The sequence below is a fragment of the Tiliqua scincoides genome, chromosome 4 (genome assembly GCF_035046505.1).
Source record: "Tiliqua scincoides isolate rTilSci1 chromosome 4, rTilSci1.hap2, whole genome shotgun sequence".
NCBI lineage: Eukaryota > Metazoa > Chordata > Lepidosauria > Squamata > Scincidae > Tiliqua > Tiliqua scincoides.
In genome coordinates, this window is record NC_089824.1 from 38,299,840 (window position 1) to 38,444,018 (window position 144,179).

A 144,179-nucleotide genomic window follows, 5' to 3' on the forward strand; every position below is an offset into this window, starting at 1 on the left:
AGTCGGTTCAATTCAAATAAATAGACTTAGGAGAGATGAATATTAAACTAAAAAGAAAAAAGGATGCAGAGCATCTTGGTGGTCCTTTTTTGCTGAAATTCTATTGCCAGTTCCAAGGTGTTTAAACATTTCTTTAATGTTTATTAAATGAGTATAAATAATGAGTACAGGTTCAGATCCTTGTGCAGTGACATGAAGATCCCAGGCATATATGGCACACTAAGACAACATATCAAGCCAGGACAATAGCTGGCTCATCTTTATTGGTTAGATCAAATGCTCTCAAACTGGGGCGTCACAATGCCCCAGCCTGAGAAGCTCTGTTTCTGTCCCCTTAATAGGTAGGGAAAGGGAAAGACAGTAGCATGATCCCCATGATTGTGCCACTGCTGGGGCTGATGGGGGGGTTCACTTATCTGAGCCAGCTCCTGCCTACCAGGGTGTGTGGGGAGCCCTGCAGAAGCCACTAAAAAAGCTTTCCCCCACACCTCTAAAAAAAAGGGGGGGGGAATCAATCTGAATCCATTTCCTGATCAAAACAGGAAGTGGGTTCCAACATCTTTTTAAAATTACTTTTTTAGAAGTTTCAGGAGCCCAGCAGAAACCTCTGCAGGGCTCCCCACACCCCCAGTAGGCAGGAGCTGGCTCAGGGAAGTGACAATGCCTGGGAGCGACCTTGATGCATGCAGAGCCTCCAGCTGTTTGTGCTGTTGGCCTCAAAGTGAACAATGGTATAGCTTTAGCATCAGCATCCTGGTCTTTATGGTGGCAGATTGCAAGATCCACCACCATAAGGCCCCCTTAGAATTGGGCCAATAGTCAATGAGGTGTAAGGGACTGACAGCCCAATCCTATTCGCACTTTCCTGGAAGTAAGCCCCATTGACATTAATTGAGTAGACATGCATAAGATTGGGCTGTGAATTGCAAGAGCAACGGGTTGATTTTAAAAGCAATCTGGTATGAGTGAAGCAGAAGGACTGTAGCTCAAATAGTCCATAGCTTGAATGGGCCATCACTCCATTGTAGAGGACATGCTTTTTGAAAGAGAAGGTTCCCAATTCAAACCCCAGCACCAGTAGTTGAGACGGGGAAACAGTCAGTCTGTAACAGGCAATGTTTATAACAGTAGCTGAGGTGCACCTGACTCAGTGTAAGGCAACTCTCTCTCTCTCTATATATATATATATAGTATATAGGGTCCCTGCCCTGGAGGGGCCTGGAGCAGGCTTGTTCCACCCCCAGGGAGGCCTCAGATTGGCTGGAGGAGGTTCCAGCACCCTTGTCCTCCTCCCTAGCAGATCTGCCAAACCTGGCCTAGGAGCTGTTCACCTCACAGCTCCCTGCTTCACACTGACTGCCTCTCATCCCTGGCCTCCCTGTTTTATGGAGCAAGCCTGCCCCCTTTGGCCCCTCCCCTTCCTCCAGGTGGGGCAGAAAGGCTTTTCCTGTTGCTGCCTTGTTTCCTGCAGTGTTCCATGTTTGCCCTGCCAGCCCCCTCTGGCTGGTTGGGGTGAGCCAACCTAGTTTGCCCCCTTCAAGGGCAGGGAAGCCTCCCCACCCTGGGCATGGGGTGCCTGCTCCAGGGTAAGTCGGGGGTCAGGGTGAGTGGGAGGGGCCCCGACAATATATATATTGTCATTACATGTATGTATACATATATGTACACACACACACACATATGCATATATATACATACATATACAATACATACACACACATATATACATTACATATATACATACATACATACATACATATGTAAACCAGTTTCATGACAGTAAACAAAAAGTAGTAAAGTTTCGTGATATACAAACCAGTTTAAACCAGTAAACGAAAAGATAGTAAAGTTTCGTGATATATAAACCAGTTTTGTGATAGTGCAAAGCTCCAGCCTTCTTCAGCACTAACACTCCTAGGGCTCTCAGATTTCCAGCAGAAGGAATTTAATCTCAGAGCAAGGCTGGAATAATTTAATTATTAATTTCTGAGCTAGGCTGAAAGCCAGGGAACCAGTTATTGGCACCAGGGTCCATTCCCAGCTCTCTCCAAGAATATCTTCTAAATAAGGGTGGGCAAGCTTTGGGCTTGTGGGTCTACTGAATCCCAAGGTACGCAAACTGGATCAATTGGAAAATACTGCTGCTGATCATATACTGTACTTTGAATGAAGGACCAAGGTGCCTCTGAGCACATGTTCAGGCCAGAAATGTGTGTTCAGTGCCAGCACTGAATTCACAGCTCTTTCACACAAATATCCACACCTAGTTTTGCAACATTCTCTCTTTGCCCTCACAGCCTAATTTAGATAAGGAAGAAACCTTTATTGCTTCTATTGTTAAACAAAAAAAAAATCAGAAACTCTTAGTGATCTACTGCAAATCACTGAACTGCCAGTAGATCCTAATCTCCTCAAGTCCTGTTCTAAATAGTACTCTCTAAGCATTTTTGCTATGACATGGCATTCTGACCCTCACCAGGTTTCCTGGCTTGGCACTCTGACTCAACAGAGCAGCCAGATCATGTGATAAGGCAACACAAGACATCACCAGCGGAGCCATCATGTACTACCAGCTCTGACCTAATCCTCCTAAGAATCAGGACCTACCCCACCCCTGTCTCAGAAGTGCAGTCTGATTCTCAGGAGAGCTATCAGATCTCATCTTCATAATGAGGGAAGATGTTCTTATATTGATCCATTTTTAATGTATGTGTTGCAGGGAACAGATTATGTGCGCGCACACACACACACACGCGCACACACACACACCCCTTCTTCATACATCCCCTCCTTGTAAACCGCTTATTGAGACCTCTCATCCCCATCAAGAGACAGAGGCAAGATTTCAATGTTTGCCCTCATGTTCCCTGAATGCTAGGAGTGGGGAGCAGGAACCACCCTGTTGGCTCCACCCTCAATGGTCTGGTCCCAAATTCTGCACAAATTTGGGTGTGGAAGGGGATAGTATGCCTTTTCACAATTTAAGTTGTGTAAGTGCAGGTCAGAGGGTGGTACCAATGGGCTTCCCTCCATGTGCTCTGTCACCATATGAAAAGAGCTTCCATATAATTGCACATAAGAATATTAAGTGTCCACACCTCTCAAGTGATGCCCACCTCAGGGAATCTTTCTCCTTGATCTAATCTATCCTAAATAAATGTTTATCCCACCTTTCATTATTTAATACATTTTATAAAAATATAGCATTACTTTTACTATACTACTTTTAGTTACATGCTACTTTTACTACAATAGCATTACTATTGATTATGCCCTTTATTGAAAGTCTCCAAACTGGGGCAGTACATTTCATTAAGATGCTATTACTATTATAATGAGAGTCAGGATGGTGTAATAGTTCTGGTGTTGGACTTAGACCTGGAAGATCCAAGGTTCAGAATTCCCACTCAGTTATGAAGATTCTTGGGTAAGCGCGGGCCAGTCACTATCTCTCTGCCTCACTTACCTCACGGTGTTGTTCTGAGGACAAAAGAAGGAACCATGTACACTGCACTGAGTTCTTTGGAGGAAGGGCAATGTGCAAAATATGAATAAAATTACTTCTCATTATAAAATAATGATATAGGAAGAGCATACTGTCAAAATCTACAAAACAAAGATCCTGTAAAACTCATTTATTTCAAGGTAAGTGCAGCAGGGCAGGGGAAAAAATATGAAAAGCAAAAAACTGGAATGGCAAGAAACTAATTTGTTTGGGGCTTGGAAAAAATATTTCAGTAAGTTTTCAGTCTTTATGTAATGATGTATATAATCAGACAGACTGATATGACAAAGGAAATAAATTATGTAAAATAAATTATATATATATATATATATATAAATGAATAAATCATTTCAATGTGCAGGAATGTATTAAGATGTGCAAGTCATGAGTCCAACCCCCCCCCCCCCCCATTCAACTGAATGACAAACCTCCCTTCTTCATAGGGGCTAAGATTTCACTCAATGTGACACAAGCAGATTATTTCCAAATAGAATGTCTTTTTGCGTTTTCTCAAAGGTATCAGGGCTTCTTTAAAACATAAGTGTCTGCCAAGAGCCATTGAGCTCTGAACACATGTTTGGTTTTCTTGAAAATTATTGGCACACTTCAGCTGCTGTATTTCAGACAGGCCTGTCTCTGATTGGGGAGGGGGGGAGGAAACCAAAAAAACAAAACAAAAAAGCCTCTAATATAAATAAATTTAAAAGTAATCTACTGTTTTGTGGCAGCAGAAAATAAAAGGCTTTATATTCTTACTTGCATGTAGCCTGATATATATCTCATTTAGCCTGTCGTCTTTCTCTGGTGCAACTAATTTTAAAGGAAACAGATATCTCACCCCTGCTTAACCCTGCCTCCATTTCCATCTCCTTCCTACATTGCTTCCCTTGTGTAGGTTCCTTGGGGCAGGGCCCTGACCCATTAGTCCTTGTAAAACACCATATATATTGAAGGCAGCATATAAATTATTACTTCAGATGAACTAATCTTTCCTGTTCAGATGTTTGCTTTATATCCCACTGTTTCTCCAGGGAGATCAGGGTTAGGCTGACACCCATGTCACTCATGGGTCACCCATGAGTTTCAGGACTGAGTGGGGCTTTGAACACAGTCTCCCTAGTTCTATCGTGACACTCTAACCATTGTACTGTATAATATCAGGTCCTCCAGCTGCTGAGATGTGAGAAGGGAAGTAATTCCTTAAAAAGTGATGCTCTGATTTCAATGCTGCTTGAAAGATGAAAGGAAGAAGCAAGCAGACAACACAAACGAGAATTTGTATTGGCTGTGATGGGAAAAGTTTCTAAGATTTTTTTCTTTTCAGTTCTGCTGTCACATAGTGGCTAAGAGACTCAGGCTGCAAGCCTAACCACACTTTCCTGAGTGTAAGCCCCATTGAACAAAATAGGACTTACTTCTGAGTAGACCTGGTTAGGCTTGTGCCCTGAGTTGAAAATCAGGATTTTCATTTCACCAGTGACATTAAGCAACCTACTCCCTCTCAGCCTCAAGCTGCAACATGGTGATCCAAATACTTACCTTACCCAATTGTTGTAAGGATTTCATCAAGATAATACATGAGACTCACTTTACACATTCCCAGAGTGCTATACAAACGCTGAGATTAAAGTGGAAAAAGACATCAGAAAAATAACTTGTGTGACTCTTCAGATGTTCATGTCTCATATTATGAAGTGGCTATTAAACTCTGGGTTTTGAGCCAGGTTTATTTTTTTTAAAGCTGCTTTCTTAGAAGCTCTGCACTCCACAGAAAGTGCCAGGTTCTTAGTAGCAAGATCAGGTTCTCTTTCTCCATTGTGGCCAACCAGTAATAGGAATGATCTTCATTTCTGTTTGTTGGAGGTCACCTTTCTGTGCAAACTCTATTCAAATACAAATTGTCTAGCATTATAGTAGAAGAAGGAAAGGAGGAAAACTTCAGTCTAAGCTGGAATCCAATCCCAGTATGATCAGAGCCAGAAAACAAAGTCCAAACCACCTTCTGTATTCAGAAGGGTTATAAATGAGAACTGAAATCCATGGATGAATGCAATTTGCTGCTTTTTGTATTCAACCCATAAGAAAGCACACAACGTTGAATACTCTGGTACTTCCAAGACCCTCTGTCTTCAAGGAGGTTTCATGATCTTTAGTAAAGATGTAGTTTTGGCAAGTCATGGTAGGGAAAGGTGAAATGTGTCCAGCAAAAGCCATGGTAATCCATTCCAGACATATGTGTAATGTGGGGGGAAACAGGTGCAAACAATTGAGCCAGCTGTCAGTAAGCTCCAGTGATTGCTTTTGATAGCTTAATCGTTAGTTGATCCATGTGCAGCGTTGGCAACATCACTGTCATAGCTGACTGCCTCCTGCACATCTGTAAACCTTTTCTAAGTGCTTCTTGAGATGAGTGGGAGTCCACAAAGTCCTGACATCATGGGAAGCTAAATTAGGCATGATTGCTGCCATTTCTGTTTTCCTGCTACAAAACACAGAAAGCTGACAAATGTCAATCTGATAACTCACTAGCCACTACTGTTTGCCACATGCCACACAAGGCGTGAGGAAGATCTGCACATTTCACTGAATATCAGTTCACAACCAGGTAGCTTGAGAATCTTGTGTGTAAAGAAACCCTTATCCTGTCTTTCCATTCATTGCTGATGAAATCTGTGTGAATACAGTTTACCATTCCGCATCTCTGAATCTGAACCATGGTATCAACTCCAACATCAACAGCTTGTTTTCAGAAAGCCTCTATCAAGGATGGCCAATTTGTATATAATGGGAGGCACTCTGTTCTAGACCAGTTGTTCTCAAACCTTTTAGCCAGGGACCCACTTTTTAGAATGACAATCTGTCGGGACCCACTGGAAGGGATGTTATTAACCTGGGAATGATGTCATAACTGGAAGTGACATCATCAAGCAGGAAAATTTTTAGCAATCTTAGACTGCAATCCTATCCACACTTACCCAGGAGTAAGCTCCATTGACTATCATTTTTAAAAACATATACATTGTAGCCTGTTAAAAGTGCAGAACTCCCCAAATGCAGTCATATACTATGTTGGCATCAAATCTAATATACAAAATATTGAAATGAATGGGGACCTACCTGAAATTGCTTTGCGACCCACCTAGTGGGTCACAACCCAGTTTGAGACTATTCCAGGCCTCCCATCAAGCAAGGATACAACACACAGATTTAAAAAAATGTGCTTCTCACAGTTTTCAGTCTATCATGGCCCCCTTCAGATGTGCCAGGGCCCCTGTCGAGAATGACTGCTCTAGATGATGAACCAGAGGGTCAAACTTTATCTTGCAGCACAAGTCCACCTTCCCTTACAGGAGATCCAAGTAGCTTTTGGTATTATTGGTCATTATTATAAGCAAAACCAAAAGAAAAAAATGCAACACTGAAATGTGGAGTGTATACTTTGTAACCTAATTTGACAGGGTAGAAAAAAAAATTAATTGTGGATCTGATCCACCTCAAGGACTGTTTCCTACCTCCATGCATCCAACAAGAGAGCTCTAAATTTTTATAGTCAGATGTTCAATTCTCACACTCTGCTCTGAGAAAAATGCTCACACATCTTCTGATGTTCAGAAATGCCTTCATTAAATAATGAATACTGTCGTTTACCTCTGCATCCTAGAGGTAAACAATACATTGGCATTTCACAGTCACAAAAAGTAAAAGACATTTAAGAACTTAGTCCTATCTAGCCTCCTCTTTTCCCAAACGAAAACAAAACAAAGATGGATGGGGAAGGGGAGAGCCTGGCAACCTTCTTCCAGACAGCAGCAACCAGTGGCAATCCTCTCGCCCTTCATTTCCAAAATTTCAACATTCAGGTCCATTTGACTCCATCAGCTCTATCCCCACGTGTACCCTACACACAATATTTTAAAACGCAAGCACTCAAACAGTTCATCCATTCTAGAATTCCAAGACCAAGCTCTAAAGAACGGAATGTAATATGATCAGTGGTAGAGCAAGTCCCTTGAATTCAGATCTCAGGTTCAATCCATGGTGTAGCCAAGCGGGGCTGGGAAAGACTCCCTTCTGAAACCCTGGAGAGCTGCTGCCTAAGCTAAATGGCTGATGGTCGGGTAGCTCAGTCCTAAAGGTGATGCTGCCACTGGGTGCAGGAGTGCCAAAGTTGCTATCCCTGCATACTGCAGCACTGCGGCAGCTACCAGAAGTCTCCTTGGGGAAAGAGGACTTTCATTCCCTTTCCCTGGGGAAAGCCCCAAGCCCCACAATTGGGCTTCTCAAGTCTGCACTGGCTATTTGGCCCAACATGGAGTTCAGGATCCAGCACAGCAGAGCTCCACCAGTCCTGCTCCCTCCCACTCTGGTTCCTCCCTCCTATTAGAGGGTACTAAGGAGGTGCCAGCATTGATCCTGCCTGGCCGCGCCAGCCTCAGACATGCCACAGCCTGGCTGGCATGTTGTCACCAAAGAGCAGCAGGCAAGCAAGCCAGCAGTGCTTGCAGCAGCTGGATCCAATGCGCACCTGCATGGACACCTCTACCCAGCACACCACAGCTAGCTTCTCCTCCCTCCAGCAACGAATGCTCAGCAACCTGGAAGTGCCATATGACTGCCAAATATTCGGGTTGCTGAGCTCCACACTGGGTGATGTCAGCCCCAATGATCCTGCTGTTTTCTGGAATGCTGCAGCTCGATTGATCATTGGGCATGCATTTCTGTGTTTTACTCATTTGTGGGGGTGCATGCATACTGAAGTCCAGCAGTCTCTCGCAAACACCCTTCCTTGCTTGGAAAAAGAGCAAATTGTTCTACAGGAAGCTGTCCTCATCAGATCATCTTGCTCAGAACTGTTGATACGACTGACAGTGACTCTCCGATATTTCAGACAGGAATCTTTTTCTGCCCTTCTTGAAGAAGTTGAGACTGAATTAAAGCTGTCTGGGACCTTTTGCATACAAAGCAGAAGCTCTGCTAGAAAGCTCTGGTCCCTGCTATGGCCCCTAATTACTGATAATCCAGTAACAGTCTTGCTAGGACCAACTCAGTCCTTTCCAGAACTGTTTCCACCAATGACCATTCCATTGAGTCATTACAGAACTTTAATGTACATGAATTCACTTACTTCATCTTCAGTGCCCCATCCCTTTTGTGACATGTCTATGCACCATTTTGGCAGGGATCTGAGTATTCCATCCTTTAAAAAAAAAAAATAGTGACTTTTAAATAGTTTGTAAGAAGAGCTATTGGGGGAGTATAGCTCAGTGATAAAACGCATGCTCTTCTAGAGAGAAGGTCCAAGGCTCAGTCCCTGGCATCTCCAGATAGGGCATGAAAGACCTTGTTCCCTAGAGAATTGCAGCCAATCAGCATAGACAAAGACAATGCCAACCAGATGGGCCAATGGTCTGACTTGGTACAAGGCAGTTTCGAAAGTGAATAATATATTCTAATATTGTTCATGTGTTTTTCCACCCTGAATATTTAGCATTCTGCTTGGTAATCTGTTTACCTCTCTAGAGAGCCCAATCTTATATCGGCTGGGCAACAGCATAATACGTGTTGCACTAGCAGAGACTGCTTTACGGCACTCACAAAGCAGCCTCCACCAGCACAAGCTGCGAGGTTGCTGGTGGGGGGACCAGAGCAACCTCCTGCATGCAGGCAGATGGCCAAAGACCCACTGGAGTGGGTTAGGCTGTGCAGAGGGTAGAATGGGACAGGGTGTTGGAACAGGGAGGACGTGGATGGAACAAAGCAGTGACAGGGTGGAGAGGAAGGTGTATCAGGCGTAGGAGGGGGCAGGTTTGATGGTGGTGGTGCATGCCAAATTGTGACCCCCTTCCTGGGCCTGATCCACCTTCCCTGGTCAATTTCAACTTGCACTAGCTATAGAGCTGGTGCAGGTTCAAGTTAACCCACAGGCTCACAGGAATCTACCCTGAAGAGCTGTGCCAGCACTGCTATATCGCCACATGGGGAGTTTTGGTGGATTGGCCTGTAGGTTCAGAATCATTTAAACTGTGGCAGTGAAATTCTCCTTGAGCATCCAGAGGCCTTTAGGCATGTGCTATAAACTCTAATAAGTTCTAAATATAGCCAAGAGCTGCAGGAATCACAATCATGAAAAGCAGGAACAAATGGAAGCTCACCAACTGAAAGAGATCAATTTTATACCCTCCACCCTCCCCCAGCCTTGTGCTTAATCCTCAAGCATATCCTTCCTTTAGGGTCTCCGATGGTCCATCTTCCACCCAAACAAAGTACACCCTCCTGCAGTCACCCAGCAGTTCAGCTTATAAACTTCCCAAACCTGAGAAGGGACAGGTCTTTGATACATCACGTCTATTTGCCACAGTTATCTGTCTTGTGAAAAAGTAAACACCAAATGACAGCAAGAAGCCCTACTTTTTCTGGTTAGAATTATTCACAGTTCATACTAGGTTTTCCATCATGACATTACAACAACAACAAAAATTCCTGAGCGGTGAAGTTGGCCCAAATGGAAAAGTTTCTGATTCAGTTCAGTGTTAAATTTGGTAAATTAGTTCAATGTCAGCTTCACTTTAACATTTATGATCTGAAATGGTTATGGTCCATGGTGGGTGAGGGGGGAGGCACTGTGGTTTCGAGAGACCAGAAAGGTTAATCTAAATTATCCTGGAGATTAGCTTTGAGACAGTGCACGGTTCCACAAACATCACTGCTGGTGTCCTGAACAGTGATATGATATGCTTTGCTTTTGTTAGCATTTGCAGAGAGACTAATCCTGAAAAACTGGGGTGAGGAGAAGACATAATTTTATAGGTGAAATTGTCAGTCTCCCCTGGTGAGTTATGGCGCTTGACCAACAGTGGAACAGTAGCATGTAAGTTACAGGTCAAGCTGCTCTAAAGGAGATCTTGCCAAACAAAGCCATCTGAAATTAGAAGGCAGGAAATCGCAGAGATAAAGAGCTAAAGGAGTTTGCTTTGGAAAATGAACAATTCCTTGATTATCAGAATCATCATTCCATTAGCCTGAAACAAAGCTGGCAGATATGAAATATTCAGAGTAAGGAATAAACAAAATATTTGGTATAAAGCAAATTTCATTTTCCCCCTTCAGTACACACAGCATTCCAGCACACTTTTTAACAAACTTAGGGCACAATCCTCACCAGGTCTTCTCAAAAGTAAGTCCTATGTTGTTCAATGGGGCTTACTCTCAGGAAACTGTGGTTGGGATTGCAGCCAAAAGGCAGAAATCTGCATGACTATATCTCGATGTGCATTCAAAGAAAATAAATTCCTAAACCCCACAGACCCTGTGTGTCTGCTGAACAATAAACATTCCTGATTTAAAGCTTGATGTACATCACAGCAGGGTGGCAATGGCCAGTCTGAAGGGCCAGATTCTTACACAAGAGCAAGGACCAAGCAAAGACTCAGACTTGAAGCTGTCCTTTGCCCATCTGCTTTAGCCAGCCACTCTCCTCTCCTCTACATTTCCTCTTCCTCACCCCTTTTCTTTTTCTAATCCAGGAAGTGTGAGGAGGGAGCAGTGGCAGCCTGCTGTGGGGGAGCATCTGGGACACTGCACCAGGCACCAAGATGTCTTGGATCAGCCCAGCCCTCCATTTATAACACAGATGCACAAAATCTTTGTAGACTTTTTTTTAGATTGTGAGTCCTTTTGGGACAGGGAGCCATTTAGTTATTTGATTTTTCTCTGTAAACCGCTTTGTGAACTTCTAGTTGAAAAGCGGTATATAAATACTGTTAATAATTAATAATAATAATTAAGAAAATTGTTCATGCTGCACTTCAGACTTTATGAAGCATTTTTAAAACAACAACAACATGGAGATTTCCTTTGTACAGGAGAATGTGCAATGTGTGAAGCAGGCCTTACTTGAATACTGTACTATATAAGGATTTTTCCTGTACTGATTAATACATTGCTTGTTGTCAGAGCTGATGTGTGCCACTCCATGTGTCTGCTGAAAATACTCCTCTTGGAAAGAAAAGTAGGAGTGATAGGGGCAAGATGGCCAAATACGACATTTTAGTACACTGCAGAAATCAAGCAGAGACTTCTTCTGTGCGGAGAAAGGCTGAAGTCTACCTTTCCCTTCCTTCCTCTCCTATCATTGGATCTGTTTACAGGTCAGTACCCCAGGATGAAGAGGTTGCTCACAACACTTTTGACAACTCTCCCCAAGGTAAGAGCATTTAAATTCTAAAGCACAGTGTGTTAGATTTGTGTACTGGTAACTGCATAAAGACCAGTGGTGCACACCAAAGTTGAAACATAGCTAGGTCTGTTAAGGACAGAGCCATCCAGTAACTTGGGAATATGGTATATGAAAATTAGAGCACAAGGTAATATTTGAATTCTGATCCATGCCTCTGTAGTGCTGTTGGATGATTTAGAATGCAATATTCTTTTCTAAAAAACTGCCCCCTTGGTCACATTGAAAGCCTAAATGCATATGGACAATTTATCCCAAGGACTTTGAAAATGGAACCTGGGGCAAGGGCTGAGGCTTCCAGTTATCCAGGCCTTTCACTTTGCAAACTTTTTGTGCATCCCCAAGGACATCATCCGCTGTACCTTCCTGTGACCCAAGAATCTCATGCATTGCATCCCTTCTACTACTACACTATCCTTACTCTAAACCCCTCAGCACACAGTTGTGCTATTTGCAAATTGCATGTGTGTGTTTTTTATCATTTCCCAATTTGTAATTCCTCCCCCCCCCCCCCCCCAAGCAGAACGTGTTTTGTTTAATGCAAAAGTTTGGATCTCATGGCATGGTTTTAGATCTCACAACATTCACTGGGAAAAGTTTAGTCTTTTCTCAGCAGGAAGAAATTAGAGCTTACTAACATGTACAAGCTAAGGTACCTCTGCCTCCTGCTGTGGGATGATTGTAGATGTTCCAACAGCAAGATCATAAAGATTATTTCATTGTGGGATTGGGGATTATGTTTTTTTCTTGCCATTGTGTCTTGCCACTTCACAGCAGTCTGCATTTGGTTAGAGCACCCCAGCCTGTTGCAATGTTGATTAACCTTCTTGGAAGAAATGGTTATTTATAACCAGCTAAGTGGAACACTGGTCTGATCCAGTCTATTAATTTCCTATGTCCTTAACTGTTCTCTAAATACTGGAAAACCAACCCCATTATTGTCCAAAACATGGTTCATTTCTCTCTCTCGCTCTCTCTCTCTCTCTCTCCCTCTCCCCCCCCCCCAATCTCAATTCAGGTATTGAATGATCAAAAGGGATCTGATCTGCCTTCGCTTGTCCCATCAAGCTAGGATTGGACTGGTGCTCTCCAAACCGTGTTCCTTATAATCGTAAATACACTGTTAAAGGCACAACACAAAGCATGCAGCACACTGCCTGCATTTTTGGCTAATTGAATGTGTGCATGGGCCCAGATGAAGCTTCAGCCCAAATACAGACCATGGTAAATGGAACCTGTCTTGTCAAGGTCATTGTAAAATGCATTAAACAATAACCTGTCTCTAAAAGCTGACGTGGTTTGTTTCAGCTTGGTATATTATAAAGAAAGCTAGGAATGCTCACCGCGATGTCTGACCTTTAGGATGGCACAGTGCATGTATATAAAACGCTGAGTTAGAAAACTGTCAGATAAAATATAGAGATGAGATAATAGCCGGAGAGATAATATTAAATGGGTTCCCAGTATGCTAAAACTATCAGGTTTCTTTGAAATGGCATGTGACCTCACTGGGATATCAGTTTCTTTTGTGCGCCCTGGTGTTTGTTTTGAGGAGTGAGATGCACGCAGGCTTAGTGCCATCTGCTGGCCGTCCCCAAAAGAGCTGGAACCAACTCACTGTGGGACTTTTGAAGGTGATTTGCTTTCCACAAGTATTTGTTTATCTGTGAATGTCAGCCCTTTTTCATTAGTACCTTAGTTATCGCATCTCATTCCTTCTTTAGACGAAACGTGGAATTCCACCATTAAATGCTGTTGGTGAAACTCTTTAACGCAAGAAAACAAAAGGGCCAGTTCTAATTGCAGCATTTGTGCTTCAATGTTTACATGGTTTTTTTTAAAAAAGTAACTTCTGAAGTTATGTTTCTTAGAAATTAAACAATAAAAAATATATTTAGAACAAATCAATATAAAATCAGAAATGAACACACAAACCACCATATGTAGGTATTTGCCATCTCTGCAAAATCATTATAATTCATAATGCAAGGCAATCATTCTGTCCAGATTTCAGTTTAAATGCCAATATTTCTGATTTTTCCCCCCAAGAAGTACTTATTATTCCAAGAGCAACTTGGAAAACTTTACTTTTAAAGATTTTACTCTGTTATTCTCCATTCTTGGATGGTGTCATTTTGAGTACAGTAATTGAGAGGCTATGATAGAAACCTTTAAAATAACAACAAACAATTTTTGAAGCAAAATGGCCCGAAAGTTAGTAAAAACATATTGTATACCAACCTGTATGTGAAAGGAGTTATATGACAGCCTGCCTATATGCTACATGCAAATGGTATTGTTATTGGCAACCTTCAGTCTCGAAAGACTATGGTATAGCAAATTCCTTGTTAAAGGCTACTAGTTAAAGAAAAAGTTGCTTGGGGAGGGAATGGTTTAGAGCAGAAAAGCAGCAAAGCAGGGGAGCATCTTATGCTTTCCCGACCTGCCATTTTTCCACTCCAAATTTTCCCTAATCAATTTCCTCTTCTGCAGAATTCCAAGTATATGATAGTATTCTATTATGATAAATAGTAATAACTCTACTTTTTTAAACAAAAGATTGATCAAACCTCAGTAAAAAGTCTAACTGCTAGCAGAGTAAAAAGTGTATTTGCAAACCAAAGGTTAGCTTGAGTGTTCTCTGTAATAATTTTGTTGTATCTCTAAGTAATAGATATAAACAGGATTGTGCCTTTGGGAAAAAGGGGATCAGGTACATCTATTTATTATATAAACAGTACCCATGCTGCAACAAGTATTCAGCAGCATTTGTGCTTTACTATAATTTGATGGGTTTGCTGTCTCCACTGAAAATAAATTCCAGATTTTTCTTGTTCCACTGGGTTTTAAGAGACAATAACAAACATTTATGCTGAAACCCATTTTGCAGCCAACAATAATCTCTTTCTTGGAAAAAATGTTCATCTAGCTTTATGTCAGTTGTGTATGCCTATTAACCTCTAGGGGAATATCATATTGAGGGATCTGTATGAGTGTTCACTCAGCATCTTTCTAGTGCCCTCCTAATCCCCTACTGCAGGGATGTTAAACATAAGGCCTGCAGGCCAGCTAAGTCCTGTGGAGCTCTTTATCCAGCCCACGTGATAGTTGGGCTCTCCCAGTACCACAGTCAGCTGCTCTCAGCTTCTGAGCTGTGCTGAGGTGTCACTGTAGAAAGGGTGGTCCAGGTAATAATTGGGTTCTCCCATATCTTGAAAATATTATCAAGATTTACATATTATTTTTTCTATCATTTGCAGCTAATGAGTTCCTAAGTGAGAAAATGTGCTTATCTCTGGTCATCACCTGTTTAATTATGTCACTTCCTGCTTAATGACATCACTTCTGGCCTTCGGTAGGCATCATGAACACTATATTCACCCCACTGTATGAAATAAGCTTGACACCTCTGCTCTGCTGCATTATCACAACTCCACGCAACCCTAAAAAGTGTTCTCACCACTTTGTTTTTACATATTCAATGTTTTCTGGAGGTCCCAGCTTGGGATCCATGAATATGAAATGGAACAGCCTGTGCAGAGTGCTGACTGGCTAAGTGCCTGTGACATCACAAAACGTACACACACACCTCTCTACAGAGCCATTGGCTTAAAAAAATCATGTTGTTTATATATACAGGTGTGTGCCACTTAACAATGGGGATACATTCTCTTATCCCTGTTGTTATGTGATTAGGTTGTTAAATGAACATTCAGCCCAACCCAGTGCCTTTGTTGTGTAAACAGGCACTCCCTGCCAGATACTCACTGGCTGCACAGGAAACCAATTGCCTCTTCTTTGCGTTAAAAGCCTCTTTGTTGTGTAAACAGACACTCTGCTACAAGCTATAGGAAACCTGATTGCCTCATTAAGAACCTCTTTGTTGTGTTTTGACCACCTTCATATATATGGTCTGTCATTAAGCATAAGGTTGTAAAGCAGCGCACGCCTGTATAATCACATGAACAATGCTTAAATAATGGTGCAAACTTTAAACAAAAAGAAAGTAAACAGTGCACTGGAACAGCATCATGGAGGTGGAGTGTATCATATCATATCAAAGATAATATATATGTAATACAATCATCTAAATGCCCTATCATAGATTTCTAAAACTTCATTTTCAACCAAGCATAAAAAGATTTCCATTGCTCAATTTGTGTCCGTTTTCGTTATTAATCTAAAATTTCTGACCGCCTGTCCATTGCCTCATTATTTTCTCTGTTAATTCATCTTTCATTAATATTTTTAAATCCTTCCAATATCTAACATAAAATCCTCACTACAATTAAAATCATAATAACTAAATACACATCATTTTCTTTATCTATAACATCTAAAATAATATTAAGCTAAAATAATTCAGGTTTCAGCGATATCATAAATTCAACAATCTCTTGTATTACGTTTGTTACCATTCTCCAATAGATTTGATTTTTTTTACATATCCACCACATGTTCCTTCCACACATTTACACTTTCAGCAACTACTTGATATGTTCCGTTTCATTTTTACCAGTTTTTTTGGTGTCATATACCATCTATAAAACATTTTATATATTTTTTCTTTAAAATTTGTTGCTCTAATAAGTTTTATATCATGCTTCTAGATCTGTCCCCATTGATCTATTGTGATATTATGGTCTATATTTTATGCCCATTTTATCATACTTTATTTTTTCTTACGTCTCAAAATCCAATAAAAACATATACATTTTTTAATATATTTTTCTTTTGTTTCTAGCAATAGTCTCTCAAATGGCGTCTATTCCATATAGAAACCTTCTTATTTGTCTCTCCCAAATCTTGAATCTAATTATAGGCGTGTCCACCAGCCGGTCTCCACAAGCTTGCCTTGACAATTCTTCTTTTTCCTCTTCTTCGTCACTCTCCATGGAACATGTCTCAGAATTCTAGCTGTATTGTCATCCACTGTCCATTTCTTTTCCTGTAAAGCCTTCAGTAGTTTATCTCTGTAAAAGGTTCTGATGAACTTCACATGAATTTCTCTTGGTAATTTGTGTTTTCTCAAATAAAAAGTGCTCACTTTTCTCACTGAATCCAATTCTTTAGGTATCTCCTTCTTCAGTGTATCAATCTATTCTGATATTAATCTAACAATCCATTGTGATGTATCTTCTTCTTTCTTTTCTGGTATATTTTGTATCCTCACCACTCGAGCTGCACTATCCATCTGAGTTTCCATTACCGTTGTCTCTGCGTCGTGCTGATTTTCTTCTATCTCTGATATTTTAGCTTGGTCTTTTCTTATCTTTTGTCCCGATCTCTCAACCTCTTGTTTATTTTCTTCTGGTGTAATTTTCACATCCATCAGGTGTCCACTAAGTTCATCTAACTGTTTAGTTAAAACGTCCACACTGGCTTGAATCTGTGCAGATTGATTTATTTGTTGCTGTACCATTGCCAACAGTTTTTCCATGTTGTCTTGCATAGTCTGTTTCCAGTCTTTCCCTTTCGCTTCCTCTTGTACTAATTTTTCAAATCCCGTCTCCAATGCTGGCAAACTTCAAACTTTCTTACCCGCCATCTTCATTCTTCCTTCCTGTGGAACTCAAATATCTTTTGTCTGCAATGCTTTTTAAGACTACTAGATGTCCTCGGTGTATTATCTTCCTTGTTCCACTTATAAACACAAATCCAATTCTTGTAATATCTTTTTAAATCCACTAGATGTCACTGGTACACTGTTCTTGTTTCGTTTCTGTTTTCTTATCTCTTATTTATACTTGTAGCCTTGGCAACCGACATTCCTCAGTCCGCAAGAATGTCAAAACATCCAGCTGTTTTCAGGCAATCCTGAACGAAAGTATCAAATCAAGGCAATAAATGCTCCAATACACAAACTGAATCCAAGGACAATTAATTTGTATTCCACCAAAATTCAAAGTTATAAAGTTGTAATTATATTTTCAGATAATCCTAACAAGCTGGGTAAATCTCTTCTACGATTTCTCCTCACACCGATAAACAGCTGAGGAGGGGAACCTCCCCCCCCATTTCTTCTCACGGCAAAAAAAACCAAATCAGGTAGTCAATTACTCAATCCATGCCAGGCATACACAAACGGAATAACACTTACTTAAGTCTTTCAAAGTCTTTCCCTGCTGGGGCCTTCAGCTTGATTCAACATGAATTCTTCATTACTGCCAAAATGGCGGAATCTCCTGGGAAAGCACCCTGGCTGGGCCTTATCTCCTCAGGAATCGTGCCATTACATGGAGGAGTTTGTCTCTCCTGACAAACAATCCCCGGGTCTCCTCAGATCCGCAGTTTTTGGGAAGAAACAGGGTGCCCTTCAAGAGCTCGAGAAAGGCACATCTGTTCACTGCTGGCTGGCCCTTCCCTCTCCACTTTCCCCATTTCCCAGTGGGTGGCTGAGCAATCATAAGGCAACTGCTTTGCTTTAGAAGATTCCAAATTGAATCCCAGGCATCTCCAAGGAGGAAGAGCTGGGAAAACATTTCCAGTTGAAATCCCAAAGAACCACTACATTTTACACTTGGAAAGCACCACACAGATATTATTTTAATTATTACCATATATGATGTATGCATTGTAGGAAATCCCTTACTTAGGGCCTAGTCCTATCCAGCCTTCCAGCACCTAATGCAGTCCCAGAGGCCTCCTCAAGGTATGGGAATATTTGTTGCCTTACCTGTACAGCCTTGAGGTAAGGGAACAAATATTCCCATACCTTGAGGAGGCCTCTGTGACTGCCCCACCACAACAGGATGCAGCACATGCCCCATTGACACTGCTGCACCGGCACCAGAAAACTGGGTAGGGTTGGACCCTTAATCTCCCTTTTTCAGTACTGTACTTTAAGTTAAAGAGACAACTGTACTATATGTGGCCTGATCCTAACTAGGGCTACATAGGCCTTTATGACAGTTTAGCCTACAACACAGCACATCTTACACAGCACGCCACTGGCAGCAATTTTTGGGCCACCATTGCAAATTGTAGCGGTGTGGGAGGCCCACTGCTGCAGCCAGTTACCTCTAGCAGCAAAGGTAAGGGGCAGGGGTGGGCAGGGAGGGGGAGGAATATGAGCATTTCTGAGCAGGGAAAGGGTGGGCCAGAGGGAGGATTCTCATGGCACTGACATATACCATTATCCTAACCTTGTTCCCTCTACCCTTCCCTCTCCCTTACTCTCCTCAGATATGTGCCTGCAAAATAGCTGGCACAGATCCAAGGAGACCCACTGGGGCCTCCTCCCTGGGGGAACAAATGTTCCCTTACTTTCAAAATGTCTCTGGACTGCCCCCCCCCCCGCGGATATAGCGTATGTTCTGTTGACATACAGACATTCTGTTGCATTGATGGGGGGATTTAGTTAGGATTAGACTGTGTTAGTGTGTTTCCAATCTTTAGAATAGGACTATGGGAGCACCAGTCCTGGTCATGATTTACATAACATTTTGCTGTCCTCATCACATACGGGCAGTTGGCAGTGAAATAAAAATGCTAACCACAGAACATTTGATTCTTGCCAAAGTTAGATTGTAGCTCTCTGGGAAATGAATTGGCTGCTGAACTTTTTTCATTCTTTTCTTTTTTCAAGCAGCCATAACTCAGTCTTTCCTTATATCACTGCAACGTTTTAGGCACAGTTTTTCATCAACCCAGATTCAGGGTCCTACTTACAGCCATCTTCCTATCATGTTGGTGTGGCCAACCAAACACAATGATGAGTGTATGCCCTCATGGGCACTTCCAGCAAATTACTTGTTATTTCGCTAGGCCAGGGATGGGCAAACCCCAGCCCAGAGGCCATTTGCAGCCCTTGGGGACCCCCAATCCGGCCCCCAGCAAGCCCTTAGTCTCCAATGAGCCTCTGGCCTGTCCGAGACTGTTGGAGCCCATGCTGGCCCACAACTGCCAGTCATGATAGCCAAACGTGAGCTGCAGGAAGAGTTAGAGCAAGGCCTTTTATAGTCTCCATGTGTTTTCTGCTTTTCTCTGGGCATTACTTTTAACCCCCGCATTGCCTCTGAACCACTTACCAGTATGTCTCCATGTGTTTCTGGCTTGGTCTGTATGTTTTCACTGTGCAAGAGGTGTTGGCAAACAGTCCATAGTTCTCATGTGGTTCTACATGCCTGTATTATAGTTCTCATGCATGTTATAAATAAGCTACTGTATTTTTCGCTCCATAAGATGCACTTTTTCCCCCCCAAAAAGTGGGGGGAGAAGTGTGTGCGTCTTATGGAGCGAATACTGCAAAGCTGCAGGCGTTCTCAGGGCAGCAGAGCCTCCTTGGCAGGTGCTTCTGCCCCTGACCAGGGTCCTGCCTGCCTGCTCAATGGTAATGCAAATGCAAATGCAATGGTAATGCAAATGCAAATTGTAATGCAAATGCAGGCGCTCAAAGGTAATGCAAATGTAATGCTTAGTGACAATGCACTTGCAGAAAAATACTACAGTACCTCATTCTACCAGTGCAAGGATGATAAAGCAGAAAAGGCTAGCATATAAAATTCCTTTTAAACTAGAGGTAGTAAAATATGCTAAGGAGCATGGAAACAGAACAGCGGAGAGACATATTTTATTACACTATTTGGTTCAGAATATTTTTTTTCCTGTTTTCCTCCTCTAAAAACTAGGTGTGTCTTATGGTCAGGTGCGTCTTATAGAGCGAAAAATACGGTAAGTAAAATTCATTCATTCATATAAGTTCTGTCTCTAATATATTCATTCATGTAAATTTATTCAAATTTAAAATGTGAATTCTTTTCTCCTGGCCCCTGGCACAGTGTCAGAGAGATAATGTGTCCCTCCTGCCAAAATGTTTGCCCATCCCTGCTCTAGGCAAAACTTTGGATGGATGGACAGACAGACACAGAGAGAGAGAGAGAGAGAGAGAGATGAGATTCTTAAAACCTGGAACAGGCCTATTACACAGACCTGCAAAACTGAGGGTCAGAAAAACTTTTTCCCCAAATTTATGGTGGTTTTATATGAGTTTTTGGTGCTGATTCCAAAAAACAGCATCAGTTTTGCTGTATCTCATCTAGTTTTGGAGCTGCAGCATAGCCTCATTATTGAATGGTTCAAGCAGCTTGCTTGTGAAGATGTCCATGGTTTCCTCATAAGGAAGCTGCCTGAACCATTCATTAAAGAGGCTATGCCGTATCTCCAAAACTAGATGTGACAGGGCAAAAATGATGCCATTTTGGGAATTGGCAGCACCCCAAATATATCCAGGAATAGATCTAACTTTTAAGATAGCAAAATGTGTGTTGGCTTATGTTATCCCTGTTGGCTTGTTACAAATCAGAATGTAACAAGCAACAGAAGGTTGCAAAGCTTGTGGGAAGTGCCCTCTGACTTATGGGTAGTTTCATGGGCAATCTTTCCACGGTCATATGACAGCCAGTCCACATGATCACTCACTCCTCACATAACTATCTCTTCCCTTCAGATAGGGAGGGAGTCATAGCCTAGTGGCAGAAACCAGAAGTGACATTTTTATGCCTTTTAAGACCTTCTGAGGCCTGGGGACTTCAGAAAGCACTTCAGAAAGCCCTCTGGAGGGCATAAAGGGCCAACATTCCGTGATTTTCAGTATCTGCATTGGGGGGGCGAGAACAGATCCCCTGTGGATACCAAGGTCCCACCTGTATAGCATTCTGAAGATCCCCAGCAGCTAGAGTTAAAGAGAACTTGTGTAGCAGATCAAGGAAAGGTCCCTGCCTGAAGAGCTGCAACCAGTTAAAGGGGACAGCATGAGGCTAGGTGACCCAATGGCCTGACTCCATTTATGGCAGCTTTCTGTCTTCATGTCCACAAGAGGAGGAGATGATGATGATGATGATGATGATGATGATAAACTTTATTTGTATCCCGCCCTTCTCCCTGAAAGGGACCCAGGGCGGCTTACAACATATAAAAAACAATTTTAAAAAGCATGAATTAACACAGATAAAAACATATTAAAAACACATTAACAGAGGTCATAAAAATAGTAGTCAGAATAAAATCAGAATAAAAAGAGCATAAAACAGCAAATCAGAGAGGAATCCAGCCTGTCAAAAGAAACTAAAAGATGTATAAAAGTGTTAAAAAGGCCATGGAATCAGAAGGCTTGTTTAAAGAGCAGGGTCTTCAGGCCTCGCCGAAAAAACTCAAGAGAGGGAGCCATTCTCAAGTAAAGGGGAAGGGAGTTCCACAACATTGGTGCCACTACTGAGAAGGCCCTATTTCTTGCTGTCGCCCCACAAACCTCCTTGGGTGGTGGCACTTGTAAAAAGGCCTTCTCTGATGACCTGAGAGGACGAGCCGGATTGTACGGGAGTAGGCAATCTCTAAGATAGCCTGGCCCAGAGCAGTATAGGGCTTTAAAGGTCAAAACCAGCACCTTGAATTGGGCCCGGAAACAAATGGGCAGCCAATGTAGTCCCCGGAGAAGCGGACTGACCTTCTAAGATTCTAAGCTGCTAGCATACTTTAGGAGCTATTTAAATCATTATAATTTGTTTGCTGAGGTTGAAACTATATCTGCAAACAAAAGTGAAGAACAGCTCATGAATTTGCCCCTCATTTCCATGTGCCCCGAGTGGCTTCTATTGCCTGCCACAGCATCAATCCATCAAAAGTAAAAAAAAGCCTTGCTGTACAGTTTGCTTCTCTCCTAAGATGGGCCTCTTCTTTCAGTTCCTTGGCTGCATTCCTGTTCCTTGCTTTGCTTGTGGCCTTTCTTCTCCGCCACCTATCCACCTCCATCTTCTGACCACCTGCTCTGTATTAATCCAACTGCTTTCTGGGCAAAGAGGCACTCATTCCTCTTATACTTAGGAGGGAAAGGACAACTGTTTCTCTTCTCCCAGCAGAGCATCTTTTCCACAGGCTGTTTGCTGGTGTTTGTTTTGCATTTTTTCAAGACTGTGAATCCTTTTTGGACAGGGAACCACTTGTGAGTCTGTTTTGCTATGTAAACCGCTGTGCAAACGCTTTAGTTGAAAAGCAATATATGAATATTCTTATGAAGAATGGTTGTTGGCAACCTTCAGTCTCGAGAGACTATGGTATCGCGCTCTGAAAGGTGGTTTTGGAACAGCATCTAGTGTGGCTGAAAAGGCCAATTCGGGAGTGACAATCCCTTCCACAACGGGAGCAAGTGCAGTCTGTCCCTGGTCTGTCTCCCTGGCTATGGGCCTTCCTTCTTTGCCTCTTAGCTTCAGACTGTTGGCCAAGTGTCTCTTCAAACTGGGAAAGGCCATGCTGCACAGCCTGCCTCCAAGCGGGCCACTCAGAGGCCAGGGTTTCCCACTTGTTGAGGTCTAGGGCCTTCAGATCCCTCTTGCAGATGTCCTTGTATCGCAGCTGTGGTCTACCTGTAGGGCACTTTCCTTGCACGAGTTCTCCATAGAGGAGATCCTTTGGGATCCGGCCATCATCCATTCTCACGACATGACCGAGCCAACGCAGGCGTCTCTGTTTCAGCAGTGCATACATGCTAGGGATTCCAGCACATTCCAGGACTGTATTGTTAGGAACTTTGTCCTGCCAGGTGATGCTGAGAATGCGTCGGAGGCAGCGCATGTGGAAAGCGTTCAGTTTCCTCTCCTGTTGTGAGCGACGAGTCCATGACTCGCTGCAGTAAAGAAGTGTACTCAGGACGCAAGCTCTGTAGACCTGGATCTTGGTATGTTCCGTCAGCTTCTTGTTGGACCAGACTCTCTTTGTGAGTCTGGAAAATGTAGTAGCTGCTTTACCGATGCGTTTGTTTAGTTCGGTATCGAGAGAAAGAGTGTCAGAGATCGTTGAGCCAAGGTACACAAAGTCATGGACAACCTCCAGTTCATGCGCAGAGATTGTAATGCAGGGAGGAGAGTCCACATCCTGAACCATGACCTGTGTTTTCTTCAGGCTGATCGTCAGTCCAAAATCTTGGCAGGCCTTGCTAAAACGATCCATGAGCTGCTGGAGATCTTTATACTAAATTTTATATAATAGAATAGAATATATAATAGAATAATATATAATATAATATAATATAATATAATAATAATAGAATAATAATAGAATAGAATAATAGAATAATATTTATGAAGAATAAAACTGATAATAATAAGTGCACCCCAAATGGATACTTTCATCTTTGGAGCTGATTTTGGCTCTAGCTTTGATCTGCACATTCAGAAGCTGGTCTGACTAATGTGCAGGACGTGCCCTCTGCACACACTTACAACTCTTATCAGGCAAAGCCTGTTCATGAAGTGAACTCTGCATCTAGTCAGATTAATGGCCAGCCCACCAACAGTCTCTGATAGGCTTATTCATCATGTTCCCTTCTTTGGTGCACAGGGTGGGGGGCATGAGAACTCCTTGCTGCAGCAAAAGCCAACACTTTTTGCCTGCATGTGCCTGGAAAAAATAGAAAGGCTGGTTGAATGCCACATGCAAGACCTCTGTTTCTGTTGGTCTAGTCCAGGGGTCAGCAACCTGCAGCTCTAGAGCCACATGTGGCTCTTTCAGCTGTCTGCTGCGGCTCCTCCAGGTGAAAGTGGCAAAGGGGTTAACAGGAGGCACCTGTGTTGGGAGGGCAGGCTGCTTCCCTCCGCCCCCTGAGCTCACTGCCCTCCTCTCCCTTCACCCCCACCTGCCCCGCATTGGATTGGTTTCCCTTTTCAATTTTGCCCGCTCTGCAGGCTTAAGGTCCCTGTTTTTCCCTTCCCCAACTCTCCAGCAGGCTCCTGGCTTTTTCTGTTGGAATGACTCAGGGCCCTTCACTGGCTAACCACCAGCTAATCCTGAGCTGCCCTCCTCCTCAGCCCTTGCAGCCCGCCTTTCCTTGAGCAGGTCCCCACTCAGTGCAAGGAGAGGCTTTTCCTCCACAGCAGAGGAGACATCCTGTGTGTCTACTCAGTAGTAAGCCCCATTACAGCAGATGAAGGAAAGGGTGCCTGGGGTGGAGCGTGCTTAAGGCCAAGTGCAAGGACGGGTGAGTGGGAGCCTGCGAAGGTCTGTTCGAGAGCAAGCCCAGATGTAATCCCTGGGCTACTCCCAGGAAGGTGTGGAGGGCTGTAGCCTCAGCCTCCTCCTGTGCAGGTCTACTCACAAGTAAGCCCCACTGTAGTCAGTGAGGCTTCCTCCCAGGAAGGTGTGGAGGGCTGCAGCCTCAGCCCCCTCCTATGCAGGTCTACTCACAAGTAGTCAGTGAGGCTTCCTCCCAGGAAAGTGTGGAGAGGACTGCAACCTGAGAGCTCCAAACAACTTGTCTGCTCAGAAGTCCCATTGTAGCCAATGGGGCTTACTCCCAGGATAGTGTGGAGAGGGTTGCAACCTGAGTGAGGGAGGGCAGGCAGGGCAGAAGCTGGCCTGTGGCTGCCCCCCTCCCCCGCTTCTTCTCTTCCCCACCTCTGGAGTCTGTTTTCCTTCCAGCAGGGTGCCTCTGGAAGGTGGGGGGAGTTCTTTAGTATCCATGTAAGATAAGCAGATGTCATAACAGACATATGTATTGGAATCCTGGAAGATCTGGTGAGGAGGTAGCATGTGGTGTCAGCAGTGGCCCCTTTAAGGGTAAGGCCTGGGCATCCAGCAGAGTGTGCTGCACAGCTGCAGCCACTTGAAGGCAATAGGGCCCTCAGGGATATAAGGAACACCTGAGGAAGGGGGTGTGGGTTGTAGAAGGAGTGCAGGTTGGAGGTAGGAGAGGAGACTGACTGGGCTTAGTGACTTTGACTTGGATACTCTGACTGATTTGACTGACTTACTTTGGAATCTGATCTTGGACTGTGACTTGGCTTATTGACTTTGGACTCTGCCGTGGATACTCTGACTGACTTTGTGACTAACTGCTGGAGACACTGGCTGCTGTGCCCAAGACCTGCTGAGAACCCAGGGTCTGCTGTAGTGGTGGGAGGCTGCTGGCAGGAGAGAGGACCTCTGCAGGTTGAACAGGCGAGCTACCCTGGAGGTTGGATCCAGCAGGACTACAGGGTAGAACCAGGGTCATTTGTTGGTGGAAAGAAGGGGAGCTAATTTGCTTAAAGTGGGCATAATTCTCCAGGCAGAGAATGGCCTTGGAATCAGGCAAAACACCATAGAGGACCAGGCATCTGAAAACACAGGACAAGAATGTATGACAAAACTAACTAAAAGCTACAAGAGGGGGCTACATTATAAAAATGGGACCTATAAGAACATAAAGGTAAAAAAAAAACTATATATGCAGTATTATCTTCATTTTAGATGTCAAAAGGGTTTTGTGGCTCCTGAGGTTTTTTTCCCTCCAGAAAATGGGTCCAAATGGCTCTTTGAGTGTTTAAGGTTGCCGACCCCTGGTCTAGTCACTACCTCTCAGCCTAACCAATGTTGCAAGGTTATTACGTGGACAAAGCTGATGATTGCACTGGGAGAATCCAGATTTACTCCCATCCTTGTGATGTCCCACAGTGTGCTCATTTCCTTTCTTCCTCATGCATAAATGGCTGCAGTTCATTGCTCTGGGGAAAAATAATGTGCTGCTATTTAGATAAATGTTACAAAGCCCCAAGTTTGCCAGAGGCTTCAGGGTCCCTTTGTTCTTTTTTCATCAGTTTGCTGACTTGCTTGTAACATGTCCCTTGGCTTGCTGGTCTCAACTGAGGAGGCATGCCCGTGGCTCAGTGGTAGAGCTAAAGGTCTCCCTAGCATCTCCAGGTAAGTCTGGGAAAGCTGCCTCATCTGAAACCCTGCTTTCAGTTAGAGGAGACTTTACTGGGCTAGATTGACCAATGGTCTGACTACAAGGCTGCTTCCTATGTTAACCTATGAACTGGTGCAATCTGCCTTGCAACTGTCTGACTTGCAGAAGGTTTGATCTTTGTCAATCCTGCTTGTTGCTTGTGGCCCAATATGTATGAATATGTATGATTATGACATGGAATCCATGTCCTTGGCCTATGGAATTCGACTTGTGCTCAAACTATGGTGGAACAGATAGAAGACTTAATGAAATTCACATGCCCCGCCCCACCCCGTCTTTCCTCCCAATTTAGCCATATCATGCCCCCATAGCTTTCAAAAAACATTATTGAAAGGAAGTGAACCAAAGGTAAAAGGGATGCCCCTACAGCCCCCTGTACTTCAGCAGTGATTGGACATTGCCTGTCTGGTCCCTTCCACCTTTTGAATTCCCAGGGGGGAAAAACTGCAGATAATTGTAAGTGGAACCAAACTTAGCAATTGATTTCTGTGTCTTCAGTGGTCAAAAAAAAACTGTAGGTTTGGGGCTTTCAACGCAAAGGTCCATAGCTACATTTTGCTGGTGAGGCCTTTCTCCACTTCCTCTCAGGGAACCCATTCATCACTGATGCTGACATATCTCTGGCCCAACTGCAAGTGCCAAAGAGTTTTTGACATTTTATAATTAATCTCATAGCAGCGCATATGCACTGCAAAGGAATGAAAAAGCTCCACTACTTTCAAATGTGTAGCTGTGAGTGTGAGTGTGACATGCAGGAAAACAAGGGGAGGTAGGAAGGCAGGCAGAAAAACTACTGAAAGTTTCCAAGTCCCATGTAACAAAGTGTGCAAATTTTTCCACTTAACAAACATAGTTTCTGAAGTATTTATTCTGCCCTAATTTTTATGCAGCGGATGCTAAAAGATGTGTTTTGAAAATTAACAGTCTCCTTTTATCCCAAGTGCTTCAGTTCCGCTTTGCTGACCTTTCATCTCCTCTAATAGCACTGTGGAGTTTATTTATTCACATCTGCAGTATCGCCTCCTTTGCTAATAAAATTTTACAAGCAAATTTTGAAAAACAAACAATGCTATTTCTTAGGGTTCCTTTTTAAAAAAAACAACTTGTGAAATAAATATTCCATCAAAGAGACTTTTATGTTTCACAGTGGCAAGTCTCAAATGACTTACATGGTATCAGGTTCAAAACCCGTGGTATGATCCATTTTTACAGTAGATTTACTCTAGCACAGTTACTAATCAGATTAGTACTGCTTTTATGTCTGACAAACTTTTAGAAGTTAATCGTCATTAAAGAAGTTGCACATATCAACAAAGACCCTGGTGATTGTGCAGATTGTGCTTTCCCAGGTACCTTCTTTTGTGAACTGCTTTGAGTTTGAATGCAGGTTTCTCAAGACACTTAATTGTAAGGCTACTCTGATAGAAATATCTATGCTTACCAACCACCTTGCCATCCCCTTATCATAAAAAAAATTGATTGCAGCCGGACAGGAGTAACAAAGTAAGGAAGGATGAGTAAGGAAGGATGTGCACCATTTCTCCCTGGACATGATGACTCAATCTATTTTTCTCAGCCTTGGTTGAACCAGCTGACTGCAATTCACCATTCTGAACAAAATCTCTGGCCATCATACAGCGATTCGCTTACACATTTTGCATGCAATAAGAATTGGGCATGTTGCCCAATTAGAGAAACCTTAGGGCCCAGTCCTATTCAACTTTCCAGTGCTGAGGCAGCTGCGCCAATGAGGTGTACACTGCATCCTGTGGTGGTGGGAGGCAGTTAGTTAATTTAGGGTGCAATCCTAACCAACATTCCAGCACTGACCTAGCTGCAATGCAGACCCAAGGTAAGGTAACAAACATGCCCTTACCTTGAAGAGGCCTCCTTGACAGAATGGTGAATTGTCAATGGTCAATTTTCACAGTGGAGCAAGGTGAAAAGCGGTGTGCCCCAAGAATCTGTCCTGGGACTGGTGCTCTTCTACCTTTCATAAATGACCTGGAGACTGGATTGAGCAGTGAGGTGGCTAAGTTTGCAGACGACACCAAACTTTTCCAAGTGGTGAAGACCAGAAGTGATTGTGAGGAGCTCCAGAAGAATCGCTCCAGACTGGCAGAATGGGCAGCAAAATGGCAAGTGTGTTTCAGTGTAAGTAAGTGTAAAGTCATGCACATTGGGGCAAAAAATCAAAACTTCGCACATAGGCTGATGGGTTCTGAGCTGTCTGTGACAGATCAGGAGAGAGATCTTGGGGTGGTGGTGGACAGGTCGATGAAAGTATCAACCCAATGTGCGGCAGCAGTGAAGAAGGCCAATTCTATGCTTGGGATCATTAGAAAAGGGCAGGAGGTCTGGTCTAGAGGCTAGAGCCTCCGTCTGCCTGAACATAACATCCACAAGGTCGCCAGTTTGAGGCTACCGGCACAGTATGACCTTGAAGCAGCTAACAAGCTGAAGGCGAGCTATTCCATCTGCTCTGAGCGTGGGAGGATGGAGGCCAGAATGTGAAGCCAGATCGGAATGAAACACCTGAATGTAGTGGTTCTTGAAAGAAAGAACCTTCTTTCAATTGTAAAAATCCCTATTCAATAAGGGATTTAAATAAAGCCTGCCTATGTAAATCGCCTTGAATAAAGTCTTGAATAAAGACCAAGAAAGGCGGTATATAAATACCTATTATTATTATTATTATTATTATTAAAAGGTATTGAGAACAAAACAGCTAATATTATAATGCCGTTGTACAAATCGATGGTAAGGCCACACCTGGAGTACTGCGTCCAGTTCTGGCCACCACATCCCAAAAAGGACATAGTGAAAATGGAAAAGGTGCAAAAGAGAGCAACTAAGATAATTACAGGGCTAGTGCACCTTCCTTATGAGGAAATACTATGGCATTTGGGCCTCTTCAGCCTAGAAAAGATGCACCTGAGGGGGGACATGATTGAGACACAAAATTATGCACGGGAAGGATAGAGTGGATAGAGGGGTGCTCTTTACCCTCTCACACAACACCAGAACCAGGGGCCATCCACTAAAATTGAGTGTTGGGAGAGTTAGGACAAACAAAAGAAAATATTTCTTTACTCACCGTGTGGTTGGTCTGTGGAGCTCATTGCCACAGGATGTGCTGATGGCATCTGGCCTGGATGCCTTTAAAAGGGGATTGGACAAGTTTCTGGAGGAAAAATCCGTTACGGGTTACAAGCCATGATGTGTATGTGCAACCTCCTGATTTTAGAAATGGGCTATGTATCAGAATGCCAGATGCAAGGGAGGGCACCAGGATGCAGGTCTCTTGTTATCTGGTATGCTCCCTGGGGCATTTGGTGGGCCGCTGTGAGATATAGGAAGCTGAACTAGATGGGCCTACGGCCTGATCCAGTGGGACTGTTCTTATGTTCTTAATCCTCACTTGTTTTTTCCAGCTAATCTACTTCCCATACAAATTGTGAATCAAACACTGATTTTATCCAGTAAATAACTCTATTTGCATTTAGAAATGGGCTATGTATCAGAATGCCAGATGCAAGGGAGGGCACCAGGATACAGATCTCTTGTTATCTGGTGTGCTCCCTGGGGCATTTGGTGGGCTGTTGTGAGATACAGGAAACTGGACTAGATGGGCCTATGGCCTGATCCATTGAGGCTGTTCTTATGACTGCCTCCCCACTGCAGGATGCAGTGCACACCCCACTGGCACAGCTATGTCAGTGCTGGAAAGCTGGTTAGGATTGTGCCTTAAATCTCTGGCACCAATTCCAGGTGCTGAGCTGTAGGACCCACACCCTGAAAGTGAGGATGATTCACATAGTGACGAGCTCTTGGAGCTCCTTAGGAATAGTCCGCCCTCAGTCACACTTACCTGAGGGGTTGAACCCTAACAAACCAGGAACCCCTTGCTCTTTACTACCTGCACATGGTGGAAACATGAGCAGACAAGAACAGGTTAAGCAGTGGCAGAGAGCTCAACTCCAGACCCAGAGGCTGCCCTTCCAAGGGTCCTCACTCCATAGTAGCTGAGAAGGACAGTCAGTGCCAATTGACACAAAAGAGCTGGAGCTGGGACTCCTAGGATCAAGTTGGTCCCTCTGAGCTCTCCAAAGTCCTGTAGTTCTGCTGCTTGCCTTGGCACATCACTCCTCGTGAGTCCTCACATGAGGCCAAAACAGGACATGTGTGTTGAAAAAGATGCTTTCTATCATAGTCCCAAACCTTCCCCTTCTGCTTCTATGAACTAACCCATCCTTATAAGGAGATGTCAGGGTATCAGCCTCCATTCAAGGATCTCTTATACCGGCCCTCTGGACAGCCATTTTCAACCACTGTGCCATCGCACACCAGTGTGCCACGTGTGGTCCACAGGTGTGCCACAGGAATTTGGTAGAAGGTCATTTATTAATAGGGCCAATGGGAGATGTGAGCCCCCACTGGCAGCATGGTGCATAGTGTGCCTTGTCAATTGGCAAAAACCTGGTGGTGTGCCTTGACCGTTTTAGTGCCTTGTCAGTGTGCCATGAGATAAAAAGGTTGAAAATCATTGCCCTAGGACATGGACAAAGAGTCCCTGCCTGACTGTAATAAGGAAGCTTCTAAGTCGCACAACTCCACTTGTTGCAAATGTTGCAAAGCTACCTTGGTTGCTGAGAACAGAGGCCTTCATTTCAGATTGGTTTCCCATCATATTAAAATTATTTAAAAGCTTGTTCCAAATATTCTCTGATGCTCAAAATGTGTAGTTGTTGCCTCAGAATGCACAAGAGGGGTAACAGATAATTGTATACAGGTGGAGTCTCTTTATCTGTGGATTGACCTTCCGTGGATTTGCCTTATTGTGGATGCAGAACCCCCAGATCGCCCCCACCTCCCACCGACCTCCCAGACCGCCACCAGAACCTAGTTCTGTTCGCATCTGGTTGATTTTCTGAGCCTCAGAGACGCTGCATGTCACCACACACAGCTTCTCTGAGGTTCAGAATGCTGCCTGGAGTCTTTCTAATGTGATTTCCGGTTTCATGAGAAGTTGCATTAGAAAGGATCCTGGCGGCATTCTGAGCCTCAGAGAGGTCATGCACAGTGGTGCTGCCTCTCTGAGGCCCAGAAGGACTTCAAACACAACAGGAGCAAGTCTCCAGTTGCATTCAGAGCCCAGGTGGGCTGAAAACCGCAGATTTGATGATCAGTATTCAGTATCTGCAGGGAGTCCAGTAACCAATCCCCTGTGGATACAAGGCATAACCTGTATAGCTAAGATCTCTTTTAAGCATCAAAACAATTGACTTTTGGTTTTGATTGTCAAATATTTTACTGGAAGAAGCCTCAGTCAAACGGGACTTGAATAACCTGAAAATTATCATGCCAAGAAGGGTTAAGTTGCAGCACAAAACTATGCATGTCAACTCATAACACCCCGCTCTGTTCAATGTGGCTTCCCAGTGTGCATAGGAGTGCAACCATTATCTCTTTTTCTGCTTTCCCCACTCCAACGGTTTATACAAGTGTGCGCCCCTTAATGACCTTCCAGCCAGCAACAGGTCGCATATGTGATGGCCGCCACTATCCAGAGGCCGCACCCCCCAAACCTCAAAAGCTAAGGGAAACTCGGGAGGCTTTTCTGAGCCTCCCAGAGGCAGCGTGCATCCAAATGCTACCTCTGCAAAGCTCAGAATGTCCCAGTCGCATGAGAGATGCAATTTCCGGTTTCCTGGAGGAAAACAGAAGTCATGTCTCTCATGCGATTCCGGCATTCTGAGCCTCACAGAGGCAGAGCGCATCCACACACTGCCACTGGGAGGCTCAGAAAAGCCTCCAGAGGTGAGGGGAGCGGAGCTTGCCTTGCCTTAGGAGGCTTCACATAGTGTCAAGCCTCGCTTGACCACACGCCGGTCCACATCCCTGTTGTTAAGCAGCACATGACTGTGATTTAATACCCTTAAAACTGTGGTGTTGGTGGTCCTGGTGCTGCCACCTCTGCTTCTTCTCCTACCGCTGCTCCCTGCATTCAAAAGGGAAGAAGGGAATGGGGTAAAAGAGTATGCCGGAAATGCTCTAGCCCACCACTTTCCTCTCCTCCACACTTCTGCTCCATGCACTGCTTCCTTTCTGAATTCAAGGAGTGGAAGAGAGGAGAAGTGACAGAGGCAGGTGAGTGGAGGTAGGTAGCAGGCACCCCTTGCCAGTACACCACCTGAGGCAACTTCCTCTGTCATCCTCCAGAACAGACTGGTCCTGTTCGCCCGAAATAGACATCTGAAAATGCAGATTTCCGAATGCATATTTTTGTCACGCAAATTCTGATCAGAGTTCTTAGGGCAGAGATTTCCAGTAAGCATTTGGTCACAGCTACATTTTGAGTTATTTTTTTGGCAGCAGTACTTATATAGAACAACAGGATTTTCTGACATTCCGGTCATTGCAAACCACTAAATAAATGAATACATCATGGTATGCCCCCAGCATTCATTAATAATAATTCCAACTGAGTCAATAATGGCTAATGTCTCATTATCTTTGTCAAACCATTTGCGATATATTTATTTTTATAGTTTATTACATTTTAATGTCACCCTTCCACCAAGGAGCATCTTCCATTGTGGTCTTCTTCCCAGTTTTATCCTTGCAATAATTCTGTAAAGTAGATTGGGCTGCAAGCATGTGACAGACTCACAGCCCAATCTTAACCCAAGATGTAACAGGGAGACTGTCTGACCTGCCCCACATCCAGAGCAGGACTGGGGTCCCTGCGGCTCAGCCTGGGGCAAGGGGAATTCATTCTCCTTACCCCAAATAACACCTCAGCAGCTCCAATGGGGCTAATCAGATCTGTGCCCCCTAAAGGGGTGGCACAGATCTGAGCAGTCCAGAAATGCTCCAGGTCACACAGGACTGGGGTTAGGATCCGGCACAAGTGCCAGATCCTGAACCCACCCCCCTGTTCAGCTTTGGCCCACCCACGGGCCTACCCACCACCCACTCTCCCCCCGCCTTGCATCTGTGTGCCAGTCCAGCTGACTCAGGAGGAGGTACAAATGTGCCTTCTGGCATGTTTGCAACATTCATGGGCCAGCATAAGGGACTTATGCCAGCCTAGCGCATTTTCTGGATTGCGCTCTCAAGCTCACTCCATAAACTGAAGAATTGAGCGGGGCTTTCTCATACGCACTGATCGGGTCTGCACAGGCAGTGACTAGCCAGGAAAGAGGTCTTTGGATGGATATCTCAGTGCAAACACTGGTAGCTGCAAAAAAGGCAGATTCTATACTGAGAGTTATTAAGAAAGGGATTGCAAATACAACTGCCAGTCTTGTAATGCTCTTGTACAAATCTATGGTGCACCACATTAGGAATTATATGCAAGGGTGGCTTCAGAGTTGAGGCCTGGTGGGCACATACTAGGACCCCATGCCCATCCAGAAGCCCACTCCTGCTGAGGTCAACCCCTGAGGTAGCGCACTCTTGCTGCTGGCCCACACACCATTCCACACTTGGTCTCCCTGAAGGGCAAATGGGGAGGCATACCACGAGACAGTTATGCTCCACTGTCTGGTTTCTAGGCATGGGGGTGGAGGGGGGTGGTAACTAGCATATGCATGTGCTTTCCAAAGCATGGGGGCAGTGTGGATAAATAAATGCAGAGCAGCATAGCTACTTAAGAGGTTCTGTAAGTATTTGACCAGGTGGCAGTAGCTCTCAATGCTCTTGACATTGTGCTAGAGCAGTGGATTTCAACCTTTTTTGACTCATGGCATACTGACAAGGTGCTGAAATTTTCAAGGCACACCATCAGTCTTTTGACAAGTGGCAAGGCATACCATGCTATTGGTGGGGGGGCTCACATCCCCCAATAAATCCCATACCTTTCCTCAAACTCCCGTGGCACACCTGCAGACCATTCACAGCACACCAGTGTGCCACGGCACAGTGGTTGAAAATGGCTGTGCTAAGGGAATGCAACAAAAAACAGCAAGTAGCGTTTGTAAGCCAGACGGACCAGCCAGAAACTTCATAGTCTGGAGGGCAGGGAGTAGAAGCATTGCAACCGCATGCCTCGTCCCTGAAATGAAAACCATCTGGATTTACCCTCAGAAGTCCTCGCACAGCCATGCCCCACAGGTTGCCCCACAGTTCTGTGACTGGATTAAATGGAGCTCTACCACAGAGTGAAGGTTCTATGTTTATTAGGGATTTGAACCTGAGTGTGCTGTATTCCGATGTTCTGTACCTGCATCACAGAGGGAGACACACATATACATACATACACAAACACACCTAATGGTTGCTGCCATTTCTGTGGGGAAAGTACAATAAAAGTAATGAAAATGGCAGTGCTTTCTCCCAGTGGCATGCAGTCAGGATAGGCAGGGTAGGCAGAGCCTCATCTGACCCAACAAGAAAATAAAACGGATTCCACAAGTTAAAAAGAAAAGAAAAGTACCTTTTGCCTTTCCCAAGGTGCTTCTCTCTGCTGCAGCACACAGTCCATTTAAAGCAACGCACACACATATATGAAGAGAGTAAGGAGAGCTGCCAATCCTCTCAGTTGCTATGGTGGCTTGCAAGGGACAAAACAGACAGAGATGCTTGTGCAACCAGGGAGCGCTACCTCCATTTGCCCAATAATAAAAAAGACAGTGCTTGTGTCATCAGTCTCTGGGGAGGCATCAGGAAGAGTTGCCTCCAGCAGGTTGGATTGTATTCATAGCTAGCTACAAAAAAAAGGGAGGGGGAGGACAGGATAATTGGCTAATTAAAAAATTGCAGGATACCTGCATCAACAAGCTCTGGGGAGGCAGCTGGAAAGGTTCTTCTGTTACCAAAAAAAAAAAACCCAGGAAAAAAGCAGGGAGGAGCCTGCTCAATGGACCGGCTCTCTAAAATACCAAGAGCAGTCATTTTCTAGTTGCTTCAGGAAGCTTATGCTGAGCTCTCTCCAGCTCTGTGGGAGAAAAAGAGGTGAATTTTCTAAAAAAAATTATTGAAAAGGAGAGTGTGTGTTGCAGAAGCTGAGCTTTATTTCTGGAGGGGGCAGTGTGTGTGTGTGTGTTGTAGAGACTGAGTTTAAGGGGAGAGGGAGGGGGAGAGTGAGTGTGTGTTGCCTCCCCCGACCTAGATCTCACTGCACGTCACTGGTTTTTCCACATAATCAACTACCAGTCCCTATGAGTTAATGCAGAAAATGAAAACAGCCTTTGCTGTACAAACAGTTCCATTAAAATCTCTGTTGTAACCTCATTTGCAAATAGAGTTATTCACTGGATAAAATCAGTGTTTGATTCACAATTTGTGTGGGAAGTAGATTAGCTGGAAAGAACAAGTGAGGATTAAGAACATAAGAACAGTCCCACTGGATCAGGCCATAGGCCCATTTAGTCCAACTTCCTATATCTCACAGTGGCCCACCAAATGCCCCAGGGAGCACACCAGATAACAAGAGACCTGTATCCTGGTGCCCTCCCTTGCATCTGGCATTCTGATACATAGCCCATTTTTAAAATCAGGAGGTTGCACATACACATCATGGCTTGTAACCCGTAATGGCTTTTTCCTCCAGAAACTTGTCCAATCCCCTTTTAAAGGCATCCAGGCCAGATGCCATCACCACATCCTGTGGCAAGGAGTTCCACAGACCAACCACACGCTGAGTAAAGAAATATTTTCTTTTGTTTGTCCTAACTCTCCCAACACTCAATTTTAGTGGATGTGCCCTGGTTCTGGTGTTATGTGAGAGTGTAAAGAGCATCTCTCTATCCACTTTATCCTTCCCGTGCATAATTTTATATGTCTCCATCATGTCCCCCCTCAGGCGCCTCTTTTCTAGGCTGAAGAGGCCCAAACGCCGTAGCCTTTCCTCATAAGGAAGGTGCCCTAGCCCAGTAATCATCTTAGTTGCTCTCTTTTGCACCTTTTCCATTTCCACTATATCCTTTTTGAGATGTGGTGACCAGAACTGGATGCAATACTCCAGGTGTGGCCTAACCATTAATTTGTACAAAGACATTACAGTATTAGCTGTCTTATTCTCAATGCCTTTCCTAATTATCCCAAGAGTGGAATTAGCCTTCTTTACTGCCGCCACACATTGGGTCGACACTTTCATCGAGCTGTCCACCACCGCCCCAAGATCTCTCTCCTGATCTGTCACAGACAGCTCAGAACCCATTAGCTTATGTGTGAAGTTTTGATTTTTTGCCCCAATGTGCATGACTTTACACTTACTTACATTGAAATGCATCTGCCATTTTGCTGCCCATTCTGCCAGTTTGGAGAGATCCTTCTGGAGCTCCTCACAGTCACTTCTGGTCTTCACCACTCGGAAAAGTTTGGTGTCATCTGCAAACGTAGCCACCTTACTGCTCAACCCTGTCTCCAGGTCATTTATGAAGAGGTTGAAAAGCACCGGTCCCAGGACCTTCCTTGGGGCACACCGCTTTCCACCTCTCCCCATTGTGAGTTTTTTCAGTAGCCTTTGGTGAGGGACCATGGTGAAAGCCTTCTGAAAGTCCAGATATATAATGTCCACGGGTTCTCCCACATCCACATGCCTGTTGACCTTTTCAAAGAATTCTAAAAGGTTCATGAGGCAAGACTTACCCTTACAGAATCCCTGCGTGGATTTAATAAGCCTGCCTATGTAAACCGCCGTGAATAAAGTCTTGAAAAAAGACCAAGAAAGGCGGTATATAAATACTGTATATTATTATTATTATTATTATTATTATTATTATTATTATTATTATTATTATTATTACAGAAGCCATGCTGATTCTCCCTCAGCAAGGCTTTTTCGTCTAGTTTTGAGATTCTATCTTTGATGAGGCATTCCACCATCTTACCCGGTATAGATGTTAGGCTGACCAGCCTATAGTTTCCCGGGTCCCCCCTCTTTCCCTTTTTACAGATCGGTGTGACATTTGCTATCCGCCAATTCTCTGGCACCGTGGCTGTTTTGAGGGACAAGCTGCATATTTTAGTCAAGAGATCAGCAACTTTATTCTTCAATTCCTTAATAACTCTTGGGTGGATGCCATCCGGGCCTGGTGACTTATTGATCTTTAGTTTATCAATGAGGTCTGAAACATCTTCTCTTTTAACCTCTATCTGACTTAATTCCTTGGTCAGGAGGGGCCGTTTGGTCAGCGGTATCTGCCCGAGGTCTTCTGCCATGAAGACAGATGCAAAGAACTCATTTAATTTCTCTGCCATCTCTAAGTCTCCTTTTATCTCCCCTTTCCCTCCCTCACCATCCAGAGGGCCAACCGCTTCTCTGACAGGTTTCCTGCTTCTAACATATTTGAAAAAGCTTTTATTATTCCCCTGAATGTTGCTAGCCATGTGTTCCTCATAGTCTCTCTTGGCCTCCCATTTCACCTTCTTTCATTTCTTTTGCCACAGTTTATGTTCCTTTTTATTCTCCACATTAGAGCAAGACTTCCATTTACAAAAGCTTCCTTGCTCTTTACGGCCTCTCTAACTTGGCTGGTTAGCCATGCGGGCACCCTCCTGGACTTAGTCGAGCCCTTCTTCCTTTGTGGTATACACCTCTGCTGGGCCTCTATTACTGTTGTTTTAAGCAGCCTCCATGCACTCCGGAGAGATTGGACACTTTTTACCTTCCCTTTCAACCTCCTTCTAACCAGCCTCCTCATTTGAGGGAAGTCCGCCCGTCGGAAGTCAAGGGTTTTTGTGAGAGGTTTGCCCGGTAGTCGGTATTCCCCCGACGTGCATGTCGAAATGGATCGCAGCATGATCACTGTTCCCCAACAGCTCAGTAACATTGACATCTCTAACCAGATCCTGAGTACCGCACAATATTAAATCCAGAGTCACCTGTCTTCTGGTGGGCTCCATGACTAGCTGCTCTAAGGCACAGTCATTTAGCATGTCAAGGAATCCGGTCTCCTTTTCGTGACCAGAACACAAACTGATCCAGTCAATATGAGAATAATTGAAGTCCCCCATGATTACAACCCTGTCCCTCCTTGTCACCTCCCTGATCTGTTTCCTCATTTCAAGGTCCCCTTCCGGTTTCTGGTCTGGAGGACGATAGTACACCCCCAGTATTACATCACTCCTCAGGCCTGGTAATTTAACCCACAGAAATTCTATGGTGGAGTCAGACCCATCTTCAATCTCTATTTTGCTGGATTCTATCCCTTCCTTAACGTAAATGGCCACCCGACCTCCAACACACCCCTCCCTGTCCCTCCTGTCGAGTTTATAGCTCGGGATTGCTGTATCCCACTGATTTTCCGCATTCCACCAGGTTTCTGTTATCCCCACTATGTCAATGTTTTCCCTAGTTACCAGACATTCCAGTTCTCCCATCTTTGCTCAGATGTTATGGTATCAGCCCCAGGCCTGCAGGGAATTTACAGGCTGGATAGAGCAAGACCCTGATGTCTTGGCGTAGCACACAGTATAGCATCATAGGAGTGGCTGATGCAATACCTGGTCACCTGGTATGTCACCCCTTGTATCACCAGATGGTGAGTCATCACATTACCAGACAGTAGCTCACCTCTGATTGGCTAGCACCAGTATATACTGCAGCCTGTGCAAGCTGCGGTGTGGGAGAAGGAGAAGTGGATTGTGTGCGGGAAGCTACGTCGGTGAGGATCGTGATCTGTGTGTTGGAAAGGAATGCTATCTGAACTGTTTGCTTGCAAGTCTGCTTGGAACTGTAAATATCTTGTACATAGTAAAGGACATCTGGTGGTGGACAACTGCCGTGTGTCGTCTTCATTCCCGGGAGTACGTTGCCTGGCCTTGAGCTGCAGACGCAGTGCTTTGGGCTGCTTGCTTACTGCAACAGACTTGCATAAAAGCATTTGTACATGGAATGCCCCAGGATGGGCTGCTTATTAGCTCCTTTGTCCCCGCCTCCTCTCATTGTGCCAAACCGTCTATCACATCCCATCATGCTACCATTCCCTATTTCTTCTCCTACTCTGCCTTTGTCTTGTTGTTCTCTAACCTCCCCATCCTCGTCCCATAGGGATGAGGAGTCCCGAACTGGATGCCCCTCGGCTCCTGTCGGCTTTCCCCCAGGGATCAGTTTAAAAGCAGCTCTGCCACCTTTTTAATGTTATGCACCAGCAGTCTGGTTCCATTCTGATTCAAGTGAAGCCCGTCCCTCTTGTACAGGCCCCGCTTGTCCCAAAACGTTCCCCAGTGCCTAACGAATCTAAACCCCTCCTCCCTATACCACCACCTCATCCACACATTGAGACCCCTGATCTCCGCCTGCCTAGCTGGCCCTGAGCGTGGAACAGGTAGCACTTCAGAGAACGCTACCTTTGAGGTCCTGGCTTTCAGCTTCCTACCTAATAGCCTAAATTTGGCCTCCAGGACCTCCCGGCTTCACTTGCCCACATCATTGGTGTCGACATGCACCACAACCACTACCTCCTCCCCAGCACTACCTACCAGCCTGTCTCAACGAGAAGTGATGTCCGCAACCTTTGCACCACGCAGGCAAGTTGCCATGCAGTCCTCACATCCATCACAAACCCCCCTCTCTATGTTTCTAATAATCAAATCCCCCACTACAAGAAGCCCCCAACCCCCCTCCTGCCGAGGAGTATCTTGAGTGCATTCGGATATGGACCCGTCCCTGGGAGAAGGGGTCCCCCCTAGGGGATTGTTTCCCTCCTCTCCAGGATGATGTCCTCCAGCCCTGAGACTTCCCACCTGGGCAGATGAGGAGCTGCACGCCTGAAGGTGGGACGAAACCTGATCGTCCCCAGAAGTCTCCCCATGGTCCTTCTCTGCCTGCCTCTGCTTCTCCAGGTCGGCCACCAAGGCTTCAAGGGAGTGGACGCATTCCCTGAGTCCCTGGAGCTCCTTGCACCGAGAACACACCCATGACTTATGCCCCAGAGGCATATAGTCATACATGTGGCACTCAATGCAAAACACAAAGAGATTCAAAGAGATTCAAAGCTACTCCCATATGAACCAATGGCTAGCCAATAAATAACACCAGCCCTCATAACACAGTGACAGTCACCTGCTTCCAAACTACTTATACAAATTTCCTGTTGTTTTAAACATTTGTAGAAGTAAACAAATATGTCCTCACTCACCTACATCTACCCTGGTGTTAAATCTATAAATCAAATGTTATTCTGCCTTTAGGTACATGAGAAGCTGATGGCACTGAACCTCTTCTCGGTCTTTCTGTCATGAAGCTAACTTGTGGGGCAAAAGTTTATCCCATCCCGAAATGCATGTGGCTCCTTTTATGGCATCCACTATTTCTTTTTCTGATTCACCTCTGCTCACAGTTATCAAAAGACAAATGCACCTTGCTTCAGAAGTAACATGAGAAGGACTCTGAAGATTGAGACTGAAGTTACACCAAGTCCAGCATCCGGTTTCCCACAGTGACCAACAGATGCTTTCAGGAGGTCCACAGGCACACTGTGGTTTAGATGCAACTGGAAGTGGAAGCTTTAACCTCCTACCCTCGTGCACAAAAAAAGAGGGGGTTGGGGTGAGCATATGAGCCCCTGAGACTCATTCTTATGACAGGAAATCATCATCGCCAGTTACATCTGAATCTAACCTTTATCTACTCAGGGGAGGAGAATTTATGGGCTTTGGGAGCAGGAAGACTATTGCATTTACCATTCGAATAATTGTTTGCAGTTATTTCTAGAGACCAGTATGAAAATGATTGAGTGAAACATTTTACCTGGGGAAAGGGTGGTTAACATTTAATAGTCTGTTCTTTTTTTAGACAGTGTTAAAATCCTTTTTTTAAACCTGCTGATTGTAATTCTAATCCCTAGCCTTAAAAACAAATTGCGCTCCCATTTTTGGTAAAAGTATCCTAGGGTAAATTCAGCAGCCCCAATCCAAAGAAAGCTAATTAGGTTCTAGCTTCTGTGGAGCTCAGTGAGACTGAAATGAGTCCTGTGGAAATTATCTCATTGATTTCCACAGGGATTAGGCATCTGTGGATGTATTCTTTCCTGGTTGGGATTCATACTGTGAGAGCTTGCACCACCATGCAGACAGGCGAGAAGGAGCTTTGCGTTTGTGGCCCCCTTTTTGTACGTACCTTAAACGAGCCAGATGAGGCGGCCTCATTTGCTGCCATACTGGAGGTTTGGAACGCTCTCCGCCTGCATGATTTAGGGCGCAATCCTAACCAACTTTCCAGCACTGACATAGCTGTGCCAATGTGGCGTGCACTGCATCCTGCAGTGGGAGGCAGTCAAGAGGGACCTCCTCAAGGTAAGGGCATGTTTGTTACCTTAACTTGGGCCTGCACTGAGGCTAGGTCAGTGCTAGAATACTGGTTAGTTTTGCGCCCTTAGTTGCCCAGAGCTTGTACAAACCACACAGCTATGGAGGATGTCTGCCAGTGACTATCAGGCAAGATAGCTAAACCTTCCTGTTTGGAGGCCTGCCACTGAAGACCAGTCGCTGGTGGAAAAGAGCTTCGGTGGGCTTTTGCTTTCATGTCCTACTTGTAAAGGCATCTGGTTAGCCATGGTGAGAAACTGCACTACAAGTCCCCTTGGTCTGATCCCTCCGTCTTCTCAGGGCCAGCCCAAGGCCTGTTGATGCCTGAGGCAACATGCCAATGCTGCTCCCCCTTACCAAATGATGTGCCCACTTCTGCTCCTCCCACCCTCCAATGTTCTAGCTCAGCATTCTCTACCCCTGCATATTTCCCCTTTCTCTCTACCCCCTTCCTTTTCCAATCTAGGGAGAGAAAGGAAAAGGAGGAGCAATGGGGGCAAGGAACAAGCTGCCTGAGGCGACAGCTTCAATTGGCCTCATGGATAGGCCAGCCCTGGTTTTTTTATGCACCTTTGAAGATGCATAAGATCACGCTGATATCTAAGTTCACTAAGGGCACAATCCTATCCTGTGCTGGAACACAGTTGCTGTGCTAAGTTGCTTAGACAGAGGCAAGGGTAAACTTTCCCCCTTACCTCTGGGTAAGGGCTGCTGTTCCCAATGGGTCTCCTTGGACTTGTGCCACCTCTGGAGGTGGCACAATTCTGAGGAGGAGCAGAGTGGTTTGAAGCCACTTCATTCTCCCCAGGAACGGGGATTGGGACCTGGCATAACTACTGGATCCCAGTCCCACCTCCCTCTCCCTGCCCAGGAATGCCTCCCTCCTTCCTCCTCCTCCCCACCTACCTTTCGTCCTTGCGCTGGGAGGAAGCGTCCAAGGCGCTGGGAGGAAGCTGGCATGGAGTCTTCCATCAGCCTCCGCAGGCCAGCGCTTCTGGGAGCACTGGCCTGGCTTCCTCCTGAGGAGGCACAAATGTGCCTAAGTACACATTAGGATTGCGCCATAAGAAGCCAAAGTACATGGATGAAAGACTTTAATAGAAACTACCATGTAAGGAACTGCAGAGGCAGCAATGCGCATACCATCAATGGTACATGTCAAGGGACCCTGAGAACTGTTGGCTCTGCCCCTTGGAAAGGCAAGACACTAATTGTTCCTTTTTAGTGAGGATTCACTGTGGGTGCCTCTGCTGACCTGCTCCTGGGATTCTCTGCAATTGCTTTATAGCAGTCCAGAGATGGAAAAACCTTCACAGCTGTAACAAGAACGGAGGGTAAGGAGGACTTTTGTTGACCAATGGTCACCAAGGTAACTACAGCTTATGGTGCAGCACAGGACTCCTCCAGTTAAATGTTGTCAAATGGCCAGTATCACTCGGGAGTCAGCACAGGGCTTTCTTACAAAACTGTTCAGCATCACCATTTTATATACAGTCACAACCCAAACAGTACTGAAGAAGTCACATGTTTTTATTCTAAACAAATAGCAAGCTAAACATGCAGCTGCTGAACCTGAAGATAACACATAGTTATCATGATTATGTGCTCTCCATCATGTCCTCCATGAATGTGTCCAGTCCCCTTTTAAAGCCTTTCAAGGGAGTAGCCATCACCACATCTTGTGGCAGCAAATTCCACGGATCAGTCATGCGCTGTGTTTTATTTTATCGTTTTGTCCATCCTAAGTCTCCCACCAATCAGTTTCATTGAAAGGCTTCTGGCTCTAGTACTGTGAGAGAGGAAGGAAAACTTCTCTCCACATCAGGGTCTCCACATCATGCATAATTTTAGGTCTCAAACATGTTCCCCTTAACGGCCTTTTTCTCTAAGCTAAAAAGCCCCAAATGGTGTGTTCTTGCCTCATAAGGAAGATGTTCCAACCCTCTGAACATTTCCACAATATCCTGCTTGAGGGGTGTTGACCAGAATTGCACACAATGTTCCAAATGCAGCCATGCCATTGATTTATAGTGGCAATATTATAACTACAGGTGGGGGGAAGGGTATCCAAATTGGGACAACAAGGGCAAATGGTTTAAGCTTCCCTTCCCACATGTTACTTGATTGTCCCTCTCCCCACTCAGGGGCTATTCACCAAACCACAGAAGTTATTGACATAATACATACTTTGACCCTGAGAGACGAATAGTGGCATAACTAGAGGGGTTGCAAAGTCCTAAATTTTGCTGGGAGCTTCACCACAGCATGCAATCAGCCCCCCTCCCCTTTGGAGCCTAAGTTTTGCCAGAAGCCTCACCGCAGCGTGCAATCAGTCCCTCTCCCCTTCAGAATCATTTCAGGCGGGAGAGCAAAACGGTGGCAAGGACTCCATTTTGCTCCCCCCCCCACCCAGAATGGCTCTGAAGGGGAGGGGGAGGGGCCACTTGCACGCTGTGGTGAGCCTGCTTGCAAAACTTAGTGCTTTGCGCACCCCCCCAGCTACCCCACTGGAGAGGACCTTCATCTAAAAAGATCTGTATCTTATAGAAAAAGTATAAAATTAAAATATGTTGAAAACTCTAGTTGCCTCTGTATTTCAGACATAAATCAGATTACTGATCAGGATGACAAAGGATGTGACAATGACAGCAACCCTGCGCACACTTTCTTGGAATAACTTCCAAAGAGGTAGTTGCGTTGGTCTGTCACAGCAAAAATGACAGAAGCTTCTTATTTCCACATAAGTTTCTGCATCTGATGGCGTGGATTGTAGTTCACAGAAGCAAATGCTGAAATAAACGATTTAAGGTACTGTTAGGCTGTTCTTTTTTACTCAAAATTGGGTCTGCTAACTTCAGTGGGATTTACCTCCACATGAATCTATTCAGGATTGGGCTCCAAAGCACACAACATGGAATGCCACTGCTATGCTCGGGCAGTTCAATCCTATCCAGGCTGCCCACACTGCAGTACAGTGGTGTTGAAATGGTCGCTGCTGTATCCCACAGATCCAGAGAAGCAGCTGACCTTATGTCAAGACCCTATGGGTCTACTCAATCTGGACAAGCTCAGCTGCTGATGCTGATCTGAGCCAACATGAGTAGGGCTTTCTGGCACAGAAGGGGCGATGGGATATGGCAGTAGCCTCTGCTGCTGTCTCCGCTCCCCTTCTGGGCCTGAACTGCCCTCCTCCCCTTCCCCTCACTCAGTCAATGGCTCCCAGTGTTCCTCTGACTGGCACAGAGGCCCAGCACCTGCCCGTACTGTCTTCTCTGCTAGTGACTCCATCGTTCTGGCTGCCACCAACTGCCTTATGTCGCAACGGCCATTTCCTGGGCAGTGTGCAGGAAACCAGCACTGGCCCAGGGTTGGATCAGGCTCTGAGTCAATCAATCAGTTGCTGATCCTTTTTCAGAGGCATTTTTAAGGCTTACAAAGCTTGCTGAGTCAATTTTAGTTTAAAAAGTGTCTAAACATGGATTAAATAGTCCATCTTTTGATTAAATAGTGCATCTTTTTTGATTCAATATTTCCTCATGTTGAAACAAAAAGTGGTCATTTTGATAAGTGACAAACTGCACTCAGCAGAAATTTGCCATCGGTGTAAAGGAAATAACCTAACCATGTCAGAGGCTCAAACCTTGCTTGCAGATTTGAAAAGGCCAACCCAAATGATGTTCCATATGTCTTTCAGGGAATTGTTTTTCATCTACTTGACTGAAGCACCCAGGGTTATATAATTGTGCAAGTAAACCAGGTCATTTCCAGTGGCAGCTCAGGTAAACATCCATTTCGCAGTAGGGAAGAAGGGAGATGAAACTTAACAGCAGATTTTTCACTGTAAATTACAATAAATATGGGTGTGGATGACTGGTTAAATATTTAGTTCGTAATTTGTCCACAACCATTCCCTTGAGATCTGAATGAATATTATTAACAGTATACTAATCTGGTATAATCAGACAAACCTAGCCAAGGTCCTATGTCACAAGCACAAATCAGAGCCATGAACTGTTGAGTTTGCAGCCCTGCAAGCAAAAGAGAAGCTTACCTTTAAGCTTCATTGCACCTCCAAAAGGAGCATGCCAGAAAAAGGCTTGGGATAAAGGGTTACTTTATTAATGCAATCAGAAAACCTGCAGCATGGGGTAATCTAAAACACCACACACACACACACACACACACACACACACACACACACACACACACACACATGCGAGCTACTAATTTGGGGGAAATGGCACCAGCCATCTACGTTCCCCAGGCTACACAGGCATCACATCCTGGATCAAAGCCCCCTTGGTCATCACACACAAGAGAGCTTATCACACCAGCCCCTAGGGATCGAGGATACTGTGCAAACATAGACCCTAGAGTCCATGCCCACTGTTGTTCTCTGCCAAATGCAACTGGGAGCTTGCCAGCCAGCCTCAGCAACCCAGACAAGTATGATCTGAGAAGTCCTAGCTCACCTCCCAACCTTGTTGACCTCGGAATGTATGCTGGATTCTGTACTGTCCTGGCTACCCTACCTGCACGTCACCTGCCCAAATGAACAAAGGGAAGCAACCCTAAACATATAATCCAACACCCTACCATACCAGTCTGGGGTAGAAAAAAAGTCCTCCGGCCTGCCTGGCATTACACTGGGTTTCCTAGATTTGTGCCAGCTACATAGCTGGTGCAGATCTGAGAAGCCCCTTAGGGGTGGGAAAAATATAAGGGGGAAAAAAAACTTCTTATCCTGAGGAGTTCTCCAATTGATTCCTAGGCTAAATTGGATGTAGTGCAGGCCATGCGGCGTGGCTGCAACAGCACAGTTTAGGATTGGACTGCCCAGTAATTTTCCCCCAGTTAATCACATCTGTTCTTTATTGTGTCCTATCCTCACTTTCTTTGTTAAATCTATCTTGTGGTACTACCTACCTACAAATTACTCAGCAAATAATTTGTATTGAAAAATAATTTCCATTTGTATGCCAGAATATATATTTTTTAAAACTGGGCTTTAAGTATAAGGTTGAGGAGACAGAGCGATTATACATCTAGTATCAATAACAAGCATGCAGGCAGAACTCAACACGCTCAAGGTTCAAAGTGAACTTTAGTCCTCCCGTGATCACCCTTTAGTACTTAGTCTTCATAAATTTCTTCCCTTTATGGAGTGTTTTTGATGGCAGACAATTCTTTGCTGAAAGTTAAGTGCTCTTTTATATGAACATATAAAGCAGGCTTTGGTTTGAATGAGTACATTATTTTGACAAATGTTTATTGGAAAGCCAATTACAGCTTCATAAATCAGGACTCACTGTGGCACTTGGGGTAAGCTCAGCAGTGCCACCAGATGTCATAGCGGAGACCAGCAGGGTAATTAAAATAATTTGGTGGAATCCTGCCCCTCATCCCTGGCACTGACAGTAGTCAAAACAAGAAGAAATTGTTTATTATCATTCATTTAACTTATTAAAATACTTGTTGCAAGATCTCATGGCCATGCTTGGGGGGGGGGGAACATTTGCTTTCAATTTGCAGTTAGATTAAAATGACAAGGTCAAACACAATCCACACAAGGCTGACTGGCAGCTGAATTTTTTAAGGGCTGCCCAGAAGAGAAGGAGGAAGTGTTTGTGCATATGCAATGGACTGAAATCCTAGAAAGCTTTATCGTTTCATTTCGGAGGTGAAGGGTTTTTATTTGAACAGTGGGAATTAATACTATTAATACTATTCGCATTTCCATGTTATTGGATGATCTCAGATACATTGGTCCTAATACAGCACATTCTGTTACATTTACTGAGTCTATTTGAAGCTAATGGGTTTTAACACATCTGACTGGGTGCACAATTGTATCCTGAGAATTCATTCTTCCAGGCAGTGTTTACAGGAAATGCCTTCAAAATGTTTTCCTGTAATTAATCGTCCTTACAAAGGTGCCATCATGTGGTGAAAGCAAGATATGACATGACAGAAGGGCTGTTCTGATGGACAATTAGAGAGTTAAAAAAAAAATACTCTTTCCCTGACTGTCAGTTTCATGGGAGACCAGAAAGAGAGAAGGCAGCGCAAGAAATGGCTATGCTGCAGAGAGGGTCATAAAAAAGGAGGAGAGATTAGGTAAGTGAGCTACACATGTTAACAAAGAGCAAATACCATACCAAACCATTCTATATGAGGCGGAGGGATGAAGTGTCTCAGATAGACTGCACCCAGTCACAGGTGACACAAAAGATGCAAGAAGGTTGAGAGGTACTTACAGATCCACTGTTCTGCATGACCAAGAGTGGATGTGGTGAAGATTTTTGAGATACAAACTTCTCTGGTTTTGCATTTACGCGTAGTTGTTGGCAATGCCTTTCCCTCCAGTTTCTGTGAGTCTGTTTTTAGTTCTTCATGTGCATTTAGTGTTGATTGATTTCTGTACTGAGTTATGGTTTTAATTACTAAAGAGATCTTTGTACTGTAGTTGCTTAACTGATTGTAAGCCACTTTGGAGACCCTTGGTAGAGTATAAATCTCTGGATCAATCAATCAAAAATCCAATTCGAGCACATTTTTGGCATTGTTGACCTTAATGCAATCACCAAATAATGTCACTGAGGATACTTCCACCTAACCCAGTTTGCTGATGATGAGAAAAGGAATCAGAACACTAATCTCCTGCAAACTTTACTTTCAGGGAGGGCTGCAATCCCTGTTCCAGTTGCTATTTCTTTAGATAACGTAGCAGGAACTCCACAGAAGTCAAAGAAAGCTCCTTTTCCTTCCCAGCAGCTAATTGCAGCAAACTCCTAAAACAAGCTTGTTTAAAAGATAGTTTTTGATTCTGGGTTTCTGTTGTGCATCAGAGCGATGCACAGAATATCCCTATAGATTCTATTCTGCCCCAGTGGTGGGCTTCTTGTTCAAGAAAGCTAAGGAATCTATCATATCTGTTTTCTTTCTTTCTTTCTTTCTTTCTTTCTTTCTTTCACATCAAAACAATGTGAAATTAATCTGAAATGTATGTAACATTGTTTCCATTTCAGAGGTGGAGGAGATTGTGTCATCTTTATAAAATTCATATCCTCAAAAGAATTAGAGGGTAATGTGACTTGATGCTACCTGTGAAACTTGGACAGAAAATAATCCCAAACAACAAAATATAAAGCATAACAAAATACAGCTCATGAAATAAAATTGCTCCTCCTGAATTGGAACATCATAACTGAACATTGTTCCCTCTATGCTTAATTCCAGCAGGAAGTATTATCCTATCACAAACACAAATGTTTGCAGCACTTCCGTAAAAGGGATGCAAGGCTGGAGTTGTGAACAGCTCCAACAGACCATTATGAATGGTGTTTACAAGGATACAGAAAATCCATGTGCACCCTTGTATTACATCCTAATGTAGTGCACAGCGGACAAATATGCCCTGTGCACAGTATTCTGCATGTACTTTTCAGCTGTACTTTTGCATCAGAAATATTGTAGAGCATATTGGTGCAATCAAGTATTGGTATTTATATGCATAAATGACACTTGCCAAGTCTGAAGCTAAGAGAAAGGGTTGCATTTTTTCCTAGATGGAGTTCATGAAAAGACCAGCTTACTTCTTCTACTTTAATGTCAAGGATAAAACCAATCTGCAAATCCAAGCCTCTCTGGAGAGAGAGCTTAACGGTTTTTCTGCACATATACTGTATATGTACGCGTGTATGTTTGCACTGCTGAAACAGAGACACCTGTGTTGGCTTGGTCATGTCGTGAGAATGGATGATGGCCGGATCCCAAAGGATCTCCTCTATGGAGAACTCGTGCAGGGAAAGCGCCCTACAGGTAGACCACAGCTGCGATACAAGGATATCTGCAAGAGGGATCTGAAGGCCTTAGGAATAGACCTCAACAGATGGGAAACCTTGGCTTCTGAGCTTCCCGCTTGGAGGCAGGCTGTGCAGCATGGCCTCTCCCAGTTTGAAGAGACACTTTGCCAACAGACTGAGGCAAAGAGGCAAAGAAGGAAGGCCTATAGCCAGGGAGACAGGCCAGGGACAGACTACACTTGCTCCCAGGGTGGAAGGGATTGTCACTCCCGAATCGGCCTTTTCAGCCACACTAGACGCTGTTCCAGAACCATCATTCAGAGCGCGATACCATAGTCTTTCGAGACTGAAGGTTGCCAACAACATGTTTAAATATAACATTAAGATATGAATAATAAACGAGAATCCAACATAATTTAATTTTTATTTTTAAAACAGAGAAAGAGGGAACAAATTTAAAAACAGATCATTTCCTGATGTTTATTGCATCAGGAATTCCTGGATTCTACAGGTTTCTTCTGTTTCCTGTCCTGATCCATCAACAACATCTGTTGTATAATAAATACTAGGATGAAAAAATCTATAATAAAGAATAAGACAAATAAGACCTAGAATCATGGCAACTAGGGCAAGAATGACCATGATCAGAACTAGCAAATGTATTTTCTCATTAAAGCATGATTTCCAGAACATAGAAGCACATGCAATAACAGTGGTTATAAACGCTCGAGTGGCATAGTAAACGAAAAGGGGAATTTTTGTCCTTTCTCCCTTGACGTTGAAAAAGGTAAAAATAAGAATAATTCCAACCACCATCCTGTACAGAATTTCAGTTGCTTTCCTTCTGCAAAACGTTGTGTGTTGCTTTAGCACCCAAATCATCCCTCCAAACCACAGAAGGACAAGCAGAACGATGGACCATTCAGTGTTCAATACGGTGACCAGTGCAATACTAAAGATCCAAGAAGTTAAAGTCAACAGTTTGTAGAAAAAATAGGTTAGCTTGGAAAACATCCAGGTAAATTTCTTTTTCCCAGGCAAAGATTTTCGCAACGCTATCTGAAAGTCCACAGTGGAGCAGGAAATGCTGACGAAAGACATGGTGATGGAAGCATCTGATGAAAGGAACAGCAAAGAAAAATGTTAGCAATGCTTGAAAAAGTGTTGCAAATTTTAAGTGAAATATTCTTCACTGAAAAGGCATCCCATAAGCAATAAACATGTTCTACAGTCACACATACTGTGCTTGCTTTGCACTTTAACATAGGAAGGTGCTTTATGCCAAGTTGCACCATTGATTCATCTAGTTCAGTATTGTCTCAATGACTAGCAGCGAATTTCAGAAGTGGGTCTTTCCCAACTCCACCTGAAGATACTGGGGATTGAATGCAGAACCTTCTGCATGCAAAGAATGGGCTGAATCACTGAGATCCCACCCATTTGCAGCACTTCCATTTGCACAAACTTCCATGAAACCTCACTGTCCCTTGGTATTTCAGCCTCAATCCTTTACCTCTGCAGGAAATCCCCTAAGTAGTTCTCTTTTAACTATAAGATAGACTTACACTGACTGTAGGCAGAACTGTCAGAAGTCATCACGATGTGGATCTGAAGAATAAGCTGGGGTGTGCTTTCCAGGTATGTCTTAAATAGACGCAGCATACTTATGTCAACCATTGCATCAATGGCTTTTTTGTGGGTGGGATAATCAATCAACTTATCTCCTGAGCTGTTTGGTTTAAATGCAGCTTGGTAGCCACACTTTAGTGCAAACCAGTACCTACAAAGGGAAAACACATGATCACACATTTTGTTAAGATTTGGTACTAAATTTAGTGTTATGTGGCTGGTGCATTTTATTCTGGTGAAAAATAGTTGTGGCTGGTTGTGAATTTGAATGAAAGACTGTTGTGGAGGGAGACTGCTTAAGTCATTTCTGCCCAACATTGCAGAAATAATAATAATAATAATAATAATAATAATAATAATAATAATAATAATAATAATAATGCAACAGGGACCAAATGTGTACACCTGTGGGCTGGGCAGAAATTTAACTCTCCCCTCTGGCCATTTTACTGCTTAAGGTCCCATCAGCTCTTAAAAGAACAGCTGGAGGAGGGGAAGCTTGTACCTTTTGCCTCCAACTCCACAGGTGTAGAGTTAAAGGATACAAACATCCCTCCCCCAGGAATTCTTCAATTCAGACTTACAACCTCCCAAGGCTGGCTTTGACTCTTTCTAAAAAGAACTCATCAGGACATTGCTGTTACATTCATCTGCCATGTAATGTCTAATATCAATGAAGTAGTGCCTGTAATGGAATATCATCTTAGATGATGTGTTCATTGCATTTTCATTGCCTGGAAAATGGTCTGAAGATGTCTGGTGCAGTCCCAGGCAAACTTGTCTGGGAGACCACCTGGAAACCTTCCATGTGTCCCTCTGAGGTGAGCTTGTTATCCTTTGAATTCCTGGGTTTCTTTATTTTTTCAGTGTGTCTCTTCACATGAAAGTGTTTTTACCGAGCGCTTTAGACACATCTTTGCTTAACTCATTCTAATTCCACAGCTTCCTTTGTGAAAGAAAATGACAATTATAGATGAGGTCATATATCTAAGTTACTCAACAGTGTCATCACTCATCCTGTCCAATTTCCCTATTTATCTCTATTTCTATTTCATTCTTTCCATACCCTAACATGTCTTTTATTTTGTTGTGTTCCACCACAGCTGCACAATGAGCAGAAAACCACAGTTAAGCTGTCAACAAAGACGCTCACATCACTTACAGCGAATGCCTTTTAATCTATAGCACTACCTCATATTTATCTCCATTACGTTCTCTTTGCTGCAGAATTGCTCATTCAGATGGCTGAAGATACCAGAGCAACTGACATGTAGCTACATGCATGTTAGACTTCAAACACTTGGACTTCCATCAGTCCAAAGCTAGTATGCGTTGGCCAGCTAAAATCTGACTGAAAAATAAGAGGGGTGGTTAATTACATACAGGTCATCCACTTCATCACTCACAATAAAAGCCCCTGAGCTCTATCTGACTTGTTCATTGTCAAGCCATTGTCCCCAAACAGATCACCAGTCCTCACCAAGTACCAATGGGTTTGTGTCACCCGGTACGGGAAGCCTACGAATAACCCCCATGATAGACCTCCTCCCTTGCCAGGGGAGGAGGAGGAATCACTGCCTCCTGTTGCCTGCTGCCAGGAGGCTTGGGGCAAGTACAGGAATGGAATGTTCCATGAGTGGCCAATGCAGGGTTTTGCAACAGGACCTCCAGCAATCTGACACTGGCACCGATCATAGGTGCAGTTCCTGTTTCCACAATCCAGCTGGTAATAGCACCTTGTACCTGCTCTTCTTTATGTGTACAGTATGATTACCATCCAATAATGAAGCTCCTTCTAATCAAAATATCTCTATTTTCTCTTGTGGAATTTGTATTCTCCCTGTCAAATATCAGACATCCTGTGGAGAGGAGCTGGAATAGCAACAAAAGCAATATGCTCACCCTTTGCCAAACCTGTAAACTGGAGTAGCTCTATTGGCTTCAACAAAATGATATTGATACCCAAGCTGTTGACTGACTGGGTCTTCAAAATGGGGGCATCCTCTCTGTTCTCCATATGAGCAGGAGACATATTTCAGCCATATGTTGTGAAGAGAAATTCACTCTCTCTGTTCATGGGAAATGTTTCACAAGAAAGCTTCACAGAGTGCGCTCGCGCTCGCTCTCTCTCTCTCTCTCTCTCCCCTCAGTTTGTTTTATTATGAAGAATATTCAGATATTGCTTTTCAACCACAAAACATTCATTAGGGACCCAATTCTATCCTTTCCTACCTCCACCAATGCAATTGTACCACCAGAGGATGTGCTGCATCCTATGGGGGAAGGGGCCATCCCAGAGATCAACTCCAGGTAAGGGAGCATTTGTTCCCTTACAACAACAACAACAACAACAGTATTCCCTTACTCAGGTGTAAGCCTCCAGTGCCAGAATTGCTCTACACAGACCTGCACTAGCAATTTCACTGGCACAAGTCTAAGTGGACCCAGGAAGGATAATTAAGGCCCAGAAGGGGGAAGAGGATACTGGCAGTGCCTCTACTACAGATACCACCCTGTTCCTGACTGGGTTGTGCCCACATTCTGCCTAGACTTCTCCCCACTCCTCCCTCTCCCCACCCTGTTCTGCACCCTCCCTGCCTCCGTCCTGCCCTCTACATTGACTTACTGTGCGAGGAGTCATGACAGAACCACTGGCAGGCCGCCACCACTTGCCTTTTGTGGCAGGAGCCTGGCTGATCCCAATGGCAGTTTGCTTGTGTGACTACCATAAACCTAGTTCTGGTGCTAGTCCTGACAATGTAATGGCAGCATAGGATTGAACTGTAAGGCTGCAGTCCTAACCACACGTTCCTGAGAGTAAGCCCCATTGAACAAAATAAAACTTACTTCTGAGTAGACCTGATTAGGCTTGTGCCCCAAGTGATTTATGTAGCTAAATTAATGATACTTTTGTAGAAAAGAAATGAGTGAGTTCCTTTTTCCCCTCAAAAGGGCTCACAAGCTTTCAGAAGATGCCAGCAAACATGCAGGGGTGTGTGTGCGCGCGTGTGTGTGTGTGTTACACTAAGGCCCAAATCCTAACCAACTTTCCAGTGCTGGCATAGCTGTGACAATGGGACGTGTGCTGCATCCTGCAGTTGGTGGCACTCATGGAGCCCTCCTCAAAGTAAGGGAGAGTTTATTCCCTTACCTCAGAGCTGCATTGCCCTTACCCCAGTGCTGGAAAGTGGGTTAGGATTGAGCCCTAAGATAAATAGAATCACTTTCTCACCATTTTTATTTAATTTAAAATGCACATGAATAGCAAGGAAATTGTGGTACAACTCTCACATTGTACAACACAACTGCTAAGGACAGCAAAATGTGTGGTCATGGCCCTAAAGTGAATTACACAACATACCAAATGACAATACCATGTTTCCTTGAAAGAGGGTGAATATTCCTTTTATGGAACTTATTTGTTGGCCTCCCAAGGACAATGAGTATCCCTTTCATGGAAATTACTTGTTGCAGGCCTTAAAGAAACATTAACAGCTGTGGAGTAACACACCAAAAATACAAGACCTGATGCCTGTTCCTTTGACAGTCCCCACAGTGCAGACAGAAAATGCAAAGGCCCCATTAGTGACTCTGAATTTAATACGTGAAAACAAGAAACAAAATCTCTAGATACAGCCACTTTCTTGTGTGATGCTGACACATATTTATCTTTCTGAAGGACAATACCGCTGCAGCACTCCCCGCTTATAAAACAATCAAGAACATAAAACATCTGGTTCTTGCATCTCAGACCTAAGATATCTCTGTAGTCCACAGTGTTTTCAAGAAAAACTGTGTGAGTAAATCAATCTGTTCCTGGCACACACACTCACCTACCTAAGCCTAAGCTGTCAAAACGGTGTGTTTAGGCAAACCTTCCACACAAAATAAAAGCTCTGAAGCTTGCAGCTGAGAAGTTTGATAAGGTGTAAAGTGACCTTCGACCTTCTGGCAAGGATTCTCATAAAGAAAGATGCTTAGTGAAGATCAGCTACTTGCCAAGCTGAAAAACAGTTGGGTAGCATTTACCTTCTTGACAGCTCTCTGTTCCTGTATATGCATGCACAGACATGAACATGCACACAAACCTTAGAGGATACATCCTGTCAAGAGGAGGAAGCTAAATACAGTATATACAGATGCTTTGGTATAGTGCAATTCACTCCTTCCTCTGACTTACATGGAGCCCTTTTTGTTCTGAATTCACTCAAATCTACCCTGGCGCGCGCACGCACACACCCCCATGTAACCTCCCTCACTACTAGGTGAAGCAGCTCTGGGGTGCTCCTTTTATGGCCCCAGCCCTGATACAGTCTTACAATTTAACCACTGACAGCTGATCTCACACTCTATTACTGAAGATAGGGGAGGGATCAGGTGAACAAAAAGAAACTGAACCTACATTTAAAAAAAAACAAAACCAACTTTAAAAGCCCATGGTGAGTAGGGCTGCCAACCCTTGAGTATTGGCTTGGAGTCAATCTCCAGGTGACCAGTGAAAGCAAGCCTGGAGGATGTGAACAGGAATTTTCAATGTTACATCATGATGGAAAAACAAACCTGCAGGAATTGCTTCAGGCAGAGATGGCAATCCCAGCAGGGAAAGGTCAAGAGATTTGTTGGCTGTGGATTTTTTAAAAAGCAAAAACTCACTTGTCAAGGAATAACTTTGCTTCTTTCTGTTTTGTTGCTTTGTTACCTATTGTGTTTTAAAATAGTAGTAGAAGAAAAAAAACAACAACTGTAAATCAGCCCAGGTATTTTTCAGTGCCCAAACATCACTGTTTTCACACTGAAACTGAAAGAGAAACTGAAACTTGAATTCAGTGTTTCAGTGTTCTTTTGACACTGAAAGAGATTGTGTTTTGTTTTTTTAAAAATCAAGTTGCTCAGGGACTGGTGAACTAAAAGACCCAATTTCTGATGAAACAGAAATTAAAAATCAGACATTCTATTGGTCCAGAACTGGGAAGGATGCTGAACTCTTCCTTATATAAGCAGCTGCTGAGATAGAGAAAAAAGACAGGCAATGTGATCTTGGAGGCTGAGAAGTGCAGAGCCCTGAATCTCAGGAAACTGGTGCTGTTGATTGGGGAATCCGAGGTATCTGGACTCTAAACAGAATTTACTTTGCCTCCATTAGAATATTGACTGTTCAGAAAAGTAGTCTAGTTAGGGCCTGTTGGATGTGGTTATCCTTATTTATTTTGTGTCCCCTGATGGATAGCTTGAAAGTTGTTTGTACACCCAATGTATTCTCTTGTGGGATATTGGCACCTGGTATAAAGTATTCAGTAAAAATCTATTACGGTTGTTTTCCTACTTTGCCTTTGGAGTAATCTTTTCCTGTGGTGTTCCTACCCCATACATAGTAACCATTTTCACCCTACCAGAAAGCTGTCTGTATACTAAACCAAGTATCACTGATAATAATTTATTTCGTATGCATGACATGCTTCATTACACATTGACGTGGCACTGGGTGCCTGCCAAGAGAGCATGATCCAGGCCAGTGCTATGAACTTTGGAACTGAACCGATAGCAAAAGGTGTCAGATCCTACAGAATTCAAGTATGGCCACACTAAACAAAAGTCACATCCTGGGAGCTTCCAGATTTGAAATAAATAACGTCATTAGAGATAGGAAACCTAGCTGTCCTCCCCATGCCTGAATTCAGTCAAGAAGTCCATGCAAATTGAGCCACAGGCCTCCAGAACTAACTAAAAGTTTGTTGTTGCACTTTTGATAGGGTGCAGAACAATAGAAGCACTCATTTCAAATTGCAAATTCAGCAAATGAGGGCCACTGAGCTACAAAAAAAGGTTTCTTGATGAGCTCACCCCACAATATATCCCACAGGGTTCTATGGACAGGTGAAAAGGCTGGTGACAAACCCCACATGCCTTTATTTCATTCTGTCTGTCAGCCTTCCTGCTACTGTGTTTGTGCATCTGACCCATCACTGCTGTATGAAGTACCCCCATTCCAACCACTCCCCAAACCCACAGTGCCAAGGTGGCACTTAAGACTGGTAAGGCTGCTTGCCTGATTGCTTATCCAGTCATTCTTCCTGGTGACAAACCCATCTGTGCCTTTATTTCATTCTGTCTGCCAGCCTTGCAAAAGGGGCTTCAACTCACCCCCAACTAATGCCAGAGCAGGCAGCAGCCTCCCGGACCCTGCAATGGGCTTCTGGGGAAAAGATGAAGGGTGCCCAGCATGCTGAGCTCATGGTCCTTCCTGCCCTCCTCTCCTGTGTCATGTGACTGTCAGGGGATGGCTAGAATTGGCCCTAAGTTGACAGGAGAAGCAACAAGAACCTGTGGGGAGGGACTGAGCTCTTAGGGGGAAAAGGGCGGAAATGGAGGACAAAGCAAGTCTTTTCCCAGGCACCCGGACAAGGGCTGGAAACCTGGGCATGTCAGGGAAATTCCAGGTCAGCTTGCCTGTGCACCTTGCTTTTAAATCAGGAGGTGACTTGGTCTTGGCAACCGAGCCCCACAATTCCTTCAAAGAGTTGCACTTGTGTCAGCAGAAATTGATTCGTCATCTGGGTCCTTGGCAAAGCCTCACCATTGACCCATGAGCCACTTCCACTTTCCGGTCTTGTGTGCCGTCTGATTGACAACATGCTTAGTGCTGCTATTATTTCCTCCTGTGTGTGAGAGAGTGCTACATAAGTAGGCATGTGGGTCTAGGACAGTGGTCTTCATCTGTTGCCAACTATTTAAGAGAAGAGACCTAAGGTCAGTCTCAGATCTCCAATAAAGGATTCCCCTTAATTCAGGGATGGGCAAACATTTTGGCAGGAGGGCCACATCATCTCTCTGACACTATGTAGGGGGCTGGGAAAAAAAATTCACATTTCAAATTTGAATAAATTTACATAAATTTGCTTAAATGAATACATTTGAGATGGAACTTATATGAATGAACGAATGTTACTGAGCTTATTTATAATTCACATGAGAACTATAATACAGGCATATAGACCCACATGAGAACTGTGAACTGTTTGCCACATACCTCTTGCACAGTGAAAACGTACAGACCAAGCCAGAAACCCATGGAGACATAAATTGTTCAGAGGCAATTGGTGGGGGAGGGGTTTTAAAATAATGCCCAGGGAAAAGCAGAAAACACATGGAGACTGTTATATAGTGGGTCTATGAGAATAAAGGAAGGCATAGTGATAACAGCTCAATACGTTTATTCCATCTTCAGAACAGAACCTAGCAATGAATCTGACACAAGGCAAACACCCCTGGCTTTTATATTCTTTAGATCCGCCCAGACTCCCCATGATTGGTGCAATTGGAACATTTTCTAGAGGGCCAATTGGATGGTAGGATTTCAATCCATCACCCGATTGGCCAGCCATAAGTCTGGGCCAATCAGTTATGCAGGATTTCGATCCTGCATAACTTGCATACGTAACACCCCTCTCCACCAAAGTACAGTTCAAGGTTGATAAACATAGTCCTCAGAGTGGTGGGGCTGTACCCGCATTCACAAGGTGCGGTGAGGTTTTGGTATCGGGACCTCTGGTTCCTTAGTCCGCTCTGGGGTTGGCACAGCTATAGCAGAGGGATTCCCCATAGGTGCATTGACATCAGGTGGCTCAGATAAGTCCAGGGAGGTCTCCGGTTCCCACGGTAACACACCAGGAGTGATGGCCTCTCCAGTCTGTGGCAAGACCTGATGCTGGTTACCAGGGACTGGAACCGGTGTGGTAGGTGCTGATTCAGCCAGGCGGCGGTGCATCTGGTTCACATGACGGCAGAGAGTCTGGCCGTCCTGGATGGCAACCTCATATGAAATAGGACTGGTGACTCTAATGACGGTTGCTGGGATCCATGCTGAGCCATTTGTATAGTTCCGGACATAGACTGGGTCGCTCAGGCTGAACTCACGAATGGTCTCTTGTATCTTGGAAGTCCGTGGTCTTTCCGAAGTTCTGTCTGGCGCAGGATGAATGCATCCAGACCTCACTGGTACCAGTTACTTGGCCATCTGTTGGATAACTTGCAATGGCACAACAGCCCTGGGAGGAAATAGCTGTGTGCTTCCCTTTCAAATGCTGCTCTATCACTGGCACTATTTAAAAAAAACCTTGATTGGTTCACACTTGTAGTTACTTTGTTAGCAGATAGGGATCCCTTCTTCCCACCTTAGCTGTTTTTTACCTTGCCTGGCCTCAGAGTAGAACCCCACAAAGGAGGGACCTGTCCATTCCCACAGTCTGCAGCATCTTCGCTCCCTGACATCTGGAGCTCCAAGCAATGGGATGCTTCTGAGTGATCATGAAGGGCTCGTGCTTTCTGCTTTCTGCTGCCATGGTATATGGTGGGCAGTGGTAAGTAGACACAAAGGGCAGCTCACTGATAGTCAAGCCAGCCAATATCAGTGATGAAGCAAAGGACATGGGGTAGGTGTGGCCTGATGAAAGACTTTTTTCTCTTTGTGTGTTATTTCACTCATCTCTTTTCCTCTTCAATCATTTTGGCTTGAAATATGAAATATCTGTGCATGGAATAACCACATTTTTCTGCTTTTTGCTCCAATTTTCTCTCAGCACAATGTGTAAAATAGCTTGACACACGCCCAAGTTTCACAAAGTGAATTACATATACTCCAGTTTCTCATGGCTTTAAAATTAGCCTGCCTACTAAATAAACTAATTTTTTTTTCTTGTGCACAAAAGAAAGTCAACACTGATTTAGGCACCAAGAATGGCAAGAATAGCTCTCTAGTGGCCCTGAACCTGGACATGTGCCTGTGCTGTCTCATCTTAAAAATTGCTCTCTGTGCAAAACCACCAACTATGACCCAGAGGGAACCTTATAAACATTTGAAAGTGAGAGAGATGCACAATTTATAAACACATAGCCCAGTCCTAGTCAACTTACTAGCACTGATGCAGCTGTGCCAGTGGGGTGGGTGCTGCTTTGTGTGGTAGAGGGAAAGTCACAGAGGCCTCTATTTGTTCCCTTACCTTGGGGCACCATTGCTGCTGCATCGTTACTGGGAAGTTAGTTAGGATTGGGCTGACAGTCTCACCTGAACCCATGCTATTGCATCCAACTACTAACATTCCTTATGGGGATAAATGTAAGACTAATACTGGACATGAGATCTACATAGCATGGCTCACATTTTTTTACAAGTGCGGGGAGGTAGCTGCTTCTGGTAAGCACCTCAGTTGTCCATTCACTCTCATGGTTACAAGCATATGCTTCTGCAGGTACCAATGTGAGCAGTCTCCCAATGTGAACTGTTCAACTTACAGCACAAATCTGTACTAATCTACGCAGAGTAAGTAGAATTACTAGTATTGTAGAAAGTACAGTAGTACATGAATCCCAATGAATTCAATGGGACTTACACCCAGGTAAGTGTGTATAGCAGTGGTTCTCAAACTGGTGGGTTGCGACCCACCAGTTCGTGTAACGCTTCTCTGTCCCTTTAAGGGGGGGAAGGGGAGGAAGGCAGTGATTGCAGGAGGTACGGGGAGCTCTGCACAGCACTCCCCGAGGCTTGGAACGTTCGCTAAAAGTGGGCGCAAAGCACTTCTTTTTTGCAGGAGGTGCTTTGCGCCTGCTTTTAGTGAACGTTCCAAGCCTCGGGGAGCACTGTGCAGGGCTGCGCAGGGCTCCCCGCACCTCTTGCAGCCTGCTGCAGTCCTACCTTCGTGAAGTAAGTGCAAAACACCCCCCCTTAGCAACATGATCCTGGGGATTGTGTCGCTGCCCTAGCCCCTCGACCACAAGAACTTACTGAGGGAGTAAAGCTCCCTCAAAGTTTGAGAAACTCGGGTGTATAGGATTACAGATCTATAGCCCAATCTATGGCAAACTGTGCATATTATGTATCTGGGTTTTCAGAAGGTGTTTGAAACCATCACTAACCAAAGGCTCCTGGCTACCTGCAGGATGCAGCAGAGCCTGTGCCAGCGCCACAATACCCTGTGGTCAGTCTTTAGGATTAGGCCTTTAGGGCACAAGCTTAACCAGGTCTACTCGGAAGTAAGTCCTATTTTGTTCAATAGGGCTTATTCTCAGGAAAGTGTGGTTAGGATTGCAACCTTAGAGTGTTAACAACATACAATGCAATCCAATCTTGCGCTGGAACAGGCAGGCCAAGAGGCCTAAACTGTATCCAGCACAAGATAGGAGCCCAAAGTGGCTCAACCAGAGGGGAATCTCTTCCCCTTACCCCCAGGTAAGCCACCACAGCCCCAATGAGTCTCCTCAGACTTGCACCACTTCAGGGAAGTGGCATAAGTCTGAGGAGAGCGGAGCAGCTTGCAGACACTCCGTGCCACTCAGGAACAGGGGCTAGGATCCAGTATATCTGCAGGGTCCCGGCCCTGCCTCCTGCTCCCCACCTGCCCGCTCCCAGGACTGCCCTCCCCCGCCCCAGAATGCCTCCCTCGTGTCTCCTCCCTGCCTCCTCCCTGCCATCCCCAGACCCTTGAGTCAGCCAAGGTTGGCTGACACAAGCCTCCCCTTTCAAGTCAGCACAGAGGCTGAATCCAGCCTTCGCGGGCTGGCGCACGTTTCTGTGCCAGCCCAGCCGACTCTCGAGGAGGCACAAACATGCCTTACAGCATGTTTGCAACCCTCCTAGGCCAGTGCAAGGGAGTTGCGCCAGCCCAAGGCACAGTTTGGAATGCGCCCATAGATACTCTGTTCTATAACAGGCCTTGGGCCTTTTATTGTAAAATGGAGAGGTGGGCTATATTAAATGAATAAATAAATTAATTTAATAGCAACACTTACCTTGTAAATATTCCACCATGTAAGGCATGTACTGCAGAAATCCAATTTTGTTTCTCCGGATTGTCATCTTTAAACCAAGTATAACTAAAAACTTGGACAATTACTGATGAAAGAAATAGTGTGGCCAATGTTAGGCAACACCAGAGATATCGTTCCTCACTGTAGTAATTCCTTGCTACCCAGATGTCTGCTCCAATGTCGGCTACATAAATCCCAATTCCAAAAACCATCATGGCAAAATCAAGCTTAGTAAAGTTCATTGTGTCTTCATAATTGACCATTTCATCTCAGTTCATAAGTAAAATATGCCATTTCTTAGTATAACCATATACTAAGAAAGAACACAAATTTATCTATAGAAAAAAAAATAGTACATATTCCTCGGAACAGCAAATTAAACCAAAATTGCGAGTGCTGGAGTATATTAGTGTCTTCCACTACTAACAATTCATTTGAGAAAGTGTTGATAAGATTTAAGCAGTGCTGATAAGATTCAATCTTCCCGATGAGCCCTGGAAATGACCAATAAAGAATAATTAAAAGGACCATTCAGAAGAGCATAGAAACAATCTTGCTTTACTAGCAGCCTGTCAGGAACGGCCTGTCCATGAGACTTACAATCCAATCTGATGCCAGCTCCTGCTGGTGGGACGGGCATGAGCACGGTCGCAAACATGCTGTAAAACACATTGCGTCTGCACAGAGGCCAGTGTCATTGACAGAGAGGCCTGCACTGGCAGGCTTCCACCAGCTCTAGAGCTGTGCCCACTGACCAGGGTAAATACACCACTGGGGGGGTGGGGTGGTGGGCAGAACAGGGTTGGGAAAGGGGTGTTTTGGGGCACAGGGAGGGCAAGGAGGAGGGTGGTTCAGGCCTGGAAGGGGATGGGAATGGTGGAGGAGGCCTCTGCCATATTGTGACCCCCCCCCTCAGGCCTGAAAGCCCTACACGGGGTTATTTGCTCCTGCGATTGAGCTGGCACAGATCTGAGTAGACCTATAGGGGCTACTGGGTCCCGATACGGAGTACGGTAACAAATGTTCCCTTACCCCAGGAGACCTCCAGCTGCCTCTCTGCCTGCATGTGGGGCAGCCGGCTGTTTCGGTGCTGCTTCATAGTGCCACAAGCAGCCTGAATAGGATTGGATTGCCGCTGAGGTGGCAGTAGACTATCAGAGGCACCGGCCTTGGCCTGCCTGCCTCCACCTCCTTGTTTCCCTGCTCCTTAGCAATTCATTCCCCTACTCCTTGAGCTAAAAGAGGAAAGGGGCAACAGAACAGAAGAGGAAGTGTGGAGGAAATTGCTGTATAACAGCATTGTGAGTTATTGTTCTGAATGCTGGAAAAAGGTGATTCCCTCACAACACAAGAACTTAATAACTGTGTGAATTTAATGACAGCTCTACATTTCCCTCTAGTAAATCACAACATCTGGAAAGGGCCAGAGTCAAACCACTCCCTGTTGAAATATAACTGCAGGCAATTATTTTTATTTCCACTCTTATCACTGTTCAGTGTCCACCACACCCATGCTTCTGGGAGAAATCTGCTACACCATCCCATGAAATTATGACATGCAGTACAGTACTTTTGTTCTAATAGCTATTTGCCTGCAAGTAGGAAGAGTTCCTATAGTGCAGGGGTCTCCAAACCCTGGCCCGGGGGCTAGATGCAGCCCACAGCAAGCCTCTTTCCGGTCTGCGGCCAACCTCTTGTCCCCTGAAAGCCTCTGGCCCACTCAATTGAACATGACCAGAACTGTGCTCTGATTGTGTTCGGAGAGTGTTCTGAAGGCCAGAGAGGTTGAATGAAGGAGCCCATTCATTCATTTATTCACTCATCTAAGTTCCATCTCTAATTTATTTATTTAAATTTTATATTTAAATTTTTTTCCAGCCCTCCACACCACGCCAGATATTTGATGCAGCCCTCTAGCCAAAATGTTTGGAGACCCCTGCTATAGTGACTTTAAAACTCTTTCATGGAACATTGCCAGCTCCTTTTTTAAAGCACATTTAACTTGAAGGACTTCAGTTGCATTTATATATAAATCTAAAAGTGCCTTGAAGCCTCTCTCTCTCTCTCTCTCTCTCTTGCAAATGTCTTTGTGAATATGTGCACACTGCCAATGTAACTATGAGTGTAGTTAATGCACAGTAGAATGCAGAAAATGGGCACTGTGGAATTCAGTGTGTATTGTTTCTAGCTACTACCCAACATAGCTATTATGTAAGCATTACAGCTGTGGGAAATAGAGAAAAATATGCTTTCAATGTCATGCTTGAAAATGCCTTTAGCGGCCAGGGATTTTAAAGCTCCCACCTAAAATAATACCTTTAATAGTGTGGTGAGCACTGACTCAGAACCAATACGAAGAAGTATATTTTCTACAATTTCTTATGAGATCTAAGTAAGCATATGCTGATTTCCAAGATGATAGAGAAACTCATAGCCCAATCCTATGCTTGTTTACTCAGAAGTAAATCTAATTGAGCTCAGTGGATCCTATTCCCAGGTAAATGTGTATAGGATTGCAGCCTCAGGGCCCAAACCTATCCAATTTTTCAGTGCTGGTGCTGCTGTGCCAATGGAGTATGGACTGCTTCCTGTGTTGGGAAGGCAGTCACAGAGGCCTTCTCAAGGTATGGGACTGCTTGTTCCCTTACCTTGGGGCAGCGTTGCAGCTGCACCAGTACTGGAAAGTTGGATAGGATTGGGCCCTCAGTCAATCTTCAGGCCTGCATAAATTGAACATAGGAACCTGTCTGTTACAGAGAGACCATTAGTCCACCTGCATTATCTTCACTGACTATCTGTGGTTCTCTTGTGTTTCAGGTGGGGGTTTTCCCCAGCTCTGCCTAAAGAGGTCAAGGCATTGAACCTGGGACCTTTCACATGTACTACAGTGCATGTATACATGTGTGTATAGTATTACCATGGTTGTACTCGACATTCAGCTGCCTTAAACCCATGGAAGTTCTAAAAGAGTTAGAAGAGATCTTGGAGACCATCTAGTCCACCTCCCTGCTCAGCACTGGCAACTACCCAGTGAGGAAGACTCCACAACTGCATGAGGCGGCATGTTCCAGTGCTGAACAGCTCTTACAGTTAAAATATTCTTCCTATTTGTCAGTGTTATGCTTTAAACATAAGCACACTAAAATTGGTTTGTGGACTGTCATCCTGAGACTGATAAGAAATTATACAATATTGTTATCTAGATCTTTGATAATTGGCAGCAGATTCAGAACACTGAAAGGACTTACCTTAAAATTTGCCAGATACACAAATGGTTGAATAGAAAGTCCATGGTCAGGGAGGAGCTGTGTAGAGGAACAGAGAGCATAGCTGCACTGTGATGTTGTGTGGTTTGCAACCAGGAAAAGGTGAAGGGTGTGGGGAATTGTAAACTGAAACTCCAGACATGAGCCATGTGATGAGATTAATAATCTCCTAGCAGCGCCTGTTGTTTACTGAACCTGTTATGTCTGTTTGCTAATCATTTTATTATCATTTAACTCCAATTACCTGTAAATAACTTCCTTCATTTCTGAAAATCAATGAATTATACCTTTTTACATGGTTTACAAAGTTTATAAAGATTCCCCATGGTGACCCTGTATGCAGTGGCAGAAAAAGATCACCTTAATATTATTGAAATAGGTTATGCGGCATTGCTCTGCCTCAATCATTGTCCTTTTTCAATACAACTCATTGTTGGCCCCATGGGACTGATATCACTGAAATGTGAATTTCTAAGACATTGGACAAATGTTTGCTAAGAATTTTTATCTAGGTCACCTAGTGGATTCATAGTAAGCAGTGTTGCCAATTTGCAAAAAAAAATAAAAATTTATCCTGTTTCTCTAGCTTTTTTCTTTTTCTTTTAGGGAGATGGTTGACAAAGGTTAATCTTGGGCTATTTCTGAGGTGCCACTAGGCCCTACTCCTTTACTGCTGGATCATCCTAACTGCTGGACTAGGGTTTTCCCCATTCTTCAAGGATCAACAGATGACATCACCAGGCCCCACTTCTGAATGATCAGGGTTTTTTATGCACCTGACCAGGCAACATTTCAAGTTCAGACTACACATTATACCCAGAGTTTCAAGTTCCAGGGAAATGTGAATGGAGCCAAAGGAGGGATTGGTGAAATAACTTTTGGACATCACCCAAATTTGAGTTATGGGCTACCATTGTCTGGTAACTACTGATTTGATTGTCAAGAGATAAGCTTTGAATACAAGGAAACAATGCAGCTATCTAGTGGCATAATGACTGAGGGCCGAATCCTATCCAACTTTCCAGCACCTCTGCAGCCACAATACCGCCCTGAGGTAACCAATGTTCCCATACCCTGAGGAGGCCTCTCTGACTGCGTGACTCTGTGACTGATCAGTATTGGTCAGTCAGTGCCCAACTTGACCAACCTGCTTATTAGGTGGCCATAGGCAAGCCACAGGTGGCCATATGCAAGCTGCAATATGAGGATAATAATACTTAACTTACAGGATTATTGTTCGGGCTACAATGAGATAATTAATTGCAGCACTATACAATTGCAAAGTACTCTTATTTACTTAAGTGAATTGTTTTTCTAAGGGGAAATTGCTGTTGTGCAATCAATAGGTCTTCTTTGGGATGTCTCTCACTATTTTTATATACCCACCATGAAGAGTTAAAAGTCCTATATATATATATATATATATATATATATATATATATACAAACTATATAAACTATCATACCACCATTAATTTTCCCCTAAAGTAAAGAATCTTCAGTGTGTTTTGAATAAAAACACAGGACTGCTCTTTGAGTGAGAGAATCGGAAAAAGGAATTTAACTTCAACCACATGAGATGGCTGACAAAATTGCTAACACATCAGAAGTATCATACGGCGTCAGCTGACAAATGTTTGCTTTGCAAAGAAAAAAAAAATGCCTGCGTGTCTTAGAAGTCATGGCTGCAATCCACTCTGCTCTTTGGAGTCTTAAGGGTCCATTGATCTCAAACGGAGTCATAACTATGCTCAAAATTGTACACGGTCCCTCTGCAAATGCATAATATCAACTACATCTGGTGATCTGAACTACAAATTATACACCAATTTTGTTCTGGCAGAACTTGTTGCTGTTTTCAGAGGGTGTTGCTGCTGCCATCTGCAGGCCAAATTGATACTCACAAGGATTCAAAAATAGTTATTTACCACTGTTTTGGCTGTAAAGGGATTTTTACAAAGCTGAAAACACTTATCTCCCCCCCCCCCAAAAAAAAACATGTTTTGTATCCTTGTTTTATCTTGGCTTTTATTATGTAAGCTCCCAGAAGGGTAGAAAGGTAGTGTAGAATGGTTTAAATAAATAAATAAATCCATGGAGGGAATGCATGTAAGGGATATTTGACAAGTCCAGTATATTAATTTATTTTTATTTAATTTTAAGAAATTTATAACCCACCTTTCCCATGCTGAAGCAAATGCCCAAGGCAGCTTACAAAGCTTTATAATCAAGTACAGAGTATCACAAGTAAAAACATCAAACAAGGCAGTAAAACATCAATTTTAACATTACATAATGAAATAACAAATATCAAAACAGGGCAAAGTTTAAGGGGAAAAGAAAAAAGAACTCATTGAGCTTTTTGTTAAACAAATTTATAGAATGGAAATGAGCTAGCCAAATGCATGAATGACTTTCATGAAATTCTCCCAGCCATGTTCACAACCAAGTTCCAGTTTTAATGAGAGTTTGCCATGTACTCTGTTCTAGCTCAACTGCGCTGGCTACTTGTATGCTCTGAGCCCAGTTCAATATACAGTGAATTTTTGATTTAATGGACCTCAATTTAACATATATCAGAAATAACAGACATCGGGAGCAATCCTAACCCCTTATGTCAGTGCTTTCCAACACTGACATAAGGGCAATGCAGCTCCAAGGTAAGAGAACAGACATTCCCTTACTTTGAGGAGGCCTCTGTGAGTGACACCCAACTGCAGGATGCAGCACACATCCCATTGGCACCGCTATGCCAGTGCTGGAAAGCACTGACATATGCGGTTAGGATTGCACCTATCATCTACTTCTTTAAAAACTAGTCATATATGTTTTGCACATACATGTATGCATTGTCATAAATGTATTTGGATTTAAAGGACTTTCTGCATGAACAGACACTTCATCCCCCATTAGTCCATTAAATTGAGAGTTCACTATACTGGCATTGGCCTTTAACATTTTAACCAGCCTGGGACTGGATTATCTTAACTGCTGCCTGCTCCTAGACTAACTCACTTTGCCTCTGAGATTACCCACTGAGGCCACGCTCTGTGGTCTGTTGTCATACTGACATTGCAACTTTCACAAGAAGATCAGGTTGGCTCCCTCTTTCCCCTGCATTTAAGTCAAAGTTGCAGACACGTTTTGTTCCAGAAGCTTTTTAACACTATTCAGTAATCATGATTTTATGCTGCCATTTTACTTCAATGACTTCTGTTTTTAGGAGTTTTCTGTTATGTTTGAAATGGTTTTTATTATTTTATGACCAAATGATCTTATTGCTGCAAGCTGCTTTGGGATCTTTTGTCACTGAAAAGCAGGATAGAAATACTGGTTATAAGAAATATAAGACTGGTTACACAAAAATGGCATGAAATCAGAAATGACTATACCCTAAGGGTTGTCATTTGTTTAGGCTTGGAAAGAACAAGTACCCACAAAGGCTTTGAATCTGTTCCACATGAACCACAAGGACTGGTTTTCAGAAAGCCCATGCTGACTTCTAGTTATGCTATCCCAAGCTGAAGAGGCCGTGTGCATGCATAGTGTCGCCTGCCCAGACCAGATTTTGGCATCTTCACCAGGATTTAGAATGTTGTTCTCACAGTGGCATGAATTGATCTGGCCTGTATTCAGCACCTGTCATCAGCATATATTTATTTTTCACATTGTTATAGTGCCCTTCCTCCAAATAGCTCAAGACAGTGTACATAGTTCCTTCTTTTGTCCTCACAACAACCCAGTGAGATAGGTGAGGCTGAGAGACAGTGACTGGTCCAATGTCACCCAAGAAGCTTCATGGCTGAGTGGGGACCTTCCAGGTCAATGTCCAAATCCCAAACCACTACATCATCCTGGCTATATGTGATTCATCTTATGGCAGCTACAGCAGGAAGCCAAGTTACCTACCCTCTGGTGGCGTCACATTTGTACCTGTTACAGACATCCCATCACCAGAAGACCCTCTTAATTTCTATCCTTTCCAACCAATGGTGTCCAAGCTACAGCATACACAGTGAGGCCCAGTTTTGATTGGTGACTGCAAATGTTGATCACTGGAGCTAAGACTGAAGACCATGCTTGCTTATTCAGTTGGCTGTTTTGGTGTATCATTCTTAAAAAGGAATGGAAAAGAAAATGTGGAAGTGACCATACAGCAAAGGAAATCTTTTTGCTGATTAAATTGTAAGTTAACACTTCTTTCAATCATAACTTGGTTATTTTTATACAATATAATATACCAACAACTCTCAGGACTTGTCAAAACAGCACCATCCTAAATATTCTGAAAAAATTGATTCGATGAGGACATACATTTCACACTCTAGTATACTTTTTTCTTGTTGAAGGACAGTTTATCAGTGTTATACATTCAATTATCTCAGTGGTTTTGTTTTCTAATTATTGTTACATGATTAAATTTTTTACGGCTAAAAAATCAATAAACAATTTTTGTTTTTAAAAAATACAACTGTATATTGGTGCTTTAGTACTAGATAAATGCACTTGAATGTTATTGATTAATTGGTTCCTGTGCAATCTTATACATGTCTCCTCAAAAGTATACCCCATTGTATTCAATGGGCCTTACTGCCTGGAAAGTGTGCATACAATTGCAGCCATAAATCAGTTATAAGGCAGATAATCTTATGTACATTTTCTGAGTAATAAAGGTGAAATCCCACACCTGGAAGCAGCTAGACCAAGGTGGTCCTTGCATTCACGCTCTCTCTCCAAAGAGCTACAAACTGGGACAGAGTGCCTAAACCTTTAATCACTGTAGAGAAGAGGGAATTTTGGCAGGTGCAGCTCAACATGGAAGCACCTGCCAAAATTCCCTCTTCTTTACAATAGTTAAAGATAGAGGTACTCTGTCTCAGTTTGTCTTGTAACCCTACCTAAAAAGCCCAGGAAAACAATTGGGAAAGCAGCACTAGCATCCATTTCAATAATGTGGTTTGAAGGTGCTACCCCCTAGCATTGTAGCTGAAATGTTCCCTACAATCTATATACCAGTGTTCTTCTACCTTGGGTTGCGATCTCAATGGAGTTGTGGACAGAGTGACCAGATGTCTTCTTTTTTAGCCTTTTGTCCTGGAAAAGAACTTAAATGTCCTCCTTTTCCCTGTGAGCAGCAGGCAGCACATAGCCTTCATGTAATTAATAAATTTTATGTAATAAATTATGTCATATAGTTTTAAATTTAATACTAAGTAATATAGTGTTTAAATTAACCACATGAAATCAATATAAAAGTGTTTTTAGCTTTTATTTTGTCATGTCCCACATTTTTCTTGGCTGTCCTACATCTTGGGGTGCCTTGCCCTCTTCTGTGGTGATGACATCTGGTCATCTGGCGAAGCCTCAGTTGTGGGGTTGCAGCAACTTACGGGAACGAAAAAGGTTGAAGACCCCTGGACTAGAACACCACCAGGTTAACGGAGGGAGGCATCTGGTGCACCCCTTCAGGTACCAGGAGATAGTGTCCTGCTCAGGTTCTTAGCAAGGCTGCTAAGAGTGCTGGGAGGGCACAACAGGGGCAGGGAGTAGATGATGATGGGGAGGCAGGGGTGGGAGGATAGGGTCTTTGGAGGGGGGCAGGATCAACAGTGGTTCAACAGGATCAGTATATAGGTGAGGCTGGTATGGGAAGAATCTGACATTCTATATATATATATATATATATATATATATATATATATATATATATATATATATATGTATGTATATATGTATATATATATATCAGAGAGAGAGAGAGATGTACACACACACAAATATCAGATTCTTCCCATACCAGCCTCACCAATTCATTTTTTATATATATAAAGTGTGAGCCTGGGGATCCCACTGTTGATCCTGCTCCCTTCCCGGGACCCTATATTTGGCAATCTTTAGCTGCTGTTGTCATGCACAGACTACCAAGGAGTTAAGGCTGCAATCCTATACACACTTTCCTGGGAGTCAATCCTACTAAACACAATGGGACTTACTGCTGAGTAGACATGCATAGGATTGGGCTCTAAGAAAGCAACACGCGAGGCTATTCCCAGCTACCGCTTGCAGAAATGCATTTTGCTGCCAGCTGTTGGCAGCTGTCTAGGACACACGCCCCCCGCAGAAGTGCCTCTTCCCAGTCCTTGCTGGTGGGCGTGCTTAGAAGGAGCAGCTCACGCCTTCCCCGGGCGAAACCATTCTCTCGAGGCGGGGGTGGTGCGAGGATCAGAGGTTCGCCTCCCTGCTAAGCGCGTGGAGCGGTCGGGCTTGCGAGCTGCGAAGATGTTGTCGGTGCTGCCGCGGGTGGAGAGGCTGTCGTCGCGGGTGATCCGCGTGCTGGGCTGCAATCCGGGACCCATGACTCTGCAGGGCACCAACACTTACTTGGTGGGCACGGGCCCCAGGTAGGTAGAGGGAAAACGTGGGGCTCCCCAGCCTCCCACCCCCCTGCAACCTGCTAGGAACTGGTTTGGCTGGGCAGTGGTGTGCTTTAGACTGGGTCGAATTGGGTCAGGCACCAGTTCACACTCTTACTTGCAGGGCAATCCTAGGCATGTCTTGCTCATAAGTAAACCTTATTAAATTCAGTGGGACTTACTCCCAGGGAAAGTTCATGTAGGATTGTAGGCTAAGGGCACAAGCCTAGGCAGGTCTACTCAGAAGTAAGTTCTGTTGTGTTCAGTGGGACTTACTCCCAGGAAAGTGAGACTAGCCGTAACCTTGTAGCTCACTAGGCAATCTTGCACAAGTTGCTCTTTCTTAGCCTTGCCTACCTTATAGGGTTGTTGGGAAGACAAAATAGGGGGAAATTCATATACGCTGTGCTGAATTCTTTTGAGGAAGGAAGACAAATGAATCAAAGAGCTAGTAGAGCCCCCCACCCTCCTTGCTGCTGCTGTGCTTCTTGCAGTCATTACTGGTGTGTTGAGCAGGGCCACTGCATCCATGAAGTGGATGATGCCAAGGGGAGCTGCAGATTTAGGGTACCATTCATTCCAAATCTGCTGCCACCTCCCTCCCTGCTGGCGTCACATTGATCTTCCTTGCACACTTCTTTCCCAAAGTTTGCAGTGTGGGACTTCCAATTTTATTTTGCCCAGCTCACAGGCGCACACATATGATCCCTGTTGCATATATGCAACATTGGGAAGAAATGGCTTAAAAAGATTGTGCGGGAAAGGAGTAAGGTGAGTGGATAAGAAAGCAGATTGATGGTATACCCACGCTTGAAAAAAAGGGTAACCATGATCTGTTTTCCCTATCCACTCACCTTCGTCCTTCCTTGTGTAGTTCCTTTAAATCAAACAGGAAGTCTTGCACTTCTTGTTTTTGGAAAAGAACAGCATGAGGAAGGAGAGAGGTGTGGGGGCAATGAGCTTTTTTGTGGAGGGGGTTTCTTGTGTACCATAACAAAGACAGCACTGGCAAGTTGGGGGTGTTATTGGGCAATGGAGCTGGTTGAGCTGTCCCAAGTATAGAGGCTCTATGATGTAATGATTGGTGTACCTGCCAGGGCGTCATTACTCAGTCTTGCTGTTATATTATAGAAATTAGGTCAATTATAGAAAATAATATATATATTTTGTCCATCATTCTCAGAATAGGAGAAAATGTTTACATCTGTGGAGGTGGTGGTAGATGGGAGTGTTGGGAGAAGAGAAAGGAGTGGGTGGCCTCATGTCATTATAATGTTACTGGGCTCAATGGGCCTGTCAAAATGTGTTGTGTGGTCAGAGGTGATCTGCAGGTTGGAGACCTCTGGATTAGAGTGTCCAATAAGATCTGAGTTCAGTTACCCACTTAGTTGTGAAGTTCCCTGGGTAACTGCACAAGCTTAGCTTAGCCTACCTTACAGGGTTGTTGGAATACAGAGGGAAGAAAAAACCGTATGTACCCACCTGAGCTATATATACATGTAAAAATAATTTCTCAGTGCTGAAGAAATAGAGTGGGACCTGTCCAAAGATGCTTTCCAGGCTGAAGGCTTGTTTAACCTGTTCCACTGTCCTCTCAGCTTTGTCTTACTGACAAAAGCTGTAAGGGTATTAACATAGGTGCTCTTGTGTGCAGGGGAGAGAGAGATTAAATGTATTCTTTCAGATGAATATAGGGCTGCTGCCCCTTTTTATTTTTCTGGGAGGTTTCCTGTGCCTGTAATAAGTACATTGCAGGCAGAAATTCAACAGATGGTTATCCCTCCCCCATCAAGGTAAGCATGCACATGACTTTATTCTGTGCTCAGGAGTAAGGAAATTTGTTTCCATTCTTCTGTGATTCTTTCATACCAGGATCCAAAGGTGGATTGCTGTCAGTGTGTTAGATATTAACCATGCCTTTTTTTTTTTCCAACAGGACAAAGAGTTTAAATTCTTTAACAGCAATTTGTAGGGGAACAGCAACTGGCCCTACTCACTTTGGTATTGCAACTGGCCCAATGACTGTAGCTGTTGTCTCTCTTTTTAGATTGAGAGTCCCTTTGGGCTCATTTTTCCCCATTTCTTTTCTAATGTAAACTGCTTTGAGAGCTTCTGTTTTATTGAAAAGTGATACATAAATATTAATACATTTGTGTGTCTGTTTTTACTATAGAAGGATCCTTATTGATACAGGAGAACCATCTATTCCTGAATATATTAGCTGTTTGAAGCAAGCACTCATTGACTTCAGCATCTCAATCCAAGAAATTTTGGTAACACACTGGCACCATGATCACACTGGAGGCATACCTGATATTTGCAAAAACATTCCCAGTGGTAAGTACATTTTGTGACAATGCAATCTTTTTGCTGCTGTTGCAAAGCTGAAAGAAGGAAGAACATAAGAATGTTGTTATTAAAGACTGGCTTCCATGCTTCTGAGTTCTGGTATTTTAATGCTAATAATCAGTTTTTGACAAAGCTTCAGTTCTAAAGGCTGATGTTGTGCATATTTAACCAAGCATAAAACTAGCAAACCAACTATTTGGGCAGTATGAGAACATCAGAATTGCTGTGCTTGTAAATTCTAAAGATTTAATTTAGTTCATTATAAACAGATCCAACCTCTTGCAATGCTAATCCTTTACACTAGGGGTGCCCAAACCCTAGCCCAGGGGGCATTTGCTGCCCTCGGGGACCTCCAATCCGGCCTGTGAGGAACCCCCAGTCTCCAATGAGCCTCTGGCCTGCCGGAGACTTGCTGGAGCCCGCACTGACCCAACGCAACTGTTCTCAGCACAAGGGTCAACTGTTCAATCTCTTTTTCGAGCTGTGGGCCAAGTTTTTTCTCTGCTGCTTGCTGTTTCATGTCTGTGAAGCAGCAGCGGCAGTGAAGGAAAGGCCAGCCTTGTTTTGTGCAAGGCCTTTTATAGGCCTTGAGCTACTTTGCTAGCTACAAGACCTTCATTCATTCATATAAGTTCCATCTCTAAATATATTCATTTATATAAATTTATTCAAATTTTAAATGTTAATTCTTTTTTCCCCTGGCCCTCAACACAGTGTCTGAGAGATGATGTGGACCTCCTTGCCAAACAGTTTGGACACCCCTGCTTTACACATTGACTCACAAATACAGAACTGACCTTGTCCTTTCTCTTAGTGGCTTATGTCTCCTCTTGAACCGCTTGCCCCAAAGTCTGGCTGTCCCCAGTATAGCATTCATCTCTTCCTCTGTCAGCTTTATTTTGTTGTTGGCTCATTTAAAAATATTTTTATCATGCCTTTTTCTTCCTGGTGGGAGGCATTTAAGGAAGCTTACAACCAAATTTTTTTAAATGGAAGGGAGCCCTTGTGTTCCAACTGACCTTGAGAAACTTGCTATTTCATAAAGAAGGTATTGGTCCTTTAGATGCCCTAGACAGCGCAGAATCAGGTTTTAAAGGTAGCTACCAGCACTTGGGAATGGGCTCGCGGCTAGTGTAGCTGACATAACAGTGGAGTGACTTGATCAACCTGTGTGTTCCTGATCAAAATCTGTGTATTAATGGAAGCCTTCAAGGGCAGCGTCACATCAAGTATTTGTTCTATATACAACTAATTCCTACTAATGCTTTCATTTTCTCCATCCTGAGTAAAACCATATACAGAAAGCAGAGGATCAGTATGTTAGTGCTCGATCACTGCCCCAGGAGAGTCATTGACTTTAGTGTTCACTCAGCCTTCCAAGAAAGCCCTGCTAAACTGGGAAGCAAAGCACCTTTTCATGTGGTGCTGCTCTTATACTGTATTTAGCAGGGGGAAAATAGCTGTCCCTATTCACACCAGCACTGTGCCTTCACTAGTGGCTGTTTGCTGGTGTGGGTTCTGAATTTTTTTAGACTGTGAGCCCTTCTGGAACAGTAGACCATTGAATTTCTCTGAACTGTTCTGTTGGAAGACAATATATAATAGTAAAGCAGATCAGAGCTGAAAGCCCAAGGGAAAGTGAAGCTGAATGGAGGCCAAGTTGTAAGCAAATACAATAAATGAGACTCTAGAACATTTTTATTGCTCATATGGTGTGGAAGTGACTATAAAGCTTAATTTAAATGTTTGTCTTTTTAGCACAAGTGATTTGTAATACCTTTCTTTTAAACTGAGAATGCGCGCATGTGTGCACACACACATTTTTCCTTACCCCCCCCCCCCGAAAATCAAACTTTTGAAAAATTTGCTGAGTCGCTCCACAGACTGGCAGAGTTCAAGCTAATAGGAGCCCTCCACAGCTGCACTTTCCCCACTGAAGCTGTCTTCCTCTAAAAACCTGTAGAATTTGGGATTGTTTTCCTCCAGGTTCTTTCCTGAACCATTTGTTCAGAAAGCAACATTTGCCCGGAAAGTAACCAAACGGTCTCTGCCACTTGGTGTTGTATCTTTTTCTTTTCTTTAACCCAGTCAATGCGCTAACACAGGGGTGTCCAAAGTTTTTGTCAGGAGGGCCACATCATCTCCCTGACACTGTGACGGGCTGGTGGAAAAAAAGAATTAATTTACATTTAAAATTTGAATAAATTTACGTAAGTTTACATAAATGAATATATTAAAGATGAACTTATATGAATGAATGAATGGTCTTGCAATAGCTCAAGGTCTTATCCCCAGCCTGTCCCCTGGGGGCTGGGGATAAGAATAGGCCCTCAGTTTGGCTGTACTTGTCATAAGAGGCGACTAAACAGCCACCGGGTAGATGGGGCTCGTCAGCCTGGGAAGGCAGCTCATCTGAGAGAAGGAAAACTCTGATCCCAAACCTCCACTGCCTTGTGGCTACATCCAGTTATGGAAAAGGCTTCAGGAGTCAACCTCAAGGCAAAATCCGGAGCCGGAGTCCCTGAGGCAGTTCATGGCTGAACACAGTCACGTTCTGGCAACTCCTGCGACGCCGCTGGAACCAACCGTATTGGCCTCTGCCTTTCCATTGGACCATTTCAGCGACATGGAGAGGGGGGATTTGCTGCATGGGTAACAGCCTATCCTCCATACCTACTTTACCCAGGCTTCGCACACTGGAGAGGACACTCTGTTCCAGAGCCACCATTCAGAGCGTGACACCATGGTCTTCCGAGACTGGAGGATGCCAACAAATAAAAGGTCTTGCACAAAGCAAGACTGGCCTTTCCTTTGCTGCTGCTGCTGCATCACAGATGTGAAACAGCAAGCAGTAGTGGGAGCCCTCATCCCACAGCTCATGCGAGAGGTCAAACAGTCGCCCTCATGCTGAGAGCAGTTGCATCGGGCCAGTGCGGGCTCCAACAAATCTCCGGAGGGCCAGAGGCTCATTGGAGACTGGGGGCTCCCTGAGGACCACATTGGGAGGCATCGAGGGCCGCAAGTGGCCCCAGGACTGGGGTTTGGGCACCCCTGCTCTAACAGCAACTCTTCACAGCATGTCACAAAGGGAGTTTCAAAACCACTTGTTGGCAGTGCAGCACAGAAGCCTGCTATTAATAAATACATTTTAAATGACTGGTGGCTGTGCCCAAGCCCATTCATCACCTAAAAAGAGTTGGGAACTTGTGACACATGCATACTTTACAATGGTTGGCTTATGCCGTGGTGTTGATGCTAGGTCAGGTGAGTTGTATGCACAGTTTTTCTTGGAAAGCAGAGAGGCATGGCACTTTTCATCTTGCAGGAGCCCCCAGCATGGCTTGTTGCAGAGCTGCCTTTTGGGCACAGATATGCAATCTAAATTCAAGGAGAGAGCGTGATAGGGACTTTTCTCCTTTTGCAGGAGAAAAGCGGTAAATATTTCCCTTTCTCATCATAGATGCTTGTGAGAAAACCCAGATAGACATATCCTATATAAATGCACCAGTGTATTCATGGAATCCAAAGAGTCTGTAAAAGGCTGCCTACAGATGGATTTTCATCTTCTATAAGGAGAAGAATTTTTGTGTGTGAAAGGAAATTCTCCACTGCATTTGCCAAAATCTTCCCATAAGAGAGAACAAGAAACCCCTGAACATGTGGGACACTGGGTTGTGGATCAAATGTTTAAACAGTGACTGCACAAGCGCTGGGATCATGCCCCAGAGAGCTGCCTTGTGCGCTTATCTTGATGCTAGGCCAACTCCTATATGCCACTGCCTCATTTGCTTCCCCACCAATAAACAGCTGCTGTGATGCACAATATATCCTTATTCCACTCCAGGAGGTGTTTGTGAGCCATCTGGGTGTGCATACTTCTACAAAACTATTGCTGTACAGATCAGCACATTGGAAAACAAAAGTTATGCAAAATATGAACCACACTAATGTTCTTATTTGCTGTGCTTAAGAGCTAGGATTTTGTTACAAAGCTTTTTACTGATGTGCAACTGTATACCAGTGAAATGCATCATGAGATATATTTGCTTTTAAAAATATAGTTCCTGAATATTGCATAAGTAAACTTCCACGTAACCCATATCATGAAGAAGTAATAGGCGAAGGAAAGCAAAAGTATTCATACCTCAAAGATGGGGACATCTTAAAGACGGACGGGGCTACTCTCAGGTAAATATTGATTTTTTTAGCTTGCTAATAGAGATGTAGATTTTTCTATTCTCATGTGCACAATTTTTAAAATTGTTTTGAGTATTTTATTACAAAGTCACATAAGATTAGGAAGACATTTGGGAACGCCCACTTTGCTGTATGGTCATCAGAGGTTGGAGCCCTGCATTTTGTTTGTCTTCATGTTATCTAATTTCCACAAGTATGAATGTCTAAAAAACGATAGATCCAAGGTACTCAGCTGTTTTGCATGTGTGGAGTTGTGGTTTAATACATCATTTTCCAATCCCCTTCTGTAATACATGATTTTTAGACATTTTTTGGTGAATGTACTTAATACCATTCCTAGCATGTATGCAGTAGATGCTTATGAAGTCTGCACTTTGTCTTTTTTGCAGAGTATTATACACTCCTGGGCATACAGATGATCACATGGCTTTACATCTGCTAGAAGAAAATGCTATATTTTCTGGAGACTGTATTTTAGGAGAAGGAACAGCAGTGTTTGAAGACCTTTATGATTATATGAAATCCTTGGAAGCGCTACTGGGAGTGAAAGCTGATCTTATATACCCTGGTTAGTGGTACATTTTGACTCAGGAACCAATGCTTTAGGCCTGAGGTATTCAAACTGTGCGTCCTGCCTCCCTAGTGAGGCATGGCTAGCCTCCAGGGGCGTCGCCAGGCATCTCGGGGAGAGAGGCTGTTCTGCTCTGCGGCACATGCTGCCTGCTGACTTGCTGCTTTTCTGCAGCTGTGAACAAGGTGGGTGGGGCAGCGTGAGGCTGGGAGGGCTGTGAAACATGGTGGGGGGAGGTGGGGGAGAAGGCTGGCTGGGCAGGCAGAGGTGCCGCATGTCATCATGGAGCTCTCTCCATGTGCAACCTCGCCCCAAGGACTACATTTCCCAGTGTGCCCTTTGCCCTGGGCATCCTGGGATTGGTCATGGCTGCTTGAAAAGGAAGGAGCCAGCCTGCTCCTAGTGGGGGGGGGGGTGTCCAAATGCCCCAGCCTGCATCCCTCCATCTTGCCTGGGGGGAACAGGGGTGGTCTGCATGTTGGGGGGGTGTGTGACCAAATCTACTTTGTGGTGCGTTGTAATCTTGCTGGGTGTGGCTGCAATTCTTTCCACACTTTCCTGGGAGTAAGCCCCATTGACTCAAATGGGGCTTACTTCTGAGTAGACCTACATAGGCTTGGGGTCTGTGTCAGCTTAACCAAGGATCTTCATCTTTTTCTTTTTCCTCCCCCTTCATAAAAGAAAAAAAACACTCTTGATGGCTTTGTCTCCAAAAATTGATTAAAAATAAAAATCCCCATTCCTTTTCAGCAATTTTAGCCCCTTTTTCCTCCTGTCTCATTTGGGGGGGGGTTACTCTGTTGGCTGCCATTGTAAGACAAAAGGCACAATCCTAGCTAGGTCTACTCAGAAGTAAGTCCTATTGTGTTCAATGGGACTTACTCCCAGGAAAATGGGGTTAGGATTCCAGCCAGACAGTCTCTAGGTCTCAGTTTGCAATTAGCAGTTACACACAAAACAAAGTCTTCCCCTCCCCCAGCAAATTCTTCACTTCCCCCCTCCCTTTCCAAAACCCTCCAGGTGTGCTGCTAATAAACTCGGGGCACAAGCCTAACCAGGTTTACTCAGAAGTAAGTTCTATTTTGTTCAATGGAGCTTACTCTCAGGTAAGTGCGGTTAGGATTGCAGCCTCAGAGTGCTGGCAGCCTTGTTTCTAGTGTATAATTATAACACCTTCATCCCCATCCCTCACCTAACTGAGGTGAGGTGTTGTAATGGGGAGCCGTGGCCAATGGCTACAAGCATCAGGGGAGGCATTGATCAAGAACCACTGCTTTAGGCTGTAATCCTAACCACACTTTCCTGAGAGTATGCCACATTGAACAAAATAGGACTTACTTCTGAGTAGATCTGGTTAGGACTGTGCCCTTAGTTATTCTTGTACTGCTTGTATAATTCTCACAGGGCCGATGTTCAAAATCCCTAATATCTGAGTATACCTAGCAAGAGCAATCTGATCTTTCTGCAGTCCTCTGCTAGATTGCATCTTTTAAACAAGAATTCCTGACTTTTTATTTGATAAGAAATATTTTATACAGTTTTTAGAATAAATTAACAACCTACAAAACCAGAACAGTATTTAGGTGTGGTAGAAAAGATATGGAATCGGTTTAGTCTTATAATGGGACTGACTACCAATGTCCAAGTAATAAACTAACAAAGAGTACTATGGTATAAGTTTATCTAGTCAAAATGAAATAAGGGCCTAGTCCTATCCAACTTTCCAGCATTGATGCAGCCACAATGCAACCCTGAGATAAGGAAACAGACATTCCCTTACCTGGAGGAGGCCTCTGTGACTTTCCCTCCACTGCAGGGTGCAGGCAGAGCATGCCCTGTTTAGCACAGCTGCATCAGCTCTGGAAAGTGGTATAGGATTGGGCCATAAGTCAAACATTTTAATTAAGTGTGCCTCATTTAGATATGAGATGGATACCAGTCATTTATAAAAGAGACATTTCACTTATATGCATGCATTTTGGCTAGCTAGTTTGTACATTAATGCCAAGAACCCCTGCTAACTGGTTAAGAGGCACTTTTTCAAGTGGGTGCTCTTCTTATTTAGCAGGGGGAGAGTAACTGGTCCACTTCACCCCAGCAGTGTCTTTTCTAGTGGCTGTCTGCTGGTGTTGCATCTTTTTAGATTGTGAGCCTTTTTGGGACAGGGAGCCATTAGTTATTTGATTTTTTTCTGTAAACCGCTTTGTGAACTTTTTGTTGAAAAGCGGTATATAGATACTGTTAATAATGTTAATAAGAACCATTCTTGTTCACACCATTGCTCTATTGTGGGGCAATCCTGTAGACTGCCATTTCTGGTCTTGCTTTCAGCACAGAAAGAGCAGTCTATGGTTTATGGACTCTTAACTTCTGTAGCACATTATTTAACATTGATTCCAAATTAGAAAGCAGGTATCTGGAAGATCAGTGAATAAACACGAAGACAATAATGTTGCCTCTCTTTTGTGACTTTTTTCAGTGCAGTGTATGAATGGACATGCTTATCATGTGATGATAAAATGTCTTTGTAAAATGTTGGCTAACAATATGAAAGCATCTGGGATGCTGCCACACAATGAGTCAGACCTCTTGGTCCATCTAGTTTATTATTACTAATGCTGGCTGCCACCAGATCTTCTGGATTTCAAACAGGGATCTTTCCCAGCCTTACCTAGACATGCCTGGGACTAAACCTGGAACCTTCTTTAAGCAAAGCATGAAATTTTCTACTCATAAGAACCTCTAATGCATCAATTAAATTTTCTGTTGACAAAAATCTGGTGGTATTCTAACAAATCTCTGGCTATTCTATGTAATCTCAGGTAATTACATTACCTTTATTATTCCATGTTATTTAAATATCATGACTGTAGCCCTGAAATCTATGGAAGAATGAACCTTAGAAATAATCATGGTTACTCTGGGAAGTAAGTCCCAGAGTCCTGCATTTATCATGATGGGGAAAAGGAGCTAGAATAGGAGTGGCGTGGAGCCAAAAAAAAAAAAAAAAGACTGGTAAATCTCCTAAATCCTTATTTAAAACCAAAGCAGTTCTCTGAACTTCCTTTTATTGGTTTGCAACATGACTGTTGTCCCTTTCTATTTAAGTATGAGCAGTTGGAATAGCAGCCTATGGACCCAATCCTATCCAATTTTCCAGTGCTGGTACAACTGTGCAAATGGGGCATGTACTGCATCCTGTGTTGGGGAGGCAGTCATGGAGGTTTCCTCAAGGTCTGGGAACATTTGTTCCCTTACTTTGGGGCTGCATTGCAGCTGCACCAGTGCTGGAATGTTGGATAGGATTGGGCCCTAAGTGGTGAGCAGTATTTTAGCCACTAGAGGGCATCTAGTTTTTGACTTTAATGAGTATTTCTGTTCAGATGATTACAAATTAATATAAGATGCTAGAAAAGTAAGATGGGAAATCAAAGTAGCATTTTATGTACTTCCGTATTACCCTGCAGCAAGGTTCCCAGGCAATTTTCAAAAAGGAAATATCATAGAGATTGGTGTGAAGACTTTGTCTGCACTAGGACTGTACTTAAAAAAACTTGCATTTAAATATTGGTGCTGTGGAAACTTGATGCAATTGGCTTCATGAATCAGGTATGAGACATTTGTCTTCTGATTGCAAATATACTAATGCACAACAAAATTATGAAACATCAAACCTGTGTGACAGGTTTACTGTTTCTTAATTTAGGTAAAATATATTGTTACCTTAGCTGTATATCATAGTACAGAATCTTCACATCGGAATATCATTTTGCCAGTCGTATTGTGAGCACGAGTGTTCGTTTTTTCTAAGGAATTTTCGTTTCAAATGAAACTTCCTTTTTTTCCCCCTTATAGGACATGGTCCAGTAGTAAATGAGGCAAGAGCAAAAATTCAAGAATACATCACTCATAGAAATGCCCGTGAAATGCAGATCCTGAATGTTCTGCAACAGAATGCTGGGAAATCTCTTACATCCCTGGAACTTGTGAAGATCGTATACAAGGTAGCTTTTTAGCCTATTCACGCTTACCTGGAAGTAAGTCTAATTGAATTTGGTGGATGTATTTCTGAGTAGATGTGCATAGCAGCTGTCCAATTCTCAAATTGTCTGCTTGCTAGAACATGATTCAGAAATTTCTTCGCACAAAGTTATTTGGGATTTTTAACTTTATCCTTAAAAAGAGCAAAATTCCACATACTTTTGTCAGTGGCTTCACTAGGATTTGCGTCATCCGGTGCAGGAGTCCTGCATGTCACCCCATGCAGTGGGCGGGGCAACGCTCCAGGTGGTGGGTGTGGTGATGTACCATCACGCTATCCCCACTGGTTTTTTGGCTGTACCTTTTGATAGAACACAGATATTTCAATGTGGTTTGTTTCATTGCATTCTGCATGAAATTACGCATTGATTGATATATAACATGATGGTATTATTCCTCCAAATTCTGATTTTAGTGATTTTGAAAACTTGTAGAGTCTCACACACACCCACCCCGTGTCAACTTACTAACACCTTATTGCAGCAGTTCTCAAACTTTTAGCACCGGGACCCACTTTTTAGAATGACAATCTGTCCAGGACCCATTGGAAGTGATGTCATGGCCAGAAGTGACATCATCAAGCAAATTAAAATAAATAATTATAAATAATTAAATTAAAGTAAAAGAAATAATTCAATAAGGGGGAGTCAGTCCTGTTCCACCAAGTCAATTTTCTCTGTAGTCTGCCTGCAATAACACCCCCCCCAAAAGAATCAGTGAGATTTCCAACCCTCCCCAGTGCCCAGTTTAAAATTCTTCTATTTCAAGCATATCAAGATAAAGACCCACCTGGCTTTAGAAGTGCAAAATAGAAAACATTCCCCTTACCAGTTCAGGCCTTCTTTTTTGTCCTTTTTAGTGGGGGGGGGGGGGCTGCCTTCTGGAGCATTTGTTGCGCTCCAGTTCCATTGGATTGGGACCATTCTGGTGTCCTCACATTCCCCTTTGCCTGGCCTGATCACAAGCTAAGGCATGTCTGCCTGCTTGCAAGTAAACGCGACTGTGTGGCTTAGTTCCGCTTTCCAAAGGGCTCAATACACTCGCAGCTGGGAGGGAGGGACACTTCCTTCTTGGGTGTTTTTGGGGGCTGCATTCATTGGATAGGAACCATTCTGGTGTCATTGGATTCCTCTCAGACTGCCCATTCCGATGCACTAAGGCAAGTCATGACTAAACGCGTGATATGGCTCGGTTTCACTTTCCATAGGACTCTATGCATTTTTTTTGTTTTTTGGCCATAACTTTAGAAGGAAAGGAGCTATTTCACTCTGGGTTTCTGCATTGCATTCTGCTGGAAATTCCGCATCCAACAGTATCTGGCATGACAGGGTTGCTCCTAAAACTGCAATTTTAGCACATCACCCCCCCTTTTACGTCACCCGGTGCGGCCCACACACCCCTAGTGACACCACTAACTTTGTAATTGTTGACCTAGATGTGTCAAACTTGCAAAATGGAGATTGGGACATTTCTAGTTTACTTATGCCATATGTGCATAAATACTGGACAGTCATCTGTAGTCTTCTGTCCTAAACCCAGATTTGTTATATCCCATGAAAAGTCCATGTGATGATGGGGGCAACTAGAGTTTGCCTGCAAGCCCTGCTCACACGTACAGCATTTGTCTGCATTGACAAGTGCTGTATCTGGAGAGCCTTTCTCCCTGTGATCTGGACCACTAGGGAATTAGATGACTAGAATAGTCTCCCCAAATACAGCAGATAAATGCTGAACCTGTGGGCAGCAAGGCTTGGGGGAGGATAAGTGAGGTAGGTCTTACCAGTATGTTTTCATCATGTGAATCTTTCCATACAGTTTATAGCATGGGTGCTCACACTTTTTTGGCTCAAGAGCTACTTTGAAACCCAGCAAGGCCTGGAGATCTACCAGAGTTTTTTTACAATGTTCGCGCCATCATAACATATAACATTTATGTGTACAATATATGTTGGTGTACCTTGCATAACCACATGAGCCAATATTGCACAACACAACATAATTAACTATAAACATTTTTTGTAATTACTTGAGTTTACTTTGATGACTTGCACTGAAGTGAATCAGCCAAGGCTGCATAGTCGGACAGTAGCTGCTGACAGCCAGCCTCAACAACACTTCCAAATGTTCATCAGTCATGGTGGAATGGTACTTGGACTTAATGATCTTCATGTAGGAAAAGGCTGACTCACATAAAAAAGTGGAGCCCTTCTTGCCTCAGGTGCTCTTATATCCCTGAGGGCCCTGTTGCCTTCAGGTGGCTGCAGCTGTGCAGCACACTCTGCTGGATGCCCAGGCCTTACCCTTAAAGGGGCCACTGCTGACACCACATCTACCTCCTCACCAGATCTTCCTCGATTCCAATACAAGTGGGGGGGGGGGAGCAGATCTCTATACAGACCAGTGCAAAAGCAGGGGAAAGGTGTGGGGGAGGGAAGATCTCTATATAGACATCACAGCAAGACCAGTGCAAAACCCCTTGCACACAGAACCAACTGATGGAAGTGGGGGGGGGGGGCAGATCTCCATACATACCAGTGCAAAAACAGGGGAAAGGTGTGGGGGAGGGAAGATCTCTGTATAGACATCACAGCAAGACCAGTGCAAAACCCCTTGCACACAGAACCAACAGATGGAAGTTGAGGGGGGGTAGATCTCCATACATACCAGTGCAAAAACAGGGGAAAGGTAAGTCAGCCCCAGTAGAGTCAATGGGGCTCACTCCCAGGGATGCGTGGACGGGAGAGAAGCCTGCCAGTGGCTCCTCTCCCAGGGAGGAGCCTGCCAGGTGCTCACTCCCTGGGCTCGCTCCCTGGGCTCCCTGGACTCGCTCCCTGGGCTCACAAGCCTGCCAGGGGCTCACTCCTAGGGATGCGTGGACGGGAGAGAAGCCTGCAATTGTCTCATTTCACCTGGAGATCGACTGGTAGCTCGCGATCGACATATTGGGCACCCCTGGTTTATAGCATCTGAACAGGTTCTAGTTATTCCTTATATACTCAACTTATGTGAAGTCAAACACCTGCACTGATGTGCTGAACAGAACATTAGGAAGAGTCATAGTTAGCCACAATAGATGACTATGCCAATGTAAATGTTCCTGTTTAAATGTACCATTGTAGTCATGTTTTTTACCTTCTAGGATACACCTGAACACTTGCATAGAGCAGCAGAAATTAATCTAACACATCATTTGAAGAAACTAGAAAAAGAAGGAAAAGTGGGTAAGTAGTTCTTTGTTTATAACATGCATTGTTTTAGTGTATATGTGTCTTCCCCAGTTTCCATACAGTAATAAATATACTCTTTCTCCTCTACTAAGGAGCAGCAAGAGAATAGGGTTTTTCTCTTGGAACCTTAACTAAATATAAAGGAGTGTGAAATAGTGAATACTCATAGTAGCAAGCATTTAAACACATTTGCTTGCCCTAACCAACTTAAACACATTGCTTGCCCTAACCAACTTTCTTGTTCTCAAGTGTGCCCCTATCATACAATGCCACTGCATGTTATGAACCTCGCAGTTATGTTGCAAACAACAGGATAACAAGACCTTTTGTTTATGTGCTCTTTGGCAGAATGAGGATTTTTGTGGTTTTTACACACCTTTGTGGGATATTCTAGAGTTGGCTGCTCTATAATTGCTAACTTTGTAATGGAACTCTGTCTTTGTCTAAAATATCCAAGACAGTTTTCGTAACAATTTTTTCACACTTTCTCACTTCTTATGTGAAAAATCTTCTATCCATAGTAACATATTCTAAAGGGGACAGACCAATTCTGTTTTGACAAAATGTGGAATACGGGCTAGGAAGTGCCCAAACTGGTTTTAAAAAACTGGGCTTGAATCTAAAGAACCCAGGCAAATGAAATTAGTTACACAGAGAACTTTGGATATGTTTCCTGAACAGCAATCCCTCATGCCACAAGGCAAAGCTTAAGGACACATTCAAAAACTGCATGCTATAAACTGTTACTGTTGACAGGAAAAAAAAATCTCACTAGACTTTCTGAAACCTATGGTGCAATCCTATGCATGTATAGTCAGAAGTAAGCCCCATTGACTTTAAGGGCGGAATCCTAACCAACTTTCCATCACTGGCATAGTGAGGCATGCCAGTGAGGCATGTGCTGCATTCTGCAGTTGGGGGGCAGTCAAGGAGGCCTCCTCAAGGTAAGGGAATGTTTGTTCCCTTACCTCAGAGTTGCATTGCCCTTACCTCACTGCTGGAAAATTGATTAGGATTGTGCCTTAATCCAACTTACTCCCAGGTAAGTGTGCATAGGATTGTAGCCCAAGTCTAACATTTAAAACATGGTGGAGTTTTACATGGAGATAGATGTTTCCCCTATTGAGTTTTTTAGAGAGTTGGCAACTGGTATAATTTTGTGGAATGTTTTCTAGTAAGGTTTTTTTTTCTTTCAAAAAATGCAACAGTGTTGAATTTTTACAGTTTTCTATTACTTCTGTTCAGAAACCCATGTTTACATAAAGCTCATGTGTGTAGGCTACTTCAAAGAAGGCAACATCTGTAGCATAAACTGCCTTGTTAATTTTTGGCAGCTATTGAGTCATGATAGACTACTGTGCATTGGACTACTCATGCCCTTAGGAAGCCACTGAATTCTGTGTAACGCCGGTCATTGTAAATAAGTTTAAAATATTTAAAACAAAAACTTGTTGGAATTTTAATAGGGGATCACTTGTCAAATACTTAAGCTTCACTCTTGTAAAAGTGGATGTCATAATGGTCTTTTAAAGCTTGTTGGTATTATCATGCTAGTCTTTGAGAGATGCAGTATATAAACAGAAAGCATTGAAATGGAACGTGTGCTTTTTAGTCACTTCCTGCTTTACGTCTCTGTGATGATACATATTGAAGTATTATGTTTAATGGCAACATTTTCAGGTGCCATCTTCTTTAGTCATCTTTTGTTTTTGTTACAGTATATGAAAATTCTCCCAGCCTCAGTTGGAAAAGCAATTTATAATATGACACAAAACCAAGCATGATGTTGGTCTCCATAGCTGCATCCTCTATATTTTGTGAATTTAGAAGCAGTGACATAGAAATTGGTTCAAACTCAGAAAAGTATTTTGTGTCATAGAAAAAGTGCTTGAGTACTTCAGTATAATTTATTATGAGATTAATTCATTATATTTGAGCAAGTTGTTCTACTTCCAACAAAATAAATCTAATAAAGAGCGAATGTTTAGACAAAGCTATTGTGTCCAATTCTGCTTAAATATCAGTATCCTGCAAAAAGCGGGAGACTGATTAAACAATAAAATACTGCCAATCATAACTAATAAGTGGAGCTGTAAAACTCCTCATAATCCTCCTTTCTCCAATTCTTCCCTAACCATACCACCATTCCCAAATGAGTTATCAAGAACACTCCTTCACTCCTGGCATTAGTGTGCTTAATCAGCAACAAGAGGCTAAAGAAAGCTATACTCTACAGTAGGGGTCTTTGAACTTTTTGGCCAGAGAGCCGCATCAAATATCTGACGCAGTGTAGAGGACCAGAAAAAAAATTTAAATATTTATATAAATAAATTAGAGATGGAACTTAGATGAATGAAGAATGAATGAATGGGTTCATTCACTCAACCTCTCTGGCCCTTAGAACACCCTCCAGATGCAACCAGAGCAACAGCTCCAATCATGTTCAGCCAAGTGAGCCAGAGGCTTTCAGGGGACAAGAGGCTGGCTGTGGGTTGGATAGAGGCTTGCCTCAGGCCACATCTGGGCCAGGGTTTGGAGACCCCTGCTCTACAGTCATAATATCTCCTGTGTGTAGGAAGTCCAAGATTGTGTACCTTCTAGAAATCCACAGAAACCTGTCCAGCACTGGAGAACCTGGGGAGGCTGAGAGCAACTTACAGTAGTCCTGTAATGAAGTTTATTTTGAGGACAGAGAGTAAGAGTTATGTATGTATTACTTTAGGCATACAGTGGACTCTCAGTATGCATGGGGGGTCTATTCCAGGACCCCCTGCAGATACAGATTTCCACAGATACTGGGGTCTGTGGAATGCCCTTGATGGACATCCATGTCCCAACCACTCACACTTTCTGGTCACGTCCTGGAGGTCAAGTGAGGCCCTCCAGCATGGGCCTGCACCTGTGCCAAGTCAAATCCATGGGTGACGAACCTGCAAAGAAGGAGGGTCCACTGTATTTTAAACAGTTATATCCTGGTTCCAATGAAATTTCTAAGGTTTACTACAATTAACACTACAAAAACAGGGTCTTCTTCCTCCCAAGATGATAGAGTCTGGTGTGTTCTCTTGCCAATATCAGGTGAATGGCAGTGGGAGCAAGTAAGGTCTCTCTCATCTTCCCTGGCTAAGAGCTAGGACCAGGTTATGTATTTTTCACAATTTTTATACCATCCTTCCTCCAAGGAGCTCAAGGTGGCATACATTGTGCCTTCCCTCCTTTTGTCCTTATAACAACTCTGTGAGGTAAGTGAGGCTGATAGTGACTAGCCCACAGTCATCCAGGAAGCATCATAGCCAAGTAGGGATTTGAACCTGGCTCTTCCATGAGTCAAATTCCCAAACCACTACACCATCCTGGCTCTCAGGATAGCCTTCCCATAGCATTCTCAGAAAGGACGCAGGTACAACCTCCTTCTGGCACCTTATTCCTGTGCCACATGCACTGGGATTATGGGAACAAGGAGAAGTAAAAGACTCTCTGGTGATAGTGTTGTATGTTCAGTTCCCAAATGGTCACCTCTTTGACCTATCACTATGCATCTTCACGACTACAGGTCTCCACTACTACACAACAGCCATGTATGCAGTATACCAGTGTTTCTCATCATTTGTCCTCCACTATACCACTTCACATGGTCCCCCTTTATGAAGTACCACCAGAAGCAACAGGTGATGACATCATTGCCAGTTACTTCTGCATTGGGAGGCCAGATACGACACAACAAACACCAGTAAGAGAATCAGGGTGAACGGGATGGCTTTTCTGAGTGTGGAAAAGCATGCTTTGGAGCCTCCTACCAATGTTTGTTGTGTCATGTTCTGAGTAGCAGGTGTCCAGGGGTCCCACAAGTACCATCAGACACTACTTCAAGTACCACTGGTTGAGAAACACTGCAGTACACAGTGACGATGGAGCAAAGTAACAATTCCATAACAGGTGCTGCATTTTTCAAATGAATTTATTTTGCTGAGCAGCAGAAATTCTCAGGCATTCATGCTGAAACAGGCCCTACAGCAAGAGAAAAACAGCATGGCCAGGTCATACCAAAGTGAAATGCAGCTGAGCTGCCTCCACCCTCCTTGGTTTCCTACTACTGTACTTGGTGTAAATGGAGAGGCCAAACATGAAAGCAGAGGGGTTTCTGCCCAGCCCACAGGGGTACACATTTGATCCTTGTTGGGTATATGTAACATTGGGAAGAAATGGCTTAATTACAGTTTCCTTCTAGCTGGGCAGAAAGAATGCATGTGTGCTGTGCTGTGCTATTGGCTGGGCCTTTTGGATGGCACATGAAGTGCTGGAAAGCCACAGAGTGACTTGTCTTTACAGAGGATGATTAGAAACCATTTTTAAAGCTTCCCTGGCTGGAAGTGTGAGCTGCCTATAGAAATCAATTGAGGGATTCAGGATTTTAGCATAGCTGTGATAGTAAGGCAGCATCAGCATGTCCATCCCCTCCGACATCCCCAGACAAAAGGTGTCAGCAAAGAAAGAATCCAAGTCTTGTTTCAGTTTGGAAAAAAAACTCTTTACATAGCCCTTCCTAGTGCAAATTTCAAAGCAAATTTCAACCCTATGGCTGGTTGGAGGAGTGCACATGCAGACAGTGGCTCAAGGCAGCTCTGTGATGTAGGTCATCACTATAGATATCTCATGTTAGAGGTGCAACTGAGCGTGGGACCAGCCCAAAGTCCCTTGGGCAGACCACCCCTCCGGTTGCTGCAAAGACCATCGTGGGCTGCAGTCCTGAGCACACATTCATGGAGTGAGAGCCCAATTCTATGCATGTCTACTCAGCAGTAAGTCCCATTAGAGTCAATGGGGCTTACTCCCAGGAAAGTGTGGAGACATTTGCAGCCTAGGAGCCCAGTCTTATGCATGCCTACTCAGAAGCAAGTCCCATTATAGTCAATGGGGCTTACTCCCAGGAAAGTGTGGAGAGGGTTGCTGCTTAAGGTCACAGTTTTGTGTGTGACTCTGCCATTTTCCTAGCTCTATGTGAGTGTCCGCCCCACAGTGGAGGGTGCGCTCTGGCGTTTTCCTGGCTCTATGTGTGTGGTGGGGAAGCAAAGGAACTTCTGGCAACCATCGAAGCGCGGCGTTGCAGCAGGTCCTCCTGGGCGGCAGGCGGCGCTGCGGGCTCTCCGGGCAGCGAGCGAGGCCCTTCCGTAGGGCGGAGAGCCGCGAAGCGACGCCCTGCAATTGCTTTGCTGGAGAGGAAAGGGGAGGAGGGGCGGGGCGGCTGCCGGGCTTCCTCCTCCTGCCCGGGCTCCGCTGCAGAGAGCGCGAGCGGTTGTGGCGGCGGCGGCGGCGCGGGAGGGTTGGTGGCCGCGCTGTGCTTCGCCCTCCCTCCGTCATGGCGGTGCGCAAGAAGAGCAGCAAGAGCCCCCCGGTGCTGAGCCACGAGTTCGTCGTGCAGAACCACGCGGACATCGTCTCCTGCATGGCCATGGTCTTCCTGCTGGGGCTCATGTTCGAGGTGAGGCTAGCCCCGCGGCGCCCCGGGCAGAAGCAGCTCAAGCCGCTGGTCCTCATGCTCGCGGCCAGGGTCTCGCCCTCCCCTGCCCGTCCCCTCTTGGACCGCCGGGTGCAGCTCCGCCGCAGCCAGCACCGCCACAGGCCATACACATGCATACGTGTAGACAGGCGTGTGTGCCTATACGCACCCACAAGCTCAAACACACACCTATGTATATACATGCAGCTGGCTGCAGCTGAACTGTACGTTATGGTCACACACACTCACCCCAGCTGTGTGTACAGACGTGTGTGTGTACAGACGTGTGTGTGTGCGTATAAGTATGCAATATATATGTGTGTATATACATATATACACACTTATATGTAGATATAAAGTATTTATAGTTTGTGTGTGCTTGTGTATATATACACACACATATATCACATACACATATATTTATACACACATACACATACACTCGTATATACACACACGCTTATATACACACATATATACTCACGCACTTTATATATATATATATTATGTATGTATGTATGTACATAGATACATACACATACTCGTACACATACACGTACACGTGTCTGTCTCCACATGCACAGTGCCAAGCGGAGCTTTCTGCAAAGGTGGTCTGGAGAGCGGGGCTCCGCCTGCCTCCAGAGCCGAGAGGACTTGCTTGTGGGGGCCCGTGTGTGTCCACGAGAGCGCGCCCCCTGCGTGGCACTGGGCGTGCTTGTTGTGGTCTGCGCAGCCCCTTCCCTCCTTCCCCGGCGGGCGCCCGAGGGAACGCTGAAAGTCCCCGCGTCGGGGGGGGGCGGCGGTGTGCGGGAGGACCCGGGAGTGCTGCGTCGCTCTGCCAGCAGCTGCAGGAGCAGCCCTGCCCCGGTCCCTCTGCTAGCCAGCCAGCAGCAACGTCCACGGGGAGGTTCCTGTGGATCGGCCGGCCGTGCGCTGGAAGGCGGCCGCAGCCCCTGCGTGCGCCTTGCAGGCAAAGCTCCGCCGCGCCGCGCGTGGCTCTCAGCCGCCCGCGGAGTTCCTGGTCTCGGCGAGGTTACGTGGCACTCGCAGAGCGAACGGGGCGGGCCGCCTTGAGCGGGGCGTGCGCGCGTGTGCAGCGGGGCAGAGCAGACGCTGGGGGGAGGGAGCCCTGTCCTTTGTGTGCGCGGCGGGTAGGACTACAAGCCCCAGGGGGCGCTGCGGCAGGCCCATCCCTGCTCCCTGGAAGGTGAGGTGGACGATGACGTGTACATCGAACCCCCAGAGCAGCTGCGTTCTAGGGCTGGAGACCTCCCAGGCGCCCCACGTTCTGCAGTAGGCGCTCAGCCACAGGCTCCTGCAGCGTGGCATGGCATGCACAGGGTTCAGCCCACTGCTGCCCAGACCACAGGTGTGCACACTTGTCCCTGTTGCGTACATGCAATGTATATGCAATGTTGGGCAGAAATGGCTTCCATACGTGTATATGCACACACACACATGCTTATTCACGTGTGTGTGTGTGACCATATTGTACAGTTCAGCTGCAACCAGTATATGCACATATATGCTCTTTGAAAACGTGCACATCACAATACTTCCAATGGGGATACAGAGAGCAAGCACTTATGGGAATGGGGAGGGCATTGTGGGGGAAGACAAGGGGGCATGGAAGGTTTCGGGATTCCCTTTGCTGCAAAGCACAGTTTAGTAGTAGTAGTAGTAAGAACTGAAGAGGTGACTTTTTTTTAGATAGATAAGACCTTTATTGGCACACGTAACTGGTGACTTTTTGAAACTTGCTTCAATGATGTGGGTGCTTATTTCTCATGACCCTTTTAGGGCAGTGTTTCTCAACCAGTAGTACCGGCAGCAGCGGACCTGAAGGGGGCAGATGTCCCAGGCGAAGAGCCTTGCATGCCTCTAGGACAGTGATTTTCAATCTTTTTCATCTCAGGGCACACTGACAAGGCACTAAAATGGTCAAGGCACACCACCAGGTTTTTGACAATTGACAAGGCACACCATAGGGGCTCACATCTCCCATTGGCCCTATTAATAAATGACCTTCCCCCAAATTCCTGTGGCACACCTGTGGACCACTTGCAACACACTGGTGTGCCATGGCACAGAGTTTGAAAATGGCTGCTCTAGGACAACACGGAAGCCTCATTGAGGCTCCCAGTGTAGGAAACTGTGCTTCTGGTTTGCCAAGAGCACAGGGAAGCTTCAGGTGGCTTCCTCGGTTTGTTTTGGAGCCATATGAGGCTCTGTTTCACTCCAGATGAGTGGGGAAGGAGATTTGCTCGTGCACGGCACAGTTGCAGATCTTTGCCCCAGGCATAGGGTTGGCAAAGTCTGCCACTGGGTACGGGTACCACCAGGTACAGCTACTTGAGGTGGTGTCTGGTGGTACTTGCACAGGTACTGTACACCTGCCACTTGTCAGTAAGACCAGGAACACAAACAGTGGTAGGAGGCTCCAAAGCATTCTTTTCCACACTCAAAAGCCCTCCAGTTCACCTTGATTCTCCTATTGGTGTTTGTCACTTCACATCTGGCCTCCCCACCCAGAGGTAACTGGCAATGATGTCATCACCAGTTACTTATGGTGGTACTTTGAATAGACAGACCACGTGAAGTGGTACAGTGAAGGACAAATGTTGAGAAACACTGTTTTAAGGGATAGAGACAAGTACCCTTAACATCACCAAAGGGAGTGAAACTAGAATTATAGATAGAAATACCCTTTTTGAAGATTGAATTTGCATGCAATATATGGTAGTTGGTGGGGTTTCTTGCATTTTTATATACAGTAGTTGCTTCCTTCAGAGAGATGGCAGAAGTTGCCCTCAGTCTCATATCAGCTTAATTTAATCAAAAGCAGAATAACTTGGAAATGACTGTTTTTAAGTATGGGGATGGAGGGGGAACTAGATTTCAGGATTATCAGTAGTACATATCTTGTAAATTGCTACCCATCTGTTCGTTCTTCAGTGATGAGTAGAAACTGGTCATTCGTGGCCTGAAAGAACCAAAACGGGTATCTGTATGTGATCATCCTAGTAAATCAGACGTTTACTTACAGTTCTAATACATTATTTGAGATGTAGAAGTACTAAAAAATGATGCAAATGGTCTCATGTGACTCTCAGCCCAATCCTATGCATGTCTACTCAGAAGTAAGTCCCATCACTATAATGGCTTTATTCCCAGGTAAGTGTAGGGAGTATTCATTTGCCAGTGTCCTAGCTTGATTTCTTGTTCAAGCATGTCAACCAAGCTGGATAGCTCTCAGATATTATTGTTACATTCCTGTTCTTCACTTGGATGGAAAGTCCATTTCTGCTGTTTCTCTGGTATACTGTAGTTTTCTTAGATTGTTAGTTTTGTTTTGATTTTTTTCTTTTGTTTTGTTTTCAGGTTACAGCAAAAGCCGCTGTTGTCTTTGTTACACTTCAGTACAATGTTACCATTCCTGCCACAGGTATTCTGATAGATATTTAAGCACTTCTCCTCTGCAGTGAACAGAATAATTCATGTGCTGGTATTATGTTTTATCTAATTAGCTAGTTCTAAGACATTCTTCACCAAGAGATCAACCAGTGTGTTGTACCTAATGTGATACTAGTGCAGTGATGCAAACCAGGAGCACAAATGCTGCAGCTTAGTCACTCTTGATATTCATGTTTGCCCTGATAATAATTGGGCAGTACAGGAATGAACCTTCTCTTGGTGTTTAGTATTGCAACACAGTAGCAATGCCATCCCTGGATATTTGGCAATGACATTGCACATCATCACTAAATTTCCAGGTTACCAAACTCGGTTCTTCTTGGAGCTCAACTTGGAGCCGCATATCTGCATAACTTACAGGGAATGCTGCTTGAAGGACCCCTTCTCCATTGCTTACCATTTCATGTCTTCGGGCAGGGATGGTGCTTGGCCAGCAAACAAGATTGAAAACCACGGTTTCATTCTGCTTTCGAGGGCATGTACAAACCATAATTTTGTTTGTTTGAAATGGAAACCTCTGGTTTGCCCCGAAACAGGAAGAAAAGGAGGGGATCACGGCACATGGAGGAAGCAGGGAGCACAAGCCTTGTTCATATTTCACCAAATATGATTTGGTATTGCATTTGAACCAAGTTATAATGAATATCAGACTAAGTTTCATTCTGTGTGGAAACTGATGATACTATTGCTGAGTTGTTCTTAAACCTAAATCAGATTTTGAAAACATAAAATTTTGATTATGTTTCAGTATTTCCAAGTACTGTACAACTTGTCATTTAGATTTCTGTTTATTATCTGTGGTATGTACTAATTAGGAGTATATGATTAAACAGCACAAACTGTTAAAGGAATCTTTTGTAAGATTCCTCAGATTTAGATACAATTCACCCATTTCTAGCTGTTCAGTTCTGATGTGACTTTAAGGGTTAGTGGGATTAAAAAACATATTTTTAACTTTGTCTTTTTTCTCTTTTAGAAAAACAGTCTTCTGAAACTGTTACCCTCTATCACTATGGCCTCAAAGATTTGGCTACGGTTTTCTTCTACATGCTGGTAGCAATAATCATCCATGCTGTAATTCAAGAATACGTACTGGATGTAAGTAGTTACATTCGGACAGCATAGAGCATGTTGTTATAGTGAAACTTAATTGACTGCCTGAGACTTTTACATTGAATTTCATTCATTCATTTTGAGTTCTTATAACAAAATTCTTACCTATACCAGTTAGACAAATTAATAACCCAGATGACTTTTCTTTTAGAAAATTAACAGGAAAATGCACTTTTCCAAAACGAAGCACAGCAAGTTTAATGAATCCGGACAACTCAGTGCATTCTACTTTTTCTCCTGTGTGTGGGGAACAAGCATTCTAGTGTCTGTGAGTATATCATTTTTGTGTACTTAGGATTTTAAAAAACTGATTTGAAAGTCTTACTGTTGCACTTTAATTATGGTTAATGTTTTCACAGATTTCAGTTGTATCAAAAGTAGTAAAAACCATGAGTTGCTGTTCATCTATTGGCAGCAGCAAATGTTTTCCAAAAGTATGCATTTGAGAGGATGTCAAGCCTTCTCACTTTGGAGGTCCTTTGAAGCAAGTACATGCTATTCTGTGCCTGAGCTGCTTCTTCTCTTCCCTTCATCTTATCTTGGGAACCTAAGAATGGATTAAACTGGGAGAAGTTGAACTAAGGCTACATAATTAAGATTGGGCTGAGCTAAAGAGCACTTTTTATATCCATCCTGCACCTTTGTAGATATTGGGTTCCTTTGGAAGAGCTTCTTCCTCTTGCCTTTGTAAGCTGAGAATATTGACTGCTTGGATTCCAGGCTTGGTACATAGGGCCACAACTAGATATTTTAGCTTTTCTGTTAGGTCTCCATACTGACTTGGAGAAGTGTAGTGGTTAGAGACTTGATATTAAAGCATCTTCCCAAGGAGTTGGCAGATGTCAGAACTCACTTGGCCTCTAGATGGAAAAGACTGATGGACTTAATAGTAGTGGTTGACATTCCAATTTGGATGCTATAAGTAGTGAAAGATCCTCTTTTCCAAAGCACACACATGACTCTTTGAACTCTGAGATTTCAAGCCTACAATCCTAAACTAGACTCAGGTCTGATGCCTGGGATCTGCTTATTGTATGTTTATATCTCTGTCAGTAAAAACATGTATGATGTATGCCTGGAGAAAGACCATTCCCATTCTGAAAAGGGGTTGCAGAGGAGGGGCATTTCCTTATGAGGGAAGAGGGTGCCAGCTTGGATGTTGGGTCCAACTACGTAGCCTAGCAAGGGTCACAGTGACTCAGAGGATTCATAGGAATCCAAATCTTGTGCCATGTTTTTGCATTGTCTTTGGATCTGTTTAGAAGCTTTTATAACTTCAATCCTGGAATGCACCTCAGCCAGTGCAAGTCCCTTGCACCGACCCAGAAGTGCTGCAAATGTGCCATAAAACACATTCGCATCTCCTTTCGAGTCAGCGCACTGACATGTGCTGGCTCACAGAGGCCAAATCCACCCTCTGTGGTGCTGAAAACTAGTAAGTCTGTGTTGGCCAAGGGTGACTGGCATGGGGGGTTGGAGAGCATTATGGGAAGGGTGTGTTTTTGGGCAGGGGAAGAATGGACAGGGGGATGGGACTGGCCTGGTCAACTTAGGCCAGATCCTAAGCATCTTCCTAGCTAGCCCAGCATTGTGCCAGGCTGCTTTGGTCTGTGCCAGCAATTTTGGGGAAATATATCCCCTTACGCAGAGTTGCGCAGCAGCCACCTTCTAACCTGTGCTGGATACGGTGCAGGGCAGTTGGCCTACCTGTTCCAGCCCAGGTTGGGATCGGGCTGTCAAGCTACACGTTTGTTGTATGTTGCCTCCTTCACTTTACTTTTGGAAATGCTTCATTAAATATTTTCCTGAAGATAATGGTAGAAGTTCTAACTTAATCCTCCAGCTTTACAAAGAAATTTGGCATGGGGTCCTACTCTGAATGTCAGCAAAATGTACCAACACGTTTTATTTTTCAGGAGAACTACGTATCTGATCCAACATCACTCTGGAGGGACTACCCACACACATCAATGCCGTGAGTTTATTTTATCAGCTAGAGTAGAAAAAAGTCCAATAGTTGTGTTAATTTATCCCAAACATAAAATCAACTAGCAGTTTTTGTTGGGGTTGTTAAAATAATTCCCTGTTAACACGGTATGAAATAGATTTACATGATGTGTTTTTTTACCTCTAATGCATGTTCTAGAAAGGCTATTTCTGTGTAAGAGTGCTCTGTAAGCATAGTTACTATCTTAGCATCTGCCGTTTGTTAATTGCTTTGAAATCTGTTCATTTCTAGGGAAATGTTTTAGAGACGACTTGAACAAGTAGTGGTTTTCTACTGGTTTTTGTTGTTGTTTCCTGCAACATTACAGTATGTCTGAAACTTTTTCTGCTGTATTATGCAGGTTTCAAATGAAGTTTTTTTACATCTCACAACTGGCCTATTGGTTCCACGCCTTTCCCGAACTCTACTTCCAGAAGACAAAAAAAGTAAGTTCGTTCTAGGTGTTTACAAACCTACAAAAATGCATATTCTTGTTTAATTGGTGGAAAGTAGAAGACGACGTTTATAAATTATTTCAACCTGATTTAAAAATCAACTGGTAACTGATAGCACTCTAGCACTTGGTTTTTTTGCTTTACCACTTCAGAGGACTTCCTCAAGAATGTATTTTTATTTTTTTAATGCTACGTAGTCCAGAATTTCTTACCTCAAACAGGTGCTTTTGAGAAGATGGGGAAAACATCCTTGTGTTGCTTCTTCAAGAGTCCCTTCTAATATGCTTTTAAGTATTTCCTGATTTTCTTTGCTGTCAAGGCAAATGAGTACAGGATTTTGAATGTGTTAAATGTATGCATAGGAAGCTGCAGTTCAAGGCTTTCCTGCAGAATTCAGGGGAGATGTTAACATTGTGCCTTTTTCATAGGAAGACATTCCTCGTCAGCTTGTTTACATTGGACTTTATCTTTTCCATATCACTGGAGCATATCTGTTAAAGTAAGTGTTTTAGACTTATTTTGCTGTTGTCTTATCTAAAGAGGAAGGCAGTTGTCATACAAAATGAAATGCTAATTAAAGCTCTGTATTTGAGCATGCAAATATCATGTGCCATGCATTTTGTATTTTTTTCTTTATCCCTTCCTTCCTAGCCTGGTAAAACAGTTATGGAAGTTGAGAGCATGTTTGATCTTCAATTGGACAATTATATACGTTCCAGATTTCATTGTTAGTGAACCACCATGTTAGTGCTCAAAGGAGATGTCATTTTAGTGTGTTGCATTTTTTCCATTCCTCTTGAAAATGAGTGTGGGATAACTACAATGGCTAAACCCAACACACAAATATTAAGGGCCTAAGTACTGATAAAGTAATATGTAATTCTATTGTCTTTGAAATGACGTCTGTAATATGACTATTTTTAACAATTACAAACTTTGTATTATGATTATAATAAAAGATAGAGATGAACATGCTGGAGACGAGCTCATGGTTGAACATGAAATGCAGAATTTGTCTTGAATGTACACACCAGCCTTCATTCCGGTATCTCAGTGAGCCAATTTGGACAGTACTTCAAAGCAACCTCTTAAACCACTTGAGGGAGGTGTGTGGACACACTGGTGTCAAATTGTTCAGGGGATGGAGTTTGTTCAAATCACCCACCAGTGCACAGTTTTAATTCTACTTTCAGTGTATTACTACTGTACATTACAACACAATTTGGACAAGGTAGGCCTGGTGTCACAAGTTTACAACTTGTGTGACAACTAAGCAGGCAATTTAGACCAAAGGCTCATGTTGCTCCGCCAATTGACGCCCCAGTGTTTTCCTTTTTGTTTTTTTTAGTTTGACTCACCTTGGGCTTGTTCTTCTTGTCTTGCATTACTTTGTGGAATTTCTGTTCCACATCTCAAGACTCTTTTACTTTAGTGACGAAAAATATCAGAAAGGGTAAGTATTTGACTTATCAAATTAAAAATATGGCTTGTAACCTATAGGAATATGTAGTTATTGTATGCAACATCATGTACTGTTTTGCTTTATAAATTGAGCATGAGGCATCTTTGATGGGATAACATTAACAAGGATAGTCTTTAATTATACAGTGGGCCCTGTTCATCTGCGGGTTCTGGAACTGTGAATTTGACATAATTTGACACAAAAACTAAGTGCCGTTGAGAGGTCTTCAGAAGCCCAGGGAGGCTATGCATGTGGCCTCCCTGGGTCTCAGAGCACCTCCAGGATGCAGCCCAGGAGTTGCTTCCAGTCATGTCTGGGAGGATCTTTGAGGGCTTTTCCGCCAATTTATCCATGGAAATCAGTATCCACAGGGGTTTGGGAATTGATCCCCTACATATACAAAGGGCCCTGTAAACTGTTTGGCTAGTTAATTCATATCAATTTGTGAACTTCAGCACACCTGTCATGTGCTCTGCTGCTTGTCTTGACCAACTACCTTGCGCCCTAGACCCTCTCACGGAACACGGCACCTTAGTCAAAGGCAACAACAGACCCCAATGTTACAGGCATCTCATCCATCAATGCTAGAATTCCTGTTTTCTACCTGTGCCACATAAAATTGCAAGTATGTTGCAGTGTAAATCATTCCACAAGTACACTATTGGTGAATCCTAGCCTGATACAGAGAGAAACATGAATGCCCATACAAAGCACCCTTTTCCTTATCAGACATGCTCTGAAGGCATGAGTAACATGTGCACAATCTGCAATTTTATTACATATGCATAGACCAAGCACAGTGGGCTGAAGCACAACTCAGTGGAAGAAGAGAGACATAGATAAAATGCAACAATAGATAATTGCTTGTCATGGAGGTAATACTTCAATAACAGGAAGGGGATAGAGGTATATCTGTGATATGGCAAGTAGGGCATATGCCCTGGGCACCACTAAGCAGCAGTTTCCCAGCCAACTCTCTGCTTCCACCAAGCCACTGCAAGCTTCCAAGTGCAGCGCTGTGCTCGGGGGGCCTGCAGAAGCTGAAAGTTGACCCGGAAGTTGCTGGAGAAAGAATGGGGAGCTGCAGCCACATTGCGAGGCCACTGCCACGCTCCTCCAAACCCAGAAGTGACATCACAGCATCAGATGACACCATGATGTCACCGCCCCATAATGTAGCAGCCACAAGAATTATTCCTGGATATCCAAAAAAGGCAGATGCTCTCTTTGAACAGACTAAAGTGAAAAATTGTATGTGTGAAGGCAGATTTTTTTAGTTCTATGCTACTGTAATGTGTAATAATTGAATGTGTATTCATTGTGTCTGCTTTTAAAACGATGGTTGCAAGTAGTGCAATCGGTAGATGGGATTTTGATAAAATACAGCAAATAAGATGTGAATGTTCTCTTACATCTAGGTTTTCCCTCTGGGCAGTCCTTTTTGTTTTGGGAAGACTTCTGACTTTGATTCTTTCTGTGCTCACTGTTGGATTTGGCCTTACTAGAGCAGAAAATCAAACATTGGATTTCAGTACTGGAAACTTCAATGTTCTGCCAATCAGGTATACTGCAAAAACAAATTCCTTGAGAGTAGATCTGTCTTCAACTGTTAGCCTGACTGCTAAATTGCAGTGTGCTTTTGAATGCTATGTCTCTGTCCAGGGGTGGTTGCAGCTGGCGCATCAGCTTGAACTGGTGAAAGGCATTTTGTATCATGAGTGCTAACTGGGCCTCCAAAGCTAAGACCAGATCTAATAGCCTACCCAAGCCGTGAATCTGGTCCTTTGGTGGGATTTTAATACCCAGCCACCACCATCTTTCAGGTGAATTGCTCACCAACAGTCCTGCTGTGTTGTCTCAATTGAGTTTCAGTCTGTTGGCTTTCATCCAGTCCGTTGGCTTTCATCCAGTCCATTACAGATTTTTAGACACTCGGATCTGCATAGTAACTGTTGGTGTGACTCATGTGCCAGAAAATGGTTGCGTACGTCATAGCTCAAGTTTAAAATCACTTCTTAAAATCAAGTGCTTAACTTTTTTGGCCTCTTACTATTATTTGAGCTACTTCTTCACAATGAGGGCAATTGCTTTAGGTCTCTTGACAGTGGTTGATATTTGTTAAAAATACCCTGGGTGAATATTCTTATATCAGTGGTTCCCAAACTGAGCCCTGGGGAGCCACAGAAACCAGTCAAGGGAGCAGCAGAATTCTCACAAAAAACCCACCACCCTAAACAATGTGTAGAATTGTAACCCTTAAAGGGGAGCCATGGGCAGTGGCCCAGTAGGTCAAGGGAGCTTCCAGTTGAAAAAGTTTGAGAATTACTCCTACATGAATCATCTTCTGTTTGTAGAATACTATTTGTTATACTTCTCGTTCCTAGAAGAATGCTGTCACCGTAGTGTATTCTATACAGATCATAGGCTGCAATCCAACCATGGTGTATGTCACTGTGTTATATCTATACCCCGGGACAAAACGTACTGTGCCAAGTGTCCCTCTGAATGCAAGAATAAATGTGTCCTATGATTGGTTAGAGGAGTAGACATTACCTTCTCTGTGGTGACAGCATAACTTGGTGGTTGTGCAGGAAGGGGAGAACTTGGGTCAGAATATGCTCATCATTGGTACATGCCTCTTTTGTTACTATGTTTGGCAGCAAAAGCATGGGATTCTTTGTCGCCTTCTCTGTGATGACAGCATAACTTGGTGGTTGTGCGGGAAAGGGAGAACTTGGGTCAGAATATGCTCATCATTGGTACATGCCTCTTTTGTTACTATGTTTGGCAGCAAAAGCATGGGATTCTGTGTCGCCGTTATGCTAGTCTCACCAGGCTTGGTACTTACCAAGTAACGCAGACATTAGACACTTCTAAATTAATGGCCTTTCAGGAAACACCTAGTGAGTGGGAACAGGTTTTCTGATGCTTGTCATCTCTCTGGACCTAGATGTTTTCAGGACTCCTGACAGTCTGTCTTCCCTTTGTAGAATCAGTGTGCTCGCATCCATCTGTCTCACACAGGCCTTTATGATGTGGAAGTTCATTAATTTCCAACTGAGAAGGTGGAGAGAACATTCTTCACCTCCACAACAAGTGAAAAAGAAGTTTGTAACAGCTAAAGGCAAGCCTTCCAAAAAAGAAAGAGGTTTGTTGGTTCATTTATCTTTCTTTGGAAGAGTGGGGAGGGAAGGGCTGCTGAGAGGGCAAGACAGCAAGCTGCATTATTTGGAAGTGTGCTTGGTCTCTGTGCCTAAAGGCCACATTCGCTGATCTGCTGAGTTACTTTTCTATGTCTTGATCAGCACAAAAAAACAAACATACAAGCTGCAAAGCTAAAATACAGCCTCCATTATTCATATCAGTTTAGTTGGCATTGAACTCAGCATGCCCAGAGGATGTTTTCAAAAGGGTTAAACTCCAGCTGGGGAATGTGCCACAAATCTGAACAGGTGATTTCCAGTTGCCAGTACAACCTGTTAATTATGAGTGTTTGCATATGTGTGTTCCAAGAACAAAGCCAGTCTTTGACATTCTCATTCAGAGATCAAATTAAGGGGACCCAGGGCTGGTATGACAAGTCACCTTTGGATGTACCACTGATACCCTGGGTTTGTCCTGCTAGTTGGCAATAACTGCTGTTGGCACATGTGTTATCACAGCACCTCCCAAAATATGTTGTCAGTCTTTGGGCACAATCCTAACTAGGTCTACTCAGAAGTAAGTCCTATTTTGTTCAATGGGGCTTACTCTCAGGAAAGTGTGGTTAGGATTGCAACCTTTTTCTATTTAGCAGGGCAGATGTTTAGATTTCTAATTCAGTATATCAGCATTCTGTACTGGTATAACAGGTGAGGACATGATCCTGTGGTCACTATTTGTCATATGCCAGTCTGGGCACCATCAGTTCCACACATCTATAAGATATTCCAGTTTCAATAGAAATTTGCATAATTGACGTGGTTCTCACACTTTTAGCACCAGGACCCACTTTTTAGAATGAGAATCTGTCAGGACCCACTGGAAGTGACATCATGACCGGAAATGACATAATCAAGCAGGAAAAATTTTTTAACAATTCTAGGCTGCAATCCTACCAACACATACCCAAGAGCAAACCCCATGGACTATCATTGTTAAAAGCTTATACAGAGTAGCCTGTTAAAAGTACAGATCTGTAACATTTCCCCAAATGTAGTCACATACCATGATAGCATCAAGTCTAATATATTAAAAATAAAATATTGAAAAGAATGGGGACCCATCTGAAATTGGTTCGCGGCCCACCTAGTGGGTCCCAACCCACAGTTTGAGAAACACTGGACTATAGTGTTGCTCATCTTTTTTCTTTTTTTAAAAAAGCTTGACTTCTGTTGAGCACATTCTGAAGTATAAAGGGTTTAATGTGACTTTTAGCTCTTGTTCTCTAGGGTTGCTGTTTCTGGGATAAAAAACATTGACATGTTGTTTTTTCTTTTTTTTAGAAAATGGAATAAATGGAACATTAACCTCAAATGGAGCAGACTCACCTCGCAGCAGGAAAGAAAAATCCTCTTAAAACAGAATTTTCTTAATTGACTAATATCCCCAAAGAGAACTGCTTTTTCTTTTGGAAAGTCCTCCAGCATCAGAATTCTTACTGTTAACAAGAAATAATGCTTTTTGATTATCACAACCACAATGTTTTGTGCAACTTTTTAAAAACATTTTAACTGAAAAGGGGCCACATTTTTTAAAAATATCTTTGAATATGTTTTGCCTGTTTAGTCAGAATCCACTTGCCAAGATCTTAGTGATAAGAACATAAGAACAGCCCCACTGGATTAGGCCATAGGCCCATCTAGTCCAGCTTCCTGTATTTCACAGCGGCCCACCAAATGCCCCAGGGAGCACACCAGATAACAAGAGACCTGCATCCTGGTGCCCTCCTTGCATCTGGATACAAGATATCAAATTATCTTTGATACAACCTGCCATTCCTTCCAGCTGTACCGTGGTGAATAAATATAGCCCATTCCAAAACAGTACTATGAAGTTCCTATTTATGAAGAATTTGGAAATTGAAGTAAAAAAAGAAAAGAAATGTCATATCGGTTTTAGATCTTCTCTTAGATATCTATTTTTGATTTTGCAATTCAAAACAAAATTTGTAAACCACCAAAATAATCATTATTTTGTAGGTATATCTGCAATGATTCAAAAAAAATTCCCTTATTAAAACACAGTTGGACTGATTAAAATGTTCCTGTGTATGTCTATCTGTATGTGCCTGGTCAAGGAATCTCTTGTGTATATTTGGTGGGTTTGCTGGAAGGAAAATGTTTGTGGCATAGGACATCATGCCTTCAATAACCAAGGTAAGAGTGCATATTGCGTTTAGTTCTGTCTGTGCAGATTTCAGCCTGACATCATATCCTTTCTTCTCAGTGTTGCCTTTGTCTGGTTTTCTTCTACCTAATTATGCTAGGTATCCTCTAACCTTCAGTGCAAGCTGAGCTGGATTTCCTGAATTTGGCATCTGCTGTGACAGTTCTAAGGTCACTTGCAATTAGAGTGTCATGAGCTGCTCCTAAAGTTTAGGGTGGCCACAATGCATGAGATTGTGTGGATTTGAGATTGAAGCCATTTAAGCATGTTTGGGGGTGTTGTGGCAACCCTGTACATTGTTTCAAGCAGTAAGTGGATGAGTTGGGTGGTGGTCAAACCATATTGCTTCTGGACGTTCTAGTGTTGCATCTGGATGGGCAACACTACATGCAAGGAATACTCAGATAGGTGCAGGGAAAGGGTATATTTCCTGCTTGCTCACTTACTGCCACTAATCCTTTCTCAATTTGATGGTGGTTTTCTTATCCAGGTTATCCCTGTTTTTGGAATTTGTGGGGGGGGGAGACATCTGTATCTGGTTAGAAGAAGAATGGATGCAAGCAGGGTATATAAACAAACATTTAAATTGACCACATATGATTGTGAGGTGCAGATTAATGCAGATTGTGAGATACAGATTAATCCTCTTTACCTTCTCGTCCTCTGGATTTGACACCACTGCTGCTGGTGTCACACACCCAGATGACACCGCTGTCTCTGATAAAAATTTTATAATCGGTTCATGAAAGACTCAGCCCAATCTTATTCGGGTGCAATGCAACTTCCATTGTATCCTGAGCCCCCTACAGACAACACAATGGCGGTGCAGCCCTTCCCAGTAGCAATGACAGCATCCATGGAAGCCTTAACACAGCACCTTGTCTATGGAGCAGTTTCCTGATGTTAATGCATCGTCAGTGCAACATGCAAGGAGCCAGGCACTACATCCACACTGCCCCAATGCCACCAGGGTAAATAGAGCAGGTGGTGGGGCAGGCTCAGGGCCAATGTGTGACCATTGGCTTGGTGTGGTGCCCCCCCATCAGAAACGAGGAATTAGTACAGCAACAGGCACCATTGCCAACTGTGGAGAAATGCCCCAAAGATGCAACACACACATATGACATGACCCAAGGGTGCCACAGCACCCCACCCTCCTACATCAGGAGCAAAGCAGCTAAAGCTAAGAATTGCTAGGAATCCCCATAATCATGATTCAAATCTCCTTATCCCATGTACACAAATCTCCTTATCCCATGTACACAACACACACACACACACACATCCTGCGTAGACAGCCCTCATGAAAGAGGACAGCCATGGTAGCTCCCTGCACAAAAACAGGCTGAGAAGTTCAAATATATGCCAAGCATTTTGTCCCAAACAACAAGGCAGTCAACTTTTGTGTGACAGGCCAGAAATGCCTGTGGCAAGGACCAAAGAAGAGGGGGTGGCAAGTCTAGAACTAGCAATGCCAGGTTTTCCACACACTGCTTGCTTACCACCCAGTCAGAACAGGAAACAGGCAGAGAACACCTAATTTAACATCACCACAAATAGGCATACCTGGCTGGAAGGCTGAAGCAAAGAATATATCAGGGAATACTGGATTGATATAGGCCAATCATTGGGCTGGCATATAACATCAGGGACATGAGATGTGAGGGTGGCAGGTGAGGCACTACCACCTACCATAGTCCACAGAAAATAGCCGCAGCCTCCCCTGCACATGCTCCCTGCTTTCTGACTCTAAAAGCCTTTGTCCATCCCATGTGCCTCCCATGTCCACATTGATTTCCTCCCTGTTTTGGCCTCTGTACCAGTAGAGTCAAGTATCCATGCTGTGTTTTTTCTTAGTTGCGTTCGTGTCTGTGGTACATCCATCGGCAGGTGGACTTACCCACTGGTGGGGCTGTAAGTGGGCGGGCATATGGTGATACACTAGTGTATCCCAAAGATAGCATTGCGCTATAAGAAAATGTTTCCCTTTTGGTTTTGCTTAAGTGGAGGAGACCTACCATGACAGACAGAACTCAGCTGCCTCTTGTCTGAAAGAATACTTTGTCAAAGGAGATTTAGATTTTAAATTGGTTTGGTGTTACAGTGGGTTACCAGATTAGATGGGTGTTTCAATGGCAAGTGCCTGTACGCTAAGCAAGTAGAACTTGTATTAACATCGACAACTGTCTCTTTTCGTTGAAAGATGGGTGAAGTGTGGCACAGTCTAGTGGTGTCCTAAGATGCCGCTTGTCTTTGGGGATGCTCTTTCTGTAGAAAGCAATATAAAGAGAGTCTATCTGATTGCAGTGTTCAAAAAATGCTGAAACTCAGGTTTGAGCCCCAGGTTTGAGGGGACATTCTCTCCCTTCTAACTTGTGGGTTCAGCAAATACTTGCATGCAAATTAACAGGAATATATTTGGAGTGCGATGGACATAAAGGGCTTCTTTCGGAATGTCTATTTCAGAAGATTTGCAACGGACTTCTAGAGCCTGACTCCCTATAAAGATCACTGCTTAATCGGAGCTTTTTTTGCAACGCTAGAAATGGTGCCTAGGAGGTGAGAACTGCTTCTAGTTGCATGGATGGAGCAGCCTCTTTCTCCTGGAAGTGCTGACAGAAACAGTGCTTGCCTCCTGGGCACTGCTTCTAGCAGCATCAGAGCTCTGATGGAGTATTTTGCGCCACTTACGCCGATGTGAAAGGCTCCATCAGAGCTAGAAGCAGCATGCGCCTCGTCCAAAATCAGAGGAGGGGAGTGCCACTTCTCAGACGTGCTTGGGAACTACATCGACAGTGGCTGCAGTAGCCCAGCCACTTGGGGCACAGTTCCCTGCCAATCTGAGGGCCACCCTCCTCTCATCCTCTTTAAAGAAAGGGGAGGAGAAGAGGGTGTTCCTCAGATTGGCTGCGCTCCTGCTGCCACTGTTGGCGTGGTTCCCAGCCATAGCAAAAACCACGCCAACAGGGGCAGCAGGTTGTGGCGCCACCGGCCCCAAGCCTATCACCTGGGGCGTTTGCCCCCATTGCCCCCTAGATATGCTACTCTAATGTACAAAAAGGGCCTTAGAGCAGCTTAGATGGGGGAAGGGCTGCATTCGTATTGGCTCCATTTTGCATTTTGCAAGTTACAGTGTGCATTTGCATTAATTGTAGAGGGATGCGAGAATAGTTCTATTAGGTATTGCACTGTCTCTGTTTTACCCACCACTCCTGCATCTCCAAAATGCAAGGTCTCTCTTCCTCCAAAACACAGTGTGTCTCTCCCTCTCGATCTCTCTCTAAACCTGCACTATCATGCCTGCATGAAAATGTTGGAGCAGACGGACTGTGCAGCTGTCCTTAAGCGGGACGACTAAGTTGGATGTCCTTAAGCAGGGGACTTGTAGTCACCTGGGGAAATGTAGTCAAGCTCAAATGTACACAGCATTCAAGTGTGAATGTTAATAATAATAATAATACAGGTATTTCTATACCGCCTTTCTTGGTCCTCAGATTTCTCCTCAGACTTTATTCAAGGCGGTTTTACATAGGCAGGCAAATTAAATCCCTGTAGGGATTTTTACAATTTCAAAGAAGGTTCTATCTTTCAAGAAACCACAACATTCAGATGTTTCCTTCTGATCTGGCCTCTATCCTCCCACGCTCAGAGCAGATAACTTGGCTCAGCTTGTCAGCTGCTTCAAGGTCACACGGTGCCGGTGGCCTTGAACTGGCAACCTGCAGATGTTATCTTCAGGCAATTGGAGACGCTACCCTCTAGACCAGACCTCCTGAATGTTGTAGGTTCTCCTGCAAATAGGCAGAGAAAAGTAGAAGTTCCTATAGACAAATGCAGTATACAAGAAGCAGGAGCTTGTGGCCACTTTCTCGGTCATTCTTTATTTCTGCTTAGCCCATAGTTTTCATGGGGGGGGGAGCGAAGCAGAGAAAAATAGCTGCTAAGTAGCTATAAACAACAGAATTAAAGCTGGCAGATGGTTGTTGCTTCCCTGTGTGTTTGCTTACTTTCCTTTCCAGCCTTTTCTGTGGCTCCTTCAGAATTCAGGTAGAGCTTGGCTACATCTGACTACTTCTTAAATGAGAAGTGTAACATTTAATCAAGCTGTTAAACACTCAGAGTGAAATTAGGAGTTGATGTTATTCACTCATGGAGGATATTGGTTGACAATTCAGTCTTATGACAACCCAGTCAGGTAAATTAAGCTGACAGTGACTTGTCCAAGGCCATCTTGTTGGAGTGTTGGAGCTATGAAGGGATTTGAATTTGGGTATCCCATATCCAAAGCCTGATACACTGTAGCTATAATGCTACATTGAAGGAAGTTCATCAGTTAGCTGCAAGACACATACTGGTAAGTGGGTGTATTTAGAACTGAGAATGTCCAGCAAAAGAGGTGAGTGTCCTATCTCTTTTTGTTATCAATGTTCTGCCTCCCAGATCCAAAACTGTTTTAGGTTGCAATGAATTGGGCCTTCAGAAATCATTGTGCTCTGCTTAATTCACTTTGAGTAAAATGTCAAACCAGTTTTACAGTTAGTATTATGAAATACTGATTTTGATGTCATGGGTAGCTCAATCCTATCCTTCCAGGTGCCACCAGTTAAAGTGGTGCCACAATGGCTACTGCTGTATCCAGTGGGGCCAGGGTGGCCACCGGAGGTCTATTTGGGGGAAGGGGACTTTCATCTCCTTCTCCTGAGGAAAGCCCCAGGCCCCACAATGGGGCTACTTGAGTCTGCACCAGCTATTTTGCTGACACAGACTTGGGAAGCCCTGTATTGGGCTTTACAGCTCAACACAGGGGATAGGATCTGGCGAAGGAGGCCTCCACTGTCCCATCCCTCTCCCAGACCAGTTCCCCCCCCCATTCACATGATTTCTGCTAACTCAAATGGGGTGGGGTACTGCAAGTCTCACACACACCTTTGCCCTGCGCTGGCTGGCATCTTGATCAGGCAACCCAAAACACTGCAAAAAGGCTCTGCCTCGCCCAGGCAGGAAATAGCCCTGGAGCCATGGAAGAGATTCCCCTTGTGAAGGAACAGTAACATTCCTGGAGCCCCTGAGCCAGCCGAGGCTGAAGAGGGGGGCGGGGAAACTCTGTGTAACCAGAACATGGGCAGCAAGGTGGAGTGCGCGCTCTCGCGCTCTCTCTCTCGCACGCACACGCGCACACGCACACAGATGTGGTAGCAACAGGGGATTGCTTTAAAAAACCCAGGGAGTGGTTTGCCAAATCCCCCCACCCCCAAGATGGTGCAGGCAATCACAATCACAAGCAAGCCTTTGCACCAAGCTAAGCATGAGATATAGCCTACAATTCTCTCCACACTTTCCTGCGAGTAAGCCCCACTGACTGGAATGGACTGGACTCTTAAAAGATCAGCATCCCAACTGTGAAAGAAGCCAGGCAGCTGGCAATGGGGAGGGGATTGATAACAGCTGCCTTAGTTTCCTTCCATCCGGAAGTGACAGGCTGCAGTGTACTTGCGTAACTCTGTGGAATTCAGCACAATGCATTTTTGTTAATCGTGCGTCATGGAACGAAACTAATGCAGATAAACAGACTCCACCTGTAATTTTCTTTTTTCTGTCATGTTTTATGCCCCTTGCTTTAAAAAAAAAAAATTTCTGCACATGTGAATTCCAGCCTCCTCCCGTCTCACCATGGCTCACCATTTTTCTTTGTTCCAGAAGCCTGGGCAGAGTGTACTGGGAGCAAAAAGGAAATCCTTTCCTGTTGCCAGCATATTGCTCAGCCTGATTTGAAGAAGCTGTCGGGCACAGCAGTAGGAGGCAGCACCATGGAGCAAAGTAGACAGGATCATAGCACAGCAGCCCTTCACTTCCTCCTCCAGTCTGAAAACCACCATTGCTCTCTTAAAGCAGTGGCACTTGAGAAGAAGGTCTGATCCTTAGTTTCAGAAAGCAAGAAGAGACTGGGAGTGCAGTGTAAAGTGAGTGGTGGGCCAGGAGAGGAGGCAGGGCACAACTATTTTAGAAGTTATATCCATCAGCGTTTTGGGATGCTTTCATTTTCTGGTTGTTTTTTTTTACCTTTGAACTTCAAAATGCAGCTTGGCAAACAGCAGGTTCTATTTCACTTTCTCCAAATCTTTTAAGGGGAAGGAATCTTATTATCTAAAATCCATATTAGCTATAATATTCTTCAGATAACATTTTAGAAAGCTCCCATATACACCAGTAGCTTCTCCTGGGCAGCACAATCCTAAGGCATCCTTATGCCACTAGAACTAGTATTCTGGCTGTGTAAGGCACTTTAAGGTTGTGTCAGGCATTGCAAATGTCAGCAGCAGCCGGGCCACAATGTCACTGTCAGCAGCAGCTGGGCCACAATGACAAGGGGCAAGAAGTGGCAGTGGCTCACAAGAGAACCTTCCACAGCCCCCAGCACCAGGAAGTAAGGACGGGGGCAGGAGGGAGATGGGGAGGGTATTCTGCCAGATTCCCAATCCAAGCTCTGCCTGGAGAATTATGCCCACTTTTAGTTAATTAGCTCCCCTTCTTTCCTCAGAAATGACCCTGGTTCTGCCCTGCAGTACTGCTGGACCCCACCACCAGGGTAGCTCACCTGTTTAACCTACAGAGGTCCTCCTTCCTGCCAGCAGCCTCCCCCCACTACAGTAGCCCCTTGGTCCTCAGCAGGTCTTGGGCACAGCAGCCAAACACCAGTCTTAGTGTCTTCAGTAGTTTCTGCTCCAGCAGCTTCCAAAGTCCATTAACACATTAGCTATCAATTCCTCAGTCTGTCCTTCCTCAAGCTTTCCTCCTTCTGCTACCCACACCAAACTCACCCTTCATCAGGTGCTTTTATGCCTGAGGGCCCTATTGCCTTCACACTCTGCTGGATGCCCAGGCCTTACCCTTAAAGGGGCCACTGCTGATACCACATCTACCTCCTCGCCAGATCTTCCAGTACAGAGGGGAAGAATAGGGAGGAACCAGAGCAGAAGGCTGGAAGGGCAATATCTGTGCAGTGGCACTGCCAATATCCTACCCCCCTTCTAGGCTTTGATTCACCATCCTGGGTCCACTCAGGCCAGCAAAATTGCTGGCATAGGTCCAGGGAGACCTGCTCCAGTGCCAGAAGCTTACAGTTGAGGAACAAATGTTCCCTTACCCAGAGAAGACTTCTGGGACTACCTCCCCCATAGGATGCAGCATGGGCTCTTGCGGTGCAACTGTATCAGCAGGAGAGGGAAACGATAGGTTTTGAGCCCTCAGACTAATCCCCCCCCCCAACTGTAAAGTGTACAAGTATCTGTACATTGAAATGGTTTGGGGATACCGTGGTTTGCTCTGAAGAAATTGTATTGGTGGATATCAACCTTTACTTCTTTGGAAGTGATCTGATGTGCTAAGATCATTGTGAAATATTACACCACTTCTTGCACTCAAAACCAATGCTGACATTTATTCCTAATAGGAATCATTGTCTTTTATTCAGGTGAATTCTTTCCTAAGCCTCATAACATAGCAGTACATTAATCTGCTCAGGTTCAAATAACCTTAAAGAAAAAAGTTGAAACAAATTGAAGTAATACAGTCTTATCCTGCAGATTATGCTAGTAAAGCGAAGCAACCAGATGTGCTTCATTTCACTTTTTGTGTGCCAAGTGGTGATCAAGGACCCTAAACACAATGGTAGGTTAGATTTCCTCCATCTTTTGGATGCATGTGTGGGAAAGGGAGGGGTTTAATTCACAGTACAGAACCAGGCAGCAGACTGCAATTAATTTGGGATTAAATGTGGACTAGAATGGCGTGATTTAAGAGGGGGCATAAATGAGCTTAATTGTAAAATGCAACAGCTGTTGCCTGAGCTGTTGTCACAGAAACCTGTTGTGCCACTGTCAGCCACTTGGGAAGGAGCTGGAGTTCCATGGTAGAGCACTTGCTTTGCAGGCAGAGGTTTCACCAAGTGGAACTGGGAAAGACGCCAGTCTGAAATTCTGGAGAGCCACACAAACCTGGGAGTAAGGCCCACTGTGAGTGAGACTTAGGCTGCAATCCTAACCACACTTTCCTGAGAGTAAGCCCCATTGAACAAAATAGGTTTGTGCTGCTAGTTTTCCAGTAAACTTGCTTTCCATTTTGAGCAATTAAAAGAAGTTCCCCCCCCCTTTTAACTGAGAATCAGAAACTCTTGCTGATTTACAGCAAAACACCCATGGATGGTCCAGTAGATCCCAATCCTTACCTTTGCTCTATTGTAAATAGCTCCATATTTAAAAGAGGGGATGTGTGTATCAGAAATCTTCAAACAGTCATGCATTATTTGGGGTAAGATCCAGATCCCACAAATACCAAACTTTAACTTTTCTTGGTGCTACAATTCAGAATAAATGTTGCAAGACTGGGACTGTGTCCTTGAGCGCTTGTGAAAACTCTGTCTTTGGTGGTGCAACATGGATCTCTTGTGTTTGAAAATGTTGCATCTAGCACAAGATGTGCTTAAAGTCTGCCTCATCTAATCAAGAAAGCTGTTAGCACAGATTTGGCTTTCAAAAATATTGTTCCCTCAAACAATATGGGATGTGAGGAAATTATTTACTCTCTTCTTTTCAAACTGATTGTAATGGTGACCTTTCATTTACTGTTTAAAGTTTAGACATATAATAAGCCTTCCATTGCTAGCTTGCTGTTTTAACACTGCATATTCTATTCTGAATCTCTGAGCTAAATGCCCAGCATTGTGCTGTCATTTGAAAAACAAATTAACTGAGAGCAATAAGTGTCACATTTATTTATCTCTAAACTAGATTTAATTTGAGCCAAGGCCCAGCCTTGGAAACATGGTTTCTTGCCTGCATGTACAAAGAGCATCCTCCTTTGCTACATAATCACAACACGCTCTTTACTTGTTTTGAATCTGGTTTCATATTAACCAGGGTTGTATGAGAACTTTGGTTAGACCTAGCCATGGCTAACCCAGTCCATGTTCACTGTTGTTAAGCCCAGTAGGAGGGATTTGCATAACAGAAGTGAGAGAGGGGAGAAGGGAGAGTGTGATCTCGGGGAGCTATTCCTAACTGCTTGACAGTGGCTTTCCCAGAAGGGAGGTACCTCAACATGAGTGTTGTAAAACACTCCATGCTGCTGCCACCACCCAGAATGGCCCCAAAGGTGAGGGGGAACTTACAAAGCATGTTGAGGCATGAGAGCCACAAGTGGCCCCAGAGCCAGGGTTTGGGCACTCCTGATTTAGAGTGCTGGGTGGTCAGAATTCAGGAACATAGGGAGGAAATCCCTTGAGTTTAGTTTTTGCCTATGTAGGCATGGGCCAAATGCAGGGAACAACTCTATGGGAGATGTCAGCTCCAGGGGTTATGACTGGCTGCCATACTTCATGCCTCATGCACACAGGTGCAGAATATCCAGTTTTTAAATATCTGTAGAGGGCTACACTTGTGCAATTGACATCATGCTATTATTTTGCTTGGCATTTTTAAATCCCTTATCAACATGGCCCATATCTGTTGCTTAGTCAGGCACGTGCGCTGCTTTACACCATTTGCTGGCTGTGTGTGCAAGAACTTTTCTGTTTCATGTCAACAGCTGTTTTTCATTCGGCAGCTGTTATTAAAAGTCCATTCTACCGCTGATTGGTGAGAAGAACTGCATATGGCTCAGGAATCAAAGACTGAAGTTGTTAAACTTGGAAGCAGAAGAAATGAATTTTTATATGGATTTTTTTGGTGTATTTATGACTGTAGAATAATACAAAAAAGTTTAGGAAATGGTGGAGAATTTTCAAATCTGCGTACATGAAAACAATTCTGGACAAACCTGTGCTTAGTAATATATACACTGTGCATGAATTACAAGCTGGAAACATTTTGCTGTATTAACACAGATTACTTAAGAGGTGCGCCAAGTACCTATGTGGCTAATCCAGAATGGTTAGGGTAACTTTAATTTGTAAATTCTGTCAATGATCTGGTAGCAGATGCCTTTTGGAGGCATAACAGTTCAATTTTAAACCAGGAGAGGGAGTTAAGAGTTCAGTTTCAGGGGGAATTGTTCATGTGGTTATTTTGAAGGATTGGAAAGTTATCTTTTCAGGATTAGATGGTGATTCACCAAACAATAGATAGCCCCCCTCCCCAAAGCCCCTGTCTTTATTTAAAGAAAAACAACATCTCTGAGACAGTGCATGGAGAAATAGTGGGAAGAGGGGTGTCTAATCCTTTCTCCACCCTCTAATTCTTGGCTCAAAATGCCTCCCCAGCTAGTTCTTACCTCTATGGAATCCAAACCACTTATAGTCATAATTGATGCATTCTACCTCCAAGTTCAGAGGCAGCAGAGCTGGCCCATGAAGCCAACTGAAGCAGTTCCCTCAGGCAGCAGATGGGGGGAACTATTTCTGCCTGCCCACTTGCCTCCACTGCTCCATCTTCTCCCTCCAGGAAGGGTCAGAGAGGGAGGGGAGGAGAGTGCTAAACTAGAACATTGGAGAGTGGGAGGAGCTGAGGCTGGCATAACTTCAGCTAAGGGTGGTAGCATTTGGCATGCTACCCTAGGTGTCAGGAGGTCTTGCGCTAGGGCTGAGAGTCAATATGCCTCTGGATACCAGTTGCTGGGGAGCAATGGTAGGCATCTGTTTGGCCACTCTGGGGAAAAAATATGGTAGACTGGACAGGACTTAGGCTTGGTTCTGGTTCAGCAGATGCAAATGTTAAATGCATTTGTCCAAGGTCAAACACATATTTGCAATTTTACAGAAGCTGCTTGGGGATGCAATTTGGAGTATGGAAAAATGAAGGTGGAAAGGGTTAAGTATCCAATTTCCCTCTGTCCTTCCTAATGCTGTTTTTCTTTTTTCTTTTTTAAATATGGTGTCAGTGGGGAGGGCTGTCCAACAGCAAGCCCCTGTGTCATTATAACAAATAGAGGAACCCAACACTTTCCTGAGGTTCTAACAATTATTTTGCCCAACCTACTGTCAAAAATTTCTTTAAATAGGTTAAAAATCTGCTATTGGCAGATCTCCTTCCTTTCCACCTCCATCATTGGCCAGATTCCTATTATGGCAATGAAATTTCATGAACATTCTAACTGCTCTGGGGAAAGGTTCAGCAATAAAATACTGGCACATCGTGCAGCTACTGTGTGGGAAATGAAAGTGTGGTTTGGCCGGGAGACAGCCTTTGCTCAGAGTATATAGGAAGCTGTGCTGTTGGCAGAGGCAGGTAGGCTGCAAACTGGAAAGCTAATTGAAAAGGTGATCCCTGAGATAAGAGCACACTCTTGAGGCCCTATTTTGAATTTATAAGAACATAAGAACAGCCCCACTGGATCAGGCCATAGGCCCATCTAGTCCAGCTTCCTGTATCTCACAGCAGCCCTCCAAATGCCCCAAGAGTAATGGGGTGGAGTAATGCCCCATAAAGGGAATGGGATGGAGAAGCCACAGAATGCAGTCTCCAGAGAGGCAGCTGTGTTACAAGACCAATCCTATCCTCCCCCTCCCCTTTTGCTGGTGCAGACATGCTGAAAAGGCATGCACTGTATCCAACAGGTGGGGGGGGGCTGATTGGGAGGCTTTGGAAGGGAAAGAGGATTTAACCCTTACCCCTCCATAAGCCTTCTGCTCTGCAATGGGTCTCTTTGGACCTGCACCAGCGATTTTGCTGGTGCAAGTCTCAGAAGGGAAAGTTGGCAGGGAGTCTGCCACCGGAGGACATATTCTGAATCCACTGCCTCTCTGGGCCAATTCCTCCCCCTCCCTGCCCCATTCCACCCTCCTTCTACCCCCATCTCCCCTGCTGGCTTACCTGCTCCAGCTCCTGGTCAACTTCTCCAGTGATGCATACAGGAAAGCTCCAGCCTTACTGCTGGTGCTCCAGCAGCACACTATTTTGCACGCTGCCCAAGCACACTATATGGCTGCTTTTCATGCTGGCAGAATGTGTGTTCCTAGGGCCACCCAACAGAACTGGGGTTTTAGCCTATCCTAGCAAAGCAACAAAAAAATGTGTGGCACTTGAAAGATGAGCAAATGTACATTGCATAGGCTTTTCCGTTGGCTTTGTCAGGTGTATGAAGTGGGTGGATGGGTGGTGAGCACAACCGTTTGATTTAACAATATAAGACTGCAAAGAACAAGCAATGCAAGAAATAGTGGCTGGTTAAGGCATTATGGCCCCTGGGAAAGCAAAATCCAGAAACGTGTTTGTCCAGACATGTTTAGCATGTGTGTATGAGTTCATGTCATTGGGTATCTTCGTGTCAGTTCATGTTGCACTCATGATGTGCACTTTCATTCATGGAAGTATTACTCTGGATGACACCCATAAACTTTATAGATTTGATATTACATACTAAAGAGTTAAAGTTTAAAGTTTAAAGAGTTAAAGTTTAACTAAAGAGTTAAATAGTTAAAATAGTTAATAGTTAATAGTTAAATGTAAGTAAGTGTAAAGTCATGCACATTGGGGTAAAAAATCAAAACTTTACATATAGGCTAATGGGTTCTGAGCTGTCTGTGACAGATCAGGAGAGAGATCTTGGGGTGGTGGTGGACAGGTTGATGAAAGTGTCAACCCAATGTGCAGCAGAAGTGAAGAAGGCCAATTCTATGCTTGGGATCATTAGAAAAGGTATTGAGAACAAAACGGCTAATATTATAATGCCGTTGTACAAATTGATGGTAAGGCCACACCTGGAGTATTGTGTCCAGTTCTGGTCGCCGCATCTCAAAAAAGACATAGTGGAAATGGAAAAGGTGCAAAAGAGAGCAACTAAGATGATTACGGGGCTGGGGCACTTTCCTTATGAGGAAAGGCTATGGCGTTTGGGCCTCTTCAGCCTAGAAAAGAGACGCCTGAGGGGGGACATGATTGAGACATACAAAATTATGCAGGGGAAGGACAGAGTGGATAGAGAGATGCTCTTTACACTCTCCATAACACCAGAAGTAGGGGACATCCACTAACATTTAGTGTTGGGAGGGTTAGGACAGACAAAAGGAAACATTTCTTTACTCAGTGTGTGGTTGGTCTGTGGAACTCCTTGCCACAGGATGTGGTGACGGCATCTGGCCTGGATGCCTTTAAAAGGGGATTGGACAAGTTTCTGGAGGAAAAATCCATTATGGGTTACAAGCCATGATGTGTATGTACAACCTCCTGATTTTAGAAATGGGCTATGTCAGAATGCCAGATGCAAGGGAGGGCACCAGGATGAGGTCTCTTGTTATCTGGTGTGCTCCTTGGGGCATTTGGTGGGATGCTGTGACAATCAGCCTGAAGAAAACACAGGTCATGGTTCAGGATGTGGACTCACCTCCCTGCATTACAATCTCTGAGCATGAACTGGAGGTTGTCCATGACTTTGTGTACCTTGGCTCAACGATCTCCGACACACATTCTCTCGATACCGAGCTAAACAAGCGCATCGGTAAAGCAGCTACCACGTTTTCCAGACTCACAAAGAGAGTCTGGTCCAACAAGAAGCTGACGGAACATACCAAGATCCAGGTCTACAGAGCTTGCGTCCTGAGTACACTTCTGTACTGCAGCGAGTCATGGACTCTTCGCTCACAACAGGAGAGGAAACTGAGCGCTTTCCACATGCGCTGCCTCCGACGCATCCTCGGCATCACCTGGCAGGACAAAGTTCCAAACAACACAGTCCTGGAACGTGCTGGAATCCCTAGCATGTATGCACTGCTGAAACAGAGACGCCTGCGTTGGCTTGGTCATGTCGTGAGAATGGATGATGGCCGGATCCCAAAGGATCTCCTCTATGGAGAACTCGTGCAAGGAAAGCGCCCTACAGGTAGACCACAGCTGCGATACAAGGACATCTGCAAGAGGGATCTGAAGGCCTTAGGGATGGACCTCAACAAGTGGGAAACCCTGGCCTCTGAGCGGCCCGCTTGGAGGCAGGCTGTGCAGCATGGCCTTTCCCAGTTTGAAGAGACACTTTGCCAACAGTCTGAGGCTAAGAGGCAAAGAAGGAAGGCCCATAGCCAGGGAGACAGACCAGGGACAGACTGCACTTGCTCCCGGTGTGGAAGGGATTGTCACTCCCGGATTGGCCTTTTCAGCCACACTAGACGCTGTGCCAGAACCACCTTTCAGAGCGCGATACCATAGTCTTTCGAGACTGAAGGTTGCCAATACAATATACAATGTGAGATACAGGAAGCTGAATTAGATAGGCCTATGGCCTGATCCAGTGGGGCTGTTCTTATGTTCTTATGGCACATCTGTTTGTTTTTATACTATTTTATTTCTAGTGTATCTCAGAACTGGAGCTGAAAGAGTGGAACTGGTTTTTCTCTCTGAAGTCCAACATTAGCCTCTGTCTATTAAATTATACTGAATATCACAAAAAGGCATCCATGCTGCGATGAAAAATTTATCCATTAAAAGGCAGAGGATCCGTTTTAAAATAGTTTAATTGGTGAACAGCTTTTGTTCAGGCATTGACTTGAAGATGTTCTATCTGCCCGAATATTCTGAGAGCATAATAAGCCCTACCCAGGCTAATGGGAGGGGGCTAGACAGATACCTGCTAAAGGTGAAGAATGATTGGAATGACCTACTTCCATGTAGATAAGTAACATTCTCTGATACTTACCTACAAAGTGAAAATGTGATAGTCTCAAACTTTTCTGGCATAAAGTTTTTAAGGCTAGAAACATTTTTCTTTTATATCTGTGGTATAGGTAGAGGTGTTTGTTTCAGGTGAGTAAGATAAGATTACAGCCTAAGTCTTACTGAACACAATGGGCTTACTTCTGAGTAAATTAAATGGCATCATTTTCACAACCTCTAGTTATAGGTTACTTACCCATAATTCGGAGGCTGTTGATTTGTCTTGTGTGCTGCCCGAGGCATCTGGTGGGTCACTGTGAGTTACAAGAAGCTGAACTAGATGAGCTTTTGACCTGATACAGCAGGGCTCTTCTTATGTTCTTATGATTTCTCAGACAACCTGAAGCAGCACGGCCCATAAAATCAGGTATCCAGCTCTTTCTATGTGGGGAAAGCTAACAAGCTTTTGCATATAAGCATAGCTGGTGAGGAGTGAAGCACCAAGTACTAAAGGAGCAAAGCCTTTGCTCGGGCAAGAGGCACTCAGTGACAGATACAGTCCCCAGTCTTTGAGGGTCTTTTTGAAGATGTTTAAGAATCTCTTCCTCTGGCATCCCCTAATCCCCTTTTGTTTCTTTTTCCCTTTGATTATAGCAGAGTGAACATCCTTTCAAAATGCATCTCAACATCATTATTGAACATGCTAACTAAGTGGCAAAAGATCCCAAATATGCACAGGGATGTGGGGGACGGGGAAGAGAGAAAGGCAACATGGCAGGGAATCTCAAAGGTGAAATTTAATGGTTATTTTAACACTGGGAGCTGTAACAGGATAAAACCTTAAAACGATCATACTTGGCTGTAGAGTGTAAATCATGTGAGTTGCTTGTGCATGTAATGTGCAACTTACCAACAGATTTGCATTGGCTGAGGCACAGTTCTAGAGCGGAATACGTACAAGGCCTTAGCTTTAATGCAGATGGAAAAGGTGAATATATCTACACCAATCACAAATGCACACAATGAGGCCACAGAAATAGACCAAGAAGAGGTTTTGCTCTTATGGTGCTATGTACTGTGCAACCTTCTCCCGCCTCTGTGCAATAGGGGCAAAGGGAGGTGTGGTTTGAAGGCAAGCTAAACTGCAGGAACTCTTGAGTATGTTGCTTCAGTAAGGGAGCAGGACCTCTCTTTTCTCTCTCCAGGCACCCCTTCTCCCAATAGAGGAAGTCATCTTCTGGGAAAGGCAGCAGCATGCATAGACAGCATCAGAGAGCTAAAGAGGGCAAGAACCCCCTTCCAACAAATAGTTCACCCCCCCATTATCACCCACTTTGCTAGACTCCATTGACAACTTGGAAAAGCACTTCTCATATAGTGCTTGGAGTCCTTTTCTCACAGTGTTTCTCAAACTGTGGGTCGGGACCCACTAGGTGGGTCGCAAGCCAATTTCAGTGGGTCCCCATTCATTTCAATATTTTATTTTTAATATATTAGACATGATGCTACAGATCTGTACTTTTAACAGGCTACCATCAGTGGTTCTCAAACTCTCTGGGAGAGTTTGAGAGCCAGTACGTCCTTGCAGGGGTGGGGGAGGAGGCAGCTGGGGCAGGGGGAAGGTAGCGGCGCGATCCCCAGGATCGCACCACTCAGGGGGCTGCAGGGGCTTGGGTGCACTTACCCAAGCCTCCTGCAGCCTCCCTGGGGTGCGGGGAGCCTGGCGCGACTTTGGGCGGGGCTCCCTGCAGCAGGGAAAGTGGATGCGGAGAGATCGCATCTCCCCAGCCCTCTGAAAGTTTTTTAAGACCTTAAAACATCACAAAACCGTTTTCCAAAAAACCTCCTGAAGGCTTCCCAAAGTGGGGCCTCCTTATCCATGGATTTGGCACCCACAGATTTGACTCAAAGTGGGAGGTTGAACCTGTGTCTGGAGGGCCTCAAGGACTTACTGCCTGCAAGGTGCAAGGAGGTCATGCACCACCCCTCCCTTGACTCAGGACACCTTCCTCCCCTCCCTCACCCCAGGACACCTCCCAGACGTGACCAGAAGGCTGTTCCAGTTATTAAAGAACAATCTGCACATGCACCTACAAAACAACTGGCTTTGTAGCTCATAGAGTTTCACAGCAAGTTTCACAGAGACCGTAATGAGCATTACAGAAAGTCTATGCACATGCTGACAAGCCAGCTGACTTTGGCTACCTGGTCTGCTGAATACTCAATCTCATTTTATGCTCTCAGCTAGTGAAGAACGTCTGGGGGGAATGATGCTTGATTGGTAGTACATCCCAGCGTTACAAGCTGGATAAATTTGTTTGCTAAATGTGGTACCTATGAACATAATCAACATAACAAAAATCATTTGGCTTAAAAGCACTTAACTTTGGGTTATGTCCTATTTTTTAGCTTGCCTCTGACTGGAAAGGAACACTGCTGGACTCCCTCCTTAGTGGCCCTACAGGGAAGCCATGTTTATACTCACCAACTTTGTTTATCTGTTATCCAATGTGTCAGTCCCCATCAATGTTCCACTTGCAGTGTCAGGGATGGAGGCTTTGCATTAAGGTAAACTTAAATGGTGGGCATCAGCCACAGAGTTGCTGAAAAGCACACGGAGTCACTAGTGATACTAAGCTAAGCCCCCACAACAGGACTTGAAGAATGCTTACGTTGATGGCAGAGGCAGTGGTAGCAGCTCAGAGAACTTCTCACTAGCCACATTGATGGCCACCATTGTTATCTCCATGACCTCATGGGTTGGCCATGGACCGTTTGAGGGCCTTAAGCCCTCACCAGTGCTCCAAAGGATTTGCTCTTGATACTAGTCCTTATAAAATGAGCAAGATTTACAACACTTGTATAGGATCTACCTAAAGTTAAGCATGAAGTCCCACTTATTTCAGTCTCTCCCAAGAAAATCAGTGTACGGCTTGATCCTGAACAGCTTGCATTATGTAGAGCTTGATCCTGAAGATGTTTACGTAGAGGTCCCATTTAGTTTAATGGGATTTCCTAGTAAGCATGTGTATGATTGCAGGCATAAGGCTCTTAACTTTTGTTGATTGTGCCCTGCATTTGTTTGGTTGACTCCTTTGCATAGCCACACACCCTTCCTTCTCCTTAATTCCTCTTTCTCCTTTCTGGGAAGTATAGTCATCAGAGTTAGATTGCAGGAGATCTCAAAAGAAAAACGTTAGCACAAGCAAGGAAATCACCTGCAGCTAGGTGAGAATATGATGACAATGACTACTGGCTCTCGACGATGCTTAGGATCCAACCAACAAGGCAGTCTAACAGCAAATGTTTGGATAGACATACAATGAGTTCCTTTTAGACGGCTTTCATTCACTAATTATTTTTATAGAGATTTGGAAGAATAATAAGGCCCTGTGAGTTCTTGTTTAAAAATTACTGATGGTAGCTGTGCATTGTAACATGGAATGAGTTTCCTGGGTGACAAACAGGAAATGTTTTTGGTTCTAACAGGTGAATCACTCAAAACTAGTATGGTCACCTCTCCAGGTCTTGAACTGACCCAACTCTGTTATTTTGGTTTCTGCCTTTTGTTCAGTTGATGTTAGGCAATGAAGAATTTTAAGCTGACACATGCAAATGGCTTTTCTTTAAATCCCCTCTCCTAGGAGAGATTTCCACTCTTTTCTAAATCCAGAACAGTATTTGCTTCTATTCATACCAAAATGTCCTGTTTGAAGGATATTTCCTTTATTTATATTATTTCACTTGTAGTTACTTCACTTGTATTTAACAATCAGTTACAATTCCAAACAGACATCCTCTTGGCAATATATTGGCAGATGGTTTCCCAGGTCTGCATGTATTTCTGAATGAAAGAATTAAATAAAAATAAAACTCTTTCAACAGTGTTTCCAACTACAACACTTTCCAGCTACAAAGGTCACCTGCTTGACCTAATATGGCAAAATTCAATGAAACAGTCACCATATCAAGGAAATATAAACCATCATCTAAAATGGTTTCACCATATAAAGGAAATAGGTTTTTGAACTAGCCCTTTGATTTTTTTTTTTTAAAGATCTCAACCACATACCAAGATACATTATTGCAGAGAACTTATTTCTTTGTATGAACTTCTGCTGAAAAAAATCTGACACCCACCTGAAGAATCACAACTTTGCTTCTGGATAAATTGTTTTCCACTAATCTGGGACTAATCTCCCTAATCTGGAAGTGTCCCATATGGTTGTGCTTTTTGCTGCTGCTGCTGCTTAGTTAAAATTGATTAAAGATGTCATAGATTATGTTACCTATTCAGGACTGTGTTGAGTGCCTGGCCCATAGAATCTCCATTTACCCACACCTCCAAGAAGGAGCATATTTTTCCAGAGTGGCCAACACTTTTTAGTGAGTGGACATTAAACAAGGGCATGGTTCCACAAGGCACAAAGATACAGAGCTTTCTGGAAATGAGCTTAGGACAGTGGCATTGCTAAGGGGGTGCAGGGGTGTGTGAACCTCACCAAGTGACATGCATGGGGGGGGGTGACACCATTACTAGCCAAAAAATTTTAAGTCTTGATATTTTCAAATAATACAATCATGTTATAGCTCATGTGTGGTCTGTGACAGATCAGGAGAGAGATCTTGGGGTGGTGGTGGACAGGTCGATGAAAGTGTCGACCCAGTGTGTGGCAGCAGTAAAGAAGGCCAATTCTATGCTTGGGATCATTAGAAAAGGTATTGAGAACAAAACGGCTAATATTATAATGCCGTTGTACAAATCGATGGTAAGGCCACACCTGGAGTATTGTGTCCAGTTCTGGTCACCGCATCTCAAAAAAGACATAGTGGAAATGGAAAAGGTGCCAAAGAGAGCAACTAAGATGATTATGGGGCTGGGGCACCTTCCTTATGAGGAAAGGCTATGGCGTTTGGGCCTCTTCAGCCTAGAAAAGAGGCGCCTGAGGGGGGACATGATTGAGACATACAAAATTATGCAGGGATGGACAGAGTGGATAAAGAGATGCTTTTTACACTCTCACATAACACCAGAACTAGGGGATATCCACTAAAATTGAGCGTTGGGAGAGTTAGAACAGATAAAAGGAAACATTTCTTTACTCATTGTGTGGTTGGTCTGTGGAACTCCTTGCCACAGGATGTGGTGACGGCATCTGGCCTGGATGCCTTTAAAATGGAATTGGACAAGTTTCTGGAGGAAAAACCCATTACGGGGTACAAGCCATGATGTGTATGCGCAACCTCCTGATTTTAGAAATGGGCTATGTCAGAATGCCAGGTGCAAGGGAGGGCACCAGGATGAGGTCTCTTGTTATCTGGTGTGCTCCCTGGGGCATCTGATGAGCTGCTGTGAGATACAGGAAGCTGGACTAGATGGGCCTGTGGCCTGATCCAGTGGGGCTGTTCTTATGATTTCATGCAGAATTCAGTGAAACAAACCACGTGGAAATATATCTATTCTATCAAAAGTTATAGCCAAAAAACAGCAGGGGCGGGGCAACGGTACATCACCATGCCCATTGCTCGGGGCATTGCTCCGCCTACTGCATGGGAGGAGGTCCATCATAGGGGGTGACACACTGGTCTCCCGCACCAGGTAACACAAACTGTAGTGATGCCACTGGGTTAGGATGCGAGACTTTAATAAATTATCATTTTATAAGACAAAGGAAGATGAAAGACCTGCTTTTCCCAAAAAATGCATCTTACTAACCTGGATCAAACTGCTTATTGGATAATATCAGTCAGGTAGGTTTCAGAAGGTGCTGTGGGCCCACAGGCCTCTGGCCTGTGAGGTCCTTCAGAGTTCCATCTTGACCTTCGTGCTGTTTAACATTTCTGTAGAGCAGTTGGGAGAGTCATCCAGAGTTTTAAAGCACAATATCACCAATATGCTGGTGGTTAGCAGCTCTGGCTCTCCTTTCCAAATATTCCCTTACTCCAAAGAGACCTCCAGCAGCCAAAAATCCCCCATGCGATGCACTAGAAGCTGTACCGGTACCATGGCATCACAATGCAGATATTTAGGTAGGGTTGGGCTGTTAGCTTACCTTACAGAGTTGGTTGTTTTAAATATAACGTAAAAGAAATGTAAAACACCGAGAAAGTAATGAGGAGGGGGGCAGGTATGCTTAAAATCCATGCTGGTACTATAACCTCTGGGTGTGAAGTGACGCTATCTTGCACGCCTTACTGCATACTTGTTTTGGTAGAATTTCCTGTATTCCCTTCAGGAAACCTGATCAGCTTCACTTCTGAAGCCCTTCCTTATTACTCAGCTGTGTATACCTGTGGAATGACTCCTTGCTTGAACAACTCCCTGTGTGTCAGAAAGCAAGCACCCAGAGCTTGGTTATACAAGAGTTTCAGTGAAGCATTGCACCCCTTGAAAATGATATTTCCCCACCCCCCACATCTTACTTGCCATGCTTGGATTTATGCTATGAAACTTCTATTCATTGCACAGTGGAGACAGTGAACAAAAGCTTTGCTTGTGTGTGGTGTTTACTTAAACTTTTCAGCTTGTCATACGTACTATTATGCAATGTTGTTTCTAGATTTAAATTTAGCCAATGTGTGCAACTTATTTGCTACTGACAAGGGAGATGAGCAAGATTTGTTTTGATAAGATTACACACTGAGAGGCGTGTGGTTATTTTGTTTCAGCAAACAAAAAAAGGCAAAAGGTTTGTACTTTAGGTAGCATTTGAAGAAATTATAAAGGGGTCTATGTAACAAATATTTTTCTATCTTTGACTGTATAACGCTTTTCTCCTGTCACTGAAGTTTAGTTCTTTCTCTGGTTTGATAATTACATAGGTTTATGATTTTCATGGTTGGCAAATGGAAGAACTCTCCAAAAACAATTTTATAGGAAGACTGACTACCCACTGATTTATATAATAAAGGAGCAAGCACTTCAGATGTTAGATCTGAGGCATCATCAAAGGTCACAAAAGTTGTCTGAAGGAAGCCAACAGTTCAGAAAAAGTGAATAGAAATATTATTTACTTGTGTGCAGCACAATCCTATTTTGTGCTGGAACAGGTGAACCAGGAGCCCTGCGCTGTATCCATCGCTAGATAGGGCCCCGAAGTGGCTCAGCCAGAGGTAAGGGGAAACTCTTCTCCTTACCCCCAGGTACCACTGCAGCCCTAATGGGTCTTCTTGGACTTGCGCCACCTCCTGAAGTGACATAAGTTTGAGAACAGCGGAGCAGCTTGAAGCCGCTCCATGCTGCTCAGGAATGGGGGTTGGGATCCTGCATAAGAGCCAGGTTCCAGCCCCACCTCCCTGCCCTTCCGCCCCTGGGACCGCCCTCTGCCCACTCTCCCCCGCCTCAGAACGCCTCGCTCCTGCCTCCTCCCCTCCCACCCCAGAGCCTTGCGTCAGCTGAGCTTGGCCAATGCAAGGCTCCCCAGCAGAGTCAGGGCGGAAGCTGGATTCAGCATCCATGGGACAGCGCGAGTCCCTGCGCTGGCCCAGCCAACTCACAAGGAGGTGCAAAAGTGCTTTATGGCACGTTTGCGACCCTCCTGGGCAGGCATAAGGGACTTGTGCTGTCTCAAGGGTGCCTCAGGATTGTGCCCTTACTTACTTACTTATTTATTTTTGCACAATCATGTTGTTTTTGACTTAATTTTGTGTGTATCCACCAATTGAATCCTTCCCAAGAACCTAGGATAGGCAGCTATTTTTTGTTTTTATCTTGTTGCGTTACAAATATGGTTGTAGTGTATGTGCTGTTCCTAGTAAGGCAGCCTTTTATAATTGACTGATGGTACTTGTGCTCATCCCAATGATGTTCAAGTGCTTTTCCAGGTGATCCAGGGTAGTACCCAAGGCCCCTATGACTATTCGTATTACTCTTGCTTTCTTGTGCCACAGTCTTTCAAAGTCTATACTTGGTGATGTTCTCTAGTTCTTTATCTTCTATTCTGTCACCAGGTATTGCAATGTCTACTATCCAGACTTTCTTATCAATGATAGTTATGTCTGGTGTGTTATGTGGCAGATGATCGTTGGTTTGTATTCTAAAATCGCAGAGCACTTTGACTTCTTCATTCATAGGAACTCTTCCTCTCTCACAACACAAATGATGATTGCATATTCAGACTAGCCTAATGGAATGAAGATGGCTTCACACAAGACTTAATTAATGTATGGCATGCATTGTTGCAAGATGTGGTGATGGCAGATAGTTTAATGGTATTACAAGATAATTTGACAAATGCCTGGAGGCGAGGTCTATCAACATGTATTACCCTCCTTACATAGCCATGATTGCAAAGTGGAACCACTCTCTTTAGAGGTAATGTACCCCTGAACACCAATTGTAGGGATGCAAACAGGTGAGGGAGACTGTTGCCTTCCTGTGGCTACCAAAAACAAGACAGTAGACTAGTTAATCCCGCAGGACTCTTCTTATGACATAGTGACTTATCCTTTTTGAAACCAAGGTGGAAAAGGTAAGGCCAGCTCTGGCAATATTAGACAAATTCCTGCCTGCATAAAATGTGTCTTCATGTGAATTACCCCTAAGGGAAGAATGTAAAGTGAGGGTGGAACAGGTGTACACAAGTTTCCTTTTGAGACAAGTAGGTTTCTCTGCTAGTGGTTTGTTCATGTGAAAGTTACTAGAATATTGTCTACCTCCCCACATTGATATTCCAGTCTGAGATGAAGAACTTTTTTTATTCTGGTAGGACTGCTGAGAATCTAGGGCTGCAAATCTCTTCACTACACACTTTTCCTGGGAGTAAGCCCCACTGAACACAGTGGGACTTGTTGTTGAGTAGACTTCCATAGCATTGTGCTGTAAATTTGTGAGTGTGGAACCCTGAAATTTTTGTCTGGCTCAAGTTGGTGTATTTTTGTTTTCTGCTTTGTTTATATCCTAGTGTTCTGATACTTTTTGGGGTGGGCATTTTATTGTTATATGGAGAGTATTGTGGCTTCATTGGGAGCTACCGAGTGCTCCACATTGGGACAAGAAGGCAGGATAAAAATCTTTTCAATAAAATAAATAATACCAGCCAACCAATAAATAAGAAAGAACAGAGGATTGCATAGCATAGTGGCTAATACCCTGCACCATGAATTCTCTTTTTCCCAATTCACACTTCTGCTATTTCCTCATCAGATAGCCTAAGGCAAGCCACTTCCTGTGAACCCCACCTGCAATACGGGAATAAAAATATTGGCCCACTTTACAGGATTGTTGTAAGGAGTACCTCAAGCTAATACATAAGATGCACATTGCATATTCAGAAAGTGCTATACAGTACAACTGCTGGGTGCATGCAGCATGCAGAATGTTGTTCTGGACATGACCAATTCAGAAACAAGGCACACATTTCTGAAGGACCCCTAGATGTTTGCCTTTGTTTATGCAAATACAGCTCGGGATGAACATGCTTGAAGCAGATCGGGCACAACAACCTGTATTGTAGGTTTTTAACAGTAGCACCACTGGATCGGAGTACTGTGCACAAAGTACAGTAGATAGTGATCTCATGCAGCATCCTTGGTGATTGTACTTAATTATGGCCACTGTATTATACCTATTTACTGGCTCACTGAATGTAAGGCATGAGTTGAAGGAGAGGGATTGTGCAGTTTGTAAGCACTTTGTAAAATGAGTAATGAATGTGGATGTTGAATCATCATTTTCAAAATCACCCAGAAGGGTGGTGTTTGATCCCTCTCAAATGAAGCCTGTAAGTGACCATTGGGAAGGATCAGAGAGGTATGTTCATAGTCCCAGTCAGACTGAAGTCAAGGGCCAGAGCAACAAACTAAGATGTGGTGATTCAGCTCAAGCAGAAATCAGTGAGCAGAGGATCCAGAGGGAAGTAGTTAGTCACCATCATGCAGATCAGGATTTATCTGGCACTCAAATGGCACTGCCATTGACATTGGCAAGTTGCTCAGACTGGGGACCCAAACCAGAAGTATCTGTTATATGAGGCAAGCCAGGCCTCTCTGGGCTCCTGAAATCATTTGGCACAGTTGGACAGAGTAACTAGCTGGTCACGATCTGGCTGGCACTTTGGCACAGCAAAAGTGGAGCCAGATGCTCCCACTCTCTGACACAAAGAGACACCCAAGCATTTTATTCCCTTGTGGTACAGGGAATAAAGTGCTTGACTTAATGAGTCAAGTTAGTAGAACTACAACTCAATCCTAACCCAAACTGGCACAGGGACGCCAGCTGGCCTGCTCCGTATCCAATGCAGGGTTGGGGCCAAATGTAGCTCAGTCCGGGGCAAGTCCTGGAATTCTTCCCTTTATCCCAGGTAAAGTTGCAGCAGCCCCAATGGGGCTACTCAGATCTGCACCAGCTCAAGAGGTGGCACAGATCTGAGCAGCCTGGGGCTAATCTGGGCTATCCGGGGCCGGGGTTAGGATCTGGCACAAGTGCCGGATCCTGGCCCCACCACCTACTCACCACCTATCCTCCCCCATCCGATAAGGCCTCATTCCTGCCTTCCCCACACACACACCTGACCCGCACACAGTGCAGGCTTACCTGCACCAGCCCAATGGAGTTGCACCAGCCTCCTTGCTGTCCTTGTGGCACGAAAGTGCTTTACAGTACCTTTGCAACATTGTCGGGCCAGCACAAGGGACTTGTACTGGCCCGTCATCATTTCAGGATTGTGCCCCAATGAGCCTAGCCCCCTGATGCCTCACAGTTAACTGGTGTTTAGTCTGTTGCACTAAAAATAACAAAGAATCCTGCAGCACCTTCAAGACCATCAAACTCACTCATAGATAACCTGCAGGATACCTTCTGTCTCACTTCCTTCAAGACCCAGCTTTTCTGTGAAGCATTTGAAACTACCTCCTAGTACATTTACCCTACTGGAACTAAATCTAAGTACCTGTCTGAGCCGATTCTGGCCCCAATCTTGTGCTGGCTACAGTGCAGCTTCCTTGCCTGCCTGTTCTCATGCAAGATAGGATTGCAGTGCATGCTACCTTATTATTGGTGCTCTGTGCATTTTTAAAAGCAAGACTAGCAGCTTAAAGAAACCTCTTTGTACAGTATTTCTGAGATCATCTGCCCAAAGCAAAATACAGTACTGAATGTATTTGGTTGGAAAGCATTGCTTAATATTCAAGGCAGGAGATGTTGTAAACCCAGGTTGGTAAATGACTTCATGCCTCCAGCCCAGTGGTTCTCACATATTTAGCACCGGGACCCACTTTTTAGAATGAGAATCTGTCAAGACCCACTGGAAGCGATGTCATGACCAGAAGTGGCATCATCAAGCAGGAAAATTTTTAACAATCCTAGGCTGCAATCCTACCCACACTTATCCAGGAGTAAATCATTGACTAGCATTGTTAAAAGAATATGCATAGTAGCTTGTTAAAAGTACAGGTCTGTAACATTTTCCCAAATGCATCACGTCTAATATATTAAAAATAAAATATGGGAATGAATGGGGACCCACCTGAAATTGGCTCGCAACCCACCTAGTGGGTCCCGACCCACAGTTTGAGAAACACGGCTCTAGCCAGTCCTGTATGCGTCCCGCCTTTGATTTTGAATCAAATGCTTCCTTACCTTAGTGTGTGGGTGGACAGATTTATGACAATATTTGTAAAGTATCTTAAGAAAAGACTTACTGGTGTCTGATTCAAGAATTTCTGAGCACTCTACAGATGCATTTCTAGCCTTTGTCTCCAGGCTTCAAATCGATGGTAAGGCCACACCTGGAGTATTGTGTCCAGTTCTGGTCGCCGCATCTCAAAAAAGACATAGTGGAAATGGAAAAGGTGCAAAAGAGAGCGACTAAGCTGATTACGGGGCTGGGGCACCTTCCTTATGAGGAAAGGCTACGGCGTTTGGGCCTCTTCAGCCTAGAAAAGAGACGCTTGAGGGGGGACATGATTGAGACATACAAAATTATGCAGGGGATGGACAGAGTGGATAGGGAGATGCTCTTTACACTCTCACATAATACCAGAACCAGGGGACATCCACTCAAATTGAGTGTTGGGAGAGTTAGGACAGACAAAAGAAAATATTTCTTTACTCAGCGCGTGGTCGGTCTGTGGAACTCCTTGCCACAGGATGTGGTGCTGGCGTCTAGCCTAGACGCCTTTAAAAGGGGATTGGACGAGTTTCTGGAGGAAAAATCCATTATGGGGTACAAGCCATGATGTGTATGCACAACCTCCTGATTTTAGGAATGGGTTAAGTCAGAATGCCAGATGTAGGGGAGGGCACCAGGATGAGGTCTCTTGTTATCTGGTGTGCTCCCTGGGGCATTTGGTGGGCCGCTGTGAGATACAGGAAGCTGGACTAGATGGGCCTATGGCCTGATCCAGTGGGGCTGTTCTTATGTTCTTATGTTCTTATGGCTTTAACACTGCAGTCTACAGCTTGAAGTGTGCCTCTGCGGGTAAGCTCAGACAATTAAGGGCAGAGGCACAAACCTCTCTTAAACTGCTTCCGAGGTCTCATCTACCTGTGTCCTATTTCAGTCAAAATGGTTATCATAATTCATTCTTTTTGAGAATATTTAAATTCTAACTTCAACAGAATAAGCGATCTAGATTAGGGCCATGGGGAAAGGGCAAAGGGTTATTTATTTATAGATTTATACCCTGCCTTTGATAAAAATGATCAAAGGTGGCTTACCATAACAGCCCAGGCATTCCCAGAAGCAAAATCCACACAACACCATTAGAAACAAAAGGCAATGTAAAAACACCAAACATTAGTCCAGTTCTGGCACCAGGTTGCTGGGGGGGCCATGGGGGGAGGGGGAGAGAGAGTCCTGCATTAGATCTTTTATGGAATCCCCTGCCTGGTCCCTGATGGTGCTTTGGATATTATGACTGCACTAGAACTGAGAGTACAGACACCAGTTTAGCAAGTGGGCCCTGTGATGGGCAAGGGCCAGTGCTCAACTTGGTTGATCTCTGACGCCATGCCTGAGCTATTCCTACAGAGCATGTGGAAACTTTGCAGGCATCGTGATCACTCATCAATGATCAGGGCCTATGAGAGGAATTTTATCAGGGGGTACAAAGTTTCTTCTGGGTCCCTTCCCAAAGGGGGAGGGGCACAATGGGAGCAGTAGAACAGGGGGCAAAATAGGGCAGGGGGAGGGTGCTGATAGCCACAGTAGTCTTTGAAACCCAAGTCTACTAGGCTTCTTGATGCAGAGCCCAGGTCTACCTGATGTGCGGCATGGGCAGCTAGAAAAAGTAATATGGAAAACCAAACACACTCCTAAGTCTCTCTCTTTGAAATATAGAAAATCAGTTCCAGAAAATTAGCATCATCGTATTTAGACTCACACTAGAATGAACCAAAATGAACTTCTGCAGTAGCTGTAGCCCCACAGTTTGGTCTCTGAGCTTCTATGCACTCCTTCATGGTTATGGGATCCAGATACCAAAGAGCCACTGTAGCAGGCCAGGTTCCTCCCAGATTAACACTGAGAGGGAGGGTCATGGATGCTTTCCTGGGCCTGGTGTGTATGGCTTGCAGCAGCAGTTAACACTGCATGCACCTGGTTGTGCCCCAGCATCATGTACTGGCAGTGAGTTCAGGTGAGATAGGAAAATGTCAGATCCCAGGAACTTTCTGGGCCCCCTCCTTTGGCTCTTGGGCCCCCTATCGGCCCGGGTACAAATTACCCCCTTTACCCCCCTCTCCTAGGCCCTGTCGATGATGACCCACATTTCTCCTTAATGGAAAGCATACACTGACACATGGTGATGATGGGAATGCCATAATTATGTCATATAACCATGCTCATCTTCCATGCACAAGATGCAATCATAGTCCCAGAGGAACAGGCAACCTTCCCCCAAAAGACTTTCTCATAGTTCAGTGGTTAGAGAGTGCAATTCTCTAGACCTTTTGGAATGTTGAATGTTGGTCAGGAGCTGTGTATGATGGCCAAGAGCATTCCAGGCAGTTAAAGGAAGGATAGTTCACCTGTTAAACTGTACCTGGTAACATCTGTGTACAATCACTGCTTGTACCTGTTATAGTTATTCACACTACCCATTCAGTACAGGTACAATTTGTGTACTTAGACTGAAAGTCATATGGAACTGAGAACCCAAATATTGACATTCTTTATCTGGGTATACTATAACATGTGAACAGACCCAGGGTCAGTTAAGGAAAATAGGGTACGGTAAGTAAAGTATGGTAAGCAAAAAGATCACATAGAAATAGAGATTTTTGTTTTTCAGTCTCAGAACTCTCTGTTATCATTAATAGATAACTTAATAGGTAACTTATTAATAACTTAATAGATGATTTAATATTATCAATAGGAAGAGTCAATTCAGTGGAGGCCCTGCACCATGGTTCACCAATGACAAAATCATTTTGATGGGTTTGCCAGACCATAGGAGGGTTTGGACAGTACTGTCTGAGCTGGCCACTTTGTGCTCAGTTAAAGACATGCATGTGCAGGTTCTGGTTCTCTTCCAGGGATGCCTTCTCAACTTCTCTAATTGTTGGGGTTCATCCAACTCTCCCTCCCCCCACATGCAATCTAGATACTAGTTTAGACAAGTTAACCTTTGTTAACTGCTATTTGTGAGAATGGAACTGGTTTTGCTCATTCTCTGGGTCTGCCGTCACCCTTTTTGGAAGTTGTGAAGGTAGCAGAATTCTCTACTGACTCACCATTCCTTTTTATATCCAACATGATCTCCTTGTCCTTATTTTAAATGCTTTCAATGGCTTTGCCCCACCTTTCTGCCCTTATTTCCCATTATTATCTAGTCCTTGACTTTCACTCATTCTAAAGATAAAATTCTAAACACAGTGTGTTGTGACCAAGCCTCATTGAAAACAACGGGACTTACTTCTGAGTAGACTTGCCAAGGATTGTACTGTAAGGTCAACCATTCCAAAGTTTCCTGTTTCCCCAAATGGTTTTGTACTTTCCCTTTGGCAGCTGCAGGCACCTAGAACTACTTCCTAGAACACCTACCTGGTGCCATCTTTTTCTTCCTTCAGATCTCTCCTCGAAACCCTACCTCTTCTGTGAACCCAACTCACCCCAGCAGTGTCTTTTCTGGTGGCTGTCTGCTGGTGTTCTTTTGCATCTTTTTAGATTGTGAGCCCTTTTGGGACAGGGAGCCACTTGATTTTTCTCTGTAAACCGCTTTGTGAACTTTTTGTTGAAAAGTGGTATATAAATACTGATAATAATAATAATAACCCATATAGTATTCCTTCCCAACTGCAACAGAACCCAAGCCCTCTCAGATGCCCTTTCTTTTCTGTGAAGAGGAAATGTGTGAGAGGTTCCACATGAACAGGTGTGATATGCCTCCTTTCAGTGAGCATGTGCACAATAGCCCTTTTCTTCCCCATGTTTAACCATTTGTCTGCAAAGACTGAACATGAGGCAAGTTTGTCCCCATGCTTGGAATCCTGTAACGTGCTGGGATTCCAACTGGATAGGACTAGCACACTGGCAGGGGTAGGGCTATCACGCATGTTCTTGAGAACCTGTCTCTCTCCACAAAAAAGAGGATGTCTAAAGAGGGCTTGTGTGTAAATGCATTTGTGCAGATTCACAGCCCAATCTTAGGCATGTCTACTCAGAAATAAAAGTCTCATTATGTCAAGGGGGCTTACTCCCAGGTAAGTGTGGATAGGATTGCAACCTCATTCTTTGTTCCTCCTCTGATATCTCCTCCAGGGCCCAATCCTATCCAATTTTCCAGTGCTGGTGCAGCTGTGCCAATGGGGCGTGCACTGCATTCTGATGTGGGGAGGGAGTCACGGAGGTCTCCTCAAGGTAAGAGAACAAATGTTTCCTTACCTCAGGGCTGCATTGTGGTTGCATCAACACTGGAAAGTTGGATAGGATTGGACCTCCAGTGTCAAATCTTAGATTGTAAACTCCTCAGGGCAAGGACCTTTCTTTTGCTCACCTTGCTCCACAAAATATTATGTATAGTGTTGTCTATAAAAGTCAAAGTGTCTGGTAACCCTGTGTGTATATGTGCAGAAGGTTGGATTTGGATGGCCTTTGTTCTAATCCATCTTTCTGGTACTATGATTCATATTCAAAATATGATAATTAAAACATTGTATGAACATGTCCTGAGATTGTTCTGGGGGCAAAAGTACAGTATTTCTGAGCATCCAGAGCTACAGAAAGGACCTTGCATGCTTCAGGTATTACTTAGCTAAACCACACAAATGTTCTAATGATAGGAACCAGTCTATGGTATGATTCCCTGTTCACAGAAATGTGGGTGTGCCAGGACCCAATGGGAGGAGCCCTCCACTATGTGTATAGCTGTTCCATGTGGCAAGCCATCACGACTATGGGGTGAAATATCTTCTTGGACAGTACAGTATTTCCAGGCTTGAACTGGTCCCACCACTTAGGCTGCCCACAGCAGCAGGAAGAGTTATAAAACGTGGTGTGTTTGCACTGGGGCTTTGCAAGAGTAACCATCCTGGCTTTGGGGTGGATGAGTGTTTAAATTCTTCAATTGCTTGGGCTTCGGGCTTGGTCCATCCTTGCCGGGTGCAGCGCCTAACTCGCTGCCCCATCTTATTGCTACCTATAGCTCAGCCCTGACTGGGTACGGTGGTTTGGCATCCCATTTCTAAATCAGTGACATTGCAAATAAGTAGTATTTATTTACTTGCATCTGACTTCCAAGTAATTTGACTAATGTGAGGAGTCTCTGGCAGCCTATATTTTAACACTAGAGCACTGAACACTAGTTCGAGAAACACTACACAAAAAAAATCTGACTCATTCTGCAGACATTCTTTTCAGTGTGCCTGAATGCTGCCATTGGCTCTGAAATCTCCTGGACTCAATCCCATGTTTGCTTCTATGGGGGTGGAGGGTGGGATTTCCCCTTCCTCTGCTGTGCTTTTTTTAAACTATTTCCCCTCCCACAGCTTTCAGACAGGAACAAATCTAGCTGTAGGGAAGAACAACTGGCGGGAAACCTTGCATTTTCCCTACAAACTGGGCAAAGAGGCACTTTACACACCGATAATCCTCTTGTATTTAGCTAGAGGAGAGCAAGCAATTGTTCCTGTTCATCCCAACAAGAGTCTCTCCCAGTGACTATTGGTGGTGTCTCTTTTTGTGTCTCTTTTTAGATTGTGAGGCCCTTTAGGACAGGAAATGAATTTATTTATTTATTGCTGTGTAAATGGCTTTGAGAACTCTTTGGTAAAAAGCAGTATAAAGTAGTTCTAATAATATTTACAGAGGAGAGCTGGAACTATTAGCATATGTGGGAAGGATTAAACATTTTCCTTTCTCCCACCCAAATATTTTCCCCCAGCAAGTGCCTCCCCACACACTTGCATTCATGATAACTGGCAGACACTTTCCTGGGAAATCTATCTTTGCTAAGATAGCCTATAGAGCAGGGAAAAAAAACTCCCTGTAAGATATATCAGTATTGGAAAAGGAGGAGCGATTCTGCACAGACTTCATCCTCTAATGTTCAAAGTCAGATGATGGTCATTTCAAAAGACCAGCTCCATTTACTATGCCGATTCATTGTGCAAAGCATATACTATTTTCTGTTTTTCTTTCATTTACGAAAATGTGGAGGAGGGATTAATAAATATTTCATCAGTCTCCTGAACAGAGCAAAGAGATATCAGCCAGGCTTGGCTCTTCAGAAGCTGTTACAGGTCTGTATTGTGACTCCATTTTTAAGACCCCAACAAGTCCTTAATACCAGATGCTCACCTGAATTGTTCAAATAAACTTCTGATGTCCAGCCTAGCCCATGTTAGGGAGAAACAATTAGCATAGTGCAAACATCATTTTAGGAAAGGCTTTGGGTGCATTACAGAAGACAGTCATCATCATCATCATTTACCTTTATTGGCATATAAGACATACTAACAAACGAAAAGTAGGAATAAATAGTACAAAAGATTACATGAGCATTACGCCCATTTTAACATTGATACAGGAGACAGTGCGTGTAATTCTTTCATGTGAAACATGGAACTTAAACCTTTGGGGGAAAAATCAATTACTTCTACTTCTGCGGAAGGTTTCCCATTGGATTGCCAGCTGAACATTATATAAGTGATCAAAGTGGTAAAGGTATATTTTGGCATGGAATGGTCAAGGGCTGAAAATCTAGATATTCTAGAAATCTAGATATAATCTAAATATGAGAACGAGCCAGGGTTGCCAGATTATCCATTTCAAATCCTTGCCGAGAAATCCTTGCCATGTTGCACACAAATGCATGTAACAGAACCATGAAATATTTTCAAAAGTTGTTTCAGGGGGGTCAGTTTGTAGAAGTAGTGGTGAGGAGAAGGGGTACTTAAACATTTCCCAGTTCACTACTGCTTCACTCCAAATCACACCCCAAAGCTGCTATTCTCTCATGGGGTCCCAATTGTGTTAAAGCAACTCAAGTGTGACAGAGAGGCAGTGAGCAGGAACAGGGTTCAGTGGTCCTGCGCATACACATACACCACTTCTCCAGTCCAACTGTTCCACCCATATGTGGCCTAAAGAAAGATGTAGTCTCACTGCACCCCTTGAAATATGGCACCCTTCTTGTCTACTTGTCTTCTGTGTTGCAGAGCTGTCCTTGCTTGAGACTTGCAGACCACAGTAGGTACTGCTACCGTAATGCTCAGGTGAGAGCTGTATTGAACACACCTGAGTTTGCAGGCATCTGTTTACAAGAGTGGAAATGATTCTGTGCTTGTCCAGAAGTCCTTATTCTTGTTCAAGCATGATAATTCTGGAGCCTGCCCAACAAAGGCCCTCCCCCCATTAACTCCTTCCTGGAACCACCAGATTCTATCTTGGTCTACCAATTTCTGCTCTGATCACAGCTTTCAAAGTCAACAAGGCTTTGCTATGGCTTGCCACAGCATTGCTGCTAGTTTCAACTACAGGAGCAGATTTATTAAAACCAAACTTGGCAACACTAATCTAATGTAGTCCTTTTACACCTGATGTTGCATTGTTAGGACTCTGGTACAATCATAAAAACTGAGCAATATCTAGAGTAGAGGTCAGCAACTGGAGGACCCCTTGCCCTCCTTGGCAACCTATTTACACAAGAAGCATAAGGAAGTGGTGCCATCAGTGGCAAGGTAACCAACTTCAGAGATCTGGGTCAATTTTATAAACAGGCACAGAGCTACGTAGTGCATACTTAAAGTAATTATTCATAGAATGGATAGGATGAAGCTCTTTTCCTTCTCACATAAACCAGAACCAGGGAACATCCACTAAAATTGAACGTTGGGAGAGTTAAGACAAACAAAAGAAAATATTTCTTTACCCAGCGTGTATTTAGTATGTGGAACTCATTGCCACAGGAAATGGTGATGGCATCTCACCTTGATGCCTTTGAGAGGGGATTGGACAGATTTCTGGAAGAAAAGTCCATCACAGGTTACAAGCCATGATGCGTATGTGCAAGTTCCTGATTTTAGAAGTGGCACCTTAGAATGCCAGATGCAAGGGAGGGCACCAGGATGCAGATTGTGTCTTCTTGTCTTGTGTGCTCCCTGAAACATTTGGTGGGCCACTGTGAGATACAGGAAGCCAGCCTAGATGGGCCTTTGGCCTGATCCAGTGGGGCTGTTCTTATGTTCTTAAGTTCTAGTTTGGTTCACCCACCTTTGCTTCATTTTCACACAGCCCAATCGTAAGTGTTCCAGTGCCCAGAGGAAGAATGGTGCCAAAATGGTGACCACTGTATCCTGCAGTGCTGGGAAGCTTCCGGAGGTCTCCTTAGGGCAGGGGTGCCCAAACCCTGGCCCAGGGGCCACATGCGGCCCTCGGGGTCTTTCAATCAGGCCCTCGGGGAGCCCCCAGTCTCCAATGAGCCTCTGGCCCTCCAAAGACTTGCTGGAGCCCGTGCTGGTCTCTCAGCAAGAGAAAGAATGTTCAAACTCTCACTTGAGCTGTGGGACAAGGGCTCCCTCCACCATTTGCTGTTTCACGTCTGTGATGCAGCAGTGGCAGCGAAGGAAAGGCTGGCCTTGCTTTGTGCAAGGCCTTTTATAGGCCTTGAGCTACTGCAAGATCTTCATTCATTCACACAAGTTCCAACTCTAATATATTCATTTATGTAAATTTATTCAAATTTTAAATTGTAAATTAATTCCTTTTTTTCCCCGGCCCCCGACACAGTGTCAGAGAGATGATGTGGCCCTCCTGCCAAAATGTTTGGACACCCCTGCCTTAGGGGAAGGGGATGTTTGTCTCCTTCCCCCAAGGAAAGCCCCAGACCCCACAATGGGGCTTCTCAAATCTGTGCCACTATTTTGCTGGCACAGACTTGAGAACATCCATGTCAAGCTTTTAGCCTAACATGAAGGATAGGATCCAGTGGAGGTGGCCTCTACCAGTCCCACCCCTTTTTTGGGTCTATTCCTCCCGCAACTCCAGAATGCCTGCCCCCAACCCAAAATGCCACACTGCCGCCTATCAGTCTCACTTACTTCAGGGTAGTGTCCCTCCAGTGCTGGGCCCAGTGCCTGCACTCCCTCCTCCTGTAGTGCCATATACATGCTTTACGTCATGTTTAAGACACCTAGCACTGGCACTGAAGCTTAGTGCCTGTGCTATGGCCCAATACGATCCCAATACGTCCTAAGTGGCCTTTACTCTAGCACAGGGGTGTTCAAAGTTTTTGGCAGGAGGGCCACATCATCTCTCTGACACTGTCGGGGGCCGGGGGGGAAAGAATTAATATACATTTAAAATTTGAATAAATTTACATACGTTTACATAAATGTATATATTAAATATGAACTTGAATGAATGAATGAAGGTTTTGCAATAGCTCTATAAAAGGCCTTGCACAAAGCAAGGCTGGCCTTTCCTTTGCTGCTGCTACTGCATCACAGATGTGAAACAGCAAGCAGTGGAGGAAATCCTCATCCCACAGCTCATGCAAGAGGTCAAACAGTCGCCCACATGCTACGAGTAGTTGTATCGGGCCAGTGTGGGCTCCAGCAAATCTCTGGAGGGCCAGAGACTGGGGGCTCCCTGAGGGCCGGATTGGGAGTTCTCGAGGGCTGCAAGTGGCCCCGGGGTTGGGGTTTGGGCACCCCTGCTCTAGGAAGAGACAACATTAAAATAATAGATTCCTTTATTGCAGATTCAATCAAAATAGGGTACTTCCAAACTGAACGTTCTGAGAGTAGCAAACACTTTGATCAACATCCGCAAGCCATGTGGGGCTCTGCCAATTCACCATGTTCTTCTTTGCTAGCCTGGCAGGATTTGTATTAGTGGTAGCCTAGTCCAAACATTTAGTTTTACATGGTACCTGTTTTTTTGGAGTACCTTTCCTCTTTCTTTCTTTTCTGATTTTCTGTTACAGCATGAAACTCAACATTGGGGAAAACACCATCTGGAAAAGCCCTTAAAAGAGCCAACAAAGTAAGTGCAGTGCAGGAAGAACAGAGATGAAGCATAAATTGACTCTGTTTCATTTTCCCTTAATAATAATTTAAAAAAAAACAAAAAGCCTTCAGTTTTTCCACCACTGACTGTATAATCAATTGGCTCTCCTGCTGGCTTGCTAACTCGCTGTTGGCTTGGCTTCAATAATATCTAACCTGTACTGAGAGAAATGGGAGGCTATAATCACATGGAAGCAAATAAGCAATTGCACTATAACTTATACTTTCACTCTGTAGAATTTGGCTCTTTTTTCATTTCAAAGCTCAATATGTCTTCCCAATTCCCAGTCTACTTTGTTGAAGAGAAGAAAGCAGTGTTTTTCTCCAGCTTCATTAATCATATTGCAGTGATTGGCTGACACTAAATACTTAAATTCTGCTCCATTTTCTGCAGTTATAAGCCGAATAGCCTTTTCCCTTTCTCGTGAACTTCTATCAGTAAATTGTTTTGGAATCCAACTGCAGTGAAGAAGCATTTCAAGTATGGAAGCTTGCATGAGTAATGCAGAATAATTTTCTTTCATGATGTAAAATTGCTAGTCAAAGTATATTTTGGTTGTTAAATTATCCTACTAGAAGTCTTGGAGAGATTACAGAGAAAATAATATGCCATAATAACTGCTGAGTTTGTTTTTCCTGCCTTCAGCACGACAAGAAATTATACCCTCTATTATGGGTGTGTTCACTCACTCATTTCTAATTCCACATTTTTTCCCAACACCTTGGATATACTAGATACTAGTTAAACATACAAGGTAAACAAAGATTATCTTTAGTCACAGTGTTACCAGACAAAAAAATTCTTAGTAAACTCTCCCCACCTCTCCTTTGCTCTTCCAGCCTCTATTTTTTAATAGATTTTGGAAACAGACTATATGTTTCTAAACAATTTTGGAAACAGACTATATGTCTGGCTGCACTGTACATAGGAAAATATATGAGATTTGCCATGCATTTGTGTGCTCTATTTTGATCTCAGATTTACCTGTGAAAGAATTTGTGTTTACTGTTGGCTAGTCTAAACACTTTTTCTGGTTTTGAAAGGGGAAAGGGATTGAAGAAGGTGTGCAAGTTGGGATGCAATCCTAACCAACTTTCCAGCACCAAGGTAAGGGCAATGCAACTCTGTGGTAACGGAACAAACATTGCCTTACCTTGAGGAGGCCTTCATGACTGCCCCCCAGCTACAGGATGCAGCACATGCCCCACTGGCACAGCTATGTCAGAGCTGGAAAGTTGGTTATGATTGCACCCTTAATCTCTTACATTTTTTTGTGTCATTTGATATTATTAAGAATTGTGATCTGTCAGCATTCTGAATCACATCAGGCAGAAGAAGTTGGGCAGGTGGGTGACACACCTCAAAGAGAAGTGATGATGTTATTGAAATTCCTCTCTCATCTCTCCAGATTCAGAATTCATGTGGAAGTGCAATGCATGGTGAGAGAATGTCAGAGAATGAATTGCATTGCCCTAATGATCTAAGATGTCTCTTAAATCCTCTTACTGTACTAAACTTACCTTGAGGCAGGTGGAGCCTACTCTACTTCCACTCAATTCTGTCTGCCTCAATAGTAATTCCAGTGTAAAATGAAGTCAGCTGCCTTTGCTTTTTTTTTTTTTTTTAATAAACAAGGCTAGAATGTTCAGGACCAGACACTGGGAAAGAGCTGCGTAAAGAGTCTCTATGTGCTTGATGAACAACCATTATGTGGGATGATGGATTGATTGATTGATTAGAAATATCTATATCCTGTTTTTCCCCACCTGCTAAGGGGGCACTCAAGGCAGCTAACAAACTACTCAAATAATATATAAAAAATATTGCACAAAATACAGTATAATAAAAAGGAAACCTAGCACAATGAAAAATCAGAAGCATTCATTTTGAACTTCTCTAGGTTGCATAACCGATATCAATCTCAGAAAAGAAAACCATCTTAGGTAGGACTATCAGAAGGTCAGTATGACAATGACTTGAGCAACCTATTGCACTGCCTCTATTGCAACCTATTGCACTGCCTCAGTCTTGAATAGCACAAACCCATTGTGATGCTGCTCCACAGATAATTTCTGCAGGTTTTAGTTTAGTGAAAGTGGCCAAAACACTTCACTATTCAAAATCACTGCACGATCTGAGAAGCGGTTCCTCCTGAATCCCTTTGCAGCATCCATTAATGAGGAATGCTGATGCGATACTTACCTAATGGGCTTACCACCTGATGAGAAGACCCTGTGAGTGCAAATCAGCATTTGGCATATTGCAACCTGTGGCATTTTGCAGGTACCATAAGGCCAACTCAGGAGGTTGTGTTATATGCAGAAACTCTGTTGATCTGTGTTCCTTCACTTGCAACAGCCACCACCACTAGCAGGTTGTGCTGTTGTGCAAAGCTTGGTGTCTGGCATGCAATGAGGTGAAAGTGGGTAGATGCTGGGAAGCAGTCCTGGAGACAAGTCAATTGCATGGCATTTGAAAGGCATTTCAGCCACTAAAGCCATGTCATTCTCAAGTTTCTGCTTATAGCATTAGGTGATAATACTTGTTTGGAGGTTGAGAGGTGGTAAGCAAGCTGATGAGCTCATTGGTTCCAGTTCCCAAGCATGGGGATGCAACTGTAGGCCACTCCTTTTTGTCTGGGAACACTAGTCAGGTAAAGAAGATAAAAAAAAAGAGTGTGGGCAGAGTCTGATAAAAGTGTAGCAGAGATGGTTAAGGTGAAGCAAAGCTTATCTGGTAGCAGAGTGCACAGGACAGCTGTGTCTGTGGTTACCCAGAAAAGGTTTGTAGAAG

General features: G+C 44.0%; 3 protein-coding genes across 4 annotated transcripts; 2 read left to right on the top strand and 1 right to left on the bottom strand.

Annotated features, from left to right (window-relative positions):
* Positions 1 to 49,997: 49,997 nt before the first annotated feature.
* On the bottom strand, positions 49,998 to 62,209 carry XKR9 (XK related 9). The gene is made up of 3 exons (XM_066626581.1): positions 61,929 to 62,209; positions 51,083 to 51,297; positions 49,998 to 50,632 (listed from the first exon to the last, which is right to left on the bottom strand). The coding sequence occupies exons 1-3, from the start codon at positions 62,207 to 62,209 to the stop codon at positions 49,998 to 50,000; spliced, it is 1,131 nt and encodes a 376-aa protein (XP_066482678.1).
* A 9,216-nt stretch (positions 62,210 to 71,425) lies between these two features.
* Positions 71,426 to 88,002, top strand: LACTB2 (lactamase beta 2). Of its 2 annotated transcripts, none has more exons than XM_066625658.1 (7): positions 71,426 to 71,612; positions 73,798 to 73,961; positions 78,035 to 78,161; positions 78,560 to 78,738; positions 82,597 to 82,745; positions 85,922 to 86,003; positions 87,728 to 88,002. In XM_066625658.1, the coding sequence occupies exons 1-7, from the start codon at positions 71,491 to 71,493 to the stop codon at positions 87,769 to 87,771; spliced, it is 867 nt and encodes a 288-aa protein (XP_066481755.1). In that variant the 5' UTR covers positions 71,426 to 71,490; the 3' UTR covers positions 87,772 to 88,002. The 2 variants fall into 2 exon arrangements, with proteins under 2 accessions (XP_066481755.1, XP_066481756.1); XM_066625659.1 differs by lacking the exon at positions 87,728 to 88,002 and adding an exon at positions 87,344 to 87,718.
* Positions 88,003 to 91,231: 3,229 nt separating this feature from the next.
* TRAM1 (translocation associated membrane protein 1) lies at positions 91,232 to 105,223 on the top strand. The gene is made up of 11 exons (XM_066623709.1): positions 91,232 to 91,488; positions 94,888 to 94,951; positions 95,957 to 96,078; positions 96,245 to 96,361; positions 98,010 to 98,068; positions 98,442 to 98,526; positions 98,964 to 99,034; positions 99,884 to 99,988; positions 101,416 to 101,559; positions 102,988 to 103,145; positions 104,482 to 105,223. Exons 1-11 carry the CDS (start codon positions 91,366 to 91,368, stop codon positions 104,553 to 104,555), a joined length of 1,122 nt encoding a protein of 373 aa, XP_066479806.1. The 5' UTR covers positions 91,232 to 91,365; the 3' UTR covers positions 104,556 to 105,223.
* The last annotated feature ends 38,956 nt before the right edge of the window (positions 105,224 to 144,179 follow it).

Bases quoted from the DNA above. Each gene is read 5' to 3' on its own strand.
- XKR9 (XM_066626581.1), bottom strand. From the start codon at position 62,209: ATGGTCAATTATGAAGACACAATGAACTTTACTAAGCTTGATTTTGCC. The intron at 51,298-61,928 runs GTAAGTGTTGCT...TTCCCTTTGTAG, and splicing joins CATGGTGGAATATTTACAAG to GTACTGGTTTGCACTAAAGT. The intron at 50,633-51,082 runs GTAAGTCTATCT...TCCTTTCATCAG, and splicing joins CAGTTCTGCCTACAGTCAGT to ATGCTTCCATCACCATGTCT.
- LACTB2 (XM_066625658.1), top strand. From the start codon at position 71,491: ATGTTGTCGGTGCTGCCGCGGGTGGAGAGGCTGTCGTCGCGGGTGATC. The intron at 78,739-82,596 runs GTTAGTGGTACA...TCCCCCTTATAG, and splicing joins AGCTGATCTTATATACCCTG to GACATGGTCCAGTAGTAAAT. The intron at 86,004-87,727 runs GTAAGTAGTTCT...TTTTTGTTACAG, and splicing joins AGAAAAAGAAGGAAAAGTGG to TATATGAAAATTCTCCCAGC.
- TRAM1 (XM_066623709.1), top strand. From the start codon at position 91,366: ATGGCGGTGCGCAAGAAGAGCAGCAAGAGCCCCCCGGTGCTGAGCCAC. The intron at 91,489-94,887 runs GTGAGGCTAGCC...TTTTGTTTTCAG, and splicing joins TGCTGGGGCTCATGTTCGAG to GTTACAGCAAAAGCCGCTGT. The intron at 98,527-98,963 runs GTAAGTTCGTTC...CCTTTTTCATAG, and splicing joins ACTTCCAGAAGACAAAAAAA to GAAGACATTCCTCGTCAGCT.